Below are 135,000 nucleotides of genomic sequence, written 5' to 3' on the forward strand. Positions count from 1 at the left end.
CCTGGACCTCTGTCGGACTCCCAGGACTAGGGAGAGGGCATGTCGAAAGCCGAAGGAGGGTTACGGGGAACCCACATCGATCTGGCGTCCCTTCGGTAGGACCTGTTGACGTTTCCCAGGCTGCGGAAGATCGTGCACGTGCACGAATCCTCGAAGGCTCGCGCCCTCTAAATAGAAGCTTATAGAAGAGGACGCTTCACGTCCCCTAACACTCTCGTTATGCGTTTCAGTGAGAAGTAAGAAGGCGAACGTCGCCTGATCACGTGTATGTCTTTCCACCGAGAAATATGAAAAAGAAGGCAGTTTCTCTCGCTTGTTTTGACGCCTGTCAGGAGCGTGACGCTTTTCTGCACGCTTCTTTTGACGCTCGGATGGACGCCAGGCGCGCGCCAGTGGACGCTGAGCGTCCTCGCCAGTGGACGCCGAGCGCGCGCCAGGACGCCGAGCGTCCTCGCAAATGGACGCCGAGCGCGCGCCAGCGCACACTAGGTTTGTCTCCTGGCTGAACGTTTCTGTTGAACTCTTCGACTTCAAGCTCTTGTTTAAGATTTGAGCCTCAAGAATGTGAAGTAAGCAGTGCTTCGGAGGAAGCTTAAAGTGAACAGACAACTTCGTCTTCGAAACCCAGCAAGACCTCGGGTTTCGTGAATTCAAGAGGTCTCTGTCAATATTATATTGCTTTTCGCAAAGGTGGATGGAGTTAAGGAAAGCTCAAGGGAAGATCTCGTTTTCTCTACCGCAGTCAAGACTTTGCGATAAGGCAGTTACGGGTTATGTAAAGGCTTGACGTCTCGGCGACGTTCAGTAGGATTCTTGCAAAGGCATTCATCAAAAGGACGCTTTTCAGGAAAGCGCAAGACAGGACTTCCTTTGCCACCTTTTGCCATACTGCCAATAAATTTTAAGCTTTAGCAGGCATTAGTTGTGATACGGGAGAGGAAGCTGGTTGGAGAGTTTCTTCCTCTTCCCAGGATATTTTGCAAGCTTTTAAGCCCATCTGAAAGGTTTTTTCAGATGATAGATTTGTTAGTTTCTAGTCGGGACTACGCTGCCGAATTGAAATCGTCGTTCTACCTGCCGTAAGCCCTGTCTCTTAACAGGATTCTTGCCCCTTTCTCGTTTGAGACGGGAATCGGAAAAATAAAATGCTCGACTTCCTGGATTACTTTTTGTCAATTCAGTGACTTTCCCCCATTGACAATATACTATCGTTTTGTCAAGTAAGTGGGGTATCCCCTCATTGACAAAATATCTCTTTGTCCCCGTAAATGGGTTAGTTCTCATTGACAAACATCTCTTTAACTTGATATTGCGTAAACGAATAAGCTCTTATTGACAAGATTCGGAAGAGCTCTCATTCGTCATTCGCAGACTCGTACAAGAAATAGACTTGTAGATTACGTCAATGAACGCTTATGTCCAATAACATAAGAAGCTTGAGCTGTCTGCTTCGATTCTCTAAGTTTGATTCATGAAACTTGCCTGTCAGATATGTATGTAGCTGTATTTCCGAATTCAGCTATAATATGTCTGCCAGGTAAGTATGAACAAACTTTATTGTGATATAATAAAATATTTTGCCTTGCGTTATTTTTCTACTGGTTGTTCAAGTCATACACGCTTGCTGTAGTTACCTCTTCGGATGGCAACCGAGAGGTCTATTGTCTATTATTTTAAGGACATTTAATCGTTACTCCCTGCAGCCTTCCAGGAGTTTCCGATTTATCTCTACCGTTGTTGGTAGTGTTCTGACGACACAAACGCATCTATTATATTTAGCGTTTTCTGTTTCGCTTAAATATACCAGCTTGAGAGTCTCTTTTTGCTCAAAAAATAACGGAACCTATTTCTTCGTAGAATAGGGTAGCTGGCAACCCAGACATAAAGTTAAGAGACGACGTTCGTAAGAAGCTGCTGGCTGATGCTGTGTCTGACTGTCCAAGTTCCAACCGAGCCAGTAACAGATCGTGCGCTGTCATGCGCTGTAGGTTACGTTCTCTCTCCTGCGGGATTGACTGACTAACCGTATCTCTGTGCTGGTCGGTTACGTCTCTCCTGCGGGATTGACTGACTAACTGTATCTCTGTCCTACAATCACGGACTTTAGCCTAAGATTGAGGGGATTTCTTACGTGAATGAATAAACGTTGCATTCGTTTTGCCTTAACTATGTTCAACAGAGTTATCTCAATCCTTTCGGTGCTCGTTACCGCACGGTATAGAACTACGAGTTCTACCGCAACATTGCACTTTTATATGCTCTCCTGCTTAGGCAAAGCGCAGCCTTATAGGGAAGTAAGCATACTCGGGGAGGGAATGGATGAGCTTGCTGGGGAACATTTCCTTCCTGAAGAAGTTTGTTTCCCCGAATAGACTGCAATTCAGACCACAGTTTTTTCCTACGGGAAACTGAAATATTATTCTAGATCTAGGAATTATTCTGAACATCTCTCAGTGCTCATGATAGAAAGAAGGTGGCCGGACATCTGGATAGTGTTTTCAGATGTCCTGGATATTAATCTGAAAGAAGTAAATGCAATTCGGTCGTCCCTCCAGTCCTCGAAACGAGTTTTTGGAACCAGTTGGTCCACATCAACTCTGATATTCCACAGCTCTCTCATATCTTAAGAAGTATCTTCTCTCGGTCCCTGCTCGAGTTTACGAGAAAGAGCCTATTATAACAACAGGCTTAGAATGTAACGATCCTCTAGAGGTTCGTTACAGGATTGCAAAAGTCCGTACGAATCGTCTCGATCGACGGCAAGCAACTTTTGACTTCCGAGTGGAATCTTTCTTTAGAAGTAGTTGTTTGAGTTGTGGAGACTTTAGGGACGCCCTTTCATTCTTCTCTTCGATATGTTGAGGACGAAGAGGCTTCTTCTTCTCTGCTCCCTTTTTTTCTCGATCCGGGATCGGTACCATTAAACGCCATCCTATGATATTAAACGGGGATGGATGTTTAGTCTCTTTTCCCCCTTTTCAATCGCTTAGGAAATGTAATGAGGATTTATGACGTCACAGGGAGCGACAATGACGCTGATCGCCCCATGTTGGCCTTCAGGATCCTGGATTCACAGAGCCACATCCTTCAAGTTCACTTTCCAAGGACCTTTTTCCGAGAGAGTCGGTCTACTCTAACTCGAAAGGTACCTATAACCTCTCCGTTCTGAGTCTGGACAACGTTCAGACTATCGAGATGTTGACAGGAATAAGATTACCGTCTTCCATTTCCGTCTGAAGAATGGGATAAGCTGGCAGTCACAACTATTAAAGAATACGCAAAATATGTTGTTGACGGCTTTTGGGCTCAGAGATTTTGCGTCTGTCAAACAACAAAGCCCTTCACGATCTTTGAGTTCTGTGGAATCTCGAAACTCGCTCACCATCTACTTTTTGTCTCACCTGTTTTCTCGGAGTCAGACACTCTGCGAGAATCAGGCGACATATAGTAGCCCTGAGTTTCTTGTGACGAAGTCGGTTGCGTTTATACACCCCCGATGATCGTGTAACATGAGACCAGGTTGACTGTCAGGCATTCTTCCTTCGGGACTGAATCGCCTTTTTTGCTCCTTGCTCCTTTTCTCCTGGACCAAGAAGCTCGAGTCAGGAGTTGATTCGCTTGACGACGTGGGCTCGTGATACACCCCCCAAGGTTTGCTTAGATTGAATCGCCCAGGCAGTCCAGACACTCATCCTTCAGCGAAGAATAGTGCCTTATGGTCCTTCAGGGTACAGCCGTGCTGTCCTTGATTATTTCGTCTGACTGGTCAACTTGGTCGGTCACCTGACTTTAGTACAGACGGACTGACTGTGCATGTCCAGATCGAAGCTTTCAATATGGAACTGAGACGTAGTCTGAAGTTCTTGATGTCAAAGCATTCGAACCTCTCCTACCTGTTAACTTCTTGCATGTGATCAGGAAGGCCCTTCTTCTAACCACCCCCTAGATACGACAAAAGAGGTTAGTGAGATTTTAAGCCATCGTCACAATTTGTTTTGGCTTTAGAGAAACACAAGGCGGTGTGCTCTCTAAGCCTTTCGTTGTGGCCTAAGAATGGAAACCCGTTTTGTCCGGTTGGGGCCAGGAGCTTGGAAGCAAGGATGGCACAAGTTAGTGGGCAGGAGCCAGAGAGAGTCCTGTGCCCTGTCAGGTCTCTCAAGTTTCATCTACATAAAACTCAAGAAAGTCGAAGTCATTCGGGCAATCTGCAGTGTTCCGAAAGACCAGACTTGCCCATATCGAAGAACACCCTGGCTTTAGTGTTAAGGAGTTCTTTCAAAAATGCTCCTTCATTGTGTTTGCACAAAGATTTGAAATCTTTTTATCTGAATGCTCACGAGGTGAGGGCGCGCCTCGGAAGCATTTCAACAGAGCATGGCACTCAGCAACATCCTGAGTACCATGTTTTAAGCGAAGCAACTCTGTGTTCACTTCACACTCCCTGCGAGATGTGAAGATGGCATATGAGATCTGCTGCTCGCTAGGGCCATACGTGTCTGCAGACACAATCTTGGGGGCAAGAAGTACCACTCATCCTATCCTGTAGAAAATGGTTAGGAAGAGCTCTTAATTTAGTTGTTGAGTCGCCGACAACGGCGACTTCTTAACTCTTAAGCCTTAGTTAACACACCTTAACTTTGGCTAGGTTGGTCAGGTGGTGATATATATATTTATATATATATATTTATTTTACTTATTAGCCCTCATGGTATGGTCAATATGGTCTAGTCACATTGTGGTCACGCCCCCGTTGACAGATCATCTGGAGTGCACCAGCTTTATAGGTCTCTACCTCGCTGGCAACTCTAGTAAAGCAGAAGCAGACTTGGGTGACAGTAATCACGGAGTCGGCTATGCTAACAGGTGGAACCAAGATGTAAATCATCTGCATGCATTTGTTTCCCAAAATCCTTCTATTCTGTCCCTTCCCACCTCCAACGGTGGGATTCAGCTATATATATATCTGACAGGTAAGTTTCATGAACAAAATGATATTGTTATGATACAATAAAGTTTGTTCATACTTACCTGGCAGATATATATATAGCTGTATTTTCTGAAGTCCGACAGAATTTAAAAAACTTCCGACACACGCAGTGGTCGACCAGGTGGTTAGTACCCATTCCCGCCGCTGGGAGGCGGGTATCAGGAACCATTCCCATTTTCTATTCATAATTTTTATTTCCACTGTCCCCTGAGGGGAGGTGGGTGGGTACTTGATTATATATATCTGCCAGGTAAGTATGAACAAACTTTATTGTATCATAACAATATCATATTTAAATAATTATCCATATACAGTGTTTGATATTAATACTAAACAAAGGTTTGTCCTTGGTTTTTCAATTAACCCTCTTACGCCGAAGCGGTAAAAAAATATTGTCTCCCGTGTGCCGGAGGTGTTTCAGAGTGAGCGCGGAAGAGTAAAAAATATTTTTTTCAAAAAATCACAGCGCGCTCTGTTTTCAAGATTAAGAGTTCATTTGTGGCCCCTTTTTTTGTCATTGGCTGAAGTTTAGTATGCAACCATCAGAAATGAAAAAAATTATCATTATCATAAATAAATAATGCGATATATGATAGCGCAAAAACAAAATTTCATATATAATTGTATTCAAATCGCGCTGTGCGCAAAACGGTTAAAGATAACAAGTTACTTTTTTTGGTTGTAATGTACACTAAATTGCGATCATTTTGGTATATAACACATCGTAAAACGATAAAAGCAACACAAAATAATGCATGAATTCGTAACGCGCGGACGTAAACAAATATTTTTTTCAAAAATTCACCATAAATCTAAATATTGTCCTAGAGACTTCCAATTTCTTTCAAAATGAAGACAAATGATTGAATATTACTATACTGTAAGAGTATTAGCTTACAATTGCAGTTTTTGACCATATCTGACGAGTTAAAGTTGACAGAATGTCGAATTTTTTTATATATATATTTTTTATATGCAATTATTTCGGAAATAAGAAAAGCTACAACCTTCAAATATTTTTCGTTTTATTCTACATGAAATTGCGCACATTTTCATATATAAAAATGGAGCAAATATTCCGAGAATGGTACGTACGCATTTCTGAGATTTGTGGCGGAGAATCCGCGCGCGGAGGAAGGAAAGATTTTTTTTTAAATTCACCATAAATCTAAATATTTTGCTAGAGACTTCAAATTTGTTTCAAGATGAAGATAAATGACTGAATATTACTAGACTGTAAGAGTTTTAGCTTACAATTGCGTTTTTCGAACATTTCTCTAGAGTCAAAGTTGACCAAACGTGGTTTTTTTCTATTTATCGTGATTTATATGCAAATATTTCAAAAATGAAGAAAGCTACAACCTTCAATTATTTTTTGTTGTATTCTACATGAAATTGCGCACATTTTCATATATAAAACTTTATGTAACGGCTAATTTAAAATGGTGCAAACATTACCACAATCGCACGTATGATTTTTTCGGAAGAGTTACCGCGCGGACGTAAAGAAAATGTTATTTTTTTCATAAATTCACCATAAATCGAAATATTGTGCTAGAGACTTCCAATTTGTTGAAAAATGAAGGTAAATGCTTGAATATTACTAGAATATAAGCGTTTTAGCTTACAATTGCGTTTTTCGACCATTTTGGTAGAGTCAAAGTTGACCGAAGGTTGAAATTTTGGCAATTATCGTTATTTATATGAAAATATCTCAAAACTGATAAAAGCTACAACCATGGGTTGTTTTTAGTTGTATTGTGCATGAAATTGCACATATTTCCATATATAAAACTTTATATAACGGCTAATTTTAAAATGGTGCAAACATTACCACAATCGCATGTATGATTTTTTTCGGAAGAGTTACCGCGCGGACGTAAGGAAAAAGTTTTTTCATAAATTCACCATAAATCGAAATATTGTGCTAGAGACTTCCAATTAATAGCAAAATTAAGGTAAATGATTGAATATTACTAAAATATAAGAGTTTTAGCTTACAATTGCGTTTTTCGACCATTTCGGTAGAGTCAAAGTTGACCGAAGGTTGAAATTTATGCACATCGTTATTTATATGAAAATATCTCAAAACTAATAAAAGCTACAATCATGAGTATTCTATTGTTGTATTCTACATAAAAATGTGCACATTTTCATATATAATACTTCATGTAACGGCTAATTTACAATGGTACAAAAATTATGTCAAAGTGACGAAATAATGTCCGAGATGTGTCACAGATACTTTTTAGTGCGGCAAGAAAGAAATTCGCGCTTGCGCGCCTGCGTAGCGATTGTAAACAAAACAACACCTTGATCCGTGAACTCACAGCATCCCCCAAGGCGCGTGATTCAAAAGTTTTAGGCTGGTAGGCCTATAAGTATTTTTCCGCGAATTTAAAAAAAAAAACTTTTGTAAGTCGACGTAAAATATGTCCAGTCGACACACGGGAGACAAAAAATGTCGACGTAAAATACGTCCAGTCGGCGTAAGACGGTTAATATACAAACCCACTTTTTATGATAACCTTTGTAACCGCCCCTCTACTTGTGTTAAGAGTCAGCAGCTAAGGTATGCCAACATATTATTTACCTTCTTTCGCCCTTTAACACTGGCTCAGACCTGCATTAGGATGAGATATGTATTTATTGTAAGGATGAGACATGTATTTAACGTAAGTGATATTGATCCTGTAACGGGACATGTATTCATCCGGGAATTCCGCTTACGCTTGGGAATTACAGAGGGAACTTCAAAGGTTTGTCCGTGTTTTGTTGTTATGGTAATTTCTCTTCTCCTTCCTTTCACTTACTATCGGAAGAAGGTAGAAGGATGGGCATGCGGTGTTGATGTTGGGGGATCTCCTCTCACTTCAAAGGGCGGTGTCCTTGGATGCGTGAGGAGTATCCTCATTACTTTAATATTTTTTTTTCCTTATTTTACAGACTAGTGGGTGTTTCAGCAGTATTGGTTGGATGCTCTTCGTATTGGTTATCCTAACCTTGGAATTGTACCTATGACTCTTAGCGTGTTGCGTACCGATCCTCGAGTGTGTGTACTGATCCCCTGCTGATAATCATTTTCATTACCACTACTACCCGGGAGTTATGTCACTGGACGAAGCTGTCGTGCTGCCCTTTGAGGTTTATCTACTCCTGATGGTAGAAGTCTGGCAGAAGGAGAAACCGAAGAGGAAGAGAGCTCGTCAAGTGTCGTCATCCTCCTCTTGGAGATCATCATATCTTCATGCCTCCTCCCCTTCAACTTTTAAGGCTTTGCTGTAAAGAGAAGGTGGTCTCCCCCCCTAAGAAGTCTCGTCACGGGACCTCTAGGGCGTCTCGCTCCGGTGAGACAGGTGGGTCTCCCACTGGTCTTCCCGTTTCTTCGGGAATGGGGCCCGTCTCTCCTTCCTCGGGGAGGTACCGGCCACCAGCAAGAAGAGGGTCTTGAGGGTCAGATCCCTGTCTGACGACTCTCGGAGTGGCTCGAAGAGACTTCGAGTCAGACTCCTAAGGACAAGTGTCACATCCCACCCCGGGGGCCTGAGTTCCCTGAGTGGGCAAGACCTTTCAAAGCTCCTCATTAGAACGGAGATCTCGAACAAGTTCGAGATGCCCACTCCCCTCAGTTTCAGGACTAGGGCCAAGGCGGCCCTGTATCCTTTAACTGTGGGGACGGAGAGGAGCTTCTCTCGGCGAAGAAAAACGAGGAAATCCGCTACCTGCTGAAGAGTGGCTTGAGAGGAGATAGACCCTGTCTATGACACCAACCACAGAAGACGGCCCACTTTCCCTGGTACACAGCTGCAGAGGACTGTCTGATGTGCCCAGCCATCTCTGTTGCTGCTTGGCGAGAAAAGCCTCTCGCTCGCAAGAGATGGTGGATAACAGCCAGCCGTGAAGACGAAGGGACTGGTACTGTTCCACGTGTGGCTGGCAGAGAAGGTTGTTCCAAGGAAGAATCTCTCTCGGTGCTTCCGCAAGCAGAGCCAGCAGGTCCGGATACCAAATGGCCTGAGCCACCAGGATCATCCGGAGATTCGGGGTGACCAGCGCTCTGCTGATCACCTTGCGAATCAGACAGAACAGTGGAAAGGCGTAGACGAAGAGGTTGTCCCACGGGTATTTGAGAGCGTCCTCTGCAGCTGCCCATGGGTCCGGCACAGCCGAGTAGAAAACTTGAAGTTTCCTGTTGTGCCGGGTGGCGAACAGATCTACGACTGGACGCCCCCACAGGTTGAAGAGCCTTTCCACCATGGGTCTGGGTGTAGGGACCATTCGGTCCCTATCACCTGATCCTGATGGCTGAGCTTGTCTGCTACTACATTCCTCTTGCCTGGAATGTAGCGAGCTGACAGCTCTACTGAGTGAGCCACGGCCCACTCGTGCACCTGCAACGTCAACTGGTGCAACGGGAGGGACACTAGGCTCCCGTTTGTTGACGTATTCCACTACTGTGGTGTTGTCGCACATCAACACCACCGAGTGCCCCATCAGACAGTCCTGGAACTCTTGGAGAGCGAGAAACACTGCCTTGAGCTCCAGTACGTTGATGTGAAGGAGCTTGTCGTGGTGATCCCACAAGCCTGCAGCCAGCAACTCCTCCAGGTGTGTGCCCCGTCTGAAAACAGCAACATCTGGGGGTGGGGGGGGGGGGGGGGGGGGGGGGTGTTGCGGAGAGGCACTCCTCTTACAAGGTTCCTGTCGTCCAGCCACCAGGTTAGGTCCTGCCTCACCTCCTCCATGAGGGACACGGGGAAGTATGGCGGGTCTCTTGCCTGTGACCAACTCTCCTTTAGTCTCCACTGGAGAGACCGCAGGTGAAGACGCCTGTGAGGGACTAACTTCTCGAGTGACGACAGGTGGCCGATCACGACCTGCCACTGCTGATCCGCGAGTCTGCGGGGAAGACTCGCCCTGCTACTGTATGGATCAGCATACCCAGGTACTTCATCCTCTGCTTGGGCTCGAGATCTGACTTCTCGAAGTTTACCACGATCCCCAGATTGCGGCAGAACTCGAGGAGTCGATCCCTGTCCCGTAGCAACTGCGAGTGGGAACTCGCCAGGACTAACCAGTCGTCGAGATACCTCAAAAGACGTATCCCTGACGAGTGGGCCCAAGCAGACACCAGAGTGAACACTCGCGTGAACACCTGTGAGGCGGTTGAGAGACTGAAGCAAAGTGCCCTGAATTGGTACACCATCCTGTCGAGGATGAAGTGGAGGTACTTCCTAGAGGATTGATGAACGGGTATCTGGAAATACGCGTCCTTCAAGTCTACCGAAAGCATGAAGTCGTTCTCCCTGATGGAGTCGAGCATTGAGACTGGCGAACGAATCGGTTCAGGGGAGAGAGATCTATCACCGGGCACCAGCCCCCCGAAGACTTCTCCACCAGGAAAACCGCTGTAGAAGCCCGGTGACCAATCCCTGACGATCTCCACAGCTCCTTTGCTCGGCATGGCTTGGACTTCCTGCCGAAGTGTTACGTCCTTGGATGATCCGGAAACGTAAGTCTGAAAGTGGACCGGGTTGGAGGTGAGGGGTGGCCGAGACTCGAAGGGTAGTAGATACCCCTCCCGAAGGACGTCTATTATCCAGGTCTCTGCTCCATAACGCTGCCATGTTGCCCAATGGCTCGCCAGGCATCCCCCCCCTTTCTGCTGCTGCAAGCAGGTGAGGGGGAACGCCATCCCTAGCGTTTCCCACCTCTCTTCAACTTCTTCCCAGCTCCCCCTCGTGAGAAGGAGGGCTGGTGACAGTTGCTCCTTGAAGAAGTCGAAGGCAGAGTCTTTCCTCTGGGCTTCGACGATGCGATTGTCTTGGCCGCAGAGGAAGCGCTAACCAAACTCTTGGGCTTGGCCGCAGTAGCTCGAGGCTGCCCAGATGCCTTCAAGACTGCCTGGTGGACTAAACGGTCACTGTCGTCAGTGCGCCGTACAGATCTGTACAATGTGCAGGAAGCTTGATGATACTGATATGTTCACTTTTTACCACTAGTATTGTCTCTACAGATGTATGGCTGAGATGCCCATCCAAAATCAGAAGTGTATTATCTAACAAGTCTGAACATGTTTTTATTAAAAAGAGAGTCTATGCTAAGTATCTACAGTATATGGATGTTTAAACATGTCAGTCAGTCCTTGGAAAGGACAAATCCTTATTTCACTCAAATACAAAAGGATTTATTATGCTTTGAAGAGACACTATATGACAAAAAATATGATTGGGAAATAAAAAATTAATTTTGGGGTAAAAGCTGCTCAAACTTGGGGGAACAAAAAATCAAGTATGGGGCAAGAAAAAATCAGTGATTTTGATTTTTTCTTACCCCAGACTTAGCCATTAGAATGGTGCAAAAAAAAAAAAAAAAAAAAAAAAAAAAAAAAAAAAAATCACCTTCCCCGGGGTTGGGGGTCAGGGGTCATAGAGCAGTACACAGGGGCTACCCGGGGGCCTTGTGATTCTTTCTTACCCCAAAATGAGCTTGGCCTCTGCGAATGGGGGGGAAAAATCAAACTTCTTATGAGCTAGCTACTTTAAAGGTTTGCTAAATTTTTTCCTTAAACTTTTGGAAAAAACAATCCTGAAAATATGCATAAAAGAAATGTTATGTAATATACACATGATCATAATTACGAAAAGGTATTATAACAACAAATCACCTAAAAATGATGATTAATTAGGGAGAAAGGTATAAAAAGGGGTGATTCTTGCCCCATCAACCCCTATATTATTTCTTACCCCATTTTACTATATATATCTATAGATATATATCTATAGATATATGTATATATCTATAGATATACTATGTATATATCTATAGATATATGTATATATCTATAGATATATGTATATATCTATAGATATATGTATACTATAGATATATATATCTAGATATATGTATATATCTATAGTATATGTATATATCTATAGATATATATATATCTATAGATATATGTATATATCTATAGAAATATATATCTATAGAAATCGGGGATATATATATATATTATAGAAATATATATATATATATATAGAAATATATATATATATATATATATATATATAGATATATATATATATATATAGAAAATATATATATATATATATATATATATATATATATATATATATATATATATATATATATATACCTATACCTATATCTATACTGTGGACATGCAAAAATACCCTCTAAAAATGCTTATAATTTGCTTATAACTGCCAAATACCCAGTACCCCTGAAAATAGAATTCTTATAACTCTTATTTTAATATTTCATTGCTTAATTTGATGGTTCAAATGAAAATATACCTTATATTATTTAACTTATAAAATAATTTAATATAATTTCAAACAAAAATACACCCCAAACCATCCTTGGTCATCTTCGATTAATGATTACCTCATTTAAAAATATTAATATCAATGTAAATGGCAAAATATCTATAAAATTAATACAAATTAAATAAATATGTCTTGCAGAACCTTTGAAAATTAAAGAAGTTACCCATTTAACTGTATACATAGCCATTTTCTTTCATAGTATTCAATTCATAAAACAATTAAGATTATCTCTAATTTGCTTGTTTATGTAAAGCAACACTGTTTATTCACTAAATAATGTATTTGTTCATATTATGTTAGTGACTAAAGTAATTTTTTATGATAAAAATAATTTACAGTGTACTTGTAATGTAGTAATGTTCTATTAAGCTCATTCCAGGTTAGCCCCGGATTCAGCATAACACTCACACTCACACTCACACTCACACTCACACTCACACTCACACTCTCTCTCTCTCTCTCTCTCTCTCTCTCTCTCTCTCTCTCTCTCTCTCTCTCTCGTCTCTCTGTTCTCTCTCTCTCGCTCTCTCTCTCTCTCTCTCTCATAACAAAGCATGTATTATATTTAAAATATTTGCTAATTTTCATTTTGTTTTCCAGTCTGCTTTTACAGGAAAATAAAATGAAAATAATTACTGAATATTTTAAATATTGTACAATATGCTCTATTATCAAAAACTGTATCAATATCATTTCAACTATATCTTACATTACCCTTTGGGAGAGAGACAGAGAAACAGAGCAAATCATACACCTATTATGCTTAGTATGGGGTCCAACCTGGAATGAGCTTAATAAATATATAACTACATTATAAGTATGCTGTAAATCAATTTTAATCATAAAAATCAGTATTTTCATAGTCACAAACACAATATGAAAAAATACAGCAATAGTGAATAAATAGTGTACCTCTACAAAAAAATTGGAATACCAGATTAGTGAAAGTTCCCTGTGGAAAAGTGAATTATGTGTTACACAAATATCCACTATAACATAGTAAAGCAAGGAACTTACATGCTTTGTGTAAGGGACGGGTTGGGAAGAGGTGGCTAAAGACCTGAGGTTGGCTGTGTTTCTTTGTAACCCAATGGAAAATAGTTTTATATTTTTAGTAGAATAAATTTTTATGAACTCATGTTAAAGTTCTCACTTTTGTGTTTCTCATGACTTTTCTAATTGCTGGTAAATTTCATTACAGAGGGCTTTGGAGATGACCAGTCTTCTGAGAGACCAACAAAGAAAAGGTTATTAGGAAGTGGAAAGGGACCTGTAAAAAAATTCTCTAAGTATGGAGAAAACCCAGCTAAGAAATTTTCAAAAGGATATTCAAAGGGATTTCCCCAAAAAGATTCTGATAAGAATCAACCTCAAGAAAAAACAGATTGGAAGAAATTTAAGGCTGAAAAGAAAGAACAGAAAATGAAATGGCAACTGCACAAAGCAAATAATGATTCTTATCAATTGGGTGTGAAAGCCAAACAGATATGGGAGGAACTTCGAAATGGGAATTGCAAAGGATCACAAAGAGAAGAGTTATGTGACAATTTGATGACTTTAATCAAGGGGAGAGTTAAATCTCTTGTATTTGCCCATGATACAGTTAGAGTTGTAGAAACACTAATGGGTGTAGGTCAGGCGAAACATCGATCATTTCTTTTTGAAGAGCTGAAAGATTCCATAGTTGAACTGAGTAAAAGTAAGTATTCAAAATTCTTTGTCCTCAAAATGCTTATGTATGGGACAAAAGAAGAGAAAAACCACATTATTCTTGCTTTGAAAGGTCAAGTGGTCAAATTAATGAAACACAAGACAGCAAGTGATGTAGTTGAACTTGCATATAACGACTATGCTAATGCAAAGCAACGTTCCATGCTGGTCCAGGAGTTTTATGGACCTGAATTTCGACTTTTCCATGATGAAGGCATTACTTGCCTAGATGATGTTCTGAAGAAACATCCTGAGAAGAAAGAGAACATTATGAAAGATATGCATAAGTATATACAACCTATCATAGAAAAGGGAGTCTTTACAAATACTATGGTTCATACTCTACTACGTGATTTTCTTACTCATTGTTCCAAAGAAATCAGAGCAGGCATAATAGAATCACTGAGAGAGGTATTAACACCAATTATACACACTAGAGATGGTGCACGTGTTGCCATGCTATGCTTGTGGCATGGCACTAATAAAGACAGAAAGGTAATTCTTAAATCTTTTCGTACACACTATGTAAAAATAGCCTTGGAAAAACAAGGTTATATGGTCTTATTGGCTGCCTTTGATTGTGTAGATGATACAGAGTTTATGAGGAAAGCAGTTTTAAATGAACTAATGGAGGAACTTCCACAACTTATTTCATCAGATTCTGGAATGAAAGTTTTGAGATATCTTGTTGCTCCCCGTGATCCTATATTTTTTCCTCCTTGTATAGTAAAAGTGCTGGAAGAAGGTGATGGCAATGAAACCAGCAAGAAAGACAAAACCCTTCGTCAAGCAGAATTGCAGAATGCTGTTCGTCCAGCGATTTTGAGATTATTGTTGGCGCAATTAGATAGTTGGGCTCTTAATCCCAATTGGACCTTGTTCATAGGAGCTGCTCTAAACACATTGGCAGGTGGTGAGGCTAAAAGTATCTTTGAACAACTAGCCAAAATGTTTGCAAGGGAATATATACCTGGAAGTGAAGGTCAAGTTCTTGACATTGCTTATACAGTGAAGATGGCCACTTACATCATAAAATGTGATAAAAAGAGATCAGAAGAAAATAAAACTACCTTCAGTTCCATTCTGTTAAATACAGCAGAAGCAGAAATACCCAGCTGGATCGGTTGTAATCGCGGCTGTTTTTTACTTGTAAATTTAATTGAAACTGAAATTGAAGATGTAGTTTTAAAAGTCAAGCGGATTATGAAGCCTCACAAAGAAAAACTTTCTAAATCAGAGTTCAAAGGAGCAGAAATATTGCTAACAAAAATTTAATTTTTTATATCAAAGATCTATTAGTTGATGCCACTATTGTCTACTGGTTTACAGGGATGTATTCAGTATGTACACAAGTTGTTTTGTTTTTCCTTTATTGCACACATTTGATTTTGTATGACCATCAGTTCATATATGCTTGTACTAGTGGTTTAGCAAGAAGCAAAATTAGACGAGTAATTTTGTTAAAGATACCAATTAAAAACTCGCATGAGATTTGCCACAAAATTATTTTGCTATATTTAAGATTGATTAATAAGTGACTTTTGAAATTTATATTGTATGGAAGAGCAAAATTGGCATAAAAAATTTTTTGTAAATGTTCATTGTGATATAATTACATTATATACTCCATTTTCAAGTGTATTTCATTGAACATTAACCAGTGAATATATAGGATGAAAAGTGACTTAAATAGTTGGTTCCAGTTGTTAGTTACATACAATTTGGGGCACCCAGAAAATTCGACTTGTGCCCAATTATCTATTTTTAAGTGTATTTCATTGACCATTAACCAGTGAATATATAGGATGAAGTGACTTACACAGTTGGTTCCAGTTGTTAGTTGCGTACAATTTGGAGCACCTTGAAAATTCAGACTTGTACCTAACACTGCTTCTAAGTATTAGCATTATACATTAGGTTTCCCAGAGCCTGTAGTCCTTACATTTTCACAGGTTCATGGTGATAAATTGCCCAAGTAAGCTTTATGTTAATTTAATGCTGTCCTCATCAGTGATATAAATTAGTTTCAATCTTGTGATTTAGTTCTAGTCAGGGAAATGACACTACTCCTAAACATCATAATTTATTACAGGAGCATATTAATGTACTTCACAAAGTCTTAGAATTTAGTAAACAAAATTAACACTATTCACCTTTGAATAACAGACAACCAAGACATGGCCAACTAGTTATCAGAAATACATTTAGTTTACCAGCTCAAAAGAAATAAAGCTCATTTTTACATTATAATTTAGCACTGCTTTAACCTGGAAAGCTTTAAATAAAAAGGAATCCTCAAAATAATGTTTGAGGTACTATGGTACTCTACAGGTTCAAGCCTTTTGGGTCTATACTTAAACCTTCCTAAAGTTTGTACAGGTCATTCCCAAAAGAAAGCCCTTACTGTATAAAAAGATTCTTAAAATATTCCTATTCAATGCACTGAAATTATTTTTTATCCTTATCTTCCTTTTTATCTTTATCTTTCTTATCTTTGTCTTGCTGAGTAAGAGACCCAACAGCTTCTTTTACTACTTGACTCTGAGGATCTACACCAGGTAAGTTTTGTAATACACTCTCCAGAAATGCCGGATCAGCCATCACCTGAGAAAAGTCTTGTTCTTCCTCTTCCTTTTTCACCTGTAAAACAATACAAAATTTAGTTTAAACTTACCCAAATACTGATCAATGTAAAAATGGCATATTTAAGACTACAGAAATTTCTTTCATTAAATTCTTTTCTTTCTAGAACAATTCCCCTTTTCCTTATAAAAGTATAGTACTACTACTGTAAGAATACTGTATCGCAAAATATGCAACAGACCTCAATGCTGCACATCCTAATAAGCAGTACCCCTTGCAAAGGGACTTGCTACTCTCTGCAGACAGTACTCAAGGTTCATCAGGCTTAAATTGATAATCAACAACCAATTAAAGGTTTGTGTGGCATTCCATCAGGACCCAGCAGATTGTATCCTATCCCTTTGGTCTCTTTCTGCCAGGTTGTCCAAATTTGCTTCAATTTTCACCTCTTGCATGAAAAAGCCCTTAGGCTTGGATTACAATTAAATGGTTTAGCCAGGCCACTGAGATCCTTGAAATAAACCCTGACTCGATGTGTGTGATTCAGTGATCTCATTAACCCTTAGTGGCTGAACATGCTCACAAGGAGCAATAACAGGTTTTGGGTGGACAACGGAGACTTGTGAATAACCATATTGTGTGCCATCGATTTGGAAGAATCAGGGGGAAGGGAGCTGTCATTACTTCTAAAGCTCATAAATTCACTAATGGCAACTTTTTTTTAAACTGCCTAAAATCAACTGGGCAGCTCATGAGGGAGTTAGTTGGAATCTTGACCTCACGGGAGGATGTATTGCATCTGTGTCTCACATTTTCTTTTTATGATAGTGTGTCAGTTATAAATGTAATTTGGCAAAGAAATATTAGAAAAACAAAAAAGTTATTGCATCTTTGTTCTCTGTAAATTTACATACTGCGTATTTTACAACAAATATGCTCAGATTTGTTAGTAATTTTATTTCTTATTATTTTAATACTGGGTGAGCTATATAATTTAACAAACTAAAACGAATTTATTTGAAAAATCATGTATACGTGTAAAATTTACGCTTGTCTTGTTTAAAAAAAAAAGTGGGGGGTAGCCCCACAAGGGGTTGTAAATAGTCATTTTCAACTTCCCATGGATAAGAGGGAGAATTTTTTAATTTGCATATCTAACTCTTTCCACTGATGTATTTTTCTTAAATTAGTCTACCTTAAAGTTTTGCCAGCCTGGAATGCTGCATATTGATTTATTAGCCTGGCTCCTCAGGGTTAAACTAATCTACTTTACAGCAATGAATACCAGAAAATTAGTAGTTTCAAAAGATGTGCAATGGGGTATTTATGATAATCTGTCAGATTTGTAAGAATACCAGCATCCACTTCATAAACATTTTACAAACTTTAATCAGAGAACTAAGGCATACTTCCAAATTTATGATGGCAAGATGTAGTAATTGCCCTTGAGGTAAAAATTGGAGCTGGGTAAGTTGAGGAAACAAAGAAGTAAGCAAATAAGGAGAGATGTAAATTAAAAGGCATAAAATAATGCAGCTGGAAGACTCTTAATGTGCACCACAGCCCATTGTAGGAAGAATCCCTTAAAAAAGCACTCACAGAGGCGATGGTTTTTGTATCCCTAATATCCCAAACTTTAAATACTACCAAAACAGAGGATGACATATGTAGTAATATTTTACCCAGTAATTTTTATTCCATGCTGCACAATTTCATCTCTGAACATAATATGAAATAATACTTTTAAAGAGACTTCTTGCTGATGGATTCCCAATCATTAAATAGGTGAAAGGAATTACTTTACAGAAGACAGACTGATAATCACTTTGGACAAAATAATAGAACTAGCAAAATTACTACTGTATTGTATTCTTGCAAGTGTGTAAGTTCCACAGTCTTCAAATGTTTAAACAAATTTTACCACAAATTTAACAAAAATGGTGAATTAAAAATGGGTATTGCAATGATAAAAATTTAAAAAACAAACCTTTTTGCTTCTTTACAAAAATTATACTATATCATTTGCCTTATATCAGCCTGTTCAGCATTCAATACAGACCTACTCTCAACTATCAATCATGGGGAACCCAAATACTTTAGTACTGGCTTGTAAGAGATCCTATCAGTTCCACGGAAGGAAAGCTGAACAGAGTGAGAAATGACTCCATAATGGATATTACGGTAGTTCCACATGTTGATGAGAAATTAAGATGGGAGGAGGAAATGGCATGAAAATGTCCTTCAAGCCAACCTAGAGAGAAGTCATGATAGTACCAAATGAGCTACTGTGGGCATCACAACAATTAGTAGACATGACTACTTGGATATGAAATGAGGCTGGCGATTTGTGATATAAAGCACAAGAAAGTTGTGCACAGCTTAACTTCACATGGATCCTTTGTGCCTCAGTGTTCGAAGCAATGATGATGATGTGACTATACAATTTATGGTAAATAACATAGAACTCACCTTGGGCTTCTCCTCTGATTTTGAAGTAGTCCCCTTAGCACCTTCATCAGTGGGTTTATCAACATCCATGGGTTCATCCTTAGGTTCTGAAAGATGAACAAAAATACATCTGGTAATACATAAAAGAGTACCAATAGGTTCTGAAAGATTAACAAAAATACATCTAATACAGAAAAGTGTAAATAAATATTTTTGCCATAGCCCAAGTGCTGGGACCTATGAGGTCATTCAGTGTTGAAAGGAAAATTGAGATTAGGAAGGTGTAGTAAGGGGAAAACCTCATAGTTGCACTATAAAGTGATTGTTAGAAGGTAAAAAGTATGATGGAAGGAGAATATGAAAGGAGTTGTAGCTAGGGCTGAAGGGATGCTGCAAAGAAACTTCAGTAATGCCTACAGTGCATTGGTGCACTGACAGCACTAGCCCCCTACAAGGTTTTATTATTATAAACACAGAACCAAGTGGAGAAGTAGAAGGACAAATGGAGAAGTAACAAAACTAATTATACCAATATCTACTACTGACAAGATCCTGGGATCAAGCAGACAGGTGAAAAAAAGAAATGCAACTTGAGGAAATAAAAGTACGTAGCACTAATAATGGCTGGTGAGTTAAGAATATGATAAATGGAGCAGGTGTGCCATCACACATTACTTAAAAACATTTTAGACAAATAAAATCTAATTTCATACTACAAATTTCCCCTACACATATGATTACTAAACAGTTGAGAAGGTTCACACCTGAATTAGTCTTGTATAGATTAATGAAAAAATAAATGAAGCTGGTAGGACAATAAATTAAAAGTCTGTGGTGAAACATTAAAATTTCTTTGGAATAAACCGAGGGTAATATTTTCAAGTGACTGTAATTAAAGAACATGAATCAATGAATTATAAAAATAAAATATGATGAAGCAGCAGAGGGTAGTCCAACTACATAACTATCGCTCCTGTTGAAAATCTTTGAAGATGTATTTAACCAGACCACAAAATTTGCACTAATAATATCCAGTGCTGGAACATAGGTTTATATTTATGTATATAGAGAATAAGATTTAATTATATCTTCATAAAATAGTCAGTTCCTCATTGGACGAGTGAGTTACGTGCTCGCCTACCAATTCGGTAGTCCGAAGTTTGATTCCCTGCTCTGCAAACATGGAACCAAAGAAATGTATTTCTGGCGATTAGAAATTCATTTCACAATATAATGTGGTTCAGATCCCACAGTAAGCTGTAGGTCCCGTTGCTAAGTAACCAGTTGGTTTCTAGCCAAGTAAAAATATTTAATCCTCCAGGCCAGCCCTAGGAGAGCTGTTAATCAGCTCAGTGGTCTGGTTAAACTAAGATGTATGTACTTAATAAAATAGTTTTTAAAAAATTCCTAAATGAATGATCTGGTAATGATATTCAGACCAGGTGGTCAGTTGCTCACTAAAAAAGCAAGCAGGTTTGTGACATAAATAGTTACAGTTATACTAAGTAATAAGTAAAGTTAGTATTAAAAATACTAGACCTTTACTGCATGTAAATGTTTTCCTAGTTAGCTATTTTTTCTTCATCCCAAAAGTATGTGACATTCCGATAGGAAATTAAGCTCTCAAATCCACATACTATACTGCACAGTTATAGCCGAAAACAATCAGCAAGCATTATATAGTACTGTTATGCTCTATGACTTGCTGTGCAATTACACAAAAGTACCTTTTTTAAATTTATAATTACCATTGCTGTATTAATGGTAATTTTTTTAAGGTAAATTGTATTTTCCCTAACTATACAAAGCTGAGGTCCTTTACATTAATAATTACTTTTAGCGTAGGCTGGAATGCAGCTGTTAAATTCTTGAACAAGGTGGTTAGGCAGTAACTACCACCTGGTAGGCAGATGCCAGCCTGCCCGGATGTAAACACTCCACTTTGCCTTTCGGCCCAGGTTTCAGAATGAGGGGTAGCATGAGGTGGGCATTAATGTAAAGAACCTTAGCTTTGTATAGTTAAGAAAAATACAATTACTTAAAAAATTGTGATTTATTCCTACACGGTATACAAACCCTCGGACCTTTACATTAGGAAGACTCACTGATTGGTGGGAGGAATGTGAGTGAGCCTCTAGAGCTGACTGGCGCCCACCACACCTGGGATATTCCTCCTGGTCATCATAAGTGCCCTGCCTCTGACAAATTGATCAGAGTATAAGAGCTGCATGATCAAGAGTTAGACTTCTGGGCCTTTTCAAAATGAGTGAGGAATCGTGACTCATCCGTAAAAGGGCTGGGAAGAATGTTTAGAACTGGAAGTATTGATGCAAAGCTCTGGGAAGGGTTTGCAATATTGCCAGTCTCCTCCTCCCTCTTGCTAGAGGAAGAAATGGGATTGCCTCTATGATTCTGATAAGAAAAATAGAAAGGAAACTCAATGTGCAAGCTTACCGCATCAAACGCCCAACCAGCAAGTGTAAGTTCAAGTCCTATCCTCAACCTGAAAGGACGAGGTGGGGAGGGTGGAGAGGCCAGTCACTCTTGCATCCTTCTTACCTCTAGAACTGCACACCATAGGCGAGATGCAACTTATCCTCTCGAAGAAGCTGGGAAAGCAAACACAACTTTTGAGAGAGCAAACAGTAGACATATCCAACTGCAGAGAAGTTCCTCACAATCTTGAAAGACTCTGAGGAAGACATGTCATTAGACATTTCTGCATTGGAAGTCAGCAGTGGATAAAGGTATCGACTCTCAATGAAGGGTGTTGATCCTTCATAGGTACAACAACACCAATAGGACAAAATAATGACTGATCTGGATCAACCAATACAAAGTCCAAAGGGCAGGCAATCATGAAGGTTTCAGACTCATCAACAGATGCCGAATGATTGTGCATCTGAGCCGAGACCTAGTCATGACATGAACCCCCGCCTTTTGAAGGGTGATGTTGAGAACATGCAATGTAAATCGTCTATCTTGTTCGCCAATGATGTTGTGAGACAAGATTATGATGCTCGCGAGGCATGTGCAAATTAGACGAGAGTCAAATGCCTTCTAGAGACTGAGGTCCCTGTGATAGCAAGACAGAAGTTTCTCATCAGTACTAGTTGAATTTCAAACAAGGAGAAACAATAATACTTAGTGAATGACTAAGGTGGATGTGGACCTATATCTTCACATATGAAACAGAGAGAAGTGAACTCTCATGATTCCGATCATAGAAAAAGTCCTGTCGATGACACCAACCAGTGAAGAGGGGTCTAATCCCTGGTGTTTTACAGGACTGTAAAAGTTATTTCGCTTTTTCATTGCTGCTTGGAGAGAAAGTCGGTGCTTGCAATGATGGCGGAAAGTCTTTCCGTAATGAAAACACAGTGATTGCACTGCCTGAAGAACTGCTCCTTGTGGGTTGGATCCGGGAGGAATTTTCTATTTACTCGGGAAGCAGAGCTAATGAGAAGACAACTCAAATTGTCTGAGGAAAGTAATTCTGCGTCACTGCAGCAGCTGATGGGGCAGATGCGATGAGACAGAAGACCACAGACTTCTGTTATACCATGTGTTAACAGAAATATGATAATGAGTCTAATGTAATGAGATAGATCTGTCTGAAAATTCTTGCAACGGCAAATGTTAAGCATGAGAACATGGGCCTTATGGGAGAATTCCAAGTCAGCAGAGAGATTCGAATTGGTAGTTAATCCTCGATGGAGGAAAAACAGTACTATGACAAACAGAATCTCAGAGCGAAGACCATATTCTGTCACTCGCTCGACACCTTATACCGAGTTGCCTGGTAGTGCATTCCATGACGAAATGCATTCAGCCATAACCATTGAGTGCAAAAAAGACACTCAAGCAACTGCATTTTAACCAAAATGGGAGGGAAAGAAATCCTCTTTGTTTGGTGATGAAAGCAAGTGTTGTGGTGTTGTTGGCAAACAATACCATTAGTCATCTCAAAATCAAAACCGGAAACTCTTGGGAGGCCCAAAAGGCTGTCCTGAGTTTCAGGTTATTTAAGAGAAGGTACTTCAGTCTTGGTCACATACCAAAGGCGCGAGGAGAATATACTACTAGTATATTTGTTAAGTTCCTGTAAATCGTGCTCCAGCCTAATTCTTCTTCATTCAAGAGACAAGAATAAGGACTGGAAGCAGACCTTCATTCTCTAATGAATAGGACGAAGGTGAAGTTTTCCTGAAGTGAGACTTCTACGGTGATAATAGGACACCGGAGACGAATAGTTCAAGGTGAACTGGTTGTTCCCAAAACAGTAGCACTGGAGGGGCGTTCAAACTTCTTGTTGGTATCCATTCTGAATAGATTGACGCATGTTTGGCAAGATCTTAAGATTGAAACCAAAACGTAGTCTCTGGGATTCAAATTCTGAGGATCAGACTCGATATAATTCCTCTCATTTCCTTGTTCATTCCAGTGTAACCAAGAAGTAGAGTAAAAAATTTTTAAAAAGAGGGGAGGGTTGACTGTTCTTGCCTGCTCTTCTCTGAACTTGTGGTGTTCTCTCTGTCAAACAAAGCATATATTTTCTACAACTGTTTTATTCGCATGAACGCAAGGAAACGGACCTCACAAAGAGGACTAAACAGAGGACCACCTCCTATCGAAGAGTGCTAGAAATTCCAGAGAATTCAAGCGCTTGGCGAGACCCCCGAATTTTGTCAAATGATCATCGAGGAGGGGTCCCTCCTTGACTCCTGTAGAAATCGAGCAGGAACATGCATAAAAACCAGTCCTATATGTGGGCATTTAAGACTGGATAGCGAGTACAATTCAACAGAATATACACTCGAGGCTCCAAAAATCCAAGAACCCAAAGAGGACTGCAAACTGAAATCCATTCAAGGGACAAAAAGGGGTCTCTCTGTCACTGACAGAAAATCATTCCTCAACGATCTGGTGGTACCCTAACATCCTTCCAGGAATGTAGTCCCCCGACGCTGAATCCTGCAGAAAGCACTCTGCAGGATCCCTCTTATTCACCTCACCCCTCCCAGTGTAGCCACTGGAAGTAGAGGAAATAGGTGAGGAAGACTGAGCGCTCTCACTCGCCTTCCTAGCAGAACTAGCAGGATTAGCAAGTTGCGGGCAGCCATCAACCTGCGGCAATGACCACAGCGTGAGAAGGGTTACGAAACTCTCGCATGGAAGGAGAAACGTTCACCGCCACCGAGACTAGTCGACCATGCGAACGTGACCAGTTACCCCTTCCACACCTAGCCAGGTACATGCCCCGAGGGTCAAGGCTACTCGCCCTCGACCTCCGACCTCAGTGCTTTCCACTCCACTTGGTTCCTGCCCTAAGGTACTTGGGGACGGTAGGGAGGGCCTGAAACCTAAGTAGTTCGAGGTAAGTATAGCTAGGAAAAATACAAATTACTATGAATTTGTGATTTGTTCCAACGCCATATACTTACTCAAACTACTTACTAGGAGACTCATCCTTAGGGGGAGGGGGTAACTTAGGGGAGACTGGCCCGAGGTAGGTCAGGAGCATCCCCCAAGGGGGACCCAGTCCCATTCGCAGGCTGGCTGAAGAGGAAGGGTAACCCGGACTAGTGGCTACTACAAAGCAATGGAGTGTAATCCTAACCCCATATACATCCACCATCTTACCTTCAGGTTTGCAGTGATCCATGACTCTTTCCCGAGACCCAGAGAAAGGATCAGGAGGGGGATGGGGGGGACTAGGATAAGGAGGGAACACTCATTCATTCTATCACTCATACCCTTAGAGTCCCTTGCCAAGTGGTGGCCTAGTTCTGCTGTTGGCCTGCCACCACCGAACCAATTTCGAAAGAATCAAGTGATTTTTGGGTGCAGTCCTTCAGGTAGTGGGCCATGAAGGTGGACTGTCTGTTCCACAGCCCAGCCCTTAGGATTTGGTTAACTGCAAGGTTCTTTGAGAAAGTCAAGAGGCCCCAAGGCCCCTGATTTTGTGGGGCCTGGCCTTTTTCGAGAGAGGAACACCCGTCCCTTCATAGGCTCTCCTGATCGTTTTCCTTAACCAGGAGATGGTGTTCTTGGAAACCACCTTCTCCCGGCTGGTAGAAACAAACAGGTTCCAAATCGCTGGGCTGAACAGGGCAGTGTTACTTAAGTACTTCCTCACCGCCCGGACTGGACATAAGAGTAAGTCCTTAGGATCGTCTGACTTGGCAATGGAGGGAATGGAGAACTCTGAGAACCTGTCGTCCACAACCGAGGGGTTCTGGGTCTCGGCCACCAAGGAGGGCACATGACGAAAGAAGAGCTCCTTCCACCCTTTCGAGTGGGAAACCTCGTAGGACAGGCCATGAGGTTCCCCCACTCTCTTGGTGGAAGCTAAAGCCAGCAAGAAGATAATCTTCAGCGTTAGCTCCCTGTCCAAGACGTCCTTGAGGGGCTCGAACGGGAACTTCCTCAGGGCATCCAGCACCCTGGCAATGTCCCACTGTGGGGCCTTCAAGGAACGCGAGAGAGAGAGAGAGAGAGAGAGAGAGAGAGAGAGAGAGAGAGAGAGAGAGAGAGGAGGAGAGAGGAGAGAGAGAGAGAGAGAGAGGTTGCTCGAAGCTCCTGAGAAGCATTGGCAGCTGCCAGAAGTTCCCCAAATCCAGCCCTTTCAGGAGGAAGACCTGACCTAAGGCTGCCCTGACACCTTTCACGGCTGCTACTGATAGGTCTTTGTCCAGTCTCAGGTATACCAGGAATTCCACTATGTGGAGGATCTTGGCCTGCGGAGGCTTGAGACCTTTCTCTCTGCACCAGACCCCGAATGTGGCCATTTTGCCTGGTAAACATCTGCGGAAGACTTCCTTAGGTACCCTAACATCTGCGAGGCCACCCTCTGAGAGTAGCCTGCTTTTCTCAACAACCGCTCGATAGTCTCCACCCATGAAGGGATAGAGCCTGGAGACCTTCGTGGAACCTCTTGAAGTGGGGTTACTTTAGAAGGTCCAGCCTGAGGGGCAGCTTCCAAGGATCCTGCACTGCTAGGGCCTGGAGGTCCGAGAACCATTCTCTGTCCGGCCACACGGGGGCCACCAATGTCATTTGCGCCCCTCTTGAGCTTCTCAGTCGGTTTAGCACTTTCCTTATTACCCCGAAGGGCAGGAATGCATACACATCCAGCCCGTCCCAAAGTGCTGGAAGGCGTCCTCCCAGACTGCTGCTGGTTCGGGCACTTTGGAGCAGAACACCAGGAGCTTCGTGTTTAGCCATGTGGAAAACAGGTCCAGGGAGGGGGATCCCCACATCCCGATCAGCTCCGCCACCACCTCGGGCTGCAGGGACCATTCCGACCCTATCACCTGACTTTGTCTGCTTAGCCCGTCTGCGATTACGTCCCTCTTTCCTGGAATGAACCTCGCCATCAGGGACGTTCCTACGCTTGCGGTCCACTCCAGGATAGATTCCATGAGGTCGCACAGGTAATGAGACTTCAGCCCGCCCTGTTTCCTGACGTAGGCTACCACAATGACGTCTCACATTAACGCTACTGCACGGTTCCTGATCCTGCGCTCGAGCTTCTGCAGGGCTCTCTGGATCGCCAGCAACTCCAGACAGTTTATGTGTAGAAGCCTCTCCTGCTCCGACCAGACCCCCTCCCTCGTTTCAGAGTGAAAGTGGGCACCCCACCCCTCCTTCGATGCATCCGTGAACAGGAGCATCTCCGGAGGGAGGTCCAAAAGGGGAACCCCCCCAGCGAGTGTTTGACTGGTCCAACCGCCCTGGTGTTCTGCGAGGGGGGGATGAGTTTCCGAAGCGGGTCCTCCTTCAGGGACCAGCCTTCCCTTAAGTTCCACTGGACCGGCCTCAGCTTCAGCCTGCCTTGGGGGACCAGCTTCTCCAAGGAAACCAGGTGGCCCAGGAATCTGCCACTCTCGCTGGGAGGGGGGAGTTCTGCAAGAAGGGGGGGAAAGCTATCTTCTGTAAGTTGGCCAGCCTGTCCTCTGAGGGGAAAGCCCTGGCTGCCCTCGTGTCCAGGTACATTCCCAGATACACCATCCTGGTGGTGGGCACCAGCTGAGATTTCTCCCAGTTCAGAAGGCCAGGAGTTTGCCCCTCTGCTTCTCTAAGGCCTCACTTGAGGAGGAAAGCAACAACCAGTTGTCCAGGTACCTTAGGAGGCGGATCCCCCTCTTGTACGCCCAGGTGGACACTAGGGAGAACACCCAGGTAAACACTTGGGGTGCCATGGACAGACCGAAGCAAAGGGTCCTGAATTGGTAGGACTTGCCCTCCCAATTGATGAGCAAGTACCTTCTGCTGGAAGTATACGTCCTTTAGGTCCAGGAACAACATGAAGTCCCCTTCCCTCAGGGCCGCCAGGACCGTTCTCGGGGGCTCCATCGTGAAGGAAATCTGGACGAACCCATTCAAGACCGACAGATCTATGACTGGCCTCCAACCCCGGCCCCCAGGACTTCTACACTAGGAAGAGGCAGCTGAAGTACCTGGGGGATGAGTCCTTTACTTGTTGAAGGGCTCCCTTCTCCAGCAACGACTGGATCTCTGAATGTAACTCCTCCTCCTGGCTGGGATCCCGGGGTCACAAGGACTGTGCACTTGGAACCTCTGTCAAAGGGGGGGCTTGAGGCTTAGGAAGTGGATCCGGTAGCCATCCTTGATCACCTGCACTGTCCAAGGGTCAGATGCGAGATTCTCCCAGTTCCACCAATGATAAGAGAGGCAACCCCCCACCTGTGGCGGGAGAGAGGGAACGGGGCCTCTTGTCGTACTTCCTCCTGGGGCAGTGGCCATTCCGGGCTCTACAGAAGGCTGAAGGCCTGGGTCTGAAGGAGGCTGAGAAGGGCTGAGTCCCTTGATCCTCCAACCTCCGGTAATCGGTTCTAGGTTGGAGGAAGAGGGCTAAACCTCCATGACTGCTCTGGGGCCTCAACCCGGGTACTTCCTGAGACCTTCTCTGGGTAGAGTTCCTGAAGGTTGTTACTTCCTGAGACCTTCTCTGGGCAGAGTTCCTGAAGGTTGTTACTTCCTGAGAACCTTCTCTGGGCAGAGTTCCTGAAGGTTGAAGCCCTATAAACGATGGAGTCCTGGCTTGCCTACCTCCACCATTCTAAGGATTTTTCATGACTTGGTCTGGGAGGAGAGATTCTCCCATCAGCAAGGAGTTCCTCAGGGCCTTGGCCCCTCTGTTGGGGAGGCTCTTGGATAACCTAGCCAGGACTACATCCCTCCTCCTAAGCACCCAATTGGTCCACTAGGTAATGGACTGGGTGGTGAGGAAGCTGATCGACCTCCCCCCAGAGAGGACTAGCTTCTTGAACTGAGCCTGTTCGACCTAGTCCTTCAGGTCTTTTTCAATGGCAAACCTGGCCACCGCCCCAGACAAAAGGTCGAGCCAGGAGGCCATGTGTACCGTACCCAAGCCGTGGCCTCCATAGCTATGGCCTCCGGTTGGGAGGAGGAGACCAGACCCGCCATTAGCTTCTCCTCCGACAGACCATGGGCCAGGGAGATAAGGGCCCCATCCACCGACTTGGTGAATACATGGAATGTGTACAGAGATACACAAGAGTTGGGTGAATTGGAAGTGACGCCATGTTGTGAAAAAGAAGGTACGTACAGTGTGAGAGTTCATTTTGAGTGAGTGTTGAAAGAGTAAATGTGGGAGTGAGTGTGAGTGAGAAAGGGTTAAAAGTACTGGAATTTTTGAATAACTTGAGGCTGAGTGTGGCAGAAATAAATGAGAGAATGGAAAAGATGATAGCAGCCATATCACATGTTGGCGAAGTTGAAGCCGACGTAAGTCTCCAGAGTTTAAATGAACTTGGAGTAAGTAGTTTGGAACAAAGGCTAGGTAAGCCCAATGTGGTTAGAGTAGAAGTCAGTGAACAAGAGGTAGCGTATGAGAAACCATGGACCCAAAGTCAAGGTCCAATTCCAGAGTACAGAGGGGTGGTTAGAAAGGAAGTTTAAAAAGAAAAAAGAAACAAAAAAAAAAAAAAAAAAAAAAAAAAAGAAAAAAAAAAAAAAAAAAAAAAAAAAAAAAAAAAAAAAAAGAAATGAGCTTTCCTTTATTTTAGTCAAGGGGAGTGTACTAGTATGAAAAATTGGGTTTGTGTGAATGAATGTTTGAATTTTTCCTTATATTATTTTGTTTGTTGTTATTAGGTTAAGCAATTTTTATGCTGTAATTTTTAGGATTTAGTTATTTATGATGTTTTTTTATTTTATGTTGTTCTTGTGGGTGAAGAATTGTTTGATTACTGTTGGTCTTTTCTTTTTTACTGCTGTTTGGTAGATGAGAATGAGTAATAGCAGAGGCACCCCTTCACCGGTCCTCAACAGTGAAAGCTGAGAGAGAGTTTTGCCAGTTGGATGTGGTCCCATTTTTTTCTGAGCCCAACGGCGAAGTGGTAGTATGCTGGCTAGGCCAATGGCCTACAGATTTCGTGCCTGCTGCTGAGTGGGGAAGACTTTGCTGGAGAGCAATCAACAACTGGAGTCACATCTCAAGCAACAACAGACGGTCATCAAGGATCAACTTCAAGAAATTGAGTACGTACTTGAGTAAGCAGGCAGCGACGCTGAGGGAGGTCGATTCCTGGCTACGCATCTACGAGCATTTATAATAATGATGACTTACATAAAAGTTGTTTTGCTTGTTGTATCCAATTAAAGTATTACTATTATCATATTGTTAATGTATAAAAGCATATATAAACATGGTCTTTTACATTATTTGCATTTGATATTGTTTACATTCTCAAAATCTCAGCTGATCTGAATCTTATTGATATCTTCATTGCCATTATTTGTATAATCTGGAGATACCTTTTATCGTAAGTTAACAAAGTTTAGATGAAAACACACATATTACTTCACTGTATACCGTACACATTCCTTTTGTAAATTATCAAAGCTGGGTTTAACAAAGCCGATTCTATATCATAATTTTCATACATTTCGCCTAAATGGGATACCATTGTTTTGTTAACATTTCATCGCTATTCTCAAAAAACTGCTAATAACAATGAAATAATGAATGATAATTATTGTACATATACAATTATCGTTCATATGACAGAATTGTTCCAAACAGTTACAAAAAGCTTTGCGTGCTGCCTCACTTGATGTTCGCTGCGTTTTTGTTATAAAAGTATAGGGGGATGTGAACATAACGTCATAAAATCATTTAAAAAATACCATGGATGGTACCGAAGATGATTTGTATGACATTGACGACAAAGCCAAAGTTGACTCGCCAGAACCAGACTGGAGTCCCCTATGATGGTGGCAAATGAGATCGATTTTGTGATATGTATGAGAAACTTTTATTGAAAAATATCATATCCTAAATGTTATTACTACTGTAATTACACCACCACTGAAATTTCTGAAAGGTTACCAAAAGATAAAGGTTGGTGTGAACAAGACTGTTTACGTTTTCTTAACTGAGATCGCATAAATAAAAGTTTGTTTCACTGATTTAGAATTATTCCTGAGATAAGACTATATATTTTATGAAGCTATGCCAATAATATAAGGTAAAAATGGTTTTATTACCTTTTTTATCAGGTATTTTCATAAAGTGAATCTTCATGTATGTTGGTGGTTAGGTTATAGCACTGAGGCTCTCCTTACCAATACACATCTTAGAATTCAAAGTTTGATTTTTAGAACTGTAGTATAAGACAAGCACCCATTTTTAAGGGTCAATTTTAGGGTTTAAAGGTCATCTTATATGCAGAAATATATGGTAATTAAAAATAATATAATTCTACAAAAAACCTAGTAATAAAATTCAAAAAAGCTAATAAGGTTACAAAAACTTGTTGTCTACCAAACGAAGAAACTGTACTTCACCAAACCTGCAAAGACAACAGAGTAAACCATCAAAAAAGCTATTTCAAATGGTATTGATGGGTACACCGGAACTGGCAGAAACATACCAAGCTTACCTGCCAAGTAGTTTCCCAGATGTTCCGATAGTGGGTGGGGCCTGTCAGCTACACAAAATAATAGAAGTGTTACCATGAATTTTTTTTAAATGTTGCCGCACTAATAGAAATGTTAGCTATGTAATTACTTGGTAAGTTACTTATATGAAATGCAAACTTACTGCAATCCTGCATAGAAATCTGCATAGCATAAGCAATCTGCTCCTCTTCAGTCATGGTTGAAAAATCTGGAATGGAGGCAGCAGGGAATCCTGAACTTGTGGTTGTAGCTCCAGAGCCAGCACTCACAGTTGTGGCACTGCTAGGCTGGCCTCCAGATCCAGTTTCCAAAGACATGGCAAGGGCTTGCTGTAACATCTCATCTTCAGACTGGCCACCACCTGTAAGAAAATTATTCATAACAGAATATACACAATATACACTCCATACAAAATCCCAAGTAATCATGCTATTAAAAATACATAAATACTATAAATAATACAGTAATACATAAAATTCCAGACTTTACCATCCTGAGGGGACACACCTACTAATGAATTAGCCATTAAAGATTTTGTTCTGACATAAATCTGAGCAGTAGCATTTCATACGAGTTGCAAAAATACAATACAATGAAAAAGAGGGGAAAATTGGATGTAAACAATTATATAAAGATGAAAAGAAATGGATAAGGACTGTTGTCTAGTAAAAACTGAGAATGAAAAACTTGAAAAGGTGAGAAATAGAATCCCCCAACAACAACAGAATGCCAAGAAATTCAGAACTTTAAAACACCAAAAAGGTACAGTCAAAAACCTCATTAAGACAGACTTATAAGGGGGGCCAGGCGATACCTACACAAGCAGTCTCCAGTTATCGGCAGACTCGGGTAATAGCAAGTTATGGCACCATAATTGGACAAATTTTGATTATTGGCACCAAAAGGTGCTGATAATAGAGTTATGGTGCCATAACAAACCTAACAGGCGCCATTAACCAATTATTGGCGTCATAAGCACCATAAATCACCAAATTACAGTTAATGGTGGTTTTCGCTTGTAAGCACCTTGCCAATAACCTACACACACACACACACACACACACATATTTATATTATATATATTATAATATATATATATATAGAGATTATATATATATTATCTAATCCTATATCGTATATCTATATCTATCTATCTATCTATCTATCTAAAATCTATCTATCTACTATTCTATCTATCTATGATCTATCTATAACCTATCTATCTATATCTATCTATCTATATCTATCTATCTATATCTATCTATCTATATCTATTATATATCTCTATATCTCTATATCTAAATCTAAATCTATATCTATATCTATATCTATATCTATCTATATCTATATATATATATGCCTCTTGACGCTGTTCTAGGCCGCCGAAAATATTGAGTTACATAAGTGCAAATTTAACTATGGATGTGTCGATTTATTAATGTTCATGCTTTTATGTTTAACAAGTGTATGAAAATGTATTACGTACAGGGTATTTATATTTCTGCACAGAAATATGATACATAGGCAGCTTTTGAAACTGCCCTTCACGTTATCAAAGAGGATGTTTTTTCATGTTCTTTCTTGTGAGCCGCCGCCTGCCGCTCTCCGAAAATATGAGTTAAAAAAAGTGCAAATTTAGCAATCGATGTGTTGACTTTATAAATGTTCATGCTTTTATGTTTAAAATGTGTATGAAAATATATTATGTATAGGGTATTTTTATTTCTGTGCAGAAATATGATACAAAGGCAGCTTTTGAAACTGCCCTTCACTGATTAAATACGATGTTTTTTCATGTTCGTTCTTGTAAGCCACTGCTTGCCGCTCTTCCGAAAATATAGTTAAAAGAGTGCAAATTTAGCGATCAATGTGTTGATTTTATAAATGTTCATGCTTTTAAGTTTAAAATGTCTATAAAAATATAATAAGTATAGGGTCCAGTTTAATGAGGGTCGACTATACATCAGACTAATATAATTTATTCCAATAACGTGGAGGGTAAAACTAAAACACAAGACATCAAAAGAGAAGATATAAGTAATTTGAAAATGTATCGTATTCCTGAAAAATGTACCAGCTATGAGTACACAACATGCAATTGAGAATAAATTTAACCCTTAAACGCCGAGCCGGTATTTCCGAAAGTGTCTGCCGTATGCCGGCGGCATTCGCGAGTGAGGGCCGAAGAGGAATTTTTTTTTTTTTTTTTAAATCACAACAAGCTTAATTTTCAAGATTAAGAGTTCATTTATGGCTCCTTTTTTGTCATTGCCTGAAGTTTAGTATGCAACCAACAGAAATGAAAAAAATATCATTATCATATATAAATATTGGAATATATGACAGCGCGAAAAAAATGTCATATATAATTGTATACAAATCGCGCTGTGAGCAAAACAGTTAAAGCTAATGAGTTAATTATTTTTTCGTTGTATTGTACACTAAATTGCAATGATTTTGGTATATAACAAATTGTAAAATGATCAGAGCAACACAGAGAAAATATTATCACAATATGATCCATGAATTTGTAACGTGCGGACGTAAAAAAAAGCAGTTTTCAAAAATTCACCATAAATCGAAATATTGTGCTAGAGACTTCCTGTTTGTTGCAAAATGAAGGTAATTGATTGAATATTACTAGAATGTAAATTCTAGTAATAGTTTTAGCTTACAATTGCAGTTTTCAACCATTTCGGTCACGTTAAAGTTGACCAAAGGTCTAATTTTTTCTATTTATCGTTATTTATATGAAAATATTTCAAAACTGATAAAAGCTACAACCATTGGTTGTTTTTTGTTGTATTCTAAATGAAATTGCACACATTTTCATATATAAAACTTTAAGTAACGGCTAATTTAAAATGGTGCAAACATTACGACAATCGGTCGAAAAAATTTATGATTTTTTCGGAAGAGTTACCGCGCAAACGTAAGGAAAGTTTTTTCATAAATTCACCATAAATCGAAATATTGTGCTAAAGACTTCCAATTTGTTGAAAAATAAAGGTAAATGATTGAATATTATTAGAATGTAATAGTTTTAGCTTACAATTGCGTTTTTTTACCATCTCGGTCGAGTCAAAGTTGACCGAAGGTTGAAATTTTGGCACTTATCGTTATTTATGAAAATATTTCAAAACTGATGAAAGCTACAACCATGGGTTGTTTTTCGATGTATTCTACATGAAATTGTGCACATTTTCATATATAAAACTTTATGTAACGGCTAATTTAAAATGGTGCAAACATTACGACAATCGGACAAAAAAATTTCTTATTTTTTTCGGAAGAGTTAGCGCGCAGACGTAACGAAAAACATTTTTTTTTTTTTTTTCATAAATTCACCATAAATCGAAATATTGTGCTAGAGACTTCTAACTTGTTGCAAAATAAAGGTAAATGATTCAATATTACTAGAATTTAAGAATTTTAGCTTACAATTGCCTTTTTCGACCATTTCGGTAGAGTCAAAGTTGACCAAAGGTTGATATTTTGGCACATTGTTATTTATATGAAAATATTTTAAAACTGATAAAAGCTACAACCATGGGTTGTTTTTTGTTGTATTCTACATGAAATTGCACACATTTTCATATATAAAATTTTATGTAACGGCTAATATAAAACTGTGCAAACATTATGACAATCTGACGAAAAAATATATTGTTATGATACAATAAAGTTTGTTCATACTTACTTGACAGATATATATATAGCTGTATTTTCTGAAGTCCGACAGAATTTCAAAAACTTCCGGCACACGCAGTGGTAGGCCAGGTGGTTAGTACCCATTCCCGCCGCTGGGAGGCGGGTATCAGGAACCATTCCCATTTTCTATTCATAATTTTTATTTCCACTGTCCCCTGAGGGGAGGTGGGTGGGTACTTGATTATATATATCTGCCAGGAAAGTATGAACAAACTTTATTGTATCATAACAATATCATTTTGTTCATGAAACTTACCTGTCAGATAGTATATATATAGCCGAATCCCACCGTTGGAGGTGGGAAGGGACAGAATAGAAGGATTTTGGGAAACAAATGCATGCAGATGATTTACATCTTGGTTCCACCTATTAGCATAGCTGACTTCGTGATTACTGTCACCCAAGTCTGCTTCTGCTTTACTAGAGTTTGCCAGCGAGGTAGGAGACCTATATAGCTGGTGCACTCAGGCCCATGATCTGTCAACGGGGGCATGACCACATTGTGACTAGACCATATTGACCAAACATGAGGGATAAGAAGTAAAATAAAATATATATTATATATAATATATAATATTATAATAGATATATAATATATATATATATATTATATATATATATAGATTATATATATATTATATAATTTATATATATATATATATATATATATATTAATATATCTAGATATTATATATTATATATATAATAATATAATATATATATTATATATTATATATATATATATATATATATATATATATATATATAGTAATTATATATATATTATATATATATATATAATATATATATAGTATATATATATAAATATATATTATATATAATATATATAATATATTATATATTATATATATAGATATATATATAAGATATTATAGGATAAATATATATAATATATATATATAATTATACATATTATATATATATATATATATATAAATATACCAACTATATTATATTTTTTTATATATATATATAATAATATATATATTTATATATATATATATATATATATATATATATATAGATATAATTATAATATATATATATATATATATATATATAATATATAATATAAATATATTATATATATATATTATATATTATATACATTATATATATATATATATATAATATATATATATATATATACCATATATATTATATATATATATATATTATATATATATATACATATATATATATATATATATATATATATATATATCAAGATTATATATATATATTATATATATATATATATATATATATATATCACCACCTGACCAACCTAGCCAAAGTTAAGGTGTTTTAACTAAGGTTTAAGAGTTAAGAAGTCGCCAATGGCGGCGACTCAACAACTAATTAAGAGCTCTTCCTAACCATTTTCTACAGGATAGGATGAGTGGTACTTCTTGCCCCCAAGATTATGTCTGCAGACACGTATGGCCCTAGCGAGCAGCAGATCTCATATGCCATCTTCACATCCCGCAGGGAGTGTGAAGTGAACACAGAGTTGCTTCGCTAAAACATGGTACTCAGGATGTTGCTGAGTGCCATGCTCAGTTGAAATGCTTCCGAGGCCGCGCCCTCACCTCGTGAGCATTCAGATCAAAAGATTTCAAATCTTTGTGCAAACACAATGAAGGAGCCTTTTTGAAAGAACTCCTTAACACTAAAGCCAGGGTGTTCTTCGATATGGGCAAGTCTGGTCTTTTTCGGAACACTGCAAATTGCCCGAAGGACTTCGACTTTCTTGAGTTTTATGTAGATAAAACTTGAGAGACTCAACAGGGCACAGGACTCTCTCTGGCTCCTGCCCACTAACTTGTGCCATCCTTGATTCCAAGCTCCTGGCCCAAGGACAAGACGGGTTTCCATTCTTAGGCCACAACGGAAGGCTTCAAGAACACACAGCATTGTGTTCTCTAAAGCCAAAACTTCTGACGATGGCTTAAAACCTCATAAACCCTCTTTGTCGTATCTAGGGTGGTTAGAAGAAGGCCTTTCTGATCAGGTGCAAGAAGTTAACAGGTAGGAAAGGTTCGAATGCTTTGACATCAAGAACTTCAGACTACGTCTAAGTTCCATATTGAAAGCTTCGATCTGGACATGCACAGTCAGTCCGTCTGTACTAAAGTCAGGTGACCGACCCTGAAGACCATAAGGCACTATTCTTCGCTGAAGGATGAGTGTCTGGACTGCCTGGGCTATTCAAGCTAAGCAAACCTTGGGGGGTGTATCAACGCAACCCAACGTCGTCAGGAATCAACTCATGAGCAACTCCTGACTCGAGCTTCTGGTGCCAGGAGAAAGGAGCGAGGAGCAAAATGACAATTTGTCGAAAATTGCATTTTTCCTAACTATACAAACCTGAGGTCCTTTAACAATAGGAAGTAGCTAGCGGCAGCTGGAACGGTCGTAAGCTTCGAACAAGGGGAGAACGGTGCGCGACTGGGAGGTAAACAAATCACTTTTGCTTTTGGCCCATGCAAAATACGCAGAGTGAGGGGTGGCATTGAAGGAGGGGGGGGGCCGGACTATATGTAAAGGGAACCCTTAGGTTTGTATAGTTAGGAAAAATGCAATTTTCGACAAATTGTCATTTGTTCCGATACGTAATACAAACCATCGGTCCTTTAACAATAGGAAGACTCACTTCTTGGTGGGAGGAATCTGAGTCTTTTGATGAACAGACTGGTGTTCGTCCATCCTGGAATGCCTCCCTGGTCGTAAGAGCGAGGGAGGGATCCAAGCCTCTGTCCGATTGATCGGGGTGTGCACCGCAGGATCAATGGTCAGACCTCTGGGCCGAGTACTAAGAGAGAGGCAAGCGTATCTCTTCGTACTAGCATTGTAAGAACTTTTTCCTTTACATGAGCAAATATAAAGCAATGGGTTTGTCTCATGCAGGCATCCACTTTCTACCCCTTGTCGGAGAAAGTGGTGGATATACACTCCTATCTCTAGTTAAAGAGATAGGATGGAGCTCGGTTGAGTAGCTTACCTGCATCTGACTTCCTTCCAGCGTGGTAACGACCGTATTCCCTCTGCTCACAGGTAGAGGTAGAGAAAGATGGTGAAGAGAAGCCAGTCACTCTCTCATTCGCACATTCCTTCTCCCAGTCATACCAGGAATCGATGCTGTTCTGCCTGCTCGGGTGCTGGGGTAAGCTTTTACACAACGTGTTGAGCAGCCACCACAGGTCCCAAGGAAAAAGTATCCAAAGGACTTGTGGGGCAAATATTCCGAAGGTAGAAGGACGTGAAGGTGGTCTGGTTGGCCCAGACACCTGCCTTCAGGACCTGCGCCAGGAGAAGTTCTTACGGAACGCTAAGGAGGGTCCGATACCTCTGACTTCGTGGGCTCGGTCGGAGCGTACGGATGTCGTCGCTACCATCAGCCTCGTACGCTCTCCTGATCACCTCACGCAGCCAGAAAGAAAGCGTGTTCTTTGGAAACCTTCTTCTTTCTTGGTAACCCAGTGCTAACGAAGAGGCGTTTCGACACTCCAGGCTGAGGTGTCGAGTTCTCTTCAGATAGCGCCGTAGCGCCCTCACAGGACAAAGCAGCATCTCATCTCATCCGCCATCGTTATCGGTGAAGTCCAGAAGGGAGGGGATCGTGAAAGACTCGAACCTGTCGTCAGGGATCGACGGATTCTGAGTCTTGGCTACGAAGTTCGGGACGAAATCGAGCGTCAGCGATCAGATCCCCAGCCTCTGGTGTGTTTAACATCATAAGAAAGACCATGTAGTTCCCCTACTCTTCGCCGATGCCAGGCCAGCAAGAAGAGGGTCTTGAGGGTCAGATCCCTGTCTGACGACTCTCGGAGTGGCTCGAAGGGTCTTCGAGTCAAACTCCTAAGGACGAGAGTCACATCCCACGCAGGGGCCTGAGTTCCCTGGGTGGGCAAGACCTTTCGAAGCTCCTCATTAGCAATGGAGATCTCGAACGAATTCGAGATGTCCAGTCCCCTCAGTTTCAGGACGAGAGCCAGGGCGTCTATATCCTTTAACTGTGGTACTGAGAGGAGATTCTCTCGGCGAAGAAGAAACACGAGGAAATCCGCTACCTGCTGAAGAGTGGCTCTGAGAGGAGACAGACCCTGTCTACGACACCAACCACAGAAGACGGCCCACTTCCCCTGGTACACAGCTGCAGAGGACTGTCGGACGTGTCCAGCCATCTCTGTTGCTGCGCTACGAGAAAAGCCTCTCGTTCGCAAGAGATGGTGGATAACAGCCAGCCGTGAAGTTGAAGGGGACTGGACTGCTTGGTGGTACCGTTCTACGTGTGGCTGGGCTAGAAGGTTGTGCCAAGTGGGTAGCTCTCCTCGGTGCGTCCGCAAGAAGAGCCAGCAGGTCCGGATACCAAACGGCTTGAGGCCGTTTGGGAGCCACCCGATCATTCTGAGATTGGGAGTGGACCAGCGCTCGACTGATCACTTTTCCGAATCAGACAGAAGGGAGGAAAGGCGTAGGCGAAGAGGTTGTCCCAGGGGTGTTGGAGAGCGTCCTCTGCAGCTGCCCATGGGTCCGGCACAGCTGAAAAGAAAACCTGAAGTTTTCTGTTGTGCCGGGTGGCGAACAGGTCTACGACCGGTTCGCCCCCACAGGTTGAAGAGCCTTTCCGCCACGTCTTGGTGTAGAGGACCATTCGGTCCCTATCACCTGATCCCGACGGCTGAGCTTGTCTGCTACTACATTCCTCTTGCCTGGAATGTAGCGTGCTGACAGCTCTTATCGAGTGAGCCGTGGGACCCACTCGTGCACCTGCACCGTCAACTGATGGAGCGGAAGAGACACTAGCCCCCCACCCCCCCCTGCTTGTTGACATATGCCACTACTGTGTGTTGGCGCACATCAACACCACTGAGTGTCCCACCAAGCGGTCCTGAAACTCTTGGAGAGCGTTGAACGCCGCCTTGAGTTCCAGGACATTGATGTGAAGGTGCTTTTCGTGATGGTCCCACACACCTGCAGTCAGCAACTCCTCCAGGTGTGCGCCCCATCCCTCGGTCGATGCGTCTGAGAACAGAAGCATCTCCGGGGGGGGAGTGCGTATAGGCACTCCTCTTAAGAGGTTCTTGTCGTCGAGCCACCAGGCTAGGTCCTGCCTCACCCTTGTCCGTGATAGCCACGGGAAAGTAAGGAGGATCCTGGCCTGAGACCAACTCTCCCTTAGCCTCCACTGGAGAGGACCGCAGGTGAAGACGCCCGTGAGGGACTAACTTCTCGAGTGACGACAGATGGCCGATCACGACTTGCCATTGCTGTGCTGCCTGTTCCTGCCGAGACAGGAACCGGCCGGCTGCCTCCCGAATTTGCTGATACGCAAGTCTGCGGGAAAGACCTGCCCTGCTACCGTGTCTATCAGCATACCCAGGTACTTCATCTTCTGCTTGGGTTCGAGATCGGACTTCTCGTAGTTTATCACGATCCCCAGATCGCGACAAAACTTGAGGAGTCGATCTCTGTCCTGTAGCAACTGCGAGCGGAGCTTCGCCAGGACTAGCCATCGTCGAGATACCTCAGAAGAAGTATCCCGTGCGAATGGGCCCAAGCTGACACCAGAGTGAACACTCGCGTGAACACCTGTGGGGCGGTTGACAGACCGAAACAAAGTGCCCTGAATTGGTACACCGTCCCGTCGAAGATGAAGCGGAGGTACTTTCTGGAGGACTGATGGATGGGTATTTGAAAATACGCGTCCTTCAAGTCACTGAAAGCATGAAATCGTTCCCCCTGATCGAGTCGAGCACCGAGCGTGCCGACTCCATAGTGAACCGCGTCGTCCCAGCGAACGAAGCGGTTCAGGGGAGAGAGGTCTATCACCGGACGCCAGCCCCCCCGATGCCTTCTCACTAGGAAGAGGCGGCTGTAAAAGCCCGGTGACTGGTCCTCCACGATTTCTACAGCTCGTTTCGCCAGCATGGTCTTGATCTCCTGTCGAAGAGCGTGTCCTTTCGCTGATCCCCGGACATAGGTCTGTAGATGGACCGGTTTGGAGATGAGGGGGGCCGAGACTCGAAGGGTAGTAGATACCCCTCCCGAAGGACGTCTACTATCCAGTTCTCGGCACCGTAGCGCTGCCACGTCGCCCAATGGTTCGCCAGGCACCCCCCCACTTCCGGCAGCAGGTGAGGGGGAACGCCGTCCCTAGCGTTTCCCTCCTCGTTTCGACTTCTTTCCACCACCTCCTCGGGGAAAGGAGGGCTGGGAGGAGGGCTGGTTACGGCCTCCTCTAGCAGAAGTTGAAACAGCAGGAGTCTTCACACGGGGCTTGGACGGTGCAACCGTCTTCGCCGCCGTGGAAAGCGCTAGCCAAGCCTCTTATTTGGTTTGGCCAGCAGTCGACCTCGGAGGAGTTGCCCAGTAACCTTCGAGACTGCCTGGTGAAACTAAGCGGTCACTGTCGTTCAGTGCGCCGCCTTTCCACCGCAGCGTCCACCATCTCTCCAGGAAAGAGAGCTGGGGGGAACTCCTAAGAGGTCCATTTCGAAGCCCCGAGTGCCGCCTTTACCCGGCCCGGCCCCCTTGGTCACTCGGGTAAGGACTGCGTCCCTACGTCGAAGAACCAAGTTGGCCCACAGGTTAGCAGTCTGATGGGCGAGGTAAGTGATTGCTCTTCCTCCAGACTGGCACAGTCTCCTAAAAGAAGCGTCGTCTTCGAGAGCAGAACTCCCGGAGCCGCCGCTACTTTGGATATTGTGAGGGACCACAAATCCAACCAGGAAACTGCTGGAATGCTGCCATAGCGTAGATTCCAGGGCAAGTGCCTCCTGCTGCGAGAACCATAGGTTCTCCCGACAGAGCTGCTGCAGGGACACACCTGGAGTCAGCCTCGCTAACTCGGGTTAACCTGTTTCGGCAGTATCGGGTCTTCCGAAGGCACGTAGAATCGCCTCTGCCGCTGTAGAGGAGGAGGAAGCAGCTTAGAAGACCGTCCGGACTTTAGCGAGTCCTCCCGTCCTGAGACGAGATTCTCCACCTGATCCAGGACTGAGTCTGCAAGCTCTGATCGCGGTAACCCCACCATCATTTTGGGCTCCCTCTTGGGACCCCAAAAATGATTCGAGCCGGGACGTGGGCTCTGCCGGTGGTAGCGGCGATCCTTCCGCAAGGTCATTATGCAGACGCATCAGCTTAATGACCTCTGCAAAGTTCCTCTGTATCTCGGGAGTTACTGCGTCTTGTGGAGTAGGGACCGTCCAGTCCCTCCAGCAAGAGCATATCCCGCGATACTCCTCCTTCAGAAGGAGGAACAGCGACAGACCACTGACGGTCGCCTCCAACTACTTGCGCGTATAGTTCGGTGGCGGTCCCTAAAACCGTGCCTGAGCCATACGGCGTCATAGCTGGGTCACGAGCGGCGCACCTCTCGTGATCGCTCCTCGGTACCTCGCTCCTCCCGGTATAGCCCGAGGAGGTTGAAGGAGGTGGGAGAGGCAGACCTGACGCTCCCCCCTCGCTCGCTGGCAGGACCAGCGTGCGTGGAGGGCTGCTGCTGATCGTCAACCCGCGGTGACAGTCGAGCAGCAGGCCTAGCCTTGCCGCTCGCCTGGGGCGATTGGCTCGGCTGAGAACGTCGAGACCGATCTCTAGCGTTCAGGCGAGCTGCCGACTGGTCACCGTCTCCGCCCCGGTCCCATCTGGGAGCGGCGGACGGGTGACCTGCTAGGCTCTCTGTCGCGTCGAGACCGGCCAGCGTCCTCTCGGCGCGTCGAGCCGCTGGTACCAGCCGTGGCTGGTACCGGCAGCCGCGGGGACTCCTTCCTCGCCTCAACCCGTGGCTGGTCAGCGACCGTCACGTCAGCCCGAGCAGCCAGTTGATCGCGCGAGAGCGTCCACTGGCCTGCGAGAGTCGTGTGCACGACTCTCGCCAGTCTTCTGCTCCGCGCCGCTGTCTTGACGGCGAGCGAGCTCCGGGCGGGGTCAAAACTTTGGCTGGACGGTCTTCCTTGGAAGAGCGTCCACTCGGTGCTTCTCGCGAACGAGAACGCGGCCGAGACGGAAACCTGGTTTAGCGGCAGAACGCTAGCACCAGGTGAGGACGCACCAGCCGAGGCTGGTGCACCTCTGGTCCCCGTCGACTTCTTCTTTGCAGAAGAAGCGACGGGCCACCCCGTTCCCGAAGGAACAGGAGGACCAGCAGAAGAGCTCCCCGACTCGCCTGAGCGAGCCGGGCCCTTAGAAGATCCCGAAGGAGTCTTCTTAGGGGGGAGGAGGCAGCCTCTTCTTCTTCGGCTGTTTAGCCTTAGAAGTCGAAGGGGAAGGAGAGGCAGCAGACGACGAAGAAGACGACGAAGACGACGACGACGACACCTTCTTCCTCTTCCTCTCTTCTTCGCCAGGCTCCGCAGGACAGACGTCAGGTCTTCCATTCCAGGAGGGAGCCGGGGCAGTTGCCGAAGCAACAGGGCCCGACTGCACCTGTCCGGAAAGACCTGAGACTGTGACAGCACCACCAACAGCAGGAACAACAGGAACAGGTCCGGGAACAGCAGGAACGGCAGGAACATCTGAAAGGGAATGAGCAGCAGGAACCTGATCTGAAGGGGAATGAGCGGCAGGGACAGCAACAGGTACGGCAGGCACGGCAGGTACCACAGGAGAGCCAGGCGTTCCTGTCGGCAGCTACCGTCATCCTCGGCACTGGCGGCAGGTCCAGGGGGGTACTCTTTGGGCAGCGGAAGTCCGGGGTCGGCAATACAAAGAACCCAGGTGGCGGTGGCACCGTCCTCTTTGGCACGGCAGGAATTGGTCTCTGAATTGCAGCCGTGGGTGTTACCGACATGACATGTGGTGTGTACACCAAGTGCGGTGGCATCTCATATGCTGGTGTAGTAATTGTAGTGGTAGTAGTGGTTACCGTACCATGAGTGACCACTGCCGACCCCGCCAACCGCTGAATCACCCTGTATGCTAGGCACTCCCTGCAGTCCCAGCGACTCCCACACCTGTCCCAGGTCGTCCTTCGCTGATGGCACACCTGCGGAAGCAACAGTCGGGTTAGTTAGAGGGGTTTCCTCGCGCTTGGGGGAGAGAACCCCACCCAGAGCGGACGGAAGACCCCGAGTACAACTGGACGTCCGGGTAGCGGGCGCCCTCCTCCACACTCGACGGATCGAGAGAGGAGAAGGACTCCGCTACCCCCCCCCGCAGGGGAAGGCGCGAAACGTGGGGGCTGGCCGGGGGCAGGAAAGAGGACGAAGTATCCGTTACCAAAGGAGTCACTGGACTTTCCGATGACTTCTGGGCGGCCTAAGTCTCTTCCTGCCCTCGTACAGCACCCACTGCGCCTCGGACCAATGCATACAAGTCACACATGGCTCGTTGCGGGAGCACTCTCCGCGACCAACGAGTTACAAACCTCGTGTGGATCCACATCCACAAATGATCTGAATCCTCCACATCTACGCCCCTCCAGACCCGGGACAAACCCACTCTACAAACGGGCGACTGGGGGGCGCGGCGAAATCTCCATTTCTTCCTCACTCATCATAAATGAACAAAAGAAATGCAAAGTACTTACAATAACTCTCAATCACACTAGGAAAAGAGGGCATATACTCAAAACTCAAAGCAAACGACAAAGCGGGCAGAGCGATGACGAGCACGTCCTATTCACCACCGGCCGAAAGCAAAAGTGATTTGTTTACCTCCCAGTCGCGCGGCGCGTGACGATCGGACAAGCAGTTAACTACCGTTCTCCCCTTGTTCGAAGCTTACGACCGTTCCAGCTGCCGCTAGCTACTTCCTATTGTTAAAGGACCGATGGTTTGTATTACGTATCGGAACAAAAGGCGATTCAGTCCCGAAGGACGAATGCCTGACAGTCCAACCTGATCTCATGTTACACGATCATCGGGGGTGTATAAACGCAACCGACTTCGTCAACAAGAAACTCAGGGCTACTATATGTCGCCTGATCTCGCACGAGTGTCTGACTCCGAGAAAACAGGTGAGACAAAAAGTAGATGGTGAGCGAGTTTCGAGATTCCACAGAACTCAAAGATCGTGAAGGGCTTTGTTGTTTGACAGAAGCAAATCTCTGAGCCCAAAGGCCGTCAACAACATATTTGCGTATTCTTTAATAGTTGTGACTGCCAGCTTATCACATTCTTCAGACGGAAAGGGAAGACGGTAATCTTATTCCTGTCAACATCTCGATAGTCTGAACGTAGTCAGACTCAGAGCGGAGAGGTTATAGGTACCTTTCGTGTTAGAGTAGACCGACTCTCTCGGAAAAGGTCCTTGGAAAGTGAACTAGGAAGGACATGACCTCTGTGAATCCAGGATCTTGAAGGCCAACATGGGGCGATCAGCGTCATTGTTGCTCCCTGTGACGTCATAAATCATCTTATAACATTTCCTAAGCGGTTGAAAAAAGGGGAAAAGAGACTAAACATCCATCCCCGTTCAATACCATAGGATGGCGTTTAATGCTACCACTCCCAGATCGAGAATAAGGGAGCAGAGAAGAAGAAGCCTCTTCGTCCTCAACATAGCGAAGAGATGAATGAAAGGACGTCCCTAAAGTCTCCACAACTCTCAACATACTTCTAAACAAAGATTCCACTCGGAAGTCAGTAGTTGCTGCCGTCGATCGAGAAGATTCGTACGGACTTTTGCAATCCTGTAACGAACCTCTAGAGGATCGTTACGTTCTATGCCTGTTGTTATAATAGGCTCTTTCTCGTAAACTCGAACAGGGACCGAGAGAAGATACTTCTTAAGATATGAGAGAGCTGTGGAATATCAGAGTTGATCTGGACCACTGGTTCCAAAAACTCGTTTCGAGGACTGGAGGGACAACCGAATTGCTTCCACTTCTTTCAGATTATGTTCCAGGACATCTGAAACCCTCTCCAGATGTCCGGCACCTTCTCTCTATCACCTCAGGTGATACTTGACGCACTGAGAGATGTTCAGAATCATTCCTAGATCTTGGATAAAATTTCAGTTTCCCGGTAGGAAAAAACTGTAGAGGTCTGAATTGCAGTCTATTCAGACATATTCATAGCCCGTAGGCCATACTACAGGGTTAGGCAAAATAAAGTCTACAGGAAGGTTAGCAGGTTCACTACCCTGACTTTTGTTTACTGATTAATTGCGTACATACGAATCATACGTCTTCCTTACGAAATTAGACAAAGTCTCACACTCCTTACATGACAAATCTCAACAAAGAAGCAAGACTCATACCCCTCGTGTATACCAAGTGCAGATCTACCGAAGCTTTCGGTAGCCACACAGTATCTTTGCAGACAACACCCTCTGAAACTAGCCTAACTAGATTCAGATATCTTATGCAAAAATGAAACAAATTCAAATCAATTTAAGATAGCGTATGCCTAGCCACAAATCCAAGTAATTAAATCAAAAGACAATTAGGATACTTAGCGGCAATGAAGTTTCCAAATTCCTAAGACGGAGGGACTGAAAACAGGTGTTTCCAGCACCGGCGACAGAAAAATTATGAATAGAAAATGGGAATGGTTCCTGATACCCGCCGCCGCTACTAACCACCTGGCCTACCACTGCGTGTGCCGGAAGTTTTTGAAATTCTGTCGGACTTCAGAAAATACAGCTATATATATATCTGACAGGTAAGTTTCATGAACAAATTATGATTTTTTCGGCAGTTACCACACAGATGTAAGGAAAAAGTTTTTTTCATAAATTCACCATAAATCGAAATATTGTGCTAGACATATCCAATTTGCTGTAAAATGAAGGTAAATGATTGAATATTACTAGAATATAAGAGCTTTAGCTTACAATTGCGTTTTTCAACCATTTCGGTAGAGTCAAAGTTGACAGAAGGTTGAAATTTTGGCACTTATCGTTATTTATATGAAAATATTTCAAAACTGATAAAAGCTACAACCATGAGTTGTTTTTATTGTATTCTACATGAAATTGCGCACATTTTCATATATGTATAAAATTCTATGTAACGGCTAATACAAAATGGTGCAAAATTATGTCGGTGATGAAAGAATTTCTGAGATGTGTCGCTGATGCTTTTTAGTGCAAGAAGAAAGAAATTCGCGCTTGCATGCCAGGGTAACGATTGTAAACAAAACAACAGCTTGATCCGTGAACTCCCAGCATCCCCCAAGGCGCGTGATTCAAAAGTTTTTGCCTAGTAGGCCTATAACTATTTTTCCGCTAATTTTTAAAAAAAACTTTTTTTCGTCGACGTTTTGTACGTCGGTTTGGCACCTGACAGACAATTTTCATTGACGTTTAATACATCCAATCAGCATTAAAGGGTTAAGAAGTATTACAACAAAATTTAAAAAGCAAGAACATAGTAGATGAATACTGTATTACAAATTGTATCAGGTAGAACAAACAAGACCTTCAATAGCTTGAATATGCATCGGATATTTTCTCAGCCAATTTAGTTTCAAAGGAATAACCCCTAATGATTTAAAAAATACTTTATATGACATCATATCTTAAAGCATAATACCTGAGGCTGGAGGAGCTGGCTGTGGTGTAGGTGTAGAAGCAGGTGGCTGGGGAGCTGCTTCAGTAGTGCCCCCACCTGCAGCTGTTGACTCCTGAGCTACACGCCGTTCTTCCTCTTGTTGGCGCTGACGCTGCTCTTCCATTGACACTCGCAGAGCCTGAAGCAATCTTGAATTAGCTACATTGCAGAAACTATAACAAATTGCAGAATACTTCAGAAAACAACATATGTTGCCATTCAATACAAAAGTGTAACGACAAATGAATTCTGTATTTCTATGATTGGTAGCCCCATCACAAATTCAAATATATGTAACTTTTCACAAAGTAATATAGCATAGCAAGATCCAATACTGAATGATATAATTTCTACCCACAACACTACCTCTAACTACTGTCCATGACAGTCTGTATAGAAAGATCTAGATATTTTTAAAGAAATTCATACCTGTATTAAGCATACTGGCAAAACTACTTTTTAATGTAGATAAGTTCTTTTTAACTGATTCACCAGTTTTAAAATTACGAGATTATCACAAGAGAATACACCTGTTCAAATTTTCATGGCAGTGCAATCCTCCTTATCATTTTCCCATTAGACTTATAATACAGAAGTCAGAAGTCGATTTTAACATATAAATCGGTTTGCAATTACGTCTAAAGGTACATAACAGCTTCATGTATGCATTCTCAATCCTTAAGAACTGTCAACTGTTGAATGTGGAATTTCTAGGTCACGGTGCTATTGTCCTTATTCTTTTTCCTCTTTCATACTTTTAATTCAAAGTTGATATCCTTCTTGCCTTTTTGACTGCAGCTTATTAATGAAGCACAAATGACAGCTATTGTTCTCGAGAGAAATGTATATATATTTTACATGGAAGCATATCAAACTTAGTTTATCCTCCCAATCTAGCCATACAGTCTTAAATTATTTAATTGTATGATCATATACCATACTAGATTTACGTTTGATGGCACGAGGCCTGTTTTACACTCATCACAGGGATTACTACTAGTAAGTACTGTCTGCTGCACAGTTTTGTAAATTAAAAGAACAAAAATTTTATAGCTTTCTTATTTTTGTAATTTTTTTTACTAATGTCTACTAATGTCATAAATGCAGATTGCAAAAAGTTGCACTTGTCATAAGTCAACGCCTATCTTTACATGAAAAATACATCTTTTTCAAGTAACTTACAAGAGCAAGTTCTGGGTCCTCATTTGGATCAACACCAAAGTCAAATCCTCCACCTGTTGCAAAACTGGCTGCTGGTCCTCCATCCTCTCCCTGCAAGACAATCAAATTTCCATTAAAATGTTTTCAAATATAGTTTTAACAAAAGAAATACTTTGGATTGCAGGCATACTTGCATGCGAGTTTCTGTGAAAATTATTTTCCAAAAATAATTTAGTCTGACATTAATTCTCCATTTCAGAAATGAAAATTTTTTAATCAATTTGTATTTTCCAAAGCTAACAAACCTGAGGCCTTACAACATTTCTAACAACACATTAAAAATGGACGGGATAGAGCATTTACAAGCTCCCTTCTGAGGTACTTCCCTCATGGAAGATGTTAAGCTAATCACAGAGAATTTCAGTTGCAAGGAAAATGAAGAATACAGTTTTATGTAAACCTTTGATAACAGTCTTCTCTATTTTTCATCATCCCATCAGCTGACCTCGCCTCTACTAAGGGACCAGTTGCCTTCAAACCATCTGCTCCCACTATATTTATGTTGAAAGCATCTTCCTCTGCTAACCCCGCTTCTCCAACTTCTCCCTCACTTAATCATCCCATCTAATCTTTTGCAACCCTCCAACCTTGTACCTCCAACAGGTTCCATCCAAGCCCTCTTCACGCCTTCCTTTGCAGTCACGCCTTCCTTTGCAGTCATCCTTACCACTGTCAAAAGCCAGTTTGTTGGTAGTCTAATCACTGAACAACAGACTAATCCTCTTAACCCAAATTTCAGTGCTTGCCACCAACAAAATCACAGTTTTTAAAGGTAAATTGTATTTTTCCTAACTATACAAACCTGAGGTACTTTACATTAGGATCTGCTTACGGCAAAGTTGTAACACGGCCATTAAAACTCTTGAACAAGGTGGTTAGGCAGGAACTACCATCAAGTAGACGTGGAGAGACACCTGCCCGGATGTAGACATTCCATTTTGCCTTTCGGCCCAGGCTTCAGATTGAGGGGTGGCATGAGGTGGGCCTAATGTGTAAAGGACCTCAGGTTCGTATAGTTAGGAAAAATGCAATGGACTTTCAAAAATTAAAATTTGTTCCTACACAATATACAAACCCTCGGTCCTTTACACTAGGAAGACTCGCTAGTTGGAGGGAGGAATCCGAGTGAGTCTCTTGAACTGACTTGAGTTCTGCACACCTGGGCTATTCCTCCTGGTCGAAAGAGCGAGTAGTGGTGCCCAACCTCTGACAAACTGATCAAAGTATAAGAACTGCGAGATCAAGACTAAGATATCTGGACCCTTTTGAGTGAGTCAGGAATTGTAACTCATACGAAAAAAGGCTAGGAAAATAAAGTGTCGAAGGCATTACAACATAGATCAGAAAAGGTTTCCCTTATTGCCAGTCTTCTTCCTCCCCTTGCTAGAGGAAGGAGCAGGATTGCTTCTATGATTCTAACAAGAAAAATAGAAAGAAAGTTCGAAATGCATACTTAGCACATCAGACGCTAGTCCAGCAAGTGTAGGTTCGAGTCCTATTCTCAGCCTGAAGGAAGAGAAGTAGAAGAACGAGGAAGGAGGAGGAGGAGAGGCCAGTCACTCTTGATTCCTTCTACCTCAAGAACCGCACACATTAGGCATCATGCACTTATTCTCTTAAAGAAGCCAGGTAAGAAAACACAACTTGTTGAGCATGTGCCACAGGTCCAAGGGAAAAAGTTTCCAAGGATTTATGGGCAAATACCCAAAGGACAAAAGATATAAATGTGGTCATAATGAAACCATATCTATCTTCCAGTACAATATATTCTTCGGAATGTAAGGAAAGGACTAAGCCACTGGTACTGTGCGCTCTCAATTAAAGCATACAGGTGATGTTGATGCCAGCTGCAGAGAACCTCCTCTTGATTTTGCAAAACTAGGAGCAAGATGTTCCCCCCCACCCCCGTATTTGCAGGGGATGCGTACCAGACAACCCCCCGCCCCCTGCAAATAGCTAGAATCTGCAAATAGTTGAAACCCCTATAAAGATGCTTAAAACTGTCTATTTTGTTAGTTAAAAATCAAGAAAAACCCACCAAAAATGTTTATGCCAGGTTTTTTTTTCATAGTTTTATCACATAAAAGTGCAATTTTATGATGAAATAAAAAAAATAGGAATTTGTGGATATTTCTCATGAAAAACTACCGTGAATAGGCGAATTTTCCATGAATGACAGTATATGTTCCAGAGAGAAATCCATGAATACATGAGTCCGCGAATCCAGAGTCTGCGAATAAGGGGGTTTACTGTAGCTGACTCTCAACTGACGAGAGACAATACCACTTATGTGAATGAGTAGGGCAAATATGGACCTACATCTTTCACACTTCAGTAGTAGAGAAGTAACTCTCGCAATTCTGACCCGAGAAAGTCCCATCAATGACACCAACCAGCAAAAATGGCTCCAATCCCTGGAATTCAACAGAGGACTGATAGCCTATGCTTGCAAGCAAAGCTGGATAGTCCTTCAACTGTGAAGACAAGGGGAGTGTACTGCCTGACGAAGTGCTCTAGTATTACTGGCGCTGAAGGTTGGATAAGGGAGGAACTCCTCTCATTGCCTAGGAAGCAGAGTGCCAGGTCAGACGACAAGCTGTCTTCCGTCATTTATTTCCAATTTGTGGTGAACACTGTTTGTTGAACACTTTTATGAATTAGAAAAATGTAGAGAGAAGACAAAACTATCAAGTTTGTCTGAAAAAGTCATTCAGTCATATCGCAGTGGCCCATGGATCAGGAGCAATGGAGCAGAAGACCTACAGACTTCTGTTGTACCAGAGTAAACAGGAAAATGATGAGGAGTCTACTGAGACATATAGAAAAGATAAAAGCACTCCTTTCGCTCCAAGGGTGAACGAGGGTAAAAGACCTACAAAGCGGGAGACCGCCATTATGAAGAGGTCACCCAATCACCAACCAAACCCCCTCTTCTTTGCCTGACAAGCACGGGAAGTGGGCAAAGGAGCAAACCCTCCCGAAGGAGCGAATGCTGAGGAAAGATTACCGGGAGAGAGAAACAAGAACAAAAGGGAGGCTACCGAGGGTGCTGTCGGAAGCGAAACACTACTGACGACGCTTAGCAACTCCCCTCTGAAGTTTCCTCCCAGTAAACTCTCCAACAGCAAAAGCAACAAGAGCAACACCCAAAAATAATCATAAAAGGTATGCTGTCACACCTTTCAAAGCAGAGGGCATGAGAAAGTGATAAGGAGGTGAATATTATACCTTTGATTGCCGGATCTGAGACACAAACTGCAAGGCTATCACAAATCATGGGTTTGTATAGTAAAAATATCAACCACAGTATATTCAATAAATATAAAAAAACAGTAATAACAGAAAAGATCCCACCACGAAAATCAAGTTTAACGACAATAAGGCAAGAGCTCAAGAAAATGATATTGTTAAGATACAATAAAGTTTGTTCATACTTACCTGGCAGATATAGCTGTATTCTCTGAAGTCCGACAGAATTTCTAAAACTTACGACACACGTAGTGGGAGTTGGGTGGTTAGTACCCATTCCCGCCGCTGGGAGGCGGGTATCAGGAACCATTCCCATTTTCTATCAGATTTCTATCTCCACTGTCTCCTGAGGGGAGGTGGGTGGGTACTAAAAATATATATATCTGCCAGGTAAGTATGAACAAACTTTATTGTATCTTAACAATATCATTTTGTTCATTTTGTGAAAATGATATTGTTATGTTACAATAAAGTTTCATACATACTTACCTGGCAGATATATACATAGCTAAGACTCCCGTCGTCCCCGAACAGAAATTCAAATTTTGCGCCACTCGCTACAGGTAGGTCAGGTGATCTACCCGCCTGCCCTGGGCGGCAGGACTAGGAACCATCCCCGTTTTCTATCATATTTTCTCTCTTCCACTGTCTCCTGCGGGGGGGAGGCTGGGTGGGCCTTTAATTGTATATATCTGCCAGGTAAGTATGTATGAAACTTTATTGTAACATAACAATATCATTTTCATACAATCAACTTACCTGTCAGATATATAATAGCTGATTGGCACCCTTCGGTGGAGGGTAAGAGACAGCTACTATATGGAATAGACAGGTAAACAACATATGTTGTAGGTATAAATAAAAACTTGGTTCCTACCTGATAGGTGGTAGACTTCGTGGGTGTTTGCCCAGTAGTCTGCATCACCTCAAGAAATTTAAACTTTAGCGAGATATATGATCTATGGCCAAGAGTTCTTGTGGGTCTGCCGCCGATGGGGTCTTATTATCCGCTTACGCGGTCAGAGCCTAAAACGGACTTTGGTCAATGGGTGCTGATCCACTTATATGACAATACACCTTATGAAGGAGCACACAACCAATCCCGACCACCTGATCCTAACCATATGTTAGAACTAAGGATTGTTACGAGTTATCCCCGAACTCGTCACAACAACCGTAACTCAAAACCACTACGCACACATACATAATTTTCCAAAAAAAATTATACTCAACTAATTGGATATGACAAGAATTCTCTTACTGAACAACATAGACGGCCGCCCGTGCGAGCCAAATCCTCCATTGTTCGAAGAGACTCTCGACCATATCCAAAAGAAGAACAGTATACATTTAAGGATTGGTGTCGGCTCCCGTACCAGAATTCGTATCTGCCGATACGATAGGACCTAGAGAAAAACACTTCTCATACGTCACACGTACGTCTTTCAAGTAATGAGATGCAAATACTGAGTTGCATCTCCAGTATGTCGTATCAATGATGTTTTTATTTTTTAAGCGACATAGTTCTTATAAAACGAGAGAGACGTCGCAACCGCTCTTACTTCATGAGCTTTTACTCTCAGTAGTTGTAATTGTTCGTCAGGACAGACCTTATGAGCGTCCGTAATGACGTTTCTTACAAAGAACGCCAGAGCATTCTTGGACATCAGTCTTGTGGGGTCTTTTACCGCGCACCAAAGACCTTGTCTAGAGCCTCCCAAACTGACGCTTTCTCTGAAGGTAGAACTTCAGAGCTCTAACAGGGCATAGAGACCTCTCTGCTTCTCTGCCTACGAGATCGACATTCCTTTGACTTCGAATGACTTAGGCCAGGGATTCGTGGGATTCTCGTTTTTCGCTAAAAACAGGGTCTTAAACGAGCAAATAGCCGAGTCTCCCTTGAATCCTACTTTATCCTGCAGAGCTTGTAATTCACTAATTCTTTTGCCGTAGCTAAAGATAAAAGGAATAGGCATTTTCTAGTGTCTCTAAACGATGCCAGATGAGGAGGTTCGAATCTATCGAAGACAGATATTTGAGGACTACGTCCAGGTTCCAGTTCGGAGGTATTGGTTCATTAGACTTTGAAGTCTCAAAGATCTTATGAGATCGTGGAGATCTTTGTTATTTTTGCCAGATCTAATCCTCTGTTACCTGAATACAGCCGAGACCATAACTTCTGTATCCCTTTATTGTGGATACGGCTAGATGAGATTTTACTCTCAGGAATAGCAAGAAATCAGCAATTTCCGCTATAGAGTTAGAGGAGGAGGACAACTTCTTGGCTCTAACACACCTTCTAAATACCTCCCACTTCGACTGGTATACTTTCGTAGTGGAGGTTCTGCGTGCTCTCGCGATCGCGCTTGCCACTTCGCGAGAAAAGCCTCTCGCTCTGACAAGTCTTTCGATAGTCGAAAGGCAGTCAGAGCGAGAGCGGGGAGGTTTTGATGGACCTCTTGAAGTGTGGGGTTGTCTGAGAAGATCCGTCCTTCTTGGTAGGGATCTTGGAAAGTCTACGATCCACTCTACCACCTCCGTGAACCATTCCTGGGCCGGCCAAAAAGGGGCTAATATTAACGTACATCCTCGTCTCTTTTGACGCCACAAACTTTTTCATTACTAACCCCAGGATTTTGAATGGGGGAAAAGCATAAACGTCTACGCGAGACCAGTTTAGCAGGAAGGCGCTTCTACCATAATTGCTCTTGGATCTTCCACGACCGAGCAAAAACACTGGGAGCCTTTTTGAAATGAATGTTGCGAAGAGATCCACATGAGGAGTTCCCCACAGAGACCAGAGATCGAGACACACTTCCTCCCGTTGTAGAGTCCATTCTGTATGAAGGACCTGGTTCCTCCTGCTGAGCCTGTCCGCCCTCACATGCCTTACTCCCTGTACGAACCTTGTCAGCAGGGAGATGTCCTGTGAGACGTCCAAAGTAATAGGTCTCTCGTGAGCTCGTAAAGGAACGAGGAGTGCGTCCCTCCCAGTTTCCGAATGTAGGCAAGTGCGGTGGTGTTGTCCACGTTTACTTGCACTACCTTGTTTGACACCAGAGGTTATAGGCTCTTTAAGGCCAGATGTACGGCGAAGAGCTCCTTGCAGTTTATGTGCCAGGACACCTGTGCTGGTTCCCAGGTGCCTGACACTTCCTCTGAGCCTAATGCGCTCCCCAACCTGTCTCCGACGCGTCGGAGAACAACACTAGGTCTGGGTTCTGTGTTCTTAGAGAGATCCCTTTGTTCTCTTCCAGAGGTAGCAACCACCACTGTAGGTGTGCCTTTATCTCCACTGGAATGGGAAAAATGTCCGACAGTTGTCCGGTTTTTCCAGCTCCAAGACCTCTTGAGGAAGAATTGAAGTGGACGTATCTGAAGTCTTCCTAGAGGGAAGAATTGCTCCAGCGAGGAAAGCGTCCCCAGAAGGCTCAACCATTCCCTCGCCGACGTTTGTTGCTTCTCTAAGAGAGAGATTATCCGCAAACCTTTTGCGGTTCTCTCTTGCGAAGGAAAAACTCGAAAACCCCGAGAATCCATCCGAATCCCCAGATAGACTAGGTCTTGTCTGGGGGTCAGCTGAGACTTCTCGAGGTTCACAAGCAATCCCAACGCCTTGGTCAAATCCAGAGTCAACTTTAGGTCCTCCAAGCACTGTCTCTCCGATCTGGCCCTGATGAGCCAGTCGTCTAGATACATAGAGACATTCACTCCTTTGAGGTGAAGAAATCTCGCCACATTCTTCATCAGCTTGTGAAAAGACCTGAGGAGCTGTGGACAGGCCGAAACACAAGGCTCTGAACTGAAAGATCCTTCCCCCCGTCATGAAACGGAGGTACTTCTTCGATGAAGGGTGGATCGGGACGTGAAAGTAGGCGTCCTGGAGATCTAGAGACACCATCCAATCTCCTTGTCGTATGACGCTAGGACTGAAGCAGAAGTCTCCATGGAGAACTTCTCCTTCTGAACAAATTTGTTCAGAGAGCTGACGTCCAGTACTGGTCTCCCAGCCTCCCGAGGCTTTCGCCACTAGAAAAGGCGATTGTAAAACCCCGGGGAGTTTTGATCCAGTACTAGTCTATCGCTCTCTTGTCCCACATTTGTTCCACCATCGATCGAAGAGTATCCCTCAGCACAGGGTCCTTGTACTTGGCTGATAGTTCCCTTGGTATGACGTTAGGGGAGGAGTGTTCAGGAAAGGGATACGATATCCCTTCCTTATGATGTCATGAAGACGCTCTGCGTCTATCAGTGTCCAGGCCTCCACGAATCCCAGGAGCCTGGCACCTACTGGTGCTTGGAGGAGAGATGTTTCATTTTCCCTTTTTAAACTGGGACGAAAGGCAGACCTACCTCTCTTCTCCGGAGCCTTCCTTCTTGCGGGAGGTCTGGAGGTCGGACCACCTCGAAAGGGCTGCATTGATGTACTAGGTCCTTTCTTGTCAGTTACCGAAACAGGTTTTCTTTCTTCCCCCCATAGCTGACTGCGTCAGAAGATATCCTGAGTCGCCTTCTCAGTTAAAGAGTGAGCAACGTCCTTCACCCTAACTGAGAAGGGAACAAAAAAGTCAGAAAGAGGCGCATACAGTAGAGCTGCCCTCTGAGCATGCGAGACTGCCTTTGTTAAGAAGGCGCCATACACCGTCCTTTTCTTTAAAAGACCTGCTCCAAATAATGAGACTTCAAAAGAACCATCCTGTACCGCTTTGTCAATGCAAGACAAAATGCATAACAGGGCTTCAGGTTCGATTCCTTCTGAATCATGGGCTTTCTTGGACATCACCCCAAGGGACCAATCTAAGAAGTTGAAGACTTCCAATACATGAAAGAGTCCCTTGAGGAGATGATCAGTTCAGAAATACTCCATGTAATTCGTGCAGAATTGAGACTTGGACGCCTTGAAGCGTCAACCAAAGTCGAAAAATCTGCCTCTGTTGTAGAAGGGAGAGCGATACCCATATTCTCTCCCGTCTTATACCATATGCCTCTTTTCCCAGCTAATCTTGCTGGAGGCATGCAAAAGACTGTCCTGACTAAGTCTTTCTTAGACTTCATCCATGTGTTCTAAGGCGTGTAATGCCCGCTTCATCGAGATGGTGGGTTTCATTTTTAGAAAAGACGAGGGCTTCTTCGTCTTAGCACTGGAAAAGAGCGAGCGCGGAGAAGGAGGAGCAGCAGGAGTCAACTTCGGTCTCCATACTCCTCAAGAAGCAGGGTAGTCAAAACCTTATAGTTGGACAAACCCTCTCTTCCATGATCTTCATCATCCGAGTTTTTCCTCCAACTCGGGATTTATCTGAGTCTCCGCTCTCCTTTCGAACTTTCCTCTTCTGGAGGAGACAAACTCCTAATAGGAGAGGGGCTAAGGGAATGATACTCTTTCCTCTTTCCCGTTTTAAAAAAAGACTTGGAAGGCGTCACAAGCTCCGGTTTCTCTTGAACTTTAGAAGACGCCTTGTATGACGCTTCCCGTTCTCCGAGCGTCATGGCTGACGTCTCTTGCTGACGTCTTGATGACGCTTCGCGCCTGGAAGACGCTCCGCTCTCTAAGGCGTCCTACTCGGCGTCACAATATTGGATGGAGCGTCACGTCTAAGATCCGCTTTGAAATGACGCTTCACTTCTAAAAGACGTCTTACGTTTCTCTGGCTTTACGAAACTCTCGTAAGCCCCCGTTCTAGCTCTCAAACTCGCAGCTTCTGCAAGACGTTTTAGCAGTTTCACGTCTGTCTGACGCTTCTCTTCGAGCAGGTGAGAGAGGACGAGACTTCTAATTGGAAGCGTCACGTCCTTCCGACGGGGCGCTAAAAACTCCCACAAGAGATGACAGTTGTTCCTCCTGAAACGCCCATAATTATCTTTTCTTGACGCTTCTTCCCCACGTCTAGTGCATGACGCCTTTCGTCATCACTCGGGGAAGAAGAATGAAGGGGTACTTCCGCCACAAGCGTCAGGTGACGCTGACGCCACCTTCGCTTTCTTAATAGCAGACGGAGCGTCATCTGAGAAGCGCTCTGGGCTCGAATCTATGTCGGGCTTCATATGACGCTTCAGCGGTCCTCTCGATAAGTTCGACTCCTTCCACCCTCGTTTAGGTGAGGGAGAGGACTAGGACGAGAAACACTCGCGAAGGACGCTTTTTCTATAGCGCCCTTGAGCCGCCTGCCAGAAGCAGAGCTAGCTGAAGGGACGTCTGACCGTTGGGGATTCCCCACGACCTCCTTAAGGCTTTCGACTTTCCTTCTCCTCTGGGCATGGGAGCTTGGAAGAGGTCTAGGCCTGGGAGCATCGCAGGGACGATCAAACGCCCCCTCCACAACACTGAGAGAACTCACTTCACTGAAATGTTCACTATCACTAGCCTTACCTTTGGAGTCAGCCATCTTGGACTTCATGTCTCTAATAGTAGCTTTCAGATTGGCGATTTCCGATGCCGAATCCGAAAAAGCACTCTGAGAATGAGATATATAGGGAGAATCTACATCAGTAGGATTAGAATTATCCGTGAACGGCTCAATAGGCCTTGAACACACACCTTTCAGCCGTCTAACTCTATCCCTCTCTAACTTCTTCAAATAAGAAGTCAAAGTCTTCCACTCTTCTGCATTCAATCCCTCGCATTCCTTACAAGTATTAATAGCAGAACACTGAACCCCCATACATTTACGGCATACAGTGTGAGGATCAACCGAAGCTTTCGGTATCCTCACCCTGCAGCCTACATTCACACACATTCTCACACTCACATTAGAATCAGACATACTGAGAAAAATCCAAAAGAGTTATTCCAAAAACAGTCCACAGTAGCGAATGCCAAAAACACGATCCAATACGTCACCAAAAAGCCGAAAAAAACGTTGATCAAAGGTTGAAAAATGAATCTAAGTCAGGAGGTAATAACAACAATGTTGATACCACCGGCGACAGAGAAAATATGATAGAAAACGGGGATGGTTCCTAGTCCTGCCGCCAGGGCAGGCCGGTAGATCACCTGACCTACCTGTAGCGAGTGGCGCGAAATTTGAATTTCTGTCGGGGACGACGGAGTCTTAGCTATGTATATATCTGACAGGTAAGTTGATTGTATGAAACTTACCTGTCAGATATATATATAGCTGAATCCCACTTTGGCGGTGGAGAGACCGAAAAAGGATTTTAGGAAACATATAAATGTAGATGATTGACATCTTGGTTCCTTACCTGTTAGCATAGCTGACTTCGTGATTACTGTCACCCAAGCCTGCTTCTGCTTCACTAGAGTTACCAACAAGGTAGTGACCTGTGTAGTTGGTGCGCTCTAGATGATCTGTCAACGGGGACGGGACCACAATGTGACTAGACCATGACCATACTTCTGAGGGCAACGAGGCAAAACCACCACCACCTAAGTTAGCCTAACAACAAACTCCCATATACCAAAGGCTAAAGGAAGGGACGACCGTACTCGGCAGCCGACCCTACAACCATAAACATACAAATATTAAAAACTCACCTACCCTTTTCTATGGGAAAGGATGAGTGCTACCTCCTGCCCCCAAAATAGTGTCTGCGGCGACGTATGGCCCCAAAGAAGAAGTAACAAGTTTTCATAGGTCGTTCTCACCTCCCGTCAGGTAGTGCGAGGTCGACAACCTGAGTTACTTACCCCTCCAAGAAGTAGCACTTAAAATGTCTTCAAGAGCCATGTTTTTCTGAAAGGCTATTGAGGTCGAAATAGCCCTTACTTCGTGCGCATTAACTTTTAGCAGCTTAAAGTCGCTGTCTTTGCAAGAAGAGTGCGCCTCTTTAATGGCGTTTCTTAAAAAGAATGCCAGTGCATTCTTGGACATGGGCATGTTTGGTCTCTTGACCGAACACCATAAGTTCTCCGCAGAACCTCGACAATCCTTCGTTCTACGAAGATACTCTCTAAGAGCCCTAACAGGACACAGGACTCTTTCTGGCTCTTGACCAATGATCTCTGCCATACCCTTGATCTCGAACGTTTTAGGCCACGGATTGGAAGGGTTTTCGTTTTTGGCCAGAAACGACATACTCAAAGAGCAGACCGCATTATGCCCTTTGAAGCCGACATGTTTGCTGATAGCCTGTATTTCGCTAACTCTCTTCGCCGTCGCCAGAGCAGTTAGGAATACAGTTTTCTTCGTCAAATCTCGTAGAGACGAAGAGGAAAGAGGTTCAAAGCGATTTGACATTAAATATTTGAGGACCACATCCAGGTTCCACGAAGGTAACTTCGGTAGTGGTACCTTGGTCGTCTCGAAAGATCTCAATAGATCATGGAGATCCTTGTTATTAGCGAGGTCAAGACCTCTATGACAAAAAACTACAGATAAGACTCTTCTGTAGCCTTTAATGGTTGACACTGCCAGGTTCAGATCTTGTTTAAGATAAAGCAAGAAGTCGGCGATCTGGCTCACAGAGGTAGTGGTAGAGGAAACTCCTTTTCTCTTACACCAACTTCTAAAGGCTGCCCACTTGATTGGTAAACCGCGATTGATGATGGTCTCCTCGTGGTGGCGATAGCTTTAGCCACTGATTTCGAAAAACCTCTCGCTCTGGCCAACTTTTGGATAGTCTGAACGCAGTCAGACTCAGAGCGGAGAGGTTTTTGTGGTACCTCTCGAAGTGGGGCTGTTTGAGTAGATCTCTCCTTAACGGAAGAGATCTCGGATAATCCACTAGGTAGAACATCACCTCTGTGAACCAGATCGCTGCGGGCCAAAAGGGGCGATTAAAGTCAACCTCGTCCCCTCCGATGCTGCGAATTTTCTCATCACCTCCCCCAGGATCTTGAAGGGGGGAAAGGCGTAGAGATCCAGGCCCGTCCAATCCCATAGAAGGGCGTCTACTGCTACTGCTCCCGGATCGAGAACCGGGGAGCAATACAGGGGAAGTCTCGCCGTCCTTGACGTTGCAAAGATGTCCACTAAGGGGCAATCCCCAAAGACCCACAGCTCCTGGCATAGTGTTCTTTGATTGAGGGTTCACCTCTGTCGAGGCAATAACATGTCCTTTGTCGACTGAGGGAGGATTCTGCACCCGGACAGTTCTCGACTTCCGGACAAATGGAACCTTGTTCAATATTGTGACTTCTCTCATCCTTTGCCCAAGAAAAGAAGAAATCTCCTTTCCGCTAGAGCGAACACGGGAGAGACGAGTTGTTGTTCCTCCTTGTTTCTTCAAGTATGCCAGGCTGTGGTGTTTGTCGAGTTGACTTGAACTACACGACGGAGACTTTGTTCTGGAAGAACTGGAGCGCTAATTGAACCGCTGCCAGCTCTTTGAAGTTGATATGCCAGGTTTAACCTGTTCCCTCCCAGGTACCTGACACTTCCTCCCCCCATAGAGTTTCCCCACCTCCGTGGCATGATACGTCGGAAAAACAAACAGGTCGGGGTTCTGAAGCTTGAGGGGATGCCTCTCTGACGCTTCCACGGATCGAGCCAGAGTATCTTGATGGTTTCTTCACCTCTTGCCGAGATGCTTAATTTCATGTCGAAGTTGTCCTTTTCTGTCCAGCTGTCCGACAGAAAGAACTGAAGAGGTCGGAGGTGTAGCCTCCCCAGGGAAACAACTTCTCCAGCGAGGAAATGGCCCCAGCAGACTCATCCATTCCCTCACCGAGCATGAATCCTTCCCTAGAAAGGCTGACACTTTTCTATGCCTTGTTGCTGACGTTCCTCTGGGACGGAAAAGCCCGAAAAGCCACTGAATCCATCTGAATCTCCAGATACACGATGGACTGTGTTGGGGTCAGATGTGACTTTTCGAAGTCACCAGAAGTCCCAGGGACGCAGCTAAAGACAGAGTCGTTTGCAAGTCCTTCAGGCACCGGGTCTGCGAGGAGGCTCGTATGAGCCAGTCGTCCAGATAGAGCGAGATTCTGATGTTGGAAAGATGGAGCCACCTCGCCACGTTCTTCATTAAGATGGTGAAGATAAAAGGGGCCGTACTCAGTCCGAAACAAAGAGCCCTGAATTGAAAGACCTTCCCTTTCAGTACGAACCGAAGGTACTTCATCGATTGGGGATGTATCGGGACGTGAAAGTAGGCGTCCTGGAGGTCGAGTGATACCATCCAATCTCCAGGTCTTAAGGCCCCCAGAACTGACTGAGGTGTCTCCATCTTGAACCTCTGCTTTTCTATATAGAGGTTTAGACGACTTACATCCAAGACCGGCCGCCACCCTCGACCCGATTGTTTTCGGTACAAGAAACAATCTGTTGTAAAATCCTGTGGCGTTGCCAGGTCTAAAACCTGTTCCACCCTGCTCGTTTCTCGAGCATTCTGCTGCGATGCAGGTCGAAAAGTATCTTTCGCTTTGTTTGAGGATACGATGGGGACAAGTCCCTGGGAGTGGAAGTCAACGGGGGCGGCTTTATGAAAGGGATCTTGTAACCCTTCTCTATGACGTCGAGAGACCAGGTGTCCTGCCTATCTTTCTCTCCAGGCTTCTGCAAACAACTGCAGCCTGGCTCCTACCGGTGGCTGAAGGCACGATCTCTCACTTCTTTGCCCCTAGACTTGGAAGGGGCTCTACCTCTAGGAAGGCTTCTTCCTCGAGGAGACGATCTAGCGGAAGTCCCTCCACGAAAGGGCTTCTGCTTTCTAAACGGTTGGGCTCCTGAAGACATTGAAGGGCCAGCCGGACGTCTCGAAGACTGAGCCAACAGTTCTTGCGTGGCTTTCTATGCAGACTAACTGCCAGATCCTTCACCATAGCTTGGGGGAAGAGATGACTCGAGAAGGGAGCATACAAAAGTTCTGTCCTCTGTGCGGGAGAGACAGACTTAGCTGCAAAGTTGCAATAAAGCGACCTTTTCTTAAGCACCCCTGCTGAAAAATGAGAGGCTAACTCCTCTGAGCCATCTCTGACGGCCTTGTCCATGCATGACAATACACTGGACAGCTCCCCCAAGCTGATCGAGTCTGGCTTACGAGACTGGTTGTCTAAAGCTCCAAGACACCAGTCTAAGAAGTTGAAGACTTCTAAGGACCTAAACAGTCCCTTCAAAAGATGGTCCAGTTCGGAAGTCGTCCATGATACTTTAGCTGAGGCTAAAAGGGCCCTCCTTGAGGCATCAACCACGCTGGCGAAATCACCTTGAGCAGACGTAGGAATCCTAATTCCTCGCCTGTCTCATACCACATCCCTGCCTTACCGCTAAGTCTAGACGGAGGCAGGGCGAAAGTAGTCCTTCCCTTTGCTTTCCTAGACTCCATCCAGGCGTTAACCTTCCGGAAAGCTCTTCTAGTAGATAACGACGTCTTCATCTTCACGAAACCTGGAGTCTTGCTTGTCTTCGACGACGAAAACTGAGAAGGAGGAGAAGGAGGAGCAGCAGGCTGGAAAGTATCCCCAAACGAATCACGAAGTAGTCGTGCCAAAACTTGGTAATCTGACGACACAGACGTAGCAGGTTGTTCTTCATCAACATCCTCAGAAGAACCGCTAAGTTCTCCTTCCCTAACCGAGTGCAAATCCGAAGGAAGAGGCAGAAGTCCTTTAGCTCCAAGTCTCCTATCCGAACGATGAAGAGAAGAAGAGGGTAACGGATCCTTAACAGTCACAGGATCAGGAATCACCTTTAGAGGCGAACGTGAAGAAATAAGACGTGAAGCGTCAGCCAAAGCCTCGGGAACAACATCCGAGTGACAGCGAACTTCCACATTCGCGTCCACAGAGCTCTTATTACAACGTCTACGAGCGTCCATCTGAGCGTCCAACCTAGCGTCCTCTCGAGCGTCCAAATCAGCGTCCAGCGAAGCGTCCATCATAGAGACTCTTCTAACGTCCCGCGAAGCGTCCTTCCGAACGTCCCGCGAAGAAACTGTCATGTCGAAGAGGGGCAGAACGCATAGAAGTCCGTCCGACAGCTACAAACTCGTCGTCAGCAGAAGCGTCGAAGTCGGAACGCCGAGCGTCCTCTCTACGGGAAGAGAGAGGAGCATGCAGAGATCTCTCTCTAACCTGGCGTCTAACGTCACCTCTAGACGAACCCTGGGGAGCAAAACGAAGTCTAGAGGGCGAAATATCAGAAGACGGGGACGAAAGAGGAGCCGTTGGAGAAGACTGCCTAGTTCTCTTGATAGGAAGTCTATCGTCTTTCCTGCGACGAGGAACCGTCTCCTTCTGCTTCAGTAAAGCGTCCAGTTGCCGTTGCATAGCAATGATGATCTCCGGCTGAGATGTATCCTTACGCGGAGACGAGCTGCACTTGTGAGAAGGCGAGGGGCGAGGAGACGCCTTCTTCCTTCTCCCAGGAACAGCCTTGGCTCTAGAGCGACTGGGGCGCTCGCGGGCGTCATCGTCGGATGACGTCCTAGACTTCTTCTGGGGTGGAAAAGCTACGCTTTCCGGAGAAGAATGCCACTCAGACAAAGCATGACGTGAAGCGTCAAGATCTTGAAGAGTCCTCTTCAAAGGTCGCGAATCCGAACGAGATTCCCACCCCTTGCGTGGGGAGGACGCGTCGGAAGACGAGAAACAATCCTTCAGGATACGTGCTCGAGCACGCTCTTTAGCAGCCTGGGAAGCGTCCACAGGAACTGCTGAAGGGAGGTCAGATCGGTGGGGGTTCCCCGTAACCCTCCTTCGGCCTTCGACATGCCCTCTCCCTGAGTCCTGGGAGTCCGGCAGAGGTCCCAGCCTAGAGGCGCTATAGGGCCGATCTGACGCCCCCTCCACTTCACTAGGGGCACTATCACTGCACTTATTTTGCCTGTTTTCAAGGGCAAGCACTTTAGATTCAAGCGTCTTCAATGAATCCAGGATAAGCGAAAGGGCATTACCCTCCGCAGACACCACTTGAGGGCCCGAAGGCAACACTACGGGGTTAGGAGACACAAAATCTAAAGGAGGGTTAGAAGGGGATACATTAAGACCCTGTCTGCTACCCGACTTACTCCTGGAGGAAGACCTCCAGATCCTATCACGTTCTAACTTATTTACGTAGGATTCATACGTCTTCCATTGTAAATCATCCAAGCTTTCACACTCATTACAGCGCAAATCATATTTACACTCTTGCCCCCTACACCCTTTACACAATGTGTGAGTATCAACCAAGGCTTTAGGTAGCCTAACCTTGCATTCCACTTTCGAACACACCCTGGCGCTAGCCGAACTACATCCAGACATATTTAAGGAAAAAATCTAAGCTAAATTCAAAACAGTCCAAAGTCACGTATGCCAAGCTATCGATCCAATCAAAAAACCAAAAAGTCAAGAGGATACTCAAGCAATGAAAAGTTTCCCAAAATCCTGAGGCGGAGGTGTGTAAACAGATGTTTACGACACCGGCGACAGAAGAAATCTGATAGAAAATGGGAATGGTTCCTGATACCCGCCTCCCAGCGGCGGGAATGGGTACTAACCACCCAACTCCCACTACGTGTGTCATAAGTTTTAGAAATTCTGTCGGACTTCAGAGAATACAGCTATATATATATCTGACAGGTAAGTTTCATGAACAAAATACATCTGCATTGCATGATGGCCAAAAGCAAAGTGGAATGTTTACATCTGGGCAGACGGGTCTCCCCACCTACCAGACGGTAGTTACTGCTTAACCACCTTGTCAAGAGTTTTAACGGCCGTGTTCTTGCTTTGCCATAAGCAATTCCTAATGTAAAGAACCCAGGTATAATGTGTAGGAACAAACATTTCATAACTTCACGTCACAAACAGCATCCCTTTGACACAACTCTAGAATTGACTGATCATTCACAAGGGTTGCCCTCAAAAATATTTTCCTGATATCCCTGTTTACCCCTCTAATGGTAGTATATGTCTAAATGTATAATGGCAAGATGGTTTTGGTATCACTGAGCATCCAATGTTCATTACCAACCAAAGTTAATAGGAATCTGAAAGGTGTCACCAACTGGATATTTTCAACCAAGTAAATTTCAAGTTATAAAAATCAGGTTATTGAATGGTTTTCATGTGGATATCCTTTACAAAGCCAGAAGAAACTAATCTTAAATGTTCTAACTAACAAATTCACAAATTTACATCACCACTGACAATTTTAGAAACTATAAGCATTTATTCTAACCTGTACAATTGGAGATGATAATAAAGCATCCGCTAAATGAGGTGAAGGTGGGACAGTCACTAAATGAGACCCAGAGCCTTCTCTGCCATTTATAGTGCTAACCATTGCTTCTAGTAATGGTTGATTGCAATCCTGAAATGATTCAAATGAAATGCATAAATGTGATGTCAAATCTGGCAAAATATAGAGAACATATTTTCCAAGATTGCAATTTCAAAATTCTTATGTGAATATCAATAAAAAAAAACTAGAAAGACATAACTCACCGTTTCACCAAAATTTACAATATCAATATTCACTTTCTCTTTCTTCAGACGTTTAGCTACCTTAACAATATCCTTCTCTTCTGCCTCAACTGGGCTTCCAACAAATGCTACAATACGCATCTTATGATTCTTACTCTGACGATGTTTCAGTGCTAGCTGTAATGGGAAAAGAAATCCAATAAAATATATTACTTCAATCGGCAATAACATACATGCTCATATTGCACAAGAATTCACTAAAGCCCACATAGCATTTCCACAAGCCAAATGATAAAAGGCCTTCAAGTTGATTAAAAATAATCTCACAATAAGCTGGAGAGCTGACAGATCAACCTTAACATTACTCTCCACAGCAGTTGTTACTTCTATTCTAAGCTGTGATGTCAGATAAAACGATTCAGCCTCAGATGCAACTTTGAAAAGTCCAGATCCAGTTCATAATGTAAGACTTAGCATATGCACTGAAGCTTTTAATGTTTCCCAAAACTCTTATTCAAGTTGAAAGTGGTGAACCACATGTAGCTCTTTATTACAACTTAATAATCATAGTGCAAGTACTGCAAATGATTCACCAACAAAGTATTTAAATCAGTGAATATATACGTATTTATAAATAATCTATTTCCACCTTTCCCAATTTAGATCTAACACGCTGCCTGTATCAACAAATACTAATAACTGAACTACCTACTCCTAGATTGTGCATCTTTCTCAATCTATACATACAGGATTACATTGTACAATATATACCTATAACATTACTCCCAAACAAAATAATATATGCAGTAGAACATATAGGATTACAGGATCACACTATACAACATTCTCCTTCCCTAACTAGTATGTTCTCTTTATAGTCAGTATTATGTGCTATAGTATCGCTACCATGGATTTCAAATTTTAGCTGCCGTACTAGTTAGAAACTATAGCTATGTAATTACTTGAAAGTTACATATGCAAAATTTGAAATTATGTAAAAATCAAAGAAATCCCTTCCCTCACAGTTACAATACTTACATGAGCTATACGAATTCCTGTTAAAAGATTGATAGTCCCATTTGGCATCACTTTGTGAAGAGACGTTAATATCTTTCCCACATCAGTTGTTAGGGTTGCAAGGACCTCCGTACTGGAAAACAAAACTAAGTTTAGTGCATCAATCAGCTTACAGTTTGATCCAGCTCACATTTCACTAACTTGCAGAAACTACATACTGTACTGCAATTCCTTTTAAACATTAAAAAGCATGGCTAGCATCTAAAGTACATGGACTAATAAGTCATTTTCTTCATACAGGAATTAAGAGTGTGTCACACATATTTGGACTTATAAACAGTCCTTTCTCTCACTAAGAATAAACTTGACCATAGACTATTTCAACAATTTTGGTATAAGAATAACCTATTTTCATTATAACAAGTCAATCACAGATTTGTTTCCTTAACTTTGACAATCTTAAAAGTATCTAAAGCCTATATTCTATCAAAACTCAAAATTTTTATGTGCAGAGCCTTCACTATTAAAACTTGAAGATAACAGTACTTACTTGGCCAACGTAAGGAGACCAACATTATTCTCAGGATTTGAGCGTAGTTTTACCCTGCATATAGTGTTGACAGCATCTTGCTGAGCTTGAAGTCTAGTGGGTACATAATCTCCATTTCTCATATACTCACTATTGTCAACACTGAAAACAAATATTGTCATTTGAGTTAAATGCTATAAAATAAAATTATGACAATTTGTAGCTGCTAATTTTATGACAAACAAGGTTTCTGCATAGAAAAGTGTGTAATTCATATAAACTCATTATACTGCCTTATTACTGTGGCTGTCAACACCCTAGTCTCAAGATCCACAAAAATTCTCGCTGTGCAAGCACTCCTCAGCTTACTATAGCTGGTTCACTTAAGATAGATTCTTCGATGAACCCTATGCGTACAAGACGTTTGTTTGGCAGACGCTTATTGGCTGGTACCGGGTGGTAGGCAGCTCCCAGCCAATCAGTGGCCGCCAAACAAAAGTCTCGCAGACATAGGCCTTACCCAAGAGTCTACCTTAAGTGAACCAGCTATAGTACTATCCACATTCAAGCCTTACTAATGTTAAGCAGCAGAGGTGAACTTGCAAGGATGGAAGGAGGAAACTCACTACAGCATCTAATTATATACTGCATGAAAAAACTTGTTTTAAAAAAAAATAAGCAGTAGATGGTTTCATCACAAACCCAGTAAACATTTTGCCTAAAATGCTTTTAAGGTAGAAGGATGCAGTGCCCTCGTATAATCAAAAATAAACATTCTTCAAAACCTGCTTATTCCTCATCATGCTCCATTAAAGACCATAAGCCTTATTTTTAAGGTTCCAAGTCTTCTGTAAATAGCCAAAACAAAGAAGCCTTTCTCACTAAACATGGCTGTAATAGATTCCATGGCATCAAAAACCATCTTCAGCCACAGTAACTCATCTTTGGACAAAGTTAAGTCTATCTTAGTTTTACCAGACCACTGAGCTGATTAACAGCTCTCCTAAGGCTGGCCCGAAGGATTAGATATTTGTACGTTACTAGGAACCAATTGGTTACCTAGCAACGGGACCTACAGCTTATTGTGGCATCTGAACCACACTGTATCAAGGAATGAATTTCTATCACCAGAAATAAATTCCTCTGATTCCGCATTGGCCGAGCTGAGAATCGAACTTCGGACCACCAGATTGGTAGTCGAGCGCGAAATGCACTTGGCCAACATAGAACTCGTCTTTGGACAAAGGAAACGTCTATGTCACTCAAAGAATGTACCAAAGAAGTGACGATGAGGTATTGTGCCAACTCATGGGCCTGATACATCAATATGGAACTGGTCATTGGCCTTGGGACTGGCAACAATCCTTGTCATTTCACAGATTTTTTTCTGGATGTTGCTCCCTGAACAGCCCTGGTCAACATCGTTAGTCCTAAACCAACTACTGTACACTTGCTGGAATTACCAGCCCTTTGCTCTTGAGTTATGATTCACTTCTCTCTACTTCCTGGCAATGAGAAGTAACATCTTGACCATGTCTTCAGAATACCATAAGGTGGAGGATGAACCTCAGCAAGTAACATAATCAATGGTATCATAGCAGGGGGAAAACAGCAATTAAGATTAAGGAACAGATAGCCTCCTGCTTTATAAAGTTCAATCCATGGTGAGGAACAGTTAACTACTATAAAAGATCCTGGGGCTGTACGATCAGCATTTAACCTTTAGTGGCTAAACTCACTATCAATAGATCTAATCAGTCCACAACTTTGATTGCATCAACAAAAAAATCTCTCCTGAACAAAAGATGGTTTGACCCTAGTCAGGGGAGGTTGTCACAACAAAGTACAGCAGTGATTTAAGATCCTGTTCAACTCTTGAGAGGATTGTCTGACTACTTCACTGGACTGTTCTGTGCAGTCATTAATCATATAGTGTATTGGCATATCTTTATAATAAAAGACTATTCATTTTTCAAAAGACAAAAATACACTTTACAAGTTTACAGTATGCATTGATTACTTTATTTTGATGTGATTACATTAATATTACAGTATGGTACTGTAACCAGTACAGTAACTAATTTTTTTGTAAATAGCAAAATATCGATAAAACGCTAAATTAAAATCCCACAAAACCACAAAAACTTATTTCACTCATAGAATAAACTATAATACTGATCTATTATTATCGTAATAAATGAACAGATTGTCCCCTACTGTAGGTACGTGTTGCCATATCTTCATTCTTTCTCTGACTTACTGGACTGTGCTTCAATACACGTTTAATAGTCGACTCAATGATTATCACACATAACAGTATACATGAGAATATTTTATCACTATCGATGTTTCATCTCTTATCACCGTAAAAATATTTAAAATACAAATTTCATATATAAACAGAACAATGTTGTTGTTATTCTTGACCTAAGCTAGTCAACAGTTACGTACAAAATAAAAAATAATAATTCCATTAATAAATTAGTTTCTTTTAGCAACGAAATTGTTTTCCTAAAATTAAAAATAATAATAATTCCATTAATAAATTAGTTTCTTTTAGCAACAAAATTGTTTTCCTAAGTCATTCTTTTAGTAATAAACGTCCACCAGTAGATTTTCAACATAAAAAGGCAAAAATAGACTTATTACTGTATTTTGCTGTTATACATTAATCTTACAGTAGGGTATTGTAATCATTAGAGTAAATATGTTATTGTTACAATACAATTAAGTTTGTTCATACTTACCTGGCAGATATATATATAGCTGTATTCTCCGAAGTCCGACAGAATTTTAAAATTCGCGGCACACGCAGTGGGCGGCCAGGTGGTGGTACCCATTCCCGCCGCTGGGAGGCGGATATCAGGAACTATTCCCATTTTCTATCATATTTTATCAGTGCCACTGTCTCCTGAGGGGAGGTGGGTGGGCACTTTAATTATATATATCTGCCAGGTAAGTATGAACAAACTTAATTGTATTATAACAATAACATTTTGTTCATGAAACTTACCTGACAGATATATATATAGCTGAATCCCACCTTCGGGATGGTGGGAAGAGACAGAATAGGATTTTTGGGAAACTAAATTAAGTTGATGATATACATCTTGGTTCCTCACCTGTTAGCATAGCCGACTTCGTGATTACTGTCACTAAAGTCTGCTTCTGCGTTACTAGAGTTGCCAGCGAGGTAGAGACCTGTAATGCTGGTGCGCTCTAGATGATCTGTCAACAGGGGCGTGACCACAATGTGACTAGACCATATGACCATACTTCTGAGGGCAACGAAGCTAAAACCACCACCTGACCTAACCTATTAAAGTTATTCCATAACTTCTAGGCTAAAGAAAAGGAACGCGCCTCAAGCGACCAACCCTTCAAAGTTAAAAGCACACCTATCCCTTTTCTATAGGATAGGATTCGTGTTGCTTGCTGCCCCCAATAATATATCTACGATATGTATGGTCCTAGCGACTTACAGATCTCAAATGTCGTCTTCATCAGTCCCGTCGGGAGTGTGAAGCGAACACAGAGTTGCTTCGCTAAAGCGTGGCACTCAGGATGTTACTGAGTGTCATGCTCTGTTGAAATGCTTCCGAGGCCGCGCCCTCACCTCTTGAGCATTCAAATCTTTATGCAAACATAATGAATGAGACTTCTTAAAAGAACTCCTTGGACTATAATGCCAGGGTGTTCTTGGACATGAACCAGTCTGGTCTTTTACGGAACACCGCAGATTGTCCGTTGACCTCGACTTACTATAGTTTTTATTAAGATAAAACTTGAGAGACCCGACAGGGCACAGGACTCTCTAATGCCTTTGCCCAATAATTTGTGCCATACCCTTGGTCTCCAAACCTTCGGGTCAAGGGTTAGACAGGTTTTTCGTTCTTATCAAGAACGGAAGGCTTAGAGGACAGACCGCATTATGTCCTTTAAAGCTAAAACCTCTGATGATAGCTAAAAGCTCACTAACCCTCTTTGCCGTGGCTAGAGCGGTTAGAATGTTAGCCTTTCTGGTCACGTGTATTAAGTTCGCAGAAAGGATAGGTTCGAAATGCTTTTGCATCAGAAACTCAGACTACGTCTAAGTTCCATGCCGAACCTGCGATCCAGAGAATTTCAAGATCTCCCCAGACCTCAAAGATCGTGAAGCTTTGTTGTTTGACAGAACCGAATCTCTGAGCCTAAGAGGCTGTCAACAACATATTTGCATATTCTACAATAGTTAGGACTTCTATCTTATCTCGTACTTCATACGGAAAGATAGAACCATAAAGAAATTCACAGAGGTCGAGTTGGAGGAACAGTCATTTCCCTTCACTATCCAGAAACGGCCCGCTCCGATTGAACACTGAAAATAGGCAGCACTGCTTTGCCTTGGCAAGAGACTGCCATTAATCTAGAAGATCTTATCGCTTCTCGATAGTCTGAACGCCTTCAGACTCAGAGAGGAGAGATATTAGATACTTCACTAAGTGACGAAGTTAGATTACACCGATTCTCTCGGGAAGGGTCTTTGGACAATTCTCTGAATTACCTGACCTCTGTGAATCCAACCTCTTAGAGGCCAAACATGTGGCGACTAAAGCTAATCCTCTAGGATCATGAATAAGGGAACAACTTAAGAGGAAGCTCCTTCGTCTTCAAAATTACGAAAAACTTAACGAAAGGACGCCCTCAGTCTCTCCTCACTTTCGAAATACTTCTAAGTGAGGATTACTCAGACGTCAGTAGTTGTTGCCTTCGATCGAGAAGACCCGCACGGACGTGCACTAGTTTAACGAACCTCTTGAGGACCGTTACGTTCCGTGCCCAAGCCCATAACCAATTCTCTGTTCTTGAGCTATGAAAGAGCTGAGAAATTATCCGAGATGATTTGGGCCACGCGATCCAAACTCAAAACCCTTTCCCGCGAGGGAACTGGAGAGTCCGACCAAAAAAATTTGGCTTCCAATTCTTTCAGACCCAATGTGCCAGAACATCTGTTCCTCTGTTCGGATGTCTGGCACCCTCTCGCTATCACCCGAGGTGATCCTCAAGCCGTTGAGAGAAAATCAGAATTATTACAAGATCTTTTGATGTTATTCCAATTTCTTCGTGAGGAAAAATTGTAGAGGTCTGAATTGCTGTTTATTCAGGGAAAACAAGCTTCTCCAGCGAGGAAATGGTCCCCAGCAAACTCATCCATTCCCTCACTCAGCCTGCTTCCTTCCCTAAATAAGGCTGCACTTTGCATAAGCAGGAGAGCATTATTATAGTGCTATGCCGCGGTAGATTCGTACAGAGATCTGTTACCGTGCGGTAAACCCGCACCGAACACAGTATAAGAGATATCTTGTTGAAATTTTCTAAGTAAACGGAAGGCATGTTCATTCATGATTACTAGAAATTTCCTCAACCCGAGGCTAAAATCCATGATTGTATTGCAGAGAGACACAACCAAACGCGCATGACACCGAGCTAGCCGGTACTGCGTAGATCACATCACAGTAACAGCAGCCTTGTTCATCGTCTCGCACTATCTGCCTGAGTTGCCAGCTACTCCTTTTACGAAGGGATAGGTATGAAATTATCGAGCAAAAGGAAACTCTCAAGCAGGCATATTAAACGAAACAAAATTCGCTAAATACAGAATCTGAGTTGGTGTTGTCGTAACAATACCTGAATAGTTATTCTTACTCCGAAAACTCTTGGAAGGTTGAAGGGAGTGTCAAATAAATACATTAGAACAACAGTTCTTTTCGGCTTCTATCCGCAGAGGTAAATACTATATGCGTATATGACTTGACCCATGCGTTAGCAAAATGACGCAAAGATAAACTACGTAAGTATTGTAGTAATTTGAACATCGAATTCTCTACTACATCTTTCCTCGACGAGGAAGAGAGAAAGAAAGGAAAACGACTGTCCACGTTCTAATGAATGAGACTTTTTAAAAGAACTCCTTGACTCTTTGCCAAGAAAAGGGAGTAATATTCGAATAGAGATCATCAAGAGAGAACCGAGGATCGAAAAGGACCGTTCAAAGTTCTTATGATATTGGACATAAGACTTCCTGGATCTAGTCTACAAGTCTTTTTCTTACTACCCCGGATGAGCCTCTGAAAATGAATGAGAGCTCTTCGAAATTTGTTAATGAGTTTATCCGCTTAAACGATAAAAACGTTAAAATCTATGTCAATGAGAACTACCCCATTTATGAGGGGTCCCCCACTTAAATGACAAAACGTTTAGTATCTTGACAATGGGGAAAACGGTCCTTACTAGACAAAACTATTAGCACTTTGCTAATAGGGGAAAAACCACCCTTTAACATGACGGAAAGTCACCCAGGAATCCGAGTATATAATCTTCCCGATTCTCAGAGAAATCGATGAAGGGAGGAGGAATCGAAGAAAAATTCGGGTATGTCTCTCCGCTAACTCCGAATCCTTTTTAAAAAATTTCTGTAAAGGAATGTCCTGTGGAGAGTCCTGAAAAAAACCTCCTCTTGACGAGCGTTTATAAAGCGTCAAGCGTCCTAAGAAACGTCCTGAACAGCAAATTAAAACGTTCTTCACAAGTCCTTTTCTCTCGCAAAGCGTCCTGCCGAGCTTCCACCGAAGCGTCCTGGCGAATGTGCACAAAAGCGTCCTGGAAAGCGTCCTGCTGAGCGTCCTCAAAAGCGTCCTGCCGAGCGTCCTGCTTAGCGTCTGCTGAGCGTCCTCAAAAAACGTTTTCCTGCGTTAGCTACGGGAAGCGTGTCTGAGCAGAGAACACCAAGTCTTCTGAACGACGTTTCAGAGAGGAACTCGTTGAGCGCCTTGATGCATGCAAGGCCCGCCAAGAGGCGTCCTTGGCGAGCGACCTTGCCAACATCTCAATGTTATGACGAACCGCGTTTTGCGTATGACGTTGAATATTTTTAAGGGACGTCCTCATGCGAGTCTCCATGGAGAGCCGCACGCTGCTCCTGAAGAGTGTGAACACTAAAGGAAGACGTATGGCTTTCGTCTTCCGCAAGGTGCTTGCCGAAGCGTCCTGGAGAATGTCTCTACTTATAGGACGTCGAGCACCTCCAAAAGCTTCCTCACGTCTAAATTGCCCTTCTTATGCCGACCAGAGACATAAGTTTGTTTGACTGTGCAAGCAGCTTGCCGGCCGTCAAACTTATCAGCTTGCTTTCGAAGTAAAGCCGAACGTTACATAACGTATACGGAGCGCCATGAGAGAGGAGACGAATACTGAGTTGCTCCTCCAAAAGGTGGAATCAAGAATGTCCTTGATTACCAAATTCTTTTGGAATGCTAGCGAGGTTGAAACAGCTCTAACTTCATGAGCGTTCACTCGCAGGAGGCTCAAATCACTCTTCTGGCAAGATGAATGAACCTCCTTAATAATGTACAAGTGATATATACATGAGCGTTCACTCGCAGGAGGCTCAAATCACTCTTCTGGCAAGATGAATGAGCCTCTTTAATAATGTATAAATGATGTATACATGAGCGGTTCACTCTCAGGGGGCTCAAATCACTCTTCTGGCAAGATGAATGAGCCTCCTTAATAATGTATAAACTGATGTATACATGAGCGGTCACTCGCAGGAGGCTCAAATCACTCTTCTGGAAAGATGAATGAGCCTCCTTAATAATGTATAAATGATATATACATGAGCGTTCACTCGCAGGAGGCTCAAATCACTCTTCTGGCAAGATGAATGAGCCTCCTTAAATGTCCCTTAGAAAAAGAGCCAGTGCATTCTTCTAAAAGGGTAAATGTGGTCTCTTTACTCCTCATCCTCTCGTGACGAGAGAGAGGACGTGAAGCGTCCTCTTCTCTAAAGCTTCTTTAGGGGGTGCGAGTCCTTCCGAGAGCCCCAACCCCTGTGTGGGGAAGGATGCCTCGAGGCCGAGAAACAACCCTTGAAGCTTCGTGCACGTGCTCGATCTTCGGCAGCCTGGGAAGCGACAACAGGACCTGCCGAAAGGAAGCCAGATCAGCATGAAACCCGTAACCCTCCTTCGGCTTTTGACATGCCCTCTCCCTGGTTTCTGGGAGTCCGACAGAGGTCTAGGCCTAGAGGCGTTATGGGGCCGATCTGACGTTCCCTCCTAACGAGAGAGAGGACGTGGAAGCGTCCTCTTCTCTAAAGCTTCTTAGAGGGCGCGAGTCCTTCCGAGAGCTCCAACCCTTGCGCGGGGAGGACGCCTCGGAGGACGAGAAGCAATCCTTCAAGATTCGTGCGCGTGCACGATCTTTAGCAGCCTGGGAAGCGTCAACAGGTTCTGCCGAAGGGACGCCAGATCGGTGGGGAGCCCCCGTAACCCTCTTGCGGCTTTCGACATGCCCTCTCCCTGAGTCCTGGGAGTCCGACAGAGGTCCAGGCCTAGAGGCATTATGGGGTGGGGCCGATCTGACGCCCCCCCCACTCCACAACACAAGGGGCACTACACTTCACAACACTGATTGAGAGCGAGCACTTTAGTCTAAGATTACTTGATGTAATCCTCTAGCAGACACTTCTTCTAGGCCCGTAAGCATACCACAGGGTTAGGCAAAATAAAATCTACAGGAGGTTAGAAGGTTCATTATTTCTAACTTCTGTTTACTGTGGAGGAAAACTCCTGATTCTAACACGCTCTAAAATGCGTACATGAATCCTACTTCTCCGTAATCAGTCACACATTACACTAATTACATTGAACTTATGCTAAGAAAACAAGTAAACGCCATATAACTAAGTGAGTGTCTACCGAAAGTTCCGGTAGCTTCACCATCCCCCATGCAGACAACAAAAATCTGAAACTAGGCTAACTAGCCTCAGACATCAAATGCAATGAAAATTTACGATAGCGTATGCCTAGCCACAAAAAATCCAAGTCAATAATCGTAAGAATAATTAGGATACTTAAGCGGCTAATGGAAGTTTTCAAAATCCTAGGCGGAGGGTCTGTAAACAGTTGTTTACCGACCGCGACAGAAAAAAAATATGATAGAAAATGGGAATAGTTCCTGATCAATCCCGCCTCCCAGCGGCGGGAATGGGTACCACCCACCTGGCCGCCCACTTGCGTGTGCCGCGAATTTTGAAATTCTGTCGGACTTTCTTGGAGAATACAGCTATTATATATCTGTCAGGTAAGTTTCATGAAACAAACATTTTTTTTATCATAAATGTATTCATTCCCAAAATAGTTTTGTGCAGCAGCAATAAGATAAAAATAAAGAGGAATTATTAGCAAATATACTTTTGTTTGCAGATCTGATGACAGGGAATGAAAATACAAAAGAATTTATAAAAGATTTACGTCATTATAGAAATAAAACTTGAACACACACAAACAAAGAGGAATAAAACAAGCGAGGGAGCCGTTTCAAGGACAATTCCCTTCTACTACTACTAATAGGAGAAGGCCACGTGGTTGGGATATTTTAAGTTGCACTAATTGCATGTGTATCAGGTTAGGGTGGATCAATAATTCAATAGTGAGTACCCATATGATAGTTTAAGGTATATTTGGTGTTTGAATTAGTATTAAAATAGGCAGTTAGCCTATAAGAATTTTTGTAGATAGGACACATATGGTGTTTTAACTAGTGAAATAGGTAGTTAAAGTATACAACCAAGGGTTTTTTTTGAGGCCCCACTGTACACATCCTTCCGGTCCACTGAAAGCATGAAGTCGTTCTCCCTGATAGAGGTGAGCACAGAGCATGCCGTTTCCATCTTGAAGCGAGTCTGGCGAATGAATTGGTTCAAGGGAGAGAGATCTATCACCAGTCTCCAGCCCCCATAGCCTTCTCCACCAGAAAGACTAGGTTGTAGAACCCTGGTGAGGGAACTCGTACAACATCCACAGCTTCTTTGCTCAGCATTAATTGCACCTCTTCCTTCAGTGCCAGATCCTTGACAGAAACAGGGATGTAAGTTCGTAAGGGACATCTTAGCACCCAGGTCTCAGCTCCATAGCGCTGCCATGTTGCCCAATGGTCTTTCCTCGCACCCCCTTCGAAGAATGAGTCTTCTCGGGGGCGGAGGAAGAGCTAGCTTGGCTTGAAGGCCTAATCGCAGTTGCACGAGACAGCCCGGAAGTCTTTAGCAACTGCCCGGTGGACAAGTCAATCGCTGTTCTCTCTAGGGAAGAGAGGAGGAACCCAGCAACGGTCCGTTCTTTAAACCCAATGCCAACTCTGGCCCAGCAGACCTGGTTACACGATTCAGGACAGCGTTCCTCTTCTTAAGAACCAGGTTGGCCCACAGGTTTGCTCTGGTGGGCCAGGTAGGAAATAGCCCTATCTCCAGACTGGCAAAGTCTCCCGAAAGCCGAATCTTCCACGGGAATTATCGCTCCCAGAGTAGAGTCGACTTTGGATACTGTGAGGGACCACAGATCCAATCAGGAGGCCACTTAGAAAGCTGCCATAGCGTTAGCTTCCAAGGCCGCTGCCTCATGTTGCATGAACCAGACGTTCCCCAAAACAAGGTGTTGCAGCAACAAACTAGCTCCGGGTCAACCTGTTTGGTCGGCAAAGGGTTTTCCAAGGGTGTGTAGAAATGCCTCTGTTGAGGGGGGGGGGGGGGGGGGGGGGGGGGGGGGGGTGGGGGGGGGGGGGGGGGGGGGGGGGGGTTTCCAAACTGTTGGCCCTAAGTGAAATCTCTTGCCGTGAGACAAGACTATTCACCTGGTCCAACACGCCTTCAGACAAGGAGGACCACAGTAAGTGCACAGAAGCCATGGGTTCCTTCATAAGACCCCGGAATGACTCCTGCTGCGAAGGGCTGTCAGAGGGGATAACTGTCGATCCTTCCCCTAGGTCATTGTGCTGACAAATCAGCGTGACGACCTCTGCAAAAGTCCTCTCAATCTTTGGAGTGACCGCATCCTGGGGAGAAGGACCGACAAGCTCTTCCAGGATGAGTCTCTCCCTTGATCCTCTTCCTTAAGAAGGAAGAGCCTCAACATACCACCTATGATTTCCTCAAACCACTTGAGTGTAAGACCTCTCGGGTCCTAAGACCATGCCGGGAACGTAAACTCTCCTGGCTGAACCATGGGAAGAACCACCTAGCCCCTCCAGGCAAATCCCGAGGAAGTTGAAGGGACAGGCGAGGAAGATCAGACGCTCCAGCTCGGTCTGCTAGCAGAACTAACAGAAAGAGTGGACAGCGATCGACCACCAACCTGCAGTGATGATTGATTCACAGGTATAGAAGAGAGCTCTCCCAGTGGAGAGAAACTCCCCCAAGAACCAGAACAACACTCACACACATCAGGAGAATGGCTATACGACACCCAGATGACAATCTGGTGAAGAATAGCGTCCACCTGCGTGACGAGAGCGAGTACCGTCCTCACAATCCATCCCAGCCCTGAAAGAGGTCAAAACCTCTCGAGGGGACTGAACAGGGGACTTCCTACCAGTCTCACCGCTTGCATGGTCTCGCAAGACCATCACGTCAACCCTGGAAACCGAGCAAGCACTACGCAAGCGATCATTGGCAAGATGTGAGTCACCTGAGTGACTCACCCCTTCCCTCCACACCATGCCCGAGTCGTGACAGTGAGCCGACTCAGCATCACCAACTCTAACTACACGCTCATCGGTAGATGTGTGAGCACTCGGGGAACCTCGTGAACAAGAGCCCGAGACTATCCCAGTCCTACAGGCAGACAAGCCTGAACTCCTACGGTCCCCAACTCATGCGCCCCTGGGGGCAGTGAGGCAGAGGACCAGCGGAAGGCCCACCTGTTTCACCAAAGTGGCAAGACAAACCCTTAGAAGTTCTAGAGTGAGACTTCTGGGGGAGGGAAGAGAGAGGCAACCTTCTTCTTCCTCGGCAGGGGATCCTTGGAAGAAGAGGAGGAGGTGGCAGACGACGACGACGATGACACCTTTCGCTTTTTCTTGGACTTCTTAGTCAGCTTCCTCACAGCAGCAGAGATCCCTCATCCAAGGTGCCAGTGAAGCGGCTGTCGAAGCAGCAGGCTCCAGGCCAGCTGGGAGCGCCGACACCAGACAGAGGGAAGGTCTAGCATGGAAGGTCTCTGGGGCCGATCGTAAGTACTATAGCTGGGGGAGATAGGACTGCATAACCTTAAGGAGGAGAGGGCAGATCTATTTCTGCCCTTGAAGTATATGGCACTGATGACATGGCCACCGAAGGTGTTACTGTGGTTGTGTTGTGTATACACCAGATGAGGTAGGCCACATATCCAATTACAGAGTCCTCGTCATCCCCGCAGCTGCCCCACGAGTCATAGGGCCTGACAAAAAATGTTATTGTTATAATACAATTAAGTTTGTTCATACTTACCTGGCAGATATATATATAGCTGTATTCTCTGAAGTCCGACAGAATTTTAAAATTCGCGGCACACGCAGTGAGCGGCCAGGTGGTAGTACCCATTCCCGCCGCTGGGAGGCGGATATCAGGAACCATTCCCATTTTCTATTCATATTTATCAGTGCCACTGTCTCCTGAGGGGAGGTGGGTGGGCACTTTAATTATATATATCTGCCAGGTAAGTATGAACAAACTTAATTGTATTATAACAATAACATTTTGTTCATGAAACTTACCTGACAGATATATATATAGCTGAATCCCACCTTCGGATGGTGGGAAGAGACAGAATAGGATTTTTAGGAAACTAAATTAAGTAGATGATATACATCTTGGTTCCTCACCTGTTAGCATAGCCGACTTCGTGATTACTGTCACCAAAGTCTGCTTCTGCTTTACTAGAGTTGCCAGCGAGGTAGAGACCTGTACTGCTGGTGCGCTCTAGATGATCTGTCAACGGGGGCGTGACCACAATGTGACTAGACCATATGACATACTTCTGAGGGCAACGAAGCTAAAACCACCACCTGACTAACTACTCAGTTAGTTCCATAACTTCTAGGCTAAAGAAAAGGAACGAGCCTCAAGCGACCAACCCTTCAAAGTTAAAAGCACACCTATCCCTTTTCTATAGGATAAGATTCGTGTTGCTTCCTGCCCCCAAAAATATATCTACGGATATGTATGGTCCTAGCGACTTACAGATCTCAAATGTCGTCTTCACATCCCGTTGGGAGTTGCTTCGCTAAAGCGTGGCACTCAGGATGTTACTGAGTGTCATGCTTTGTTGAAATGCTTCCGAGGCCGCGCCCTCACCTCTTGAGCATTCATATTAAGAAAAAATCTCAAATCTTTATGCAAACATAATGAATGAGACTTTCTTAAAAGAACTCCTTGACTATAATCCCAGGGTGTTCTTGGACATGAACCATCTGGTCTTTTTACGGAGGAACCCCGCAGATTGTCCGTTGACCTCGACTTTTCTATAGTTTTATCAAGATAAAAACTTGAGAGACCCGACAGGGCACAGGACTCTCTAATGCCCTTGCCCCCCAATAATTTGTCCCTATACCCTTGGTCTCCAAGCCTTCGGGTCAAGGGTTTAGACAGGTTTCGTTCTTTTACCAAGAACGGAAGGCTTAGAGGACAGACTGCATTATGTCCTTTAAAGCCAAAACCTCTGATGATGGCTAAAACCTCACTAACCCTCTTTGCCGTGGCTAGAGCGGTTAGAATGTTAGCCTTTCTGGTCACGTGTATTAAGTTCGCAGAAAGGATAGGTTCGAAATGCTCTTGGCATCAGAAACTCAGACTACGACTAAGTTCCATGCCGGAACCTTCGATCCAGAGACTTTCAAAATCTCCACAGACCTCAAAGATCGTGAAGCTTTGTTGTTTGACAGAACCGAATCTCTGAGCCTAGAGGCCGTCAACAACATATTTGCATATTCTACCATAGTTAGGACTTCTAGCTTATCTCATACTTCAGACGGAAAGATAGAACCATAAAGAAATTCACTGAGGTCGAGGTGGAGGAACAGTCATTTTCCCTTCACTATCTCCAGAAACGGCCTCCTCCGATTGAACACTGAAAATAGGCAGCACTGCTTTGCCTTGGCCAAGAGACTGCCATTAATCTTGAAGATCTTATCGCTTCTCGATAGTCTGAACGCCTTCAGACTCAGAGAGGAGAGATATTAGATACTTCACTAAGTGACGATGTTAGATTACACCGATTCTCTCGGGAAGGGTCTTTGGACAATTCTCTTGAATTACATGACCTCTGTGAATCCAACCTCTTAAAGGCCAACATGGTGGCGACTAATGCTAATCCTCTAGGATCATGAATAAGGGAACAACTTAAGAGGAAGCTCCTTCGTCTTCAATATTACGAAAACTTAACGAAAGGACGCCCTCAGTCTCTCCTCAACTTACGACATACTTCTAAGTGAGGATTACTCAGACGTCAGTAGTTGCTGCCTTCGATCGAGAAGACCCGCACAGACGTGCACTAGTTTAACTAACCTCTCGAGGATCGTTACGTTCCGTGCCGAAGCCCATAACCAACTCTCTCTTCTTGAGCTATGAGAGAGCTGAGAAATTATCCGAGATGATTTGGACCACTCGATCAAAACTCACTCCTCTAGGAACTGGAGAGCCGACCAAATAGGCTTCCAATTCTTTCAGACAATGTGCCCGGACATCTGTTCCTCTGTTCGGATGTCTGGTACCCTATCGCTATCACCACCAGAGTGATCCTCAAGCCGTTGAGAGAAAATCAGAATTATTACTAGATCTTTGATGTTATTCCAAATTCTCCGTGAGGAAAAACTGTAGAGGTCTGAATTGCTGTTTATTCAGGGAAAACAAGCTTCTCCAGCGAGGAAATGGTCCCCAGCAAACTCATCCATTCCCTCACTCAGCCTGCTTCCTTGCCTAAATAAGGCTGCGCTTTGCATAAGCAGGAGAGCATTATTATAGTGCTATGCTGCGGTAGACTCGTACAGATTCTGTTACAGTGCGGTAAACCGCACCGAACAGGTATAAGAGATATCTTGTTGAAATTTTCTAAGTAAACGGAAGGCATGTTCATTCATGATTACTAGAAATTTCCTCAACCCGAGGCTAAAATCCATGATTGTAGGGCAGAGAGACGGCTAGTCGGCCATTCCCGCAGGGGAGAGAGACGTAACCAACCCCGCGCATGTCACAGAGCTAGCCGGTACTGCGTAGATCACAGTAACAGCAGCCTTGTTCATCATCTCTCGCACTATCTGCCTGAGTTGCCAGCTATCCCTTTACGAAGGAATAGGTTATGATATTATCGAGCAAAAGGAAACTCTCAAGCAGGCATATTTAAACGAAACAGAATTCGCTAAATACAGAGCTGAGTTGGTGTTGTCGTAACAATACCTTAAGAGTTGTTCTTACTCCGAAAACTCTTGGAAGGTTGAAGGGAGTGTCAATTAAATACATTAGAACAACAGTTCTTTCGGCTTCTATCCGTAGAGGTAAATACGATATGCGTATATGACTTGACCCATCGCGTTAGCAAAATGACGCAAAGATAACTACATAAGTATGTAGTAATTTGAACATCGAATTCTCTACTACATCTTTCCTCGACGAGAGAGAAAAAGAAAGGAAAACGACTGTCCGCGTTCTAATGAATGAGACCTTTTAAAAGAACTTGACTCTTTGCCAAGACTCTTTCCCAAGAGAAGGGAGTAATATTCGAATAGAGATCATCAGTGAGAACCGAGGGATCGAAAAGGACCGTTTCAATGTTTCTTATGATATTGGACATCAGACTTCCTGGATCTAGTCTACAAGTCTTTTTCTTACTCCCCGGATGAGCCTCTGAAAATGAATGAGCTCTCCGAAATTTGTTAATGAGAGTCCTCCTTGGTTTCATACCAAATGCCTCCTTTCCCGGAGAGTCTAGAGGGAGGAAGGGCTAAAGTGGTTCGCCCTGGTCCTTCCTTCGAAACATAAATCTTGGGGGCTTCTTGAAAGCCCTCTTGGTTGAAAGCGACGTCTTCATCTCGACAAACTCAGGAGACTTGACTGACTTAGAAGACGAAAGTTGAGAGGGAGGAGACCTAGGGGCTGCCGGCTGAAACTTATCCCCGAAGGACGAACGTAACAGCCGCACAAGAACCTTATAGTCTGAGACAGCCGAAGCTACAGGAGGTTCTTCTTCGACTGAACTCGCTGGACTACTAAGTTCCCCTTCTTCTCTAAGAGGAACTGGAGAACACCCATCCGGAGAGGGCGTACGTCCAGCAGGCTTAGGCCTGAACAAAGACTTCCGCTGATTGGAAGTCACCACTTCAGGTACGGACTCGCCGTTACGACGATCCTTTGAAGGACGGACATCTTGTAAACGTAGAGCGTCCTTTGAAACAACGGGAACTGTCTTACTAGACACGTCCCTACAAGAGGAAGCCCGAGCTTCCTGACGAGAGGCGCCAAAAGCGTCCTGCTGAGCGTCCTCAAAAGCGTCCTGCCTCGTCCGAAAAGCGTCCTGCTTCGAACGGCGAGCGTCCTCAAAAGCGTCCTGCCGAGAGCGCAAAGCGTCCTGCTTCGAACGGCGAGCGTCCTGCTGAGCGTCCTCAAAAGCGTCCTGCTTAGCGTCCTAAAAAAACGTCCTGCTTAGCTGCGAGCGTGTCTGAGCAGAGAACACCAAGTCTTCCGAACGACATTTCAGAGAGGATCTCGTTGAGCGTTTTACGTAGGACATTGAATATTTTCAAGGAACGTCCTCATGCGAGTCTCCATGGAGAGCCGCACGCTGCTCCTGAAGTGTGTGAACACTAAAGGAAGACGTACGGCTTTCGTCTTCAAGACGGCCTTAAAGACCTTCATACCTTCTTACAAAGACAGTGGCCGCCTGTGCGACAACTTGAGTCTTAGTAATGCAAAAGAACATCTCCAGAAACGCACTCAGCAAAGGAACGCCGAGCGTCCGAAAGGACACCCTCACAAGGTGCTTGCCGAGCGTCCTGGAGAATTGTCTCTACTTATAGGACGTCGAGCACTCCAAAGCTTCTCACGTCTAAATTGCCCTTCTTATGCCGAACCAGAGACATAAGTTGTTTGACTGTGCAAAGCAGCTTGCCGGACGTCAAACTTATCAGCTTGCTTTTCCGCAGTAAAGCGAACGTTACATAACGTATACGGAGCGCCATGAGGAAGGAGACGAATACGAGTTGCTCCTCCACAAGGTGGAATCAAGATGTCCTTGATTACCATATTCTTTTGGAATGCTAGCGAGGTTGAAACAGCTCTAACGGTCATGAGCGTTCACTCGCAGGAGGCTCAAATCACTCTTCTGGCAAGATGAATGAGCCTCCTTAATAATGTATAAAATGATATTGTAATGATACAATTAAGTTTGTTCATACTTAATTGTATCATTACAATATCATTTTGTTCATGAAACTTACCTGTCAGATATATATATAGCTGAATCCCACCTTTGGTGGTGGGAGTAGACAGAATAGAAGATTTTAGGAAACATATATATGCAGATAATTGATATCTTGATTCCTTACCTGTTAGCAAAGCTGACTTCGTGGTTACTGCCGCATAAGTCTGCTTGTGCTACTAGAGTTGCCAGCAAGGTAGAGACCTATAAAGCTGGTGCACTCCAGATGATCTGTCAACAGGGGCGAGACCACGACGACTAGACTCATTGACCATAACAATGAGGGCAACGAAGTAAAACCAAACCACCTGGCGTAGCCTACCAAAAGTATCCCACATAGACTAGCTAATGAAGGGAGATCCGCCGCAGGCGGTCAACCCCACACCATAACACAAGTAAAAACTCCCCTAAACCATTAAAGGATAGGATGAGCGCTACCTCCTGCCCCCAAAACAGTGTCTGCAGCGACGTATGGTCCGAGGCGAGTAAACAATTTCGTATGTTGCTTTCACCTCCCGCAGGTAGTGTGAAGCGAACACCGAATTGCTTCGCCATAAGTGGCGCCCAAAATATCTTTGATTGCCATATTTTTGTGAAAAGCCACCGAAGTAGCAATAGCCCTCAACTCGTGGGCTTTCACTTTCAGAAGCTCCATGTCACTTTCACTACACTTTTCATGGGCTTCCTTAACCGTACTTCTTAAGAAGAACGCCAGTGCATTCTTCGACATCGGAAGATCTGGTTTTTTCACAGAGCACCACAAGTTTCTCCGAAGAACCTCTGCATGCTCTGGTTCTCTGCAAATAAAACTTGAGAGCCCTGACAGGACACAGGACCTCTCTCAGCTTCAGGTCCCACTAGCTCCGACAACCCTTTGATCTCGACGTCCTCGGCCAAGGGTTGGAAGGGTTCTCGTTCTTTGCTAAGAACGTAGGACTTAGGAACAAACTGCACTATGATCCTTGAACCCAATATGCTTGCTTATGACTTGAATTTCGCTAACCCTCTTCGCCGTCGCTAGAGCGGTTAGGAAAATGGTCTTCTTAGTAAGATTCCTAAGCGAGGCTAAATGGAGCGGCTCAAACAAATTGACTCGACATGAGAAACTTCAGTACCACGTCTAAGTTCCACGATGGTACTTTCGGTTTTGGAGAACTTTCACAGTCTCAAATGATCTAATGAGATCATGAATGTCTCTATCATTCGCTAATGTCAAGTCCTCTATGCCTGAAGACCACAGAAAGCACGCTTCTGTTAGCCTTTAATCGTGGGAACGGCTAGTTTCGCTTCTTTCCTAAAGGTGAAGAAGGAAATCTGCTATCTGGCTCACAGAGGTTGAGGAGGAGGAAATGCCCTTCCTTCTGCACCAACTTCTAAAACAGCCCACTTTGATTGGTAAACTGCGATTGAGGAGGGCCTCCTTGCGGTGGCAATCGCCGTTGCCACAGGTCTTGAAAAACCCCTCGCTCTGGCCAACTTCTTGATAGTCTGAATGCAGTCAGACTCAGAGCGGGGAGGTTTTTTGTGGTACCTCTCGAAGTGGGGCTGTCTGAGTAGAATCTTTCCTTAGGGGCAGAGTCCTTGGAAAGTCTACTAGGAAGGACATCACCTCCGTGAACCAGTCGACCGCTGGCCATAAGGGGCGCGATGAGGGTCATTCTCGCTCCTTCTGATGCAGCGAACTTCCTCATTACTTCCCCGAGGATTTTGAATGGGGAAAAGCGTAAATGTCTAGTCCCGACCAATTCCACAGTAGGGCGTCTACTGCCACTGCTCCCGGGTCCAGAACTGGGGAGCAATACAGCGGAAGTCTCGTTCGTTCGGGAAGTTGCGAAAACGTCCACATGAGGACGTCCCCACAGCTTCCATAGCGCCTGGCATACTTCCTGATGAAGGGTCCTTCCGTTCCGTCGAAGCTTTAGAAGCTGTCCTTGCGACTGAGAAGGTCCGCTCGCACGTTTTCCACGCCTGACACAAATCTTGTCAGAATCGTGACGTTTTGCGACTTCGCCCAAATCAGGATATTTTTCGCGATGGCGAACAGAGAAGGAGAGTGAGTTTCCCCCCTGTTTCCTGAGGTATGCCAAGGCTGTGTTGTCCGAGTTTTATCTGAACCACTTTGTTGGAGACTTCCTCTTGGAAGAACCTTAGAGCAAGGTAAACCGCTGAAAGTTCTTTTAGATTGATGTGCCAGGACACCTGTTTCCCCTCTCCAGGTGCCTGACACTTCTCTCCTCCCAGTGTTGCTCCCCAACCCGTGGAGGACGCGTCGGAGAACAACACTAGTCGGGTTCCGAAGCTTGAGCGAAAGTTCCTTCCGCAAGCTTCTTTGATCCAACCACCATTTGAGGTGCTTTTTCACTTCTTCCGTCAAAAACAAGACCTCTTCTAGATCCTGTTTGCGTGACCAATTGCTTTGAGAGGAAGAACTGAAGTGGTCGGAGGTGCAACCTTCCCAGAGAAACAAACTTCTCCAGTGAGGAAATGGTCCCCAGCAGACTCATCCATTCCCTCACCGAGCATGTTCCTTCCCTAGAAAGGCCGACACTTTGTCCAGGCATTGAAGTTGTCGCCCCTGGGACGGAAAGCCCGAAAAGCCACTGAGTCCATCTGAATCCCCAGATAGACTAAGGATTGAGAAGGAGTCAGATGCGACTTTTCGAGATTCACCAGAAGTCCAGGGACCTCGCTAACGACAGAGTCGTGTGAAGGTCCTTCAGACACCGGTCTTGCGATGAGGCTCGAATAAGCCAGTCGTCTAGGGTAGAGAGAGATGGAGCCACCTCGCAACGTTCTTCATAAGAACGGTGAAACACCATCGGCGCCGTGCTGAGACCGAAGCAGAGTGCCCTGAATTGGAAAAATCTTCCCTTTCAGGACAAACCGCAGGTATTTCCTTGATCGGGGATGGATGGGGACGTGAAAGTATGCGTCCTGAAGGTCTAAAGAGACCATCCAATCCCCGGTCTTAAGGCTGCAAGCACGGATTGAGGTGTCCTCCCACTTGAACTTCTGCTTGGTAACGAAGCATTTAGACTGCTGACATCCGAACGAACGCAGCCACCCCCCTGACTGCTTCGGCACTAGGAACAGACGGTTGTAAAACCCCCGGAGAACTCGGTCGAAGACCTGTTCCACCGCCTGCTTCTCGATCATTTGATCTAGTAGATCGTGAAGCACTTTCTGCTTTTCTCCCTGATACGAAGGAGACAAATCCTTTGGTGTCGAAGACAGCGGGGGTAACATCAGGAAAGGAATTCTGTACCCCTTCTTGACGATGTCCAGAGACCAAGCGTCGGCACCTCTCTCTTCCCAAGCTTTCGCAAAATGTAGAAGCCTGGCTCCTACCGGTGGCTGAAGGACTTCCCTCTCACTTCTTGCTCTTAGGAGGAGGAGCGGGAGTCTTGCCTCTGAAGAGCCTCTTCCTCGAGGGGCTGGCTGCGGAGGAAGAAGCAGATCGAAAGGGCTTCGATTTCTTCAAAGCAGAGGACCCAGAAGACGAAGTAGTAGTAGGCTTCCTAGAAGACTGTGCCAGAAGGTCTTGGGTTGCTTCTCCTGGAGACTGGCAGCTATGTCCTTTACCATAGACTGGGGGAAGAGATGTTCTGAGAAAGGAGCGAAAAGAAGATCCGCTTTTTGCGCTGGTGAGACCGACTTTGCAGTAAAATTGCAAAAAGTGCTCTCTTCTTAAGCAGTCCCGTGCTGAAATGAGCATGCCAATTCCTCAGAACCATCCCTGACGGCCTTGTCCTGCAAGACAATACACTGGACCAGCTCCCCAGACTGATGGACTCAGAACTCCTGGACCTGGCATCCAATACTCCTAGGCACCAGTCAAGAAGAAAATTAAAGACCTCTAGTGTCCTGAAGAGGCCTTTAAGGTGAAAGTCTAACACTATGCGTCCAAGAGACCTTAGAGAAGACAGAAAAGATCTTCTGGCGGCATCCACAATACTACCAAAGTCTCCTTGAGCTGAGGCTGGAAGCTTAACTCCGACGTTTTTTCTCTCCCGTCTCATACCACATACCAGCTTTGCACAAAGTCTTGAAGGTGGTAAAGCGAAAGAAGTCTTGCCTGAGCTTTCCTCTTTTCCATCCAATCATGGACCTTTCGAAAAGCTTGCTTCGTATGAAAGCGACTTCTTCATTTTCACAAGCCCGAGATCTTAGTAGCTTTGGATGACGAAAACTGAGAGGGAGGAGTACGTGAGCTTCAGGTTGGAAAGTGTCTGCAAAGACTGACTGTAGCAAACAAACGAGTCACACCTTGTAGTCCGTCGAAACTGGAGCCAACTGCTGTTCTTCGTCCAGTTCGACGAAAGCGTCACTAATTTCCTCTTCAGACACTGGAGAAGTCGGAGGAAGTAAAGAAGAGTCACGAGCTTTCTCAAAAGAGAAAGAGCGGCGAACAGGAAGGAGTTCCCGCTTCCGCTTGCGCTTGCGGAGGTGGTAAACTGACCGTCCGTAGGCGCGCGCGGCCGTCCGAAGCCAATCTACTGGCGGCCGATGAAGTGCGCTCGACCGCAACAGGTGTACACCTGGCGTCCATTGGGCGCGCGCTGAGCGTCCACTGGTGCGCGCCGAGCGTCCACTAAACGCGCTGAGTGACTGGCGCTCGCTTACCTTGCACCGAATCACGCTCGGCGTCCACTAAAGCGCGCTTGACTTTCACAGAAGCGCGCTCGGCATCTAAAGAAACGCGCTTCTTATCACAAGTTTCGTAGCAGCGGAAACACCGCTTCACGAGAGCGAGAAAACGAATTTCTCGCCTCCTCTAGAAAGTTGCTGGGGAGCAGAACGAACTCTAGAGGGAGACTCAAACGGAGAGAGAGACGAGCGAGGAGAGGGAGAGGGAGAACGCCCTCGACCTCTTCACAGGAAGATTGTCATCCTTCTTACGGCGACGTGGAACAGTCTCTCTCGAAGAAAAAACATCTCGAAGTTGCTGCTGAAGAGACTGGAGAATCTTGCTTGTAGGTAAAGATGATATTGTTATTGTACAATAAAGTTTCATACATACTTACCTGGCAGATATATACTTAGCTATAGACTCCGTCGTCCCCGATAGAAATTCGAATTTCGCGGCACACGCTACAGGTAGGTAGGTCAGGTGATCTACCGGCCTGCCGCTGGGTGGCAGGAATAGGAACTATTACTTCTAAGGACAGATTTTTCTCTTCCACCTGTCTCCTGAGGGGAGGCTGGTGGGTGGGCATTCAATCGTATATATCTGCCAGGTAAGTATGTATGAAACTTTATTGTACAATAACAATATCATTTTCATACATTCAACTTCCCTGTCAGATATATACTTAGCTGATTGGCACCTTTGGCGGTGGGTAAGAGACAGCTAATTACTGATTAGACAGGTAAACAACATACGTTGTAGGTAATAAATAAATAAAACCCTTGGTTCCTATGTGTTTAGACGAAGGGTTTGACCTCCTAGCTATTGCTAGGAGTCTGCTTCGTCTCAAGAGCCTCAGCGAGGATGTGACCTATGGCTAAGCGTTCTTGTAGATCTGTCATGGGGTCTTATCCACTTACTTGACAGAATCTAATGGTATTTGTCAAAGGGGTCCTATCCACTTACATGACAAAACACCTATGCCTACTGGCATAATTAAGGAGCACAACACCGATCCCGATCACCTGATCCTAACACGAGGGTTAGTGCTTAATTTGAAAAGAGCTATCCCCAAACTCATTTCAAATAACCCAAAGAAAATAGTATACTTATGTTAAAATAAAATTTTTTTAACTCACTAGTTTAAGGATCAGTGTCGGCTCCCTATCCCAGCAACGTATCCGTAGACACGTAACCAAGAGAGAAGGATCTCTCATAGGTCAACTTGACCTCCTTCGTGCAAAGAGAAGACAACACAGAGTTGCATCTCCCGTAATTACAGCTAATATGTCTCTCACGGACATATTGTTATGGAAAGAACAAGAATTGTTAAAAGCTCGCACTTCAAGCGCTTTTAATTCACAGCTGTTTGAAGGATCATCAAGTTACTTAAGAAGTGCTTAGAGATCACACTGTTTCCAAAGCAAGACCAGGCTTTCTTTGAAATTTGATCTCTTTCTGGATGAAGCCTAGAGCTGGCTTGTGCCTGGCTGGCGCCTCCGCGCCTGGCTGGCGCCCGCGCCTGTCTGACGCCTCGCGCTTGGCTGGCGCATGTTGCTTGCCTGGCGCCTGGCTAGCGCCTGCCTGGAGCCTCGCGCCTGGCGCCTGCTGACTTCTCCCACTTGCTGGAGCTTCGAGCTTGTTAAAGAGTCTCGAGGAAAAACTGGCGATGCCCACATCGGACACTTTTTGCCGATTTATTTGCCTCTAGCGCATCTGCGCCAGGCTGAAGGCACGCTCCTTCCTTCTCCTCATCAGACAATGACAGTGCTTATTTGGACTGTCTTCCTCTGGCGTCTTTACGCCTGTTCTGGTATTTTGGCGCCTGATTGGCGCTACATTGTCCGAAAGTCCTTAACATCCACAATCGTTATCAGGAGACTGGAGAAGGGTGGAAGAAATTCTTTCACTTTGAGCTTTTGGTCTCTCCGGTAAGGGGAGGTGATTGTTAATCAGCTACATCCAGTAGACCATAGGATATTTAACCGTACAAGAGTAAGAGTCTTCCTCCGAGGAGGGTCCTTCTTGAATACCTTCTGCTCACGAGATCTCTTCTTACAAGGGAAGAAGCCTGGAAGTCGAAGGAGACTCCGAGCTGAATTGGAGTACTCCTGATTTCTAGCTCTTTATTGTATCCCTCTGAACACCTTCTGGGGAAGCATTTCGAGCCGTCATCGCATACCAAAGACTCTGTAGGCAAACGTTTGAACCACATACTGTAGATGAAAACGTAAGTACTCTGCCTGGACAACGAAACCTCTATCTGAAAACATTGAATCAGGAATAGGGGGTTTCAGTTCTTTTGCTAGACATACTATGCTGGCAAGAACCCATTGTCTAGTCTCCATAGAATCTGATGCGAGATTCCAATGCTCAAAAAATTCACTTGTCTTCTTGGTCGTTTAGGACCCAGAGAAACAAAGAATTCCCTCATAAAAATTTCTCAAAGAAGTTTGATGAGGAGCAGTTCCATCTTGTCGGAACATGGAATCTGTGGCACAAAAAAAAAAAAAATCCCATTAGAAGTACATGATATCCTACTCGTCATATTAAGGTATATATCGTATAAGATCCCGAAGATCTTAATCCTCTGCTATCTCCAATTCCCTTTGTAGAGACAGAGTATAGCCTTTTACTGCGTTGTTTGATAGCAGATATATACAAAGGTGATTCTTCCCTCTGAAAGGGAAGAAAAACCCGCTATGTGGTTCACAGAGGTATCGGAAGAGGACAGTTTCCTCATTCCCTCTAGCACGATCTGCAGCAATTCTATGTCTAGGCCATGACTATTGTCATCTACCTTGACAAAATCCTCTCTTTTATGTCCAGTTCTGGTCAGTCTGCATGGCAGACAGACTCAGAGTGGAGAGGTTGTTAAGGTCCATTTAATAATAGATGCTGATAGAATATCCAGACTCTCTTGGAAAGACTTCCAAAACATGCTGTAAAGAACGTGACCTCTGTGAATCCAACCTCTCTAAAGCCAAAATGAGCATAAAGTATTATCCTCTCTTTCTTGAACGCCTTTTATCTTAAATTCTGTAAAGAATTTATATTTATATTTATATTTAGGGGAAAAAAAGACTATAGTATTCCCCTTTCTATAAATAAAGATGGCGTATATTGCTACCTCTCTTGGTTCGAGGAAAAAGGAAGCATTCTATAGGAAGCCTGTTCGTCTCTACCTTGCTAAGAGATCTATGAAGAAGACTTTCCGTAGGTTCTCACAACTCTTTGCAATAAATGTTAGACATATGATGAACAGTTATTATTGTTGATCGAGAAGGTTCTCACGGACATGCAAAACTTGCATCGAACCTCTTTTTCCAAATAGGTTCTCTTTGTTAACGCGAACAGGAGCGAAAAAAAAGAGATTCTCAATGCTCTTTGCGATATGAGAGAGTCGTGAATTGGCCTAAGTGATTAAATGTAACGAAATCAGGAACGAATCTTGCCGTTACCGAGCGTGCTGTCTGAGAGGCTACTGGACTCTTATGTTTAATAACTCGCTAAAACTGAGAAAATATCTTGGCTGGTGCTCTTGGCTCATTGTGCCAGGTTGGCGCTTCAGACCGGCGCTTTCTTCTAATACTCTTTATGTTATGTACCAGAACATCTGTGCCTTTATGGTACCCGACATCCTTACACATGTTAATCCGTTTTTTGAGTAGGAAAAAAACTCTTATATACGTAGTATTATTCTATTAGGGAAACCATTTCTGCCAAGAAGAGAATGTTTCCCATTCACTCATACCATCTTCTCTTGAGCAATATCTTGATTCTAAAAAGGTTGTGTGCGTTTCTCGAAAGACTTGACCATACCGTTAGTCTTAAAGTGAATTCTCTACTACATCCATCTTCTCACTAAGCATGTATTCTAATAAGCCATGCTTTCGTAAGCATGAGAGCATTATATAATATAATGTTCTGCTGTGTTAGAATCCTTTAATAATGTTCCCTACGGTAAACAGCATTGAAAGGTTATAATATCTTTTTTATTGAAAGCTTCTTAGCAAAAGGCAGACAATATTTTATTTATGTTAGCTTAACTATCCCCTCCATTCGAGACTAAGTCCATGATTGTAGGGGGAATATACGGTAACCATTCGATCCCGTTGGAGAGAGAGATGCAACCAACTGGTAATGACCGAGACCTGGATGGTACTGTATTGGCCTTACGCTTACAATGACAGCCCGGCCGTCTCGCTCGCTGCCTGGCTGCATCATCGTGAGTTGCCAGTTACTTCATTTTAATGAAGGAATATAATAAAATTATTCCCGAGCCTAAGGAAGCTCTCTAATGCCAATTTAGCCCAAACAACCTTTGTTAAATACCGAAGCTGAGTAGGTATTGTCGTAACAAACTTTTTAAGCGAAGTCCTTACACCAGGCAAAATCCTGTAAGGATATAGATAATTTCGTAGCGAACCACAAAGGCAACTATGGTATGCGTAATATGGGACTTGTCATTCAGCAGTCGTATGCAGCAAGTCTTCCTTCTACATTCTTTCCTCTCCGATGCGGAGAGAGAATGGAAATTTTGCCCTCTCCGTTCTTTTCGTCAATAAACACGAATTAGCATTAGTCGAAAGAGATCGCAATGAAAACTCTCTGGATCGAAGAGAATCCCTCAAATTTTTATTCTCTTGGAGATAAGGCCGTATTCTACGCCTCTATTATCTGGAAGAGCCTCTAATCAATGAATGAGAGCTCGTACAACCTTGTTCAATTTGCAAACGATTGCCACTCTTTCTGTAAATGGTTGGTTGCATATTTTAGAAGGAGGAAGATTTTAATATCGTCTTATTAGTAATGAACTAATTTTTCAATAAAAAAAGGTCGCTAAGGTCTTATAAACTGAGAGACCTGCTCCCTTATTGGCTTCCAATTCCGATCTATCTTCCATTTCTTGTCCATCAAGTTGGGAGAAGAATGAGCAACCGGAGAGAGCGCCTCCTTCGTAGGTGAAGGCTTTTAGCAGTACCGATTCTAACCTGACAAGGGCTAAGGCCGCCTGTGCGACATCTTGGAGTCCCCGCAGGAAAAAAAAAAAAAACCTATTCTTTGCTCTTGCCATTACTTGCATTAAGACTATCCAGAGAAGGGCGACGGCCGCCTGTGCAACAACTCCCGTCCTTATCAGGAGAAAATCCTCGAATGTCTTTCACCTTACGCAGAATCAGGATCTAACTCCAATATACGATGAAGATCCTGGTTTATAGCTTCAGGCGCTTAGCGCCTCATCTCAGGCGCTTTGCTCCTCGTTTCAGGCGCTTCAGGCTTTCAGGCGCTTTGCGCCTCATCTGAGGCGCTTCAGAAGCCTTGCGCTTTCATCGTTTCAGGCGCTCCAGGCGCTTTGCACCTCATTTCAAGGCGCCTCAGGCGCTTTTAGCCGTTGTTCACAGGCGCTTTCAAGCGGCTCCAGGCGCTTTTCGCCTCGTTTCAGGCGCTTTCAGGCACTCCGAGCCTGTTTTCAGGAGCTTCAGGCGATTTGCGACTCCTTTGAGGAGCCTCCGACGTTTTTTTCTTTTTTCTCCCTCTTCAGGCTCTTCAGGCGCTTTGCGCCTCGATTCAGGCTCTTTAGGCGCTTTGAGCCTCATTTCAGGCTCTTTAGGCGCTTTGAGCCTCATTTCAGCCTCTTCAGGCGCTTTGCGCCTCATTTCAGGCTCTTCAGACGCTTTGCGCCTCGTTCCAGGCTCTTCAGGCGCCTCGAGCCTTGTTTCAGGCGCTTCATGTCCGAGGAGCTAGAAGCTTAAAAATATGATATTGTCATGTTACAATAAAGTTTTATACATACTTACCTGACAGATATATACTTAGCTATAGACTCCGTCGTCTCCGACAGAATTTCAAATTTCGCGGCACACGCTACAGGTAGGTCAGGTGATCTACCGCCCTGCCCTGGGTGGCAGGACTAGGAACCATCCCCGTTTTTCTAATCAGAATTCTTCTCTCCCACCTGTCTCCTGCGGGAGGCTGGGTGGGCCATTAATCGTATATATCTGTCAGGTAAAAGAATGTATAAAACTTTATTGTAACATGACTGTTAGTGTTTCTGCATATAACGTAGATATGCAGCTAAATAAAAGATTTAATTTTGTATATGTATATTGTTATACAATCTGTGCGCATGTATCACGTGGTACGTCACGTGACATTGCCATGACGTCATCACAAGGAATGTAGGCCGTGAATGATTGGACCTGCGGCAGTCTTCTAGGAACAGCGAGTTAGTAAGATTGAGTTGGATAGATTTTTGCGTTTAACACTGTAGCAGAGCTGTGTGGAGAGATCATAATGGCGTCAAGCAAGTGGCCACCTAAGTTCAGTGATGAAAGCGCATATGAAAGCTGGAAGAAGGACATAGACATATGGTGTGAACTGACCGAACTGCCGAAGAGCAAACAAGCACTAGCTATACACCTGTCCTTGGAAGGGCGCGCCAGAGTGGCAACCTCGGAACTGGAGACAAGCGATCTAAAAAAAGAAAATGGTGTGAAAACTATCATAGAAAAACTTGACAGTTTGTTTCTTGCTGAAAAAGGGCGTCGGCAGTTTACGGCCTTTCAAGAGTTGTATAATCTCAGAAGATCAGAGAATACGGAAATAAGGAAGTTTGTTTCTGAGTTTGAGCACACTACTTTAAGTTCAAGAAACAAGAAATGGAACTACCTGATCCCGTAATGGCGTTTATGCTTCTTGCATCATGTGGTTTAAGTGACAGTGAGCAGCAACTAGTGATGTCAGCAATCGCAGAGGTATCGTATGATAATATGAAATCTACGTTAAACAGAGTGTTTTTCTGGCAACATCGAGAAAAAAGATAGTAAGGGTGTGCAGGAATTAACAAAACCAGTCACTGAGATAAAGAGTGAGCCGGTCTTCATGACTAAGGACGAGGGTGGCACTGCAGAAACACCAGAGAGTGCTCTGTATGTTAGGGTACCAGCGTGGAGAGCCAGACTACGTGGTGAGGGTGGTGCAGTGAGAGGCCGTGGAGGATGGTCACATTCAGAAACAAGAGGACAATCACGGAGGAAAACAAAACCCAATTGGTCCAGATGGCAAGGTGTCAAGGTGTGTAATATGTGATTCCCGATTCCATTGGGCTCGTTACTGTCCAGATGCGTACGAAAATTCCGGAGGTTCGGAAGGCAACGAAAAAGGTGAAAAATCTTCGGAAACAAACAGTGAAAGTGTTCACTTGTCCCTGTTTGTTGGGTACACAGGAAAATGGCGATAAGGAAGGAAAACTTAATAAGCTTGTAGATGAGGCCAAGGGATGTGCGTTATTGGACTCAGGTTGCTCAACTACGGTGTGTGGAGTTGACTGGTTGAGTAATTTTGTTTGTGGTTTAAGCGATTATGAACGTAAAAAGATTGTGGAAAATGAATCATCATCCACATTCACGTTTGCAAGTGGTGAATACAGTGTCTTCCATCAAACGTGTTTTGTCTTCCTTGCTCTATTGGCGGAATCAGCGCTACCGTGACTACAGACGTGGTGAGTGTAACATACCACTATTGTTGATTGGTAAACGCTCAATGAAGAAGGCTAAAATGATCATAAACTTTGGAACAGATCAGGTAAATGTGTGTGGGAAATTGATTGATTTGAAGACATCGTCATCGGGTCATTATTAATGCCGGTGTCAGCTTGACTAGGAGAGTGTTGCCAAACCATAGCGCTGGCAACACTGTGGGGAAGCGATGATGTGAGAAAGACTGCTTTGAAACTACACAAACAGTTTGGCCATCCTACAGCTTCAAGGTTAATTAAACTTGTGAACAAAGATGCTGGCATTAATAATTTGAAATTAAAAAAAAAGCCATTGAAAAAGTAAACAGTGTGTGAAGTGTGTCACAAGCTAAAGAAGGCCAGACCACGTCCTGTTGTGTGCATCCCCATGGCGAGTAAGTTTAATGAAGCTATTGCAATGGATTTAAAGATTTTGGGAAAGAATATTTGTTGGTGATCATGGACATGGGCAACCATACGGTGCTGCCACAGTCATTAGTGACAAGCGTGGAACAACCATTGTGAGTGAGTTATTTAAAAAGTGGATTAGTATTTTTTGGTGCACCGAAAAAATTCTAACAGACAATGGCTGTGAATTCAATAATGATGATATGAGGGTGCTAGGAGAAACATTTAACATCAAGGTGTTGTCCGAGTTTATCTGTATCACCCCGTCTCTGACTATCTCTTCGAAGAACTTTAAGGCTAGGTGTATGGCCACAAGTTCCTTGCAATTGATGTGCCAGTACACCTGTTCCTTTGTCCAGGTGCCTGACACATCCCTGCATCCTAGCGTCGCTCCCCATCCCGACTCCGAAGCGTCGGTAAATAACACTTGGTCTGGGTTCTGCAGAGCAAGCGATACGCCTTCGTTCTTTTGAAGTGGAGGGATCCACCACTTCAGATGATCTTTTACATCTTGTGGAAGTTGGAAGATGTCCGAGAGTTGACCCGTCTTCCAACTCCACACCTCTTTGAGGAAAAACTGAAGAGGGCGAAGGTGAAGTCTCCCTAGCGAGAAGAACTTTCCAATGAGGACAGGGAGGGTCCCTAAAAGGCTCAGGTAATCCCTCGCTGAGCTGTTCTTTCTCTCTAAGAAGCTCGAGATTCTCGACAAACCTCGAGCGATTCTTTCTCGCGAAGGATATACCCGAAAACCCCGAGAATCCATCTGAATCCCCAGATAGACAAGTTCTGGCTGGGGATCAGTTGGACACTTCCTGAGGTTGACGAGCAAACCCTAGCGAATATATCATGTTCCTTGTTACTTCTAAGTCCTCCAAGCACTGAAGATCTTCGACTTGGGCCCTGATCAGCCAGTCGTCCAAGTAGAGGGAGATGTTTATCCCCTCTAGGTGAAGCCATCTTGCTACATTTCGCCATCAGGTTGGTGAATACTTGTGGGGCTGTAGACAGACCGAAGCACAGAGCCCGAAACTGAAAGATCTTGTCTCCTATTACAAAGCGAAGATATTTCTTTGACAAATGGTGAATGGGAACGTGGAAATATGCGTCTTGCAGGTCCAGAGAGACCATCCAATCTCCTGGACGAAGAGCCGACATTACAGAGGCGGACGTTTCCATGCGAAACTTCTTTTTCTGTACGAAGCGATTCAGAGCGCTTACGTCCAGAACTGGCCTCCACCCCCCCCCGATGCCTTTGGTACTAGAAAAAGGCGATTGTAAAATCCCGGGGAGTGTGGATCCTGCACAAGTTCGATGGCCATCTTTTTCCCACATTTGCTCCACCATTTGAAGGAGAGTCTTTCTCATTAACGGGTCTCTGTACCTCGCTGACAGTTCCCCGAGGCGTAGATGTTAGGGGCGGGCTGTCGTCGAAGGGGATTACATATCCCTTCTATTTCAGGACAGACATGACCAAGGGTCGGCTCCCCTTTTTGCCCATACTCCTGCAAAGTTCAGGAGTCTGGCGCCCACTGGTGCGTTGGAGGAAGCAACAAGTCACTTTGATTGATTGAAGGGTCTAAATGAAGACCTTCCTCTCTTTTCAGAGCTCTTCTTTCTGGCAGGGGGGACGAGCCGCTGCACCTCCACGAAAAGGGCTGCTGAGGAGGACGAGATTCCTTCTTAACCGTCGACACTACAGGGCGTCCTTTCTTGGACGTTGCGTTAGTAGGTCTTGTGTCGCCTTCTCAGTTAGCGAGCGAGATATATCCTTCACTAACTGAGAAGGAAACAGATGATCTGATAGAGGAGCGAACAGTAAGGCAGTCCTCTGGCTCGGAGAAACCCCTTTCGATAATAGGGATCCATAAACTGATCTTTTCACAGGAGAGCCACACCAAAAAGGGAAGCCACTTCACCCGAACCGTCCTGTACTTGGCCTTGTCCATGCAGGACAGGACGCTATGGAGAATTTCTGGGTTTTTCAGAAACTCCGGATCCTTAGATTTGTTGGCCAGAACTCCGATGTGACCAATCCAGAAAATTGAACACCTCTAAAGTGACAAAAAGTCCCTTAGAAAGTGGTTCAAACTCTGAAGTGCTCCACGTCGCTCTGACCGATCCTAAGGAGTGACGTCTAGAGGCCTCCACTAAATTGGAAAAGTCGGCATCTGCAGACGGCAGGTAGAGAAATGACCCAGAGTCTCTCCTGTCCCATACCAAATACCTCTCTTCCCGTGCAATCTGGAAGGAGGCATGCAGAATACCGTCTTTCCTAACTCCTTCTTCTGTCCATCCAAGAATCTAAAGAATGGAGTGCCTTCTTCATAGATATCGCAGGCTTCATTTTTAAAAAGGCCGACGATTTTGCCGTAGCTGAGCTCGAAAAGAGCGAACGAGGAGAAGGAGGAGCCGCCGGACTAAGAGAATCTCCAAACTCTTGAAGTAGTAATGAGGCTAAGACTTTATAACTAGAAAGTCCCTCATTAGCAGGAGGTTCGTCATCAGACAACTCGTCTAACCCTCGATCAGACGAAGGAGAAAGTTCACGTTTGGAGGGAGAGTCCTTCCAAAGACTCCTATGTTCTGAAGGAGAGGAGCTCCTATTTGGAGAAGAGTCATAACTCCAGGAACGAGTCCCCGACTCTTGGTTCTCCTGGCTCTTGACTCTTGCCTCCTGACTCCTGCCTCCTGACTCCGGACTCCTGCCTCCTGACTCCGGACTCCTGCCTCCTGACTCCGGACTCCTGCCTCCTGACTCCGGACTCCTGACTCCTGACTCCGGACTCCTGGCTCCTGCCTCCTGACTCCTGCCTCTTGGCTCCTGGCTCCTGCCTCTTGGCTCCTGCCTCTTGCCTCCTGGCTCTTGCCTCCTGGCTCCTGCCTCTTGCCTGGATGCCTCTACACTCCTGGCTCTGGGCTCCTGCCTCCTGGTTGATCCTCACTCCTGGCTCTTGCTCCTGCCTCCTGGGTGCTCTCACTCCTGGCCGGTGCCAGACGTCTGAGCGTTTCATCCAGGTTCGTACCGGAAACCTCAACCTCGAGTAGGAGTATCGATCCTGGAGGCAGATACCTCCATACGCCTGGAGGATCTTTTAATAGGAAGGGAAGTGTCTTTCCTTCTAGGAGGCTCCTTTGACAGGACTCCTACAAACGACGAAATCTGTTCCTGCATCGCCATCATGAACCTCTTTGTAGCCTCCTCTTTATCCTCTTCGGGAGGAGGGGAAGGAGGAGGGGAGGAGTCCATAGCCTCCACCTCCTGCCTCCTTCTCACTCTAGTTGAAAGAATGGCTCTTCTTGCCTTCTTCACTCCCGATGGAGACTCCCTCAGGGAAGTTTTCAGGGCTCGAGTCAATATTCGGAGCCTTCCAACTCCTCTTGAGAGGCGAGATCGATCTGAATCTCTCCCAATCACGTCTCGGTGATGAAGATCCCGACGACGAGAAACACTCACGTAGGACGCTTTTACAATAGCGGTCCTTGGCAGTCTGGGGTGTCACAGAAACCGCCGAAGGGACACCTGATCGGTGGGGATTCTCCACAACCTCCTTCGCTTTCGACATTCCTTCTCCTCTGGGCATTGTGAGCTTGGAAGAGGTCTAGACCTAGGAGCGTTGCTGAGCCGACCAGATGCCCCCTCCACTACACTGGGGACAATCATATCACTGTCCACTGAAAAATCACTAGCATTACCTTGTATGGCAGCCATTTTGTTTTCCATCAACTTGAAGGCTGCTTTTAGATCCGCAAGTTCTTTTGCTGGATCTACAGGTTCTGCAATAGGAGAAGGGGCTGCAATGGAAGGAGAAGTAGCAATACTTACCCTTGGGGAAGATCCCAAGCTTGGAATTAGTTTCAGATCTAGAACTACTTAAACTTCTATGAGAAGCCTTCCTCACTCTTTCTCTTCTAACTTTTTAAATAATTAGTTAGATTCTTCCATTCGTTCTCACTCAAGTTCTCACATTCCTTACAAGTATTAGTAAAAGAACATTCATACTCCCTGCACCTCTTGCATACCGTGTGAGGGTCTACCGAAGCTTTCGGCAACCTCACCTTACAGCCTACATTCACACAACGTCTCACAACCATACCAGAGTCAGACATTATTAAAGAAAATTCCAAATCAAGTCCACAAAAACAAGTCCACAAAAGCGTATGCCAATCCAACAATCCAGATACGTCACCAAAAGTCGGTCAAGAAGATCAATTGCCGGTGAAAAAAGAAAAACCAATCGAGAGGAACCAACAACAATGTTGATGGTACGGGCGACAGAAGAATTCTGATTAGAAAACGGGGATGGTTCCTAGTCCTGCCACCCAGGGCAGGGCGGTAGATCACCTGACCTACCTGTAGCGTGTGCCGCGAAATTTGAAATTCTGTCGGAGACGACGGAGTCTATAGCTAAGTATATATCTGGCAGGGAAGTTGAATGTATAAAAATATGAATAGAAAATGGGAATGGTTCCTGATATCCGCCTCCCAGCGGCGGGAATGGGTACTACCACCTGGCCGCTCACTGCGTGTGCCGCGAATTTTAAAATTCTGTCGGACTTCAGAGAATACAGCTATATATATATCTGTCAGGTAAGTTTCATGAACAAAATGATGCATCAGCCCGTAGAGACGGGACACCAGGCAACCCCAACTTCAGCCAAGCCCGCTGCAAGTCCTCAATCGCAGAGACAGACACACCTGAGGGAGTAAAAGACGGGTTAGTGGAAGGAGGTTCTAGCCGTCCCAAAGGAAAAAGATCCTCTTCGGAGCAAGCAGAAGCCCACGAGTACAACTCAGAGTCGGCATGCCTCCCCCACTCTTCTCCTCAACGAATCAAGCAAAGAAGCAGAAGGAAACATTCCCCCAAAAGGGGAAACAGCAAGTCGAGGAAGCTTATGTGGTGGGAGGAAGGAAGACGAGGGATTAGTCACGAACGGAAGGAAGACTTCCCCCAAGATCGCTTTCTCCCCTCGTACCTTCCCCCACTGCTCCGCCGACACTTTACACCGAGGACATGAGGGTCCATATCAAGTTTTGATCAGAAGCTACCACACTTCTTGCCCCCCACTTCAGGGCAAATTCAGTGAGAGAATTGGGAGGCAATTTGGCTTATCTGAATCATGGGTTTGCATATTGCAAAAAATACAAACAGGCAAACAAACCACACAATCATAAACAAAAAAGATAAAAAGGATAGATCTCATAGAGTTCTGGATCTTCGTACGACAATGGACAGAGAGCGAAAGCACGTCTGTTCAATATGGCAGCCGAAGGCAAAGTGGAATATTATTCTTCTGTGACTGATTTTCAGCCTACATTTAAAGTAATTCCTAATGTAAAAGACTGAGGGTTTGTATAACGTGTAGGAAAAAATATAGTTTTATCGCGCTGATCATAACTGTAATCTTGAGTAATATCAATAAAAGTCACATATATACACAAATATTGTTCAAGTGAGCGCTGGGAAGGACTTAATGGCCAATGCAAAAACTAATTGAGCAAACTGCCACCAGCCACCATATTGGATTTAAAAACTGCTTTGAACACTTATTTTACAAAGACTTCACATGCTTATTTTACTTTGAAAGAGGGTTTCACATATCTCATTTTGTTCACGAAACTTCAATCTTGTGAATGGTATGCTTAAATATTTAAAAGTATTGTTGTTTCACCAATTAAAAATAGACTAAAAAAAGTAGTCTTTATTCGGATCAATGATCGCGCAGCAGTATTTTACCCTATAGGCTATCTTACTTTTTAATGAAACTTCAATCTTCTGAATGGTCTGCTTAAAGATTTCATTGTACTGTTGTTCACAAAATAAATATCAAGGAAAAAAGTGGTCTTTCTGCCAGTGAACATGTCGTTGTCTGGTCGTTAACCCTATGTGACCCATGGCCTTAGCTATTTACACATAAGCTAGGGTACCATGGGTAGTCTAATTGCTTAGATTAAATTAATTTGCAGATTCCAGTCTGCAGGGGCATAGGCTGGCCACGAGAAGCAGAATGTGGTGGGTTTTCCATAGGGTAAACAAGCAAACGGTGTCATAGCGGCCACCTCTTCCGGAACGAGGCCAGTTTCCTGAAAAAGTACTTGAATTCACTGCCATGAGCATCAGTCAAAAATTGTGGCCCATCCAAGCAGCGTACCGAGATCCCTAGCTACTCTCTTCTTGATGTAGCCAAGAAGCAGAATGTGGTGGGCTTTCCATAGAGTATGCAACTGAGCGGCCCCTATCCTGGAACAAGGTCACCTTCCCAAAAAATTACTTGAATTTGCTGCCATGAGCATCAGTCAAGAGTTGTGGCCCATCCACGCAGCACACCAAGACCTTTACACTCCTCTCAAGGTCAGTAGAGTTTTCTCCTAAATTACAAAATAATGGCTTTTTTGGGAAGTGGCTGCATTCCAAGAGAGGTGGCCGCTTTGTTGCCAGTCAGTCGTTACCATAAATAGCATGGTGGTACTGAAGTCTGTGCCTATGCCCGTCAGGTACTTGTTTGCCTGGTTATCACAATTAAAGGTAGATCTAGGGTACTATTCCGCGGCAGCCTAGACTATGGCAGTTGTGGTTTTTCTATGCAGTTTTACCTCCTGAACAAGAATTTTAAGTAATATTTATTCAGACGACTGTAATTAACCCCCAGGGGCCAGTACTAAACACGGCGAAATACATTGGACGCCCCAATCCCTACTAGCCTAGTGGATGTCGTATCCGCAGTTATATGTTCCTAGCAGTCAGTGCGGAAATATTCTGTAAAATTACCCAATTAACGATACTAGCGACTCTTAGGCTATGCGGTAGTGTTAGTTTAGCTTGCCGGTAGGTTAGACAAAATCGGCTAGGCTAGGTCCAAACAATCCCTTGAGAACCACCATCGGGTACAACTAGCCAAATTTAGTTTCGATTTTAAAAAATCAACAATTAGTATACGAGTTCTCTAATAAATGCAAACGAAAATGAATGAACAAAAATATCTTAACCAGGTATTCCGAAAAAAAGAATAATATAATTTTACCGACAATCCCTGTTCCACACCAGTGTTCAATTTTGCCTTGTCATGAAACGTCACATTCTTGAACGGCGTTCTGACCACTTTTCTCCTCACTCAGAGTAAATGTTAATCAACCACATAAAAGATCATCATATTTTCTTAACAAAAATGTCATTTTGACCTTCATAATCATATTTAAATCACATTTATCTTACCATATAATAGTACTTTCCAACACCATGACTGTTATGTTTACTTCTCAGCTTCACCTTTCACAATAGTGAACCGGTTATGACATCTAGCGAGGAAGCAAGGAACTTCGCTCTTCTTCGTTTTAGCATAACTAATCCACGGTGGACGTTTTCAATCTTATTAATGCTATGCAAACTATTCCACTATAAAACTTTTCTGGTTGCATCGACCAAAAAAAAAATTATTTTCAAATCAAAAGTCCAATGGGTGCTTTGTCTTGCTATATCAAGATGTTTAGCTCTTTCTTCCTGCTCTAATGGTCCGAAAATTATAAGATTTAGTTTTTCACTCACTTTCTATCCCCTGCTGGAGATTACAGTAAAATAAATACAAATGAGGATGAAATGTGTATAGGTTAATGAAGAGTGAATGATACAGAGGATAGTCAAATTAAGGAAAACTTACAAATAGTTCAAAGAGAGAATATTTAAAGTTTACAGTGTTTAACATAATAACTATACAATGCACACTATCTTGATAATGTAGCACACACACACACACACACACACACACACACACACACACATATATATATATATATATATATATATATATATATATATATATATATATATATATATATATATATGACGCTTTCAAAGAATGTACTAGGAACAGAAAAAATGCGTGCATGACCAACAAGGTCAAGTTAATATTTTTACAGATATTTAGGGAGTATATGCTTTTGGATGTTCCAATGTGGGGCTGGTATGTGCTTGTTCTTAAATTTCAGAATTGCTTGACCATCTTTCAACTCTATCACACATACACACACACACACACACACACACCACACACACACACACACACATATATATATATATATATATATATATATATATATATATATATATATATATATATATATATATATGTGTGTTGTGTGTGTGTGTGTGTGTGTGTGTGTGTGTGTGTGTGTGTGTGTGTGTGTGTGATGGACTGAAAGATAGTCAAACAATCCTGGAAATTTAAAAACAAGCACATACCAGCCCACATTGGAACATCAAAAGTATGCTCCCTAAATATCTGTAAAAATATTAACTTGACCGTGTTGGTCATGCATGCATTTTTTCCTGTTCATAGTACATTCTTTGAAAGCGTCATATTGCTCTAAACGTTTTACTCTGGAAATATACGAGCAAGGCAAGTTTACCTTGCACAAAATCTAATTCTCATTTAGTTGAAAGTATGCATCGTGATACACTATATGTTGAATTTCTATTTTTTCAGCAGTATCTGTTTATTTATATATATTAATTGCCCATATATTTTTTTCTCATACTTTGTGTTTTTAGGGGGGGAAGGGAGAAAGAACCCGAAACCTTTTGAAATCATTCTACAAGCAAATGCAAAATAAGTCATTCTTTTACTTTTAGTTCTCCTGTTTTTGCTGTCGTAACCGCTTCATTAACATCCTTTGTATAGTCTGTGTTTCAATAGATTATTTTAGTATATTTCTAGTCTAATATAAGAGCGTCATCAATCTGTTTCAAATAACCTTCATTTGCTATAAATATCAGTCAAGTTTATTCCGTTGTAATCGAAGGTAAAGCTAAGTCTATGGTCTTTCGTTGTCCAAAGAAAATGGAAAAGTCAACATTTTCTATCACTATGATACAAGGGACATATAACCAAACACCCATTTTTTGGCACAGAAATGAAAAAATAAGGGAAGGCATTATTCACGATAGAAGTAGGGCTACAGACCTGCCTCTTAAAGGAAGATATTTTATAATGGTTATGCTAAATAGTAATAATAATAGAATGCAAAAGCTTGGCAGTTACAGAGAGGAAAGCCAAAGTCTAGGTGTCCCTATTTCCACAGAAAGGAGAAAGGTTGCCTGGCATACCTAGCAGCTGTTACACCCCTGCCTGACAGGAAGAGTAACTCTTTCCTTAATAACTAAATTCTTGGTTTGAAAGGTATAAACTTTCTAAAGAAAAAGTTGCCCACCGTTTCTATACATATCCTACTGTTTCCCTTTTATGTATTCCTAGTTTCTTCTTCTTCTTCTTCTTCTTCTTCTTCTTCTTCTTCTTCTTCTTCTTCTTCTTCTTCTTCTTCTTCTTCTTCTTCTTCTTCTTCTTCTTCTTCTTTTAACCTAAACACATAAAATTCTTGATAGCTAGAATCTTTTTACACTAAACCAAAACATACTTCCACTTACTTGTATAGTTTCCCACTTGCTTGTCAATAGACTCATTTATTACTTCCACTCTTCTCTCATTAATTTCTTACATCTAGCAATCATTTTTTAAATTTTCATGGAATGCTCCATTTCTTTAGCTCGTTAATTAACTTCTGTAGTTTCAAACAATGCAGGCGACCAAAGACAATTTACATCCTCTGTTCTCTTTTGTTTTCGTCTTTAAACTTGAAGGCACACCTGTACCAGGCATAGGCAACAAGTAACAATATACGAAACTCCCCTTCCTTCACCTGCAATGAATGGAGGCAACTGGAAAAAACTCTGCCACAGATGCCCGAACGGATCTAGAACTCAAGAACCATAGTAAATATTGGCAGCCTTCCCAGTACCTGCTAGACACTGTCTTCCGTCCCACCCCACTTGCACGCATCGTGATTGTCATTCTGTAGCCTCCAAAGTGGGCAACCTTAATGTAACCTAGGGATTGGGGTACCACTAAAATTTGACACTGAAAACCTTCTCCAGAATAATTATTTTAGTAAATTTTATGACACTAATGTATCCTAAAAATTTTCATTACTGTTTTTAACTGTTTCCTCTCTTAAACACCTCTCTTATAATTAAAATATACAGTGTGTATTTTACCACTGCATCTGATGGCATCAGTTAGTGACCAGCTAACCTCAAACTTAGTTGATCTGATAGCAAGTGTCCCTCTCGCTCTCTTGCCTTGGGTCTCCACAACTTTTAAAGTTTATACTTCGTAAATAGAATATCTTTATAATTTACTTATTGAGCTTAGCTTCCTTTGAGATTTGAATTTTTCTCAGTAAAAGATTATAGTTCTTTGAGAAAGTCATTACCTACAACAAAAATAATTTCATATATTCAGTATTTAACTGTAATAAATGTAAGAGCTACCATGACTTGAAAAGGGAAACATTGTCAGATACCAGGCAGCACAAAAAAAAGTCTATCGGCTTAATTGAAACGTTGTTAGCTTGGCTGTTGAATGTCAGTCAGTGTGATTACTGGATTTTTTTGTTTATATTGCAGAGTCTTCTGGGCTGTCATGAGCAAGACTAAGGTTACTGCATTGGTCGCGTTCTTGGTGTCGTGGATCGCCTAAAGATTATATAAGGGAATCGTTACTCAGACACTTTGTGTGAGATCAGATTCACCACAGACAGATTTAATGTGACCTGTACATCACATGTATATACAGTATACTATACACACACACATGTGTATATATATATATATATATATATATATATATATATATATATATATATATATATATATATATATATAGAGTTTTTTTCCATCAGGAGCGGGTGCAGCTAAAGAAGCGAGCTCACATTGGGTTCAGAGTATGTCAGCTAAATGTTGGGTCCATGACTGGGAGAGGTAGAGAATTGGCTGACTTGATGAGAGAAAAGAAAGTAGAGTTGTGTGTGTGCAAGAACGCGGTGGAAAGGAAATAAAGCTAAAGAGTTGGGAGATGGATATAAGCTATATTATAGTGGAGCAAATAAACAAGGTAGAAATGGAGTTGGCATAGTACTGTCTAGTGAACTAAAGAACTTGGTAATAGAAGTGCAATAGAAAGAATGACCGTATCATCAAGAATTGAAGATATGTTATGGAGGAGAGATTCTGAATATTATAAGCGCATATGCACCACAAGTTGGTTGCACAGAAGAAGAGAAGGGAAAATTTCTGGAGAGACATGGATGGAATAATGCAAGAACTGGAAGAGCATGAGAGGGTGATAGTTGGGCAGATTTGAATGGCCATGTCGGAAGTGAAAATGAGGCGATTGGGCGGGTGCATGGGGGCCATGGAATTGGGAGAGAAACCCAGAAGGAGAGAGTGTAGTGGACTTTGCTGTGTCATTCGACATGGCAATAGTAAACATTTTTGAGAAGAAAAGGGAACACCTAATAACATATAGGAGTGGGGGAAGATTCTCCCAGATAGACTATTTCTTGTATAAAAGGATAAATCTGGTGGAGGTCAAGAACTGCAAAGTTATTCCAGGCGACCATGTAGCCCCCCAACACAGGCTGCTATGTATGGACTTGAAGTTGAAAAGGGAAAGAAAAACCAAAGCTAAAGGGATAAGGAAAATTAAATGGTACGAATTACGAAGGAAGGGGATAAGAAGAGAGAGTTTAAGAGGAGGGTTTTGGAGGATATTGATATAGGGATTGAAGATGTTCAAGAATGGTGGGCACGAAATGCAGCAGTAATAAGAAGGCATGGAAAGGAGCTGCTAGGAGAGACTATCTGGTTATCATATGGGAAGAAAAGGATAGTTGGTGGTGGGATGAAGACATTGAGAAAGTAGTAAAAGATAAGAAGGAGGCAAAAGAAAAGATGGGAAGAGTCACAGTGGAAAGACAGTGGAAGACAGAAATAGGTACAGAGAGAAAAACAAGGTGGTGAAAAAGGTGGTAGCCCAAGCTAAAGCAAAGTCGTATGATGATGTGTATAATGAGCTGGGACAAAGGAAGGATTAAAGAAGATGATGAAGCTATCAAAGGCTAGAAATAAGAGCACCAAAAGATATAACACACATCAAACAAATAAAGAATCAAGAGGGTGTAGTGCTTAGAAAGGAGGAAGACATTGTGAAGAGATGGAAAGAATATTTCGAACAGTTGTTAAATGAAGAAAATAATAGACTATAAGAGAGGATGGGCAAGTGAACATTGGCATGGTAATGAGGTTTTCTAGGCAAGAGTACTAAATGCACTGAAGAAGATGAAGAATGGGAAGGCAACCGGACCAGACATGATCCCGGTGGAGGCATGGAAAGCATTAGGAGATGAAGGAGTGGATATACTGGGGGGGTCAACAAAACGAATCTTATGATAAAGATCCTTGAACAGGAAAAGATACCAAATGAGTGGCGTGGGAGTATATTGATCCCAATTTTTAAAGGGAAAGGCGATGTCCAAGAGTGTGGTAATTATAGGGGCATTAAATTGATGTCCCACACTTTGAAGATACTGGAAAGGATATAGATGCTAGACTGAGAGAAGAAGTACAAATAGGTAAAGAGCAGATGGGATTTATGAAGGGAAGGGGAACAACAGATGGTATATTTTGTCTGAGGCAAATAATGGAGAAATTCGGGGAAAGACAAAGGGACCTACATATGGTATTCATTGACCTTGAAAAGGCTTATGACAGAGTCCCGAGACAAGAGGTATGGAGGAGCCTGAGGGAGAAGATGGTGCCAGAGAAGTATGTGCGATTGATACAAGAGATGTACCGGAATGTATTTACCAGAGTGAGGAGCAGTGTTGGGGAGACAGAAGGTTTTGAGGTGAGAGTAGGATTACACCAGGGGTCGGCTCTGAGCCCATTTATCTTTAACATAGTGATGGATGTTATAATAGAGGAAGTAAGGGAGACAGTACCATGGGACATATTGTATGCGGATGATATTGTTCTGTGTGCAGAGAGCAGGAAGAACTGGAAGTGAAATTGGAAAGATGGAGACAAGTACTGGAGGACAGAGGAATGAGAATAAGTAGATCCAAGACAGAATATATGTGTACCACCACTGAGGGGGATGATAGAGAAAGTATTCAGCTTGGTGGAGAGCAAATAAGGAGAGTTGATAAGTTTAAGTATTTGGGATCTTTTGTTAACGCTGGAGGAAGTATGGAAGAAGAAGTAAAACATCGGGTACAGGCAGGCTGGAACAACTGGAGAGCGGCCTCGGGAGTTCTTTGTGACAAAAGAGTGCCGCTTAGGTTAAAAGGAAAATTCACAAAGACGGTGGTTTAAGAACAGCAATGCTGATGGTACGGAAACAGCAAGCATGAGAAAAGCAGAGCAGAAGAAGATGGATGTGGCAGAAATGAGAATGCTTAGGTGGATGTCTGGGGGTAACAAGAGTGGATAGGATCAGAAATGACTACATAAGGGGTCAACTAAGGTGGTGGAAGTATCAAAGAAAGTGCAGGAGGGGAGGCTGAGATGTATGCACCTGTTTGAGGAGAGATGAGGACCACGCTGGGAGACATACTATGGGAGTGGAGGTGCAAGGAAGAAGAAAGAGAGGGAGACCAAGAAAGAGATGGAAGGACTGTGAGAGGAGATTTACATGAGAAGGGAATTGATGAGGCAGAAGTGCAAGATAGAAATAGATGGAAACGGCTCATCCGAAACGGCGACCCCATATAAAAAAGGGGAAAGCTGGGAAAGCTGGGAAGAAGAAGAAGAAGAAGATATATATATATATATATACATTTGTATGTATATATATTATGGTTTTCTCATTATGGGAGGATGTCTTTGTCCCGAGATCCCGGGATTTCCCGGATGTCTTTTTTTTTTTATGAATTACCTATATGACTCATTTTTGTGTTTAATGCTACTCTGGCTTTTAACCATATTACCATTGTTTTCAAGCATAGGATAGTGCCATAGCCGCTGTACTATGGTATTCATTTACCATTTTCTCGAGTTATCTGCATGAGAGGACAATCATGTGCGCTTTACTGTCTTCCTTTCTTTAATTTTTTCTTAACTAGCTGTTCACCCCGCAAAGCCTTAGGGTTTGTTGTCTGTTGACTTTTCAGTTGGAGTGTCAGTTTGTCATTTGATAATTAATTATAATATGGAATCGTAAATACATAATATTAATGAAAGTGGATCACTATGTACAGTATAATATAAAGAGTTCTTCATAAATGTTTGATGTTTATAGTCGGTGCTTTACTTAAGGCGGCTCATTCATGAATCAGTCCTTAATTGTCCATAAGATATATGTACAACTTAGTATAACACCGTATAATATTATGTATATGCTTATTGGTATTTTCTTTTATTAATACTTACTGAAATGTTAATGGAATTGAAAACAAATTTTGAGTACATTCAATTATATATTTTTCTGATTTTACAAAACTAAAATGAAAGTCTTTTTTTGCAGTTGGGGAGAGAGAGAGAGAGAGAGAGAGAGAGAGAGAGAGAGAGAGAGAGAGAGAGAGAGAGAGAGAGAACCAACCTGGGATAATCTCTCACTCACACACACACACACACACACGCGCCATTCAGTTTCCAATAGTTTGTCCCGGAAAATCCCAGGACAACGAGAAAAATCCCGGGATTGTTTAACCCTCGGAAAATGGCCGGGATCCCGGGAGAGAAACCCTAGTATATATATAATTTTTTCAGATATACTACAGGGAAGAGGGGTAAGTGTTGTTACCCTTTTCTCTGTGGTACATCTTGATACACACACACACACACACACACATACACACCAACACACACATATATATATATATATATATATATATATATATATATATATATATATATATATATATATATATATATAGAGATTCCTCACGTGAAAATGAAAGAAGGAGGTACCAAGACTTTCAACTTTTATTCCAAAGTCATCTTCAGGGTACTGAAAAATTTTAAGAGAACAAGTGCCATTTTTTGTCACGTGAGGGATTTTGAACACTATAGACTGGAATTCAGCTACAGTCGTTTTTTAGAAGTTCATCAATGCATGACAGATTATTAGTTGAAGGTTGCCTCATTAGTTCTTTTATTAACATGAATATGAGCGATGGTCTTTTTAAGATGGACGAATTGTTAAAAAGTTTTATTCTTGATGATTTAAAAGTGAAACAAGTTGTTAGATATTTTACAACAGATAGTTTTGTACTGTGATTTTAGTAACTACATATATCCGCTAAGTATGTCTTTTGTTTTGAAACAATGTTTATTTGCATACTTAAGTAGGTTGTTGACTTGTTTTATTATTTGTGGCCTCATGTTGCTTTCTTGTATAAGTTGTTCTCTTAAAATTGTTCAGTAACCCTGAAGATGACTCTGGAATAAAAGTTGAAAGTCTTGGTACCTCCTTCCTTCTTTCATTTTCACGTGAGGATCTCTTATATACTTCACCCACGGGACCATTGTGTAATTGCAAGATATATATATATATATATATATATATATATATATATATATATATATATATATATATATATATAATGTGTGTGTATGTGTGAAGTAACGGAATACTTAAAAATCTGTCTGTGGTGAAATTAATCATAAACAAAGTGTCTGAATAACGATTCCCATAGACTCTAGGCCAACCACGACCCAAGGACTCGACCAAAGCAGTAACCTCAGTCCTGCTTATGACAGCTAAGAAGACTTTTCTGCAGTATAAAAAATCTAGTAATCACATTGACTGACATCCAACAACCAAGCTAACAACGTCTCAAGCCAGTAGACTTATCTGCAGCCTGGTATCTGAAAATTTTTCGCTTTAGAAGACGTGGTAGCTCTAAGATTTAATAGTGAAATACCGAATTTATAAAATTAATTTTGTTAAGTAGATAATGGTTTTCTCAAAGAACAAGATCTTTTACTGAGACAAATTCACATCTCAAAGGAAGACAAGGATTATAAATAAATTGGTAAAGATATTCTATTTACGGAGTATAAACTTTGGAGTGAAGGATATACGTTCGTTTCCATATCCTATTTATTCAGATGCCGACGTTTCGCATCTCTCGGAACATCCTCCAGTCTGAAATTAAGAAATTATAATAGTAATTGTGTATAAGTAGCGGAAGGTAGTCGTATTATAATTTTACTAACACCATATTAAAATTAAAAGTACAGAAAAAACACAAAAGACATGCGAAAAGGTTTAGAATCTAAATTAAAACCAAAACATTAAAAGAGAACATTGAAATAAGGCAGAGGGCCAACGAAACACAGACACCCACCCACACCAGCAGTACGAAAAGAACTGACACGGTGACACCAGGTACAGAAACAGAAAGGTGGGGGAGGGGTGGCTGTAAACAACAGACTGAAACAAGTGGATTAAGCAATTGATGGTTGGGTAGAAGATGTTTGTTGATTAATTTAATCATAATGTATTCAAACGTAGTTAATTCGTCAATATTTTGGGTTTCACCTATAATGCTAAAGTCTTTATGATCTACGTGTATTTTGCAAGTTTTACTATGGTGTCTGATATTTAACTGATCAGGATTGGACAAACGACTCCTTGTTCTATAGCTAACTCCTTGACGAGAGGAGATCCGGACTTTAGAAGCCTCCTGGTACAACCGACGTGTGAGCCAAGGTCACTTACTGTGTCTATACATATGATGTTCAGGTTACTTCAAATCTGTCTGTGGTGAAACTGGTCACGCACCAAATGTGAAATATTATGAATACACGCACGATATAACAGTAAAGGAAGTGCAAACTGCAATTACTCATTTACAATTGCATTAAGAGATCTTTTATCTTTTAATATCATGAGCTATAATTTACCTCTTGTTTTGGAAAATTGATCTCATCGTGAACGATTCTCTCTCTCTCTCTCTCTCTCTCGTAATCACATTATAACTCTTACACTGTTTGAAGATTACCATTTTTATTATTAATAGGTCACATTTATAAATATTTGAGTTAATTATGAAAGTATATTTTCTTAGTAATCAAGTGCATTATTAGTGTGTTTACAAGTTTACTACTCCAAGGAATAGTTGGCGCTCTTCCTGCTCATAAGTTATATTTTCATGCTATAAAAACCTGTTAGAACCGACTGAGATATCTTACCAATTTTTGAGAGGCCCACTTTATACAAATAGTTTGAAAAGGATCCTGGAATAGACAGGCGATCTGATAAAGTAAGAAACCCCCGCAAAATTCCAAGTTTTCGTTCTTTCTATTCATTTATTTCTGAGTCTGAGTAGACAAGTAGAATCACCAAAATATAGCTTCGATGTAATGGAGAGAGTGAGGATGGAGGAACGGATCTGACTCCCTTTTCAGCCGAGTTAGATTAAAGCTTCAAGAAATACAGAAGAAGAAGATAGGTATTTCCAGATTCAAGCTTATTCATGAAGCTGCATCCTTGGTGTAGGACTTAGCAAAACCAATGTAGAAAAGTCGCAATATTTTTGTATTAATAATGAAGAAACTCTTGTAACTTCATATTCTTTTCAAATTCAAGGCGAAATCTTTGATATTAATGGGCTTCACCGTCTTAAATTCTACTTTATGGGCAGTGCAAGCATAGAAGTTGAAAAGATGTAATTGGTAAAAATGATGACCGTTCAGTTTCCTAAAAAAAAAAGAAAAAATTCTGATGCCCACAGCATTTTTCAGATCTGGTGATAAACAATAAATATCTGTGACACATCAATTAACATATTCGACTGATGTACTGATCATCACCAAGACAAACTTAACCAAGAAAACCGAGACATCAAAACAAGGATTGATGAATAGACTAAAGAAAAAAAACTTGCAAAAGAACACGAACTGAATTATGATAGAATACAGTGATAAAATCTCCCTTCATGATTTTCGACTTCACTTAAGTTTATTTAGAAAAATAAATAATTTTGCAATTAATCATAACATCTCATGACGCGGGGGTGGGAGACAACCTGTCATTAATTACCAAGATCATTCACGCAGCATAAAAAATGAGTCATTTTAACATTAAATCACCCAAGGGATCACACAATATTTTCGTGACACTTAAGAATTGGAGCATTTTTATTATAATAACCTTGATAATAACTAGGCATGCATCAGTCGTTTTCGCCGATGGGAGTAGTGGTCTGGAGACAAACAAATTACAGAAACTTCTATGCTCATAATCTAACAGTGGAACTTAGGATGAACCCCATTATATATATATATATATATATATAATATATATATATATATATATATATATATATATATATATATAAAGACTCAAAATCAATTGCTTCCTACTCATATATAAGTACGTTAATGCATTGGACATACACGTGTATACATATATAATATCATATATTTATTGGTGACGTAGCCAATTCTGTTTGAATTTCCAAAACCACCCTTTGTAAGAAACCAGAAAACAAACGCTGTTTACAGATATCCCGAGATGAATTTGTTGCAAAAGAAAAAATAAATGAATAAAATAAAAAAGCAAACAAACTGCATGAAGTAACTGTCTCATCTTGGGAGGATCAAGTTAACGTCCTCTGTCTCTGGATCCAAGCTTACCTTTGATTCCTTTTTATGAGCTATTGAAAGGCAATTGTCAACTAACCTTTCGAATATGAGCGATGTTTATGTTGCAAACGGGGCAAAAGCGCACACATCGATCTCTGCCTTTCTGGGGAAGCGTTCGCTGTAGATGGTAAGGCAGACAAGTCTTCCTTCTCTGGCCGTTGATGACATCATGGGTATTTGAATAAGCGGAGTGATTCCTTTCGGTGTTTGAAAGTAAACTGACCTTGGTTGACTTACGCCATCCTGGGACTTGTCTTCCTGAGTCACCTCTCATCAAATCTGCTTTTCGTTTAAAGAGGAACATTGAGAGACCTTAGACAAACTAGACATTATGAGGGGAGTTAACTCCAGCCAGTATTCCTATAATTCTTTTGAACCTATCGAAGAGATTTTGTTTTAGAATCAGCATTTTTTCTAGAGAAGATACTCCAGGAAGGAGAAGAAATTTGGTGAACTTAATCGTGAAATTTAACCATTCATTTTAATGGTCCTCCGTCCTTCGTGTACAAAAATCTGTCCCAGATTAGTCTAAAGATTAATAAAAATTGTCAAAGTTTTTATTTTCGGTTAGAGAAACATCTTTGCATGTAATCTTATCGCCTGATAACTTTCGTTGTGGGATTTTCCGAGTTTCACAAACGTACTCGCACATTATACACACACACACACGCATGTGTATATATATATATATATATATATATATATATATATATATATATATATATATATATATATATAGTGTGGGTGTGTGTCTGTCTAGTAGTATGTGAGTTCGCCTGTGCGTTTCTTCATTTTTAACTTTGAGTGAGAGCGAGATAGGACACCACAACATTAATGTTTCGCACCTGTAATTGCTCAAAGCAAAAATTCAACGAGCGGTTTTGGGCTTTTTTTTTTTATTCTCCCTGGATGAGCCATGATCTGGATATCTAACAGAATTTGCATCGGCTTTTAAAAGCTCGACCAATCACTTTCATCAGTATAAATATTTCCCAGTCGTCCAAAAGCAATTTGATTTTTTTGTTTCCGGCATGTCTGATTTTTTTTTTTTTTATTCTGTGGCTTTTATCACAGAAAATCGTAAGAGTTTGTTACTGACACAGAGAAATGAAAAATCTGTGTTCTTTTCTTCAGGAAATCACTTAATCTTTTACTGTCTTCTTATCGAATATCCTTGGATTTTTTTTTATTCAAAACTAGGATGCATCTAATTCGAATTGTTTATTAAGTCTGAGTGGATTGAACTGTTCGTGCCTCTAATTACAGTCTCTTACCTAATTAGTTCATCGTATTAGATTAAGCCAGCCGTATACAAGCACACATAGGCCCTTGTCCAAAGTGATGTATATGGACCTCTGAACTCGTTCCAGTGAGCTTATTCCATGGTACTCTAAGGTCATGTCAAAAATTTGTTTGCACGATTAAACTTAACTTCTTTCTAACTGACTGTTATAGAATGGCCAAGAGTCTTCAGTATTATCCAATGGAAATCTGACATCAGCTCTAGTTACAGAATTTTGTTCTTCACATTAGTTGAAGAAAACGAGAGCTGTACCACTCACGTCTTGTTTGCTAAATTTTTGCTTACTCGGGGAGTAAGGCTACAGACTACTCTGTTGTTGTTGTTGTTCTTGTTGGGGGAATAGGAAAGGTCTATGAAGAGCCAAAAGAGGTCTAAAAAAAGTTTTTTGCCTTGAGTAAAGATACAGGAATTTCAGGATGGGATATTTATAATTTACTTTTTAGAATGAAAATTTAATGAATAAATAATATGCATGTTAAACAGTACAGAATGACATAGCATGTTTATTCTAATTTTCGTTGTTGAAACAAGGCTCTATTTGACCAAAGGAGTATAATGTTTACAACTTATGCATGAGGGGATATCTTCCATGCGTTCCGAGTAAAGGTAGGTTTACACTTACGCACTTTCGTGTTGCGGGCTGTTACGGGGTTGGTTACCGCAAGAAACAGTTACAAAATTGACGCGGTTGGAGAAAAAATTACCGTTATTTGGCGGCGTGGGGCGGACCCGGGCGGTGGGTTCACGGGCACCTCACGGCGTGTTCCTGCGGTGCCTAGCGGATTACGGAGTTGGTGTGGTGTTATTCGTGCGAACCGAACCTTGTATTGTAACCGATTCTTGTAACAAAAACGCAAGTGTGGACGGCTCCTCGAACCCGAACCCCGAACACGCGAGGTTCGAGGCTCCGTTCGCCCTCCGTACCGGCAATTGTCGGTTTTTGGGCCCGAATCAAAGGGGGGTCTCCTTGCACGTTACGCCATGTGTGGACGGGACCTGTATTACACGCGTAACAACAGAGGTTGCTGAACTTGTTAGCACGACTATGAACAGGCCGTCCATAGTAGAGTCCCTTCTTTTGGTCAGTCAGTACGTATATGTCTACCATGGCTGATTGGAGTGAGGAAGACGGTCCTTCAATTTATTTGTTATTACGAAGAAAAGACTTTACTGTGGCCAGAAAACTTCTTGGAATCTCATGTCAGCTGAGTAATTCCCGACCACTGTATTCTACCCTTCTAGTATATAACCTTGATTGCCACCATCTTCTTTTATTTCGCTTCATCTTCGTTAAATAATGCTTTTAAATATACGCAGCAGCTGCTACTTGCATGGTGGCCATCGTCGGTAAACAACCCGGACAGAGACAGACTGATGATCGCAGTGGATTGAAATGAAGTTACGTGGTTACGGTTCGTCCTCAACATTTTGACACCTTGTAACCGTATATGCGTAACTCAGTTACACATACAAGGTTCGGCTCTCACGTGTGTACCCACCTTAAATATGATCGTTGTTGCTATGCCAGGCCACGCGCTCTTGCCGCTTTGTTACTCCGTGTAGCGGTGTGTTGCGGGTGTGTTTGCGGTGTTGTTGCGGAGTAATAATAACATAATTCATAATAATGAGACAATGAGAAGCAAATGATGGACATGTAAAGCATAAAAAGTAAGTAAATGAACATGAGAAGCATAGAAAGTAAGAAAATGAACATGAAAAGCATAGAAAGTAAGAAAATGAACATGAAAAGCATAGATGTAAGAAAATGAACATGAAAAGCATAGAAAGTAAGAAAATGAACACGAAAAGCATAGAAGTAATAAAATGAACGTGAAAAGCATAGAGAGTAAGAAAATTAACTGAAAAGCATAAGAATGTAAGAAATGGAACATGAAAAAGTATAGAATGTAAGAAAATGAACATGAAAAGCATAGAATGTAAGAAATGAACATGAAAAGCACAGACTGTAAGAAAATGAACATGAAAAGTGTAGAATGTAAGAAAATGAAATTGGGACTGGTTATACCATAACATTTTCAACTGCAAATATCATATATTATCAACTGAGGTCAATATGTCTTTAGTCTGCTACTGATTTTTCATTGTTCACCTCTATAATAACTATGTCCAGTCAATGTTAATTATTGTTTCATTGTCATATTTGTATGTGTTCATGTTCATTTGATCATGTTTTCAATACTATATCATTGTTCTTTACCTTGTTATGTTATTATATCATTTGATGGCCATATTTTTTTCATGTTGCATTTCATTTTATGGTTCAAGTTATTTTCCGAGTTCTATTGATTTCATATATCATATTTCATGTTAGATTTCCTGTTATATTTCGTCATGTTATTATTCTTTATGGCCATGCTTTTTCATTTTCAATTTCATTTCACCCAATCATATCATCATATATATTGCCATGACATATAAATTAAGCATCAATAAGGAAAATGTAAGTGGAAGTCTGTATTTCAACATATTTATTACAAAAAGAAACATCATGAATGATATAAAATGTACAAAATCATTTAATATTAAGAAAATAACTAAAAAATCATTTATTATTAAAAAATTAAATTCATATATTATACATTGTCGACAGGCTGTCAGAGCGCGAATGATGTCCCGTGTTGTTGTTTTAGATTAAGCTGGCTTTATGCCAGCACGGCTCTTGCTCAAGAGCAGCCGTAGGAGTCCCCGTGGCCTGTCCGGCCCCTTTTATCCTCCCAAGAATGCGCGGCAACCTTCCATCCAATCGACCTGTGTTTTTGTCAAAATTAAGAGGTGGTTGTGGAATTATTGATATTCAGTGTAAAGCGAAGTTAATCATGTTTAGTACATTTCTAAAATGTTTAAAAGATCGTTATTTTGGTTACCAAATGATTATTTATTATTGTAAAGTCAGAGCAACCTACCTTATAGAAAATGAATGCCAACATCAGGATTGCACAATTTTTACACCTAGTTTTTCTGAAAGTATGATAAATATATTACGAAGTGCTGATAAAATGACCTCTTGTCCACAGATTAAAACGAAAGTGGTATATGAACATTTAATGAAAAACAGTGAATATGTTCCAAATATTAAAAAATTGTATCCACTATTCAACTGGAAACTAATTTGGGAACATGTAAATAATAAATACTATATAGAAAATAAAAGTAGAGAAATTTTGTTTAAGTATGTTCATTAAGTTTTAAGTACAAATGATAGGCTAGCCATGATGAAAATAAAAGATGTTAAGGTTAATGCGGTTGTGGATGCATAGAAACTAATATGCATATGGTATATTTCTGTCCTTTGGTTAAGAATTTGTTGTCCTGGGTATTCGAATTGCTTAGAAAATGTTGTGAATTAAAAACTAATAGCAGTTTAAGGATTTTAAAACTAGATTTTGAAGCAAACTCAAAAAGGGATGAAAATACAGCAATGGTAATAATAGCAGATTTCAAGTATATGGATGGTAAGATATTTGGGAATAAGTACTGACCAGCAAATTATGAAATGTATTAAGAATAGACTGTTAAATACATTTAATGTAAATATTATAGGATTTAAGTCTAATGTTAACAAAATTTTCACGAATCAGTATATTTTTAATTTAAAAACATATTTAGAAAAATAATAAATTGTAATATTTTCATATTATACATAGATCTTATAATGTATATACCTCATCAACCCGCCAGACGCCGCTCAAAAATTTGAAATGATTTAAAATCCGGGATGCGTCGAGCGGCTTTAACGGTCATCGCCTGCCCTCGCCAGCGAGGCGGCGCGCTTTTGGTGCGTTTATAGTGCGGTTTGTAACGGTTTCTTGCGATCCCACGCCGTGACAGCCCGCACTACGAAAGTGCGTAAGTTTAAACCAGTCTTAAGCTGGAGGTCGGATTACGCCTTGTTGTTACACATCGTCACTTGTCACCGCATTACTCCCCCAAACTAGGATCTATGTACCCACCTTTTTTTTTCCCTCATCTTTCTTCATTTTGTCAATGAACAAATAACACGACCTCACAATCATGAGTCACTTTCTTTTCTTATAAACTTTCCCATGACTTTGCTAACTATAAGAACTAACAAAGCTTCTAACAGCGTTCACTACAACATACGGCTTAATTTTCTGCGAAGCTTTTTAAAAAATCCCTATTACAAAGTCGCGTTGATTCAGTCCTATTCTATTGTCTGAGGGTTTCTCAACTCATCTTCATGCTCTCTCTAGCTGTTGTCTTTGACCCACCGAAACGGTATTACCGTTACAGTTTATCCGGCAAGTATTTATAGAGTGAAGTTGTCTGCCCAACTCCCCGCCCCATTGATGTCCAACGGTTTAGCAATCGTCCGCCGGCAGTAACGCAAGTGTGTGTGTGTGCGTTTGTTACGTTTGGGTAAACATATCTACAGTTGTCCCTATTCATTGTATGCATATGTTTATACATGAATGTAATTATCGCGCATAATTTACATGGGATTATATGCCATGTAAGTACTCCATGCATTTATATGTATTTGTGTAAAGAACGCTTGTTGTCTTATAATGCCCATGAAAATTTAATATAACTTTCAAGGACTAGCACAACCGGGACATTCAAAGCTGTGATCATGCTGAGTATGAAATCTCCAGGTCTGGCGAAATTAAGAGTGAGAGGGCATGATTATGTCTTTATTAGAGGGTTGCATGCTAATGCCCTCTCAAGCGGGAGATTTCTAAACACCACGTTCAACCGCCTGTCTAGGCTAATTTCATTCCATCTCGTGATAGTATTTCTCCTGTCTTAGCATTTTCCTGAGATGAAGAAAAAAATTCAGTGTTGTATCACGCTCATATATCATTAGCATAAATTCCACTGCAACAGTCATTAGGGCTTCCAGACATTCTGGCCCCAACGAGAGGTCGCTGTGTTGCATGACATTCGTTAGCTGGATGGACGAGACTTGTCAAAACGTCGTAGCTAAACCAGCTGGCACTTTGTCTCTGGTTAAGAAGAAGAAGACTCAAGAGTCTGGTTTAGGAAGAGAATGATTGATAATGGAAGAGACAGATAAGAATGGGGTGGAAAAGGTACACGAACAAAGCGGGGCATTTGATATGAATGAGGTGAACGGTTAGATATCGTAACAAGGAAACCATCGACGCCTTTTCTAGTCATAGGGAAGGAGGCGTTAAGGTCGAAGGAAAATCCACGCTCTTCAGCAGCTTCGGAAGCTCGACTATCCTTGTTATCGATTTGTCAGCCTTCATTTAAGCTGATGGACGAGAGAATGGGTCTTTTAAGGCTAAACATGCAACCTCGGACAATTTCCGTTCAGCTAGTCAATCAAATCATTCCAGGAAGCTATGAAGAGACGGACAAGCAAACAGAAGCACCGGCTAAGCTGAAAAAATAATAATTTCACATGCACGAGGAGTCGGACGATGAGAAAAATCGCAGGGTTATACGTGATGACTAATCCTTTTAAGTAAAACGCAATTTGCGTCAGTCTATTTTTCCAGCGCGTGGAACAACGAATCTTTAAGGGCAATGAACTCCGCATTTAGATTTGTCGTCGCTCAGCCAGGGGCTATAGCCTTTCTCACACAGTTTTTCAAACAGGTACTATGCAGTCTAAAGGACCAGCGCCTTGGCCTGAGCTTAAGGACGGTACGTAACGTCTCTAAGATTCAGACTTGTGGACTCGACTCTTATTCTAGTGTTATTATTTACAATAGATTAGGACTTGCTATCTCTACCCTGTCTTTTATTAAATCAGTTTTACTTTGTAAATACACTAGCCTGTAATATGGCACGAGGCATCGGTATATATCTCAATATATTGAGATATATATTCTGAAAGATTTTGCTAAAGAGGAAGGTGAAAATATCTCCTGAAGGAAGTCGCAATTAAATCTTGAAATATAACTAGATCTTTAGGAGAATTTGCATGGTGTCACCCACCCTAGATTAGTGGTTTTGTTAATATTCTACGGGAAGGAAAATAGAAATATCATTAAAATCAATGACATTACTACCGTAAACGGTGAGTAACTATTATTTCTTAAAACATTTTCCTAAACATTAAACAAAATATTTGTAAAAAGGGCAAAGGATGTTTTACATTTAATTATGTTATTGACACATTTATGGCTAGTCTTATATGTGCAACTTTTAATATCTATTTATCACAAATATCCACAAATATAATTAAAAAGAGAAAGCTTACAAATGCAGACATTTAAAGTTCTAATGATTTTTTCTGCCCTGAAGTTTTTGTAGAAGCATTGCATGGAAAACGCACCCGAGCACAGAACTTGGAATGAAAACTTTATGAAGATTTTGTAAAATTTTATTAAGAGGAAGTGAAGTCTTACTGGAAACGGGCTCTTTTCTGGCGGCCCGGCACCGCCCGGCCCTAACGCTTTTCAAATGTTATTATCTCCAAAAGTATTGAAGACGAAAGAAAATGTTTTTCTGCAGATAAAACATAACATCTTTAAATTTCATACCATATAAGATTTATTCCTAAAATACCACAAATTCATATTTAAATGACGTTTTAATTATTGCATTTCTGGTGGGCCGGCAACGATATTCAAATGTTAATATCTCCAAAAGTATTGAAGATAAAATATTTTTTTCTGGCAGATAGAAACTTATATCTTTAGACATCATCCCATATAAGATTTATTGTTAAAATATCACAGATTCATATTTAAATTATGCTTTAATTATTATATTTCTGGAGACCCAGCACAGCCCTGCCCTAACGTTTTTCAAATGTTAATATCTCCAAAAGTATTGAAGATATAAAAGAAATTTTTTTCCAGTAGATAGAACCTTACATCTTAACATTTCATCCCATATAAGATTTATTTTAAAATATAAATTCACATCTAAATGATGATAACCCTTTGATGGTTCAACTTGAAGCTTCGCGAGTTATCGCCTTTAGGGCACCCTACCAATGTATATTTAAAAGGCACAGGATTAAGGCAGGGGAAACTTTGATAAAAAGCTAAATAGTATGACACTTATAATTGCAGGCAAGAAAGGAAAGGGTCATTCGACCTAGTTTTTGTTTTCTTTTTATTATTTAAGCAAAATTCTGAAGCAGAATTTTGCACTGTCTTAGTGCTGCTATAGCAAAGAAAAACCAAGCACAAATATTATCTCCATTAGTTTTTTGCGGGCTGCTGTGAAGCAAGAGCCCGTGCTAGTACATAGCTGGCTTATCTTGCTGCTGCTGCTCCCACAGTTCTATCACGATCTATGTGTAAGAAACGAAATTGACACAGAAAGGGATAGATGTATGCATATAAAGTTGCATACATGTTTCGTTGATACAGCAATATATAAATATGTTCCATCATATAAGTTATCGTCGTAGTTCTAGTAGAAATAATATTGAGTCTGCTCTGTCAGTCATCTTCATTAACCTCAAAATAGCTACGTACATTTTTGCCAATGGACACAATGCAATGAAATCTGGACAAGATAAAAGATAGCTTGCGGGTTTAGTTGGGCCGTTTGTATATTGTCATGTTCGTGTATTAGTCAAGTAAGATTTTTTTTTTCATATTATAATAGGATGTCTTCTTCGGAATCGGGAGCTACTGTTGTCAGTGTTCCAGTATTATGCTGATATGACAAACCTCGGTAAGATTCGGTCGGTTGATTAACAATTGTGTACTGTAGTGTGACTTAATCAGTGACTTCTTGAACTTGTGTAGCAAGTGTTTCAGTCTTACTGTAGAGCTGCTTTCGGAGATAAGGTAATTAGATTTATGTTATCTTAAAGCTATGATAGCTTGTATTCCTGGTGTATAAATAAATAAAAAAAAATGACTCGTGTCTCATACTAGATTAATAAGTTGTAAAAGTAGAACCTTGAGTATGCCATTGTTTGTAACAAGTCTACATCAATTCAGCAAACGTCAACTGCTATATTCGCGTAATAGTTATATAATTCTACTAGAAGTCAATCAAACATAGAAATTTACCGTCTTTAGTCAATATTGTTACTGTCATTTCCGATTAGCTGGGAATAACTGCTGTGTCCCCCGACCCCCTTGGAGCTCTACCGCCATGTTTTCCTAGTACTATACCATCCCATCGGGTATGAACGTGAAAACATACACAAAAGACAAGTTTCACGTTATCTCGGTAGAATTCTCGAATTGTCAAAACTGTGCAGCATTACCTATATGCTCCCTTATCAGTGTTGCACAGCCAAAATACTTATATTACTATAGTAAACGATATCTTCATGCGGCCGTCTTCAGGACATGTAGCTAATACCTTATCAGTTCAAATGCTGAGACTGCTTGATTGAAATTAGGCTTAGTAACTAAGCTAATATATTCATGAGAATAACTTTCCAAGCTAATCATGACAGTTAGCCATGTCAGTACTCAGAAATAAAGGACCATGACGTTGCAGTATATTCTAAAATTTAACCTGACTTTTGGCATACCTTATGCAGGAAGATTGTATATCCTAGGCCGAGTCTTTTGATAGTGTCCAGTGGCGTAGCCCATTGTCATACCTGATATGTAGCCCATTGTATCATAGTCACATAGAGTAGGCCAAGCCGAGTAACTTTGTAGGGTAGTAGTTTTTAGAAATATTTAAAGTCACCCTATTTGGGTTAAACTTAGGTTAGGTTAGGGCAGTTGAGGTGTGTGGAGAGAAGAATGCAAGTGATAAAGTGGAATCAAGGATGTTGTTGATTACTGAAAACTGCTGTAGTATTCAAGACTGGGTTAGGCAAGTACTAGCCTAGGAGGCTATGCAGGTTTGGATATAGTTGAGAATAATGTAGAGTTTTTGTTATTTTTATCCATGTAACGTGGCCTATATTGCTAATTCTTTGCTGATTCATATCTGATTACATGAAGTTTTGAGATTGTTATATGTCAGGTATTGGTAGTTAAAAAATGTAATTATGTGTTATATGTCAGGTATTGGTAGTTAAAAAATGTGATTATGGTAGCCTAATGTGCAAGTAGTAGTATTATCTACTTGCAAAAACATAGTATTTTGTTTTTGGATGCTTTTGTAGATTTTAAATGAAAAACAGTGAAATGTGTTTAATGAATCATATTAGGCTACTATATATAGTTATTAGCTACCAATACCTAACATATAACAACCTCAAAACTTCATGTATTCAGACATGAAACCGCAAAGAATGAGCAAAATCTGGGCTAGGTTACTTGGATAAAAATAATCAAAATTCCTTACATTATTCACGATTCTATCCAAACCTGCATAGCCTCCTAGGCTAGTATTTGCCTAACCCAGTCTTGAATACTACAGCAGTTTTCAACAAAAAAAAATTACTTCTTTGTTTCCATATTTGCATTCTTCCCCACCACCTGCCCTAACCTAACCCAAGTTTAACCCAAATAGGATACCTTGAAGTAATATTTTTAAAAACAGCTTGCCTTCAATGGCAAAAACATTTTTAGAGACAGTTTTTGCAGAGCGTGGAAAATAGGGGTAGCTGTTTGTATTTATGTCAGTTTTGCAGTTTTGTATGGTATGTGTCTGTGATTCTCAGGTAGTTTTTTTTTTCTTCTACAGTAGTTTATATGGTAGGTTGTAAGTTCAGTAGGGTCATAATAAAGAGTATAAGACGCCTGTTGTGGTCCTCTGGGTTACCTAGCCTACTGAAACCAGTATAATTATTGTTTGTTAACTCTTGTTTAGGAAATTGGTAACTCTTGTTTAGGAAATCTTATCCTTTTACGTTGTTGCTGGTGCCCTTGCTTTAATACTAAACCATCATTTTCTTCAGTAACTGGTATTTACATTCCTTTGTTAAGATATAGGTCACCGTATATGAACAGTCTTTAAATTAGTTGAAATCTTTGAGTTATGAGTGCAGGTATCCCATTTTAAATCTTAATGTGCGGAATTAATACTAATTTCTTTTAGAAATATTTCATTGTCTGAGCATTGTGTAGTTGTGTTTCCATTGTTTTTATGAATTTACGTTATTGTGAATATAATATACAATATTTAAATCCATGTTTTTATGAATACGGTGTTTTCATCAGTATTTTTATGGTGATTTTCATATGCCCTTTTCATTTCCTTAGTTTCCTGGTTTCCTGATGAGTTACTCAAGTTACATTGCTGTAAGCAATCTTGATTGTATATTCATATAGTACTTAAGTACTGTATAAATGTGTACAAGAGCATCTCTAGGAATGGTTGTTGGGCATGAGTTTAAAGTTATAGAACTGTAAAAATTCCATGAGAATTATCATTTCCCATCGATTTTAATAACCAAACCCCTCACAAAAATGTAGCAGCATGCCCTGACTGACCATACATAATACATAGTAGTATTTTGTTTAATAGTTCAATATATATATATATATATATATATATATATATATATATATATATATATATTTACCCTTAAGTGTATGGTCTTTTTTACATTATAGCTTCCCACACCTTTAACCATTTTCCTGTTGCCATAGGGCCTGAGGTAGCTGTTGACACACTGTGTCATATTCTCTGCATTAATAGCTTTTCAAATAAAACATATGTCTAAAGGCAAAGAATTACTTGAAGGCAAAGAATTACTTCTGTAGCTCAACATGCTATGTACATAGGCCTACTTATGTGAACCATCAGCTAAGAATTGTAAAGTTTTTGTAACTGAATTAACATTGTGTTAAGGTTGATATTTATACTCTTTTACAAAAGTTATCATACTGCATACGAACTTTATTGTACTTTGTTGTTATTATTAGTGACAACTGCAAAGTAAAGAATCTAGGGAGATTTTGTGTTGTTTATGTTATTGGTGCAGTTGTGTAGTCTGCCTCTCTTTCAGTGCCATTTTTCAGTATTGCGAACAATGTCTGTAGGATATTTAAATGTGTTGAAGTTTGTGTGCATTTTTTTTCAGAGCGGAGGCAAATTTATGTGTTATAAAATTATAAAATGGAGTTTCTTTTGACTCGCACAATGTGCAGTTTACAAATTAGTTGCACTTAAGGACTGAATTACCATACGAAGTGATGTGAAATACAAGCTTGAACATCATATAGTTAAGCGCTTCAGTGGCGTGATCGGCACGGTCTTGGCCTGCCACCTCGGTGGCCGCGAGTTTGATTCTCGGTCATTACTTTGAGGTGTGAAAGATGTGCATTTCTGGTGATAGAAGTTCATTCTCGACGTGGTTCGGAAGTCACGTAAAGCCATTGGTCTCGTTGCTGAATAATCGCTAGTTCCATGCAACGTAAAAACACCATACAAACAAACAATTATATAGTTATAACTGTTTTGATAAACGTTAGTGTTTAACCAAAATGCTTTCCTCGAGCTTGTTTTGCATTTTAATACGTTTATATAATTTTCAATCAGTACCTCTCGCTGCTATAGTTACAGATTTCAAGTAACCACGCTTTGCCCTTTCAGGTTATAACCCAAAAAAGAAATTCAATACCACATCAATAACAATGAATGAACGGTTCCGTTTGACCCAGTTGGGATCACAGAAGCAGAAGATGCGAATGACTAATCACTAATGGGCCTTATACTGGCAACCTATATAAATCAAAAGTGTAAAACAAGAAGCAAAGATGGATGCAGAAATTTTCAAACGCTTGAAATGATGCTTCAAGATAACTTTATGTAAACTATCTGAAGTGAATTGCTTTCAGCTGACAAACCAGGCCTAGCTGATTTTTATTCATTGGTGTGTTCACCACACCGTCTTCCTCTGGCATGATAGCAGTTTGGTTTTCAGTGGTTGTGTCTGCACTCTTCCCAAAACTATACTTATGATCTGCACGGCGGACCCAACTGTACTATAATTATGATCTACACGGCAGACCTAACTGTACCAATTCGTGTTGCTAATCCATAATGATATTTAATCATTCCTAATGCACATTGTACGAGTATATTGAACCTGAAGCACTAACTCTTCGGAGCTCAACAATAAGTTTTCTCTTGCTCCCCTGTTTATCTATCTCATTGTCAGGTCATGTTCTTGAACTAATTTATAGCAAGCCCTTTTCCTTCACTGTATCCCCTATGTTGCCACCGCCATTAATACTTGTTATAGGGGACCTCCATTTAGTAAAAGCATATTGCTTAACCTAGCCACTTTTTTCTTTATCATGCGCATCTTTTGCATCTGTGATCCCAATTGGGTCAAACGGGACAGTTCATGCGCCATTGCTATTGTTCAAGATTTTCAAAATATTAGAAGCTACTGGTTTTATGTCATGTTTTTGGATTGGAGTGGCTACCATTGACAATAGTATCCTCTCTAGTGGAGAATCTTTGATAATGATTTTTTGGTTTGTAAGTACGGTAAATTTTCTTCCATAAATCCATTATATTACTAGTGTTTCCATACTACAAAAAAAAGAAAGAAAGAAAAAAAAAAAAACCGACGGTATCGTGATTAGCTCCCTAGTTAACGGTCGTTGTTTACTTACTTTAACCTCGGTTAATTTTGCCTTCTTACATAAGGAGCCAAGTTTTGAGAAAGGCTGGCCTGGGACTGGATGATGCAAGTCTAAACGTGGAGTTTATTACCAGTGGACTCTCTCTCTCTCTCTCTCTCTCTCTCTCTCTCTCTCTCTCTCTCTCTCTCTGAAGTGGAAATAGATTGAAATACTTGTTTCGCAGTTCTGTTAGCAGTTGAGTGTCTTGAGTGAACAAAATTTTGGTGCGTCTGAATAGAATACTTTCGGTAGACTACGTGCTTTTTTTTTTTTTTTTTTTTTTTTTTAAATTTCCGATCGGCTTCCATTTTTTATTATTACTATTAAAATAGTTTAACCAGACCACTGAGCTGTTCCATTTTTAAGGGCCGTTGAAGTGTAGGGAAACTTTTAATTGGTATTAATCTTTTACCTTGCCGCGTTTAATCTGTTTGTTACTGAGAAAATGATGCGTTGAATAGGTAAGATCGTGACATCTGTAGATTTGTATACCAGCTGCATAAGCAAAGTTCAGTTGTCATATTTATTCCTAGCTATTTTTCTTTTCCGTAAGCTCTCTGTCTGCATTTATTCACCGATCAGTCTACTTCGGTTTCTCTCCTAGGCGTTTCTCAGATAAGTTATGATTATCTGTAATAAAGGTTGATATCAGTGTTGATTTTATTTGCGTTATTAACTAATAATCATTAGCTCGCTCAGTTACTCGCTGCGAGTGGTTGAGTGAATTTCTCGCCTTTTTGCTACTGTATTATATATATATATATATATATATATATATATATATATATATATATATATATATATATATAAAGGTTTTTTGCCACGAAGGAAAAAATGAAAAAGCGAGATAGCCGAGTACTTTCGGTCCTGTTCGGACCCTTTCACCGAAAGTACTCGGCTATCTCGCTTTTTCATTTTTTCCTTCGTGGCAAAAAACCTTTATTTATATATGGCATCACGTTTTATATACTTCGTGATCAAGTTATTCATATATATATATATATAGTTTATATGTATATATACATAAATGTATGTTTTTGTAGGTTATGTGTATTATATAATAATACACTATACATACATACATATTGTATATGTGTAAACATATGTATATATTATAAATATATAGCTTATATATATATATAACATACACATATATTTTAATAGTCACAGTTACGTCTTATCATCTTGACTTCCACACTCTTGTTTTTGGATACGCTTATCAATACAAAACGTGTAATATCTAAAGAAGGGAATAATAAACTATCACCACCCGTTGCAGGACTCGAGCCTGCGCTCTAGAGTTTCCTGCAACGACGCATTAACATAAAGCGTTTTGTATATAATATATATGTATATATATATATATATATATATATATATATAATATATATATATATATATATATTAAATCTGATAACTGGATGTGAATCATTTGAAAAATATTTCTCTCTTTTAACTGACTATAACTTCTTTAGAAGTATTGTTTATGTCAAATGTATTAAATATTTCTCTCTCTCTCTCTCTCTCTCTCTCTCTCTCTCTCTCTCTCTCTCTCTCTCTCCAAGTTTACTCACATCAAAAAGCCTTATATCAATTTTCACATTATTGCAATTAATTAAAACAGTACCCCACACACCACTAACTTTTTACTGATAAGTGAATCTCTCTAACTTTCTCCCTTAATTGAAATCTCACTCCCTTCCTTTCTCTCAGTCGTAAGCTAATTACCAATTCACTCGAAAACCCCTTTTTCTGAAAATCAGCTCTCTCTCTCTCTCTCTCTCTCTCTCTCTCTCTCTCTCTCTCTCTCTCTATCTCCTCTTTCTCTCTCTCTCTCAGAAGTAACTTTGAAATATACTTGAAAAAAGTTACAGAATAAAGGTGTCTTCGTCCAGTACACGGTTCGTCGCTTGAAGAGGTTTGCATGGCGTTCTTGATTCTATTCTTTGTTGTCATGAAGTTCTTCGCTGGCTTAGTTGTTGCTAGAAACTGAATTCTTTCTCTCTCTCTCTTTGTTTTTGTCATTATTAATTGTGAAATGCATGAGTTTCTATGTATGTAGGATTATTTTTTATATACTAGAACTATATATATATATATATATATATATATATATAATATATATATATATATATATGTATATATATATATTATATGATATATATATTATATATATATATATATATACATATTATGATGTTCTAGTATATAAGAAATAATCCTACATACATAGAAACTCATGCATTTCACAATTAATAATGATAAAAAGAAAGAGAGAAAGAATTCAGTTTCTAGCAACAATTGAGCCAGCGTAGAACTTCATGTCAAAAACAAAATATATACATATGCATTCCACATCGATTTGGACTATGTTAGTCGACTAGCTATCTGGTACCCATCACTCTCAAGGTTAGCTTGGTAATGGACCTCTCCCATTCACAAGCCTCTCCTTACCTAGGATTTGAACTTCGTTCCCTAGACTAGATTCTAGAAGTTAGGATAAAATTGATCACTATGCCAAAAGGCCCTTTCAGCGCCTCAGTGGCATGGTTGGTATGGTGTCGGCGTGTCACCTCGGTGGCCGCGAGTTCGATTCTCGGGCATTCCATTGAGGTGTGAGAGATGTGTATTTCTTGTGATGGAAGTTCACTCTCGACGTGGTTCGGAAGTCACGTAAAGCCGTTGGTCCAGTTGCTGAATAACCGCTGTATATGTATTAACATTGAGCGGTTCATGTTATGGACCCTGTTCAGTTTTGCTTTTTTCTTGTTTTCATATTTACGAGCGGGTGTGGGTGTGTCCAGCGGTTACCGGTTGGCAATGTGGGTTTTCTTCAATGTCGGTGCATCCTAGGGACTTTTAATCTGTGTACAGCTTCCGATAGAAGGATTTTTGGTAATCCTAGGCATTTATTGGCAGTATCTGCAGCATGATTGGCTCCCGTTTGAGGGGGGAGAGACTTCCTGTCTCCTGCTTGGTTTAAGTGATTCGTACAGCTCTGGCGTCTCTGTTCTTCAGTGGTCATAAGAGACGAGCATTTTCTATGCTGCTGTACTGCCTTTGTCTCGCTGTCCCAGTGTATCTTGAGGTCGTCAGTTGGCGCTTCATTGGCGAAGAAGTGTAAGCCACCTTTATTTTTCATTATCCTTGTGATGAGTATTTGTTGGTGGGCTTTTGTTGACGTGCGTCAGCCCAGGAAAGATTGACCCTATGTTTATGACCCGTAGGGTTATAGGATTATTTCATTGCTTGTCTGCAATATCAGCATAATGATTTGGATCACCATTCTACATTATTTACTCATTATTAATCATCGTTGGTTATGATGAAAGTGTGCAATTTTGGTTTGTTGTTAGGTGTTGGGAACTATCGTATTTAGCTTTGCTTAAGGATTCTTTCGGTACCTTTTCCTGTCGTGCATTTTTCGTCATAGTATGTTTGTGTCTTCTCACCTTCTATAGCTTTCTCTCCTCCTGTTGGTACGATTGTTAGCTAGGAGATTGTGTTTATTGCTTGTAACGTGTGTAGTCCTTCCCTTTTCATCTGATTTTGTAATTAAGGTGGTACCCATGTGTGTAAAACTATATTTGTTATTTACGGTTATACACACAGATGATTTTGTCATGCCTGTTCGTGTTTGAGTTTCATCTTTGCTGTTCCAGATGCTATCACTCCACTTATTTAGGAGTAGATAGTTTTAAGGTGGATCTTTAGAAAGAACTGGTAACCGAAATTCGCTAAAATGTATATAGTATATATGTACAGTCGGCCACATATTAGTAAACACATTTCAAGCCACAAGGGCTGGATGTGATCTGGGTAACACCTGGAACTGGTGCCTCCAGACGCTAACGATGTGAAACCCGACCCCCTCCACCGTGGCCACCGCCCTCCACACGTCTTCCCCCAACATTTTTCCCTCCACCCTTCACACCCACCCTTTCAAGCACACGTTTATAACTTCTGCTCCCTCCCTCTAATTTCTCCTTTAAGGAAAATAATACAGCTGAATCTATTTTGTAAGTTTATTTTCTCATCATGGAGGCGAGAAAACCCGTCTGTTCAACTTTAGTTGTAATAATATCATCACTTGCTGTTACCGACAGAAGAATTAACTCGGTTTCAAGACGCTCTCTTGTAATAATGGGATTTAGCTACTACCAGTAAAAGCCTTGTCTATCAAATAACAGCATACCTACTACTCTTTAATTGTAATATCAACAGCCGCATTCCAAATTCTTATTATTACAAAGACAACTAGCTTCAGATCGTGTATGACGTTACGTAACTCAAATTAAGCATGAAGAAATAAAGAAAGCATAAGTTGAGGAGAGAAAGACCTCCATAGGTCTAGAAGACACTGAAGGAGGAGAAACAAAGAGACAGTTATAAGAGAGAGGACAACAGCTAGAAGGAGCAGAAGGAAAGGAGACACATGTAATAGAGCTGAGTAGTGTGGCTGGTGTCAGAAGGGGCGCCATTACCCTCTTAAGTAGGTATAGGTCTTGACTTGTCATAGGGTTATTATGGGAGTCGATTCTTCCTTATGATTGGACGTTTGTTTGGTAACAACCGAAATTCATTGGATTAAATAATCGTACTTTTGTGCATGATTTTAACTGCTCGGCATACGTCTACAGTTATCGATGGCAAGCATGTGCGTTTTTGTTTGTTTGCGTTCGTTCTGCAGGTGTGAATTCCCAACGTTAAGAATGTATCAGGTAATAATGAGATTATATCCTTATATATATATATATATATATATATATATATATATATATATATATATATATATATATATATATAATATAGATCTCTCTCTCTCTCTCTCTCTCTCTCTCTCTCTCTCTCTCTCTCTCTCTCTCTCTCTCTCTCTCTCTATATATATATATATATATATATATATATATATATATATATATATATATATATATTATTTGACGTCCAAACCTGATATTAGTACAATTTTAACGTTTACGTATTAAGGGACAAATATTACAGCACCCTATAATTAAGGATACGCAATTGATTGAAAAATAACCATTTATTATAAAATAAAATGATATAATAAGATATGACCAAAAACAAACTATTGCTGAGTCTCAATGAAAGCACATTACACTTCAACCAACAACAATATCTTAGTTTTATTCAGATTTTCTGAACAAATTCATCTCGCTACCAAAAAAATGTTTCCTCCCTTCTGTTACAGTATCAGTATTTAGTCCATCCAACCCCATCGTTGGCGATGACATCTTGTAGTCTACTGGGGACGGAGGCTACATGATTGTAGACGATGTTGAATTTTTCTGAATATCTCCCATTCGACATGGTGTGCTGAAG

The 135,000-nt window shown here is 42.2% G+C and overlaps 2 protein-coding genes across 2 annotated transcripts; one reads left to right on the forward strand and one right to left on the reverse strand.

The window, feature by feature from the left end:
• Positions 1–13,518: 13,518 nt before the first annotated feature.
• On the forward strand, positions 13,519–15,463 carry LOC135198317 (pumilio homolog 3-like; the record flags this gene model as incomplete). Its single annotated transcript, XM_064225888.1, has 1 exon — positions 13,519–15,463. A coding segment is annotated over one exon (1,806 nt), but the record flags the coding sequence as incomplete, so codon positions are not given.
• Positions 15,464–16,432: 969 nt separating this feature from the next.
• LOC135198801 (26S proteasome non-ATPase regulatory subunit 4-like) lies at positions 16,433–104,759 on the reverse strand. Its single transcript, XM_064226759.1, has 10 exons — positions 104,617–104,759; positions 67,612–67,752; positions 67,083–67,194; positions 66,066–66,221; positions 65,800–65,931; positions 48,449–48,538; positions 47,249–47,405; positions 31,175–31,393; positions 19,102–19,187; positions 16,433–16,689 (listed from the first exon to the last, which is right to left on the reverse strand). The coding sequence occupies exons 1-10, from the start codon at positions 104,640–104,642 to the stop codon at positions 16,498–16,500; spliced, it is 1,311 nt and encodes a 436-aa protein (XP_064082829.1). The 5' UTR covers positions 104,643–104,759; the 3' UTR covers positions 16,433–16,497.
• Between the last annotated feature and the right edge of the window lie 30,241 nt (positions 104,760–135,000).

This window comes from Macrobrachium nipponense, chromosome 22 (genome assembly GCF_015104395.2).
Source record: "Macrobrachium nipponense isolate FS-2020 chromosome 22, ASM1510439v2, whole genome shotgun sequence".
NCBI lineage: Eukaryota > Metazoa > Arthropoda > Malacostraca > Decapoda > Palaemonidae > Macrobrachium > Macrobrachium nipponense.

Bases quoted from the DNA above. Each gene is read 5' to 3' on its own strand.
- LOC135198801 (XM_064226759.1), bottom strand. From the start codon at position 104,642: ATGGTGTTGGAAAGTACTATTATATG. The intron at 65,932-66,065 runs GTGAGTTATGTC...GAATCATTTCAG, and splicing joins TTGTAAATTTTGGTGAAACG to GATTGCAATCAACCATTACT. The intron at 31,394-47,248 runs GTATTATGCTTT...ATTTTCTTACAG, and splicing joins GCCAGCTCCTCCAGCCTCAG to GTGGTGGCCAGTCTGAAGAT.